Source organism: Microcaecilia unicolor, chromosome 14, assembly GCF_901765095.1.
Source record: "Microcaecilia unicolor chromosome 14, aMicUni1.1, whole genome shotgun sequence".
NCBI lineage: Eukaryota > Metazoa > Chordata > Amphibia > Gymnophiona > Siphonopidae > Microcaecilia > Microcaecilia unicolor.
In genome coordinates, this window is record NC_044044.1 from 12,186,734 (window position 1) to 12,324,200 (window position 137,467).

At 44.8% G+C, this 137,467-nt stretch overlaps 2 protein-coding genes across 4 annotated transcripts; both read left to right on the forward strand.

Annotated features, from left to right (window-relative positions):
- Positions 1-10,962: 10,962 nt before the first annotated feature.
- On the forward strand, positions 10,963-96,969 carry LOC115457497 (probable cation-transporting ATPase 13A3). 2 transcript variants are annotated; one of them, XM_030186929.1, is made up of 33 exons: positions 10,963-11,133; positions 32,429-32,514; positions 34,370-34,457; positions 35,165-35,338; positions 35,622-35,810; positions 36,310-36,461; positions 37,622-37,691; positions 40,271-40,405; positions 40,761-40,833; positions 41,419-41,550; positions 43,336-43,518; positions 52,209-52,366; positions 55,509-55,697; positions 56,245-56,306; positions 56,604-56,754; positions 57,461-57,568; positions 60,619-60,636; positions 64,030-64,183; positions 65,721-65,841; positions 69,109-69,233; positions 72,110-72,282; positions 74,424-74,558; positions 76,127-76,206; positions 77,433-77,475; positions 77,583-77,692; positions 79,843-79,939; positions 80,658-80,730; positions 84,512-84,689; positions 84,780-84,997; positions 87,804-87,892; positions 93,035-93,115; positions 93,199-93,288; positions 94,352-96,969. In XM_030186929.1, the coding sequence occupies exons 3-33, from the start codon at positions 34,410-34,412 to the stop codon at positions 94,526-94,528; spliced, it is 3,786 nt and encodes a 1,261-aa protein (XP_030042789.1). In that variant the 5' UTR covers positions 10,963-11,133; positions 32,429-32,514; positions 34,370-34,409; the 3' UTR covers positions 94,529-96,969. The 2 variants fall into 2 exon arrangements, with proteins under 2 accessions (XP_030042789.1, XP_030042788.1); XM_030186928.1 differs by having other exon boundaries at positions 32,429-32,510.
- Positions 96,970-112,794: 15,825 nt separating this feature from the next.
- Positions 112,795-120,509, forward strand: MEPCE (methylphosphate capping enzyme). Of its 2 annotated transcripts, XM_030187301.1 has the most exons (5): positions 112,795-113,885; positions 117,078-117,296; positions 118,207-118,333; positions 119,342-119,411; positions 119,911-120,509. In XM_030187301.1, exons 1-4 carry the CDS (start codon positions 112,857-112,859, stop codon positions 119,395-119,397), a joined length of 1,431 nt encoding a protein of 476 aa, XP_030043161.1. In that variant the 5' UTR covers positions 112,795-112,856; the 3' UTR covers positions 119,398-119,411; positions 119,911-120,509. The 2 variants fall into 2 exon arrangements, with proteins under 2 accessions (XP_030043161.1, XP_030043160.1); XM_030187300.1 differs by having other exon boundaries at positions 119,342-120,509.
- Positions 120,510-137,467: the final 16,958 nt, after the last annotated feature.

Consider the following 137,467-nt stretch of genomic DNA (forward strand, 5'->3'; position numbering starts at 1 on the left):
TGAACGAAGTGCATGCAGCAAAAATGAATTGTTATTTTTTGCAAAACCGAATGTTCCCAAGTAAAATACTTACTCCTGATCACCCGACCTTCAAAAAACGCCTCAAGACCTTTTTATTTGGAAAAGCTTACGCTCAAATCCCGCCTAGCATCTCTAACTTCTGACCTGTCTCTGTCACGGCGTCATATTGATCACCACAACTTTCTCTTTTTCCCTTCTTTGCTTTTCCCCTTTCTCTCTTACACTTCTAAGAAAATGATTGTTTATTTGCTGACTTGATGTATGTTTTTACAGACTGTTGTAAGCCACATTGAGCCTGCCCGTGGGTGGGAAATTGTGGGATATAAATGCTATAAATAAATAAAAATGTTTTGCAAACAGGCATTGCGTCCCCACCACAATAAAGAAATATTGGAAAGTTTTGGTATGAAGTGATTCATTTACTGTGTGCTTTTTCACAGCCTGGTACCTGCAACTGTTTAACACAAACAGTTTGCATTGATACCGGTCAAGCTGCCAGAACTCATGATTAATTTTTTAGCGCTGCTCCTCTGAGATTTTAGTGGCACACTGCCGATTGCAACCTTCATGGCAAGGCTCTAAAACTTTGTGCTTCTCACAGACCTGATCAGTTTTTATCTGTTTTCTTGCCTTTGGCGATAGTAAATGTTTCTACCGTCTTTGCATCATGGCTGATGTGGTTTGAAGGCCTCGCTGGCACTCCAACTGACTCATCTGTGGGCGTGCTGACCACAAGACTCACTGGCACTGTAATCAGTTCAGTTGAGGCTGTGCTGACCAGAAGGCCTGCAGGCACTGCAATGGAAATGTCTGCTACTCCATCTGAAAGACTGCCTGGCTGCAGTGTTGGAGCAGAATCAGAAACCACAGTGTTCAATCTACATATAAAAATGGAAACCAAAATGCCAAGCTCATGCCAAATAATCATGTATTGACTATATCAAGAACAGCAATTATTTATTTTTGTTACATTTGTACCCCGCGCTTTCCCACTCATGGCAGGCTCAATGCGGCTTACATGGGGCAATGGAGGGTTAAGTGACTTGCCCAGAGTCACAAGGAGCTGCCTGTGCCTGAAGTGGGAATCGAACTCAGTTCCTCAAGACCAAAGTCCACCACCCTAACCACTAGGCCACTCCTCCATTGTTGCTACTATTTGAGATTGTACATGGAATGTTGCTATTCCACTAAAAGTCGGCCCTTGCAGATCACCAATGTGGCCGCGCAGGCTTCTGCTTCTGTGAGTCTGACGTCCTGCACGTATGTGCAGGACGTCAGACTCACAGAAACAGAAGCCTGCGCAGCCTTCTACATGGAATGTTGCTAGTGGAATAGCAACATTCCATGTAGAATCTCCAATTGTAGCAACATTCCATGTAGAATCTCCAATAGTGGCAACATTCCATGTAGAATCTCCAATAGTATATATTTTATTTTTGTTACATTTGTACCCTGCGCTTTCCCACTCATGGCAGGCTCAATGCGGCTTACATGGGGCAATGGAGGGTTAAGTGACTTGCCCAGAGTCACAAGGAGCTGCCTGTGCCTGAAGTGGGAATTGAACTCAGTTCCCCAGGACCAAAGTCCACCACCCTAACCACTAGGCCACTCCTCCAAACTAAAGTGGTACTATTAAATTAATGAATACATTTCACTATCTGTAATAATTTAAAAATGCTGTAATTCTGGAAACTCGATTAACATCTATAATCACAAGTTCGGTTTAGCTCCATTTTTTTGTGCATGTCCATTCCTGAAACATCTGCATTTACCACTGCAGTGACTATCCTGCTCAGCGAGTTCTCAAATGACACCCAAGATTCAGTCGAGTTTATCCACTCAAGTGCTTCAGTCGTTTTTCACATTCTGTCTTTTCTAAAGCAAAGCGCAGGCATCTCCTACCTCTATTGTAACAATTCCTACTATTTCTTTTCATTTTGATGGTGTCTCCTTAACACAACGTAGTCAGTGAAAAATATGAAACACTAGTAAAAGAGGCCCGTTTCTGGAGCAAATGAAACGGGAGCTAGCAAGGTTTTCCTCCCCAACACCCCCCTTCTCCCTCCCTCCCTCCCTACCTGCCAACCCCTTCGTCGTTCTGACGCCATTGCTCCGCACCTCCTGAACGCACCGTACGCCATTGCTCCGCCCTCGGTGTGTGACGCCATTGCTCCGCCCTCGACCTCATCACGTTTGACGCGAGGGCGGGGCCCCGAGACTTGGTGATTTTGGTGGCTTCACCACCACGAACCCTTCGAACCCGTCTTGAAGGAAGTGACGTCAGTGGCTTGGCTTCACTGACGTCAGTGTCTTCAGAACGTTGAGGGTGAGTTTTATTATATAGGATATGTGTAGCCCTTCTCAGCAAAATGGCTGAACACCGTAAATGGACCTGTGGAAATCAATGCACATGGTGCTAGTCCAAAGGAAAGCATAACCACACATACACTGATTTTCCATAGTATTGCACAGCTTTTTGAAGATACGGAAAATTGTTTGCAATTAATATATTCACATCTACAGCAGATAGTGTTTTTAACTACAGACTAGGTGTGGATGGTATAAAGAATCCAGACCTGGCTATAACTCAAATTATGCAATTTTGGCAGATATGGTGTGTTTCCTTTAGAGGGTCATCCAGCTCAGTAAATTAGGCAAGGCTAGCTTAACCACTAGGCAGGCTAGGCAATCATCTAGGGCCCTGATGGCGAACCTATGACACGCGTGTCAGCACTGACACGCGTACCATTTTTGCTGACACGTGGTGGATTTCAGCATTTCCTTGATTTGTCCAGGTTTCTCGACAAATCAAGGGAATGCTGAAATCCGCCCCGCACTCCCCGACAGAATCCTCCGATGAGCACGCGACCACCTCATCTTCTTAACTCCTCTGCTCTGATGCACGCGCGACGGCGACGCAGGCAGGCTAGAGGCAGCGTCTGTGCTCGTGTGCATGCCAGCCAGCGCCTGCATGCTCAGCATCAGCTGGTGATATTCCTGCATGCACTGCACGCTTCACGCAGGCGCAGCGGCTTACTGTCTGCAGCCTGCCGCCTTCTCTTCAGCCGCTGCCATAATAATCGCGAGTCGACGAGAGCACGAGGCTGCAGCGGGACGGTCTGGTCTCTGTCTTCTGACTCTTCTCTTGTGCCCTGCCTGCCCCTTGCTTAGCCGCCGCCATAACAGTGAGGTAAGATTCTTAAGAATCTTAAATTGTTTGGGATAAATATAAGTAATATAACAGCAGGTTATGCCATGATTTAACAGGGCAGGCATTTCTCAGTCTGGGGGGGAGGGGTGCATAGTTCTCTGAAAGAAAGACAATCTACTGAAAACCTTCCAGAGAATTATGTGCAGTGTGAGCTGATTTTCATTTTCTAAGTCTCACCCTGATGCTGCTGCTGTTCTTCTTTCTTTCCTTTCCAGGTTAGTTAAGGAGTGTGGTAGCCGTGTTAGTCCACTCTTAAGGTTATCAATAGAAATCAAACAAAATAAAACATGGAAAAGAAAATAAGATGATACCTTTTTTATTGGACATAACTTAATACATTTCTTGATTAGCTTTCGAAGGTTGCCCTTCTTTGTCAGATCGGGTTCTACATGGAACGTTGCTACTCTTTGAGATTCTGATGTGGAATCTTGCTATTCTTTGGGGTTCTACATGTAGAGAGGTGTGGTAGCCGTGTTAGTCCACTCTTAAGGTTATCAATAGAAATCAAACAAAATAAAACATGGAAAAGAAAATAAGATGATACCTTTTTTATTGGACATAACTTAATACATTTCTTGATTAGCTTTCGAAGGTTGCCCTTCTTTGTCAGATCGGGTTCTACATGGAACGTTGCTACTCTTTGAGATTCTGATGTGGAATCTTGCTATTCTTTGGGGTTCTACATGTAGAGAGGTGTGGTAGCCGTGTTAGTCCACTCTTAAGGTTATCAATAGAAATCAAACAAAATAAAACATGGAAAAGAAAATAAGATGATACCTTTTTTATTGGACATAACTTAATACATTTCTTGATTAGCTTTCGAAGGTTGCCCTTCTTTGTCAGATCGGGTTCTACATGGAACGTTGCTACTCTTTGAGATTCTGATGTGGAATCTTGCTATTCTTTGGGGTTCTACATGTAGAGAGGTGTGGTAGCCGTGTTAGTCCACTCTTAAGGTTATCAATAGAAATCAAACAAAATAAAACATGGAAAAGAAAATAAGATGATACCTTTTTTATTGGACATAACTTAATACATTTCTTGATTAGCTTTCGAAGGTTGCCCTTCTTTGTCAGATCGGGTTCTACATGGAACGTTGCTACTCTTTGAGATTCTGATGTGGAATCTTGCTATTCTTTGGGGTTCTACATGTAGAGAGGTGTGGTAGCCGTGTTAGTCCACTCTTAAGGTTATCAATAGAAATCAAACAAAATAAAACATGGAAAAGAAAATAAGATGATACCTTTTTTATTGGACATAACTTAATACATTTCTTGATTAGCTTTCGAAGGTTGCCCTTCTTTGTCAGATCGGGTTCTACATGGAACGTTGCTACTCTTTGAGATTCTGATGTGGAATCTTGCTATTCTTTGGGGTTCTACATGTAGAGAGGTGTGGTAGCCGTGTTAGTCCACTCTTAAGGTTATCAATAGAAATCAAACAAAATAAAACATGGAAAAGAAAATAAGATGATACCTTTTTTATTGGACATAACAATACATTTCTTGATTAGCTGACGAAGAAGGGCAACCTTTGAAAGCTAATCAAGAAATGTATTAAGTTATGTCCAATAAAAAAGGTATCATCTTATTTTCTTTTCCATGTTTTATTTTGTTTGATTTCTATTGATAACAGGTTAGTTAAAGAATTCCCCCTCCCCCTCACTTATCTTAGTTCACGGCACCCCACACAAGTTAAATAATATCAAGACTAACAAAAGAAACCGACTGACAGATGAACAAAGAAGTCACTAAGCAGGTAAGTTAAATAATTAGTTTTTGGTTTATTAAATACAGTTATATATTACAATTATACATTTTTGTTATTTAAACTATAAATATCATGAAATTATGGTTTTTTTCTCGAAGTGACACACCACCCAAGTTATGCTCGGTTTTTTGGCGAATTTTGACACACCAAGCTCAAAAGGTTGCCCATCACTGATCTAGGGTGACAGCTTCTGGGTACAGCAAAGAGCAAGTACAGCCAAACCAAACAATAGGTTTGAAAGAGACACAATAACTCAAAGAACAACTGATGTGCACTTTTACCCACATGAAAATGGTCAGTTTTCAAATACCCTTTACTTGGGTAAGGAAAAATTATGTCTTACCTGATAATTTTCTTTCCTTTAGTCACAGCAGATAAATCCAGAGACTTGTGGGTTGTGACCATCTACCAGCAGATGGAGATAGAAAGCACTAAATTGAGCTCTGTCATATAGGTTGGTATATGCTCCTTGGTTGGCCAGTATTTCTCTTAACAAAGCAGAAGGACAATCCATGAGACCAACGAGGCCAACAGCATTCTCCTCCACAGCCAGGCAATAGAAATCTGCCCACCCGGAGAATCCAATGATGCCAGAAGGCTGAACACCTAAGAAAGAAAACGAGAGAAATTGAGCAAACCAGACAGGAAGGAACCCTGGATTCATCTACTGTGACTAAAGGAAAGAAAATTATCAGGTAAGACATAATTTTCCTTCCTTGCCATCAACAGCAAATGAATCCAGAGACTTATGGGATGTAACAAAGCAGTCCTCAATAGGGCGGAAGAGTGTAAGGCATACGGAAACCAGGAGAGAAAAGATATGTGCCCCTCCGATGGGAGAGCAACGTGCGTCCTGTCCAGAAAAAGGAGAACTCTACAGCCACCACAAAGAAGAACAAAACCCACTCCAGGAAGAGCACGGGCACCTCTGCTTCACAGCAAAGTGGTACCTCTGAAGAGTGCCAAGCTCCATCTTGGGGAGATTAGAGAACTTGAAAATAATTGGCCAAGACAACTCATAACTTACAATCATAGTGATAATACATAATCTCCACTCCCCTCGACCCTGATGATACCTGATACACATCTTCCTCATTCAACCACAACATAACCTTGTATTTGTTTCTCAACCAGACTTGGCGAACGCCTTACGGTACTATGTAAGCCACATTGCAAATATGTGGGAAATGTGGGGTACAAATGTAACAAATAAATAAATAATAAACTGACTTCTTTATTGTGCTGTATTCTGTTTAGATAATATAAGGAAGACTTGATAAAACATTTACGTTTCCAGCTTTTCAGTAAAAGCTACAGCGCTAAGCTTGGCTGCACATATACAGTGGTGGAAATAAGTATTTGATCCCTTGCTGATTTTGTAAGTTTGCCCACTGACAAAGACATGAGCAGCCCATAATTGAAGGGTAGGTTATTGGTAACAGTGAGAGATAGCACATCACAAATTAAATCCGGAAAATCACATTGTGGAAAGTATATGAATTTATTTGCATTCTGCAGAGGGAAATAAGTATTTGATCCCCCACCAACCAGTAAGAGATCTGGCCCCTACAGACCAGGTAGATGCTCCAAATCAACTCGTTACCTGCATGACAGACAGCTGTCGGCAATGGTCACCTGTATGAAAGACACCTGTCCACAGACTCAGTGAATCAGTCAGACTCTAACCTCTACAAAATGGCCAAGAGCAAGGAGCTGTCTAAGGATGTCAGGGACAAGATCATACACCTGCACAAGGCAGGAATGGGCTACAAACCATCAGTAAGACGCTGGGCGAGAAGGAGACAACTGTTGGTGCCATAGTAAGAAAATGGAAGAAGTACAAAATGACTGTCAATCGACAAAGATCTGGGGCTCCACGCAAAATCTCACCTCGTGGGGTATCCTTGATCATGAGGAAGGTTAGAAATCAGCCTACAACTACAAGGGGGGAACTTGTCAATGATCTCAAGGCAGCTGGGACCACTGTCACCACGAAAACCATTGGTAACACATTACGACATAACGGATTGCAATCCTGCAGTGCCCGCAAGGTCCCCCTGCTCCGGAAGGCACATGTGACGGCCCGTCTGAAGTTTGCCAGTGAACACCTGGATGATGCCGAGAGTGATTGGGAGAAGGTGCTGTGGTCAGATGAGACAAAAATTGAGCTCTTTGGCATGAACTCAACTCGCCGTGTTTGGAGGAAGAGAAATGCTGCCTATGACCCAAAGAACACCGTCCCCACTGTCAAGCATGGAGGTGGAAATGTTATGTTTTGGGGGTGTTTCTCTGCTAAGGGCACAGGACTACTTCACCGCATCAATGGGAGAATGGATGGGGCCATGTACCGTACAATTCTGAGTGACAACCTCCTTCCCTCCGCCAGGGCCTTAAAAATGGGTCGTGGCTGGGTCTTCCAGCACGACAATGACCCAAAACATAAAGCCAAGGCAACAAAGGAGTGGCTCAGGAAGAAGCACATTAGGGTCATGGAGTGGCCTAGCCAGTCACCAGACCTTAATCCCATTGAAAACTTATGGAGGGAGCTGAAGCTGCGAGTTGCCAAGCGACAGCCCAGAACTCTTAATGATTTAGAGATGATCTGCAAAGAGGAGTGGACCAAAATTCCTCCTGACATGTGTGCAAACCTCATCATCAACTACAGAAGACGTCTGACCGCTGTGCTTGCCAACAAGGGTTTTGCCACCAAGTATTAGGTCTTGTTTGCCAGAGGGATTAAATACTTATTTCCCTCTGCAGAATGCAAATAAATTCATATACTTTCCACAATGTGATTTTCCGGATTTAATTTGTGATGTGCTATCTCTCACTGTTACCAATAACCTACCCTTCAATTATGGGCTGCTCATGTCTTTGTCAGTGGGCAAACTTACAAAATCAGCAAGGGATCAAATACTTATTTCCACCACTGTAAGGGCCAAATTCTATAAATGACGCAGAAAAATCAGCACCGAAAAAATAATGTGCTAAGTGCTATTCTATAAACCGCGCTGAACGTTAGGTACCATTTATAGAATATGCTTAGCGCTGGGATTGGCGCCTAACATTAGACATGAGGATTTACACCAAGTAAACCCTGTTGTAAATCCTCATATCTAAATTAGGCACGGATCCCCCTTATTCTATTTATTGATTTATTTATTGCATTTATATCCCACATTTTCCCACCTATTTGCAGGCTCAGTGTGGCTTACATTGCTCTGCCCTGGCTATTGCCATGGCTGAATAGAAATACAATGAATAATAACACAAGAATATGAGTAACATAGTGGAATAAAACATTAGGTATAACAAGGCCCTGATCCAAGATGGCGACGGTATGAGACGCATCACCAGACGCGTCCCATCTTTCTCCTCGAATACTGCCGAAGAGAGCTCCTCACCTGAACCCTGCAATGGGGAAAAGGAGAGGCAAGGTCAGGGAGATTCCCTCTACCCCTGGCAGGTCTGGCCAACTTCGGCAGGCAACGATGGAGAAGTTTGGAGTGGTGCTGGGTCCCGGGAAGGTTTCCACCCCTGTTGCTGAGGCTAGCGTTTCGACGCTCGCTGACAGTGTAGACGGGGCTTCTCTCAGCCCCGTCGAATGTGCGGCTCCTCCCCAACCAGGAAGTGGAACTCTACAAGCAAGCCGTGTTGCTCTACCCCGAAGTGGAAACCAGAGCAGGCAGGGAGGGAACTTGCCCGAGACGACAGAAGAACTGAATGGCAACAGCTTGGGAGAACCAGTGGTGATTTCTGCTCCTGTACTGCTTCCACAGACAGTGAGTATTCTGGAACAATCTGCTAAAGCAACTCTTCCTGATTTTTCATTAGGGAAAATGGAAAAGCCAGCCATAGTGACGTTAGAGTCACTTTGGGGCTTAACTTTTATTACTCACTCTTCCATACAAACTTTGGTAACTAAGAATACTGAATTAATTAAGACTTTATCAGAGACTGCACTCTGGCTCATTATTCAATTAAATTGTGCACGCAAATTGGGTGCGCACCCAATTTTAAGTGCCTTTTATAGAATTTCAGGGATGGTGTGCAAGTAAGCTATTATTGTTACTGTACTGTGTACAAAACTTCAAACGTGAAAGGTAATTCTATAAACTGGTGCGTAAAGTAAGACGTCATGCACATCAAAGGCACCAAAAAGCACTGATTATGAGCACAAGTGCTAGGCGCTATTCTTTAACAGGTGCGTGTAATTGCTATAGCACACAACTGCAAGACAGCATGCCTGTGGGCGGAGCAGGGCAGGCCAGTGGCATGTCATCGCCAAGCAATGCACACAACTTATAGAATACTATCAGTTGCAGGTGTGGTAAATTTGTGTACCTGAGAACAGCATGCTCCAGTTACATACTGACATAAGCTGGCTTCACACTAGTATTCTATAATAGCTATTATAAAACTGGTGCCAAGCATGCCCCGCTGCGGCATCTAATTTGAGGCAACAAGTTATAGCGTTGCCCCCTTGCCATCTCCAAGCCAGGTGGAGACTTCGAGTGACTTCTGTAGCAGTCTGCCCAACTGAGCACAAAGCCACCACCCAGGGCCCCGGCAGCAGTTTTGAAAACAAAACTAGCCTAATGGTTGGTGCAGTGAGTTGAGATCCTGGGGAACAATTCCCACTGTAGCTCCTTAACCCTCCATTGACCCAGGTACAAATAGCCTTAGATTGTGAGCCCACTAGGGACAGAAAAGTGCCTGCAAAAATAGTACATATACACTGTTTGACTGCATCTACAGAAAGGCAGTATATCAGTGTGGAATAAACATACACATAATTTCAAGGGGGTAGGGATGTTTTACTCAGCCCGAAATTTGAAATATATCAGTAAAAAAAAAAATCATGCTAGCTGACAGATGCTTGGATTGTATCAAGTAGATTCAAACTCAGATAAGTGACTGAATTGCTTACAATTATATGAATAAGAAAGAATCCATTTGCACAAGAAAACAATACCAAAAACCTACAAACAAGACAAGACAAGACAACTGGCTCGCAAAAAAATTCCCTTCGTACCTACGACTCAAAAGCAAAAACAACGAGTGTTTTAAACTTCTTCCAATGATAATTCCTTATTAATAGGTATAGATAATGCATTCTACCACAAGGGAGCAATAACAAGAATTAACCTTTGTTGTTCATGAATGGAACGGAAAGTGTATCCTGAGACACGGGGGGAGAATCAAACCAAATAGGAGGGAATACCTTCATAATGTGCTCGATGAGTTAGGGTAAGAATCTTAAATTAAAAACAAGACAGAACCAGAAGCCATTGCAGTCTTTTAAGAATTAGAGTAATATGATCGACTTTATTTGCTCTGCAAAGAAATCTAACTGCTGTGTTTTGTAATAATTGTAGACAATTGATCTGATATAGAAGAACACCGGCATAGACAATGTGTTAAAATAATTGAAACAAATAAGAGCAATTATTAGCTGTAGCCCTCACATTGTCAAAAAGACAAGCATGCAAACACACCTACTGAAAAAAAAATGTACTGGTAGGCGGGGACACCAGAGTGAGGCCTGGAACGCCCAAAGAGAAGCTATTGGAGCCCTCGAATGAGGCTTGGATTACACCGAGAAAAGCTATTGGAGCCCCAGAATGAGGCTTGTATTTCAACGAGCGACGCAATTGGAGCCCCAGAATGAGGCTTGAAATTCACAGAGCGACAGTCTATGAACCTCCTTGGTCTGAACAGCACTCGCTGAATGGTGGATACCGGCCAAAAAACCGCAACCCCCCACTTCCCACCGCCGGCCTTAAACTAGCCCAGTTTCGCGGGAAACCCACCGAACTGGCTAACAGTGGCAACGCTGGCCGTTGCCAGAGATCATATCCGGTTCCTGTCATGCGACAGTGAATGTCCTACCTGGGATGTACTACAAGTTCCGGCATGCCATTTGACATGAGGTCATGCGGTGTCTGTCAGCGCAATCGGGAGGTACTGGAAGTCTCGGCGTGTTTGCTGGGTGAAGTCAGTGCGCGTCTGACGTTGCTGCGCCTGTGTGTGAGCCTGTGTTGCTGTGAGATCGTCTCCCCGGGAAGCGCGCACAAGTGGTATCGGACAAGTGTCCATTGCCGGGAGATGTGATGTGGAGCCTGGACTGGGTGAGTGAGGGAGACTCTCTGACATTGAGCTTTGGTTATCAATCAAACAAAATATGCTCTGCATGGTGAGGAAAGCGGCAGACGCTCTTCTGAAAGAAGACTGTAAGGAAACTAGGCGTGTATATAATATGTAAACCACTTTGTTGTAACCACAGAAAGGTGCTGTTTGCCCTGTTTGTCTGTCTTAATTAGATTGTAAGCTCTGTGGAGCAGGGACTGTCTCGTCGTGTTCAAGTGTACAGCGCTGCGTACGTCTAGTAGCGCTATAGAAATGATAAGTAGTAGTGTAGTAGTATAGGTATCTTCTCTGTTCCCCCCCCCCCCTCCCTCCCTCTTCAAACCCCTCAGGCCCCTTGTAGGACTAGCCCAACTATCAGGTAGTTGACTAGGGCAGCAGCTTCTGGGAAGCACCAAAGAGCAGCTAGAGTCAAAAGTGAAAATAAATAAATACAGGAGGCACATTTACTAGGGTGGACAGTTTTCAAATAGCTCACTTACCCTGATTTTTTCTGGGAGGGGTGCTATTGAAGTGATCATGATTGGTAGCGGAGAGAAGGGAAATGGGACTTGATATACCGCCTTTCTGTGGTATTTTGCAACTACATTCAAAGCGGTTTACTTATATTCAGGTACTTATTTTGTACCGGGGGCAATGGAGGGTTAAGTGACTTGCCCAGAGTCACAAGGAGCTGCAGTGGGAATCAAACCCAGTTCCCCAACATCAAAGTCCGCTGTACTAACCACTAGGCTATTCCTCCACTCCAAGGGGACAAGGGTCTAAAAGAGACATTTTTTGGCAGAAGGGGAAGGAGTGAAATATGCTCTCTGCAAGCTTTCTTGCCCGGGGCTTCTCCACTAGAATAATCTGGGTAGATGGGACATTTGAAAAGTGCTCAGTCTCCTTGCTGGTAAAATTACCCTCTGTTGCAGTGTTCTTCAATGGAAGGCCAGGTTGGGGAGCCAGTGGCCACCCCTTGAGACCTCTGGGAGCAGCCCTCATCATCATCCTGCCTTCATTTCTGCTACTCCCTGATTCTTTACCCAAGCTCAGATCCAAACACCTGCACTAGAGGCAATTAGCACCGGACTAGCACCCGCATTAGTGCAGAATGCTCAGAGGCTCTGGCGTGGGAAACAATGTGCGTGCTATAGATTAACGCAAATAGCATGCTAATGTAGTCAAACGGATGTTAATGAGGTCATTTTTTTATTCCCTCCTAATGCTCAAAACAAAGCTCCCTTAACACTGAAAAAAAATGCCAACTCAGAGCAGGCTTTAGAGTGTTTGAAGAGAAGATTTCTTGTGATTATTTATTTAAAATTTGCTGGGTTTTATATAATTTGGAAGCAGAAGGAAGCCCGTGCAAGCCCCCAAGCACTGGTAGTGAGAGACAAATGGGTGCGAGTCAGAGCAAACCCAAAAGCGAAAGCACACATTGGTGCCTGTTTCCTGCATTTAAGTATAAGTTTTCCAAGTAAAAAAAAAAAAAGAGAGATTGAAATGCCTATATTTAAAGGCACAGAAAACAGACACCAATGTGTGCTTCACTTTCAGGTTTACCAGGCGCTTTGCGCACAGGAGCTGAGCTTACCACAAAACTCTTCTGCTCATTTGCCAAACATGTTCCCTACCCCCCCCCCCCCTTAGTTTTGCTTTTACAGCGCACATTTAATTTGAATACCATTTCCTTTGAACATTGGTGAGCTAGGTTTCTGCGCTGTTGGCTTACCATGGGAATTATGAGCATCGGGGTCTCGGAGAGAAAGGGGGAAGTGGATGAGAGGAAGAACTGCATGCATGAAAGGCGAGGCATTTCTTAATAGATGAAGACAATGTATCTGGAAATGCCCACTTTCTTGAGGGTACACACAATAAAAACTTTCAAGGCTTATTGGTGGGTGGATGTGACTGACAATCACGGATCAGCAGTGTTGAAGCCTTGCATGGGAAGATAACTGGTAGCTCTCCTTCGGCTTATTTAGATCCAAAGTGGCCCCGACTTAAACATTAGTGAAGGCCACTGCTCTATTGTTTCTTTAACTTTGGGGCTCATTTTCAAAGCACTTAAGAGTTAGAAAATTCCATAGGTTACTACGAAACTTTGTAAGTAAGTGCTTTGAAAATATGCCTCTTTGTGTGCCTGACAGGGCCTTTTACCTTTCCCAGCCATCAGCATAAAGGAGCAGGTGAAAAATACATAAGAGCTTTTTAGAGCTTGTACGTCACTTTATTGTTTGTTAATTGTAGAGGTATTTTCATTCAAATAAAGCCAATTCAACAAACTGAAAAAAAAAAATGCATAACATTAACATTACAACCATCAGATCAAGTAACAGTGCAGCCTAAGTGTTAGGAAACATTGCACCATTCAGTTGGTGCAGTCAAAACCTTCTTTTTTGGTATTTTTGTTTACATGGTCAACTATCCCTCTAACAAATCCCTGTTCCCTCTCCTAAGTAATTACAGCACTGTACAAAGAGCAAACATCTGCATTATTTAACTTTCAAAGTCAGCTTCAAGTACATACATTGATTTATTTGTGACATTTAACCCAAACAAGTTTGAGTTCAATGTGGCTTACAATAAACAGTATTGGATACTTAACTAAGAATAATGCATAAGAAAGTAATTTGTTGTTAAGAATCCAATTTTACAATACAGTATCATAAACATACTGGGATAGCTATGGAAGTTTAACATTTAGAAAATCTATTATAAATGAGAAATTGTACATGAAGCAAAGAGAAAGTTAATGGTAAACAGAGTACATAAGTATTGCCATACAGGGAAAGACCAAAGGTCCATCAAACCCAGCATCCTGTTTCCAACAGTGGCCAATCCAGGTCACAATATACCTGGCAAGATCCCAAAAAAGTACAAAACATTTTATACTGCTTATCCCAGAAATAGTGGATTTTCCCCAAGTCCATTCAATAACGGTCTATGGACTTTTCCTTTAGGGACCTGTCAAAAACATTTTAAAACTCCGCTAAGCTAACCGCCTTTACCACATTCTCTGGCAACGAATTCCAGAGTTTGATTACACGTTGAGTGAAGAAACATTTTCTCCGATTCGTTTTAAATGTACTACATTGTAGCTTCATCGCATGCCCCCTAGTCCTAGTATTTTTGGAAAGCGTAAACAGACGCTTCACATCTACCTGTTCAACTCCACTCATTATTTTATAGACCTATATCATATCTCCCCTCAGCCGTCTTTTCTCCAAGCTGAAGAGCCCTAGCCGCTTTAGCCTTTCCTCATAGGGAAGTCGTCCCATCCCCTTTATCATTTTCGTCGCCCTTCTCTGCACCTTTTCTAATTCCACTATATCTTTTTTGAGATGCGGTGACCAGAATTAAACACAATATTCGAGGTGCGGTCGCACCATGGAGCCATACAAAGGCATTATAACATCCTCATTTTTGTTTTCCATTCCTTTCCTAATAATATCTAACATTCTATTTGCGCGATTTAACAACTTTGAATAACTTTGTGTCATCAGCAAATTTATTTACCTCACTAGTTACTCCCATCTCTAGATCATTTATAAACTAGTAGAAAAGGCCCGTTTCGGGCAAGAAGGAAACAGGCGCTAGCAACGTCCCCCCCTCCCCCAGTTCCAGACCCCTCCATCGCTGCCCCCCCCGCCCCGCTCCGAGTTCCAGAGCCCACCTCTCTGCCTTCCTCCCTCTGAATTGGAACCCCCCCTTGGAGTTCCTGACCCCCCTGTCGTGACCCTCTCGAGCACGCCTTCCCGCCGCCAAACCTCCGCAGCCGCCGTCGCATACCTGGCCGCCTGTGTCCGTAACTTTCTGGGTCTCCGAAGCCTCAGCTGACGTCACGACGCATTAAAGTATAGCCAGGTTGAGGGAGCGGAGAGTGGACTGTCACCTGCGCCGGCTTGCGTTTTAAACGTGACAGGTCGTGTATAAAATAGGTGCCGGCGCTGTCAGAAGTCCATTTGGGGGAGTGCCTTTTCCCCTGGTGCCACTGGAATCAGTGGAGGGTTAAGTGACATGACCAAGATCACAAGGAGAAGTAGTGGGATTTGAACCTGTTTCTTTCTTGCTCTCGGTGTCCTCTCTTCCTTTGCTCAAAATTCTTGAAGCTTAGAGAGCTCTAGTTGCTCCGCTTAATTGAGAGAAGCACCAAAAACTGATTTGGCACAGGGGGAGGAGGAGCTGTTCTTATGAATAGTAACATAGTAAATGACGGCAGATAAAGACCTGTATGGTCCATCCAGTCTGCCCAACAAGATAAACTCATTTTACATGGTATGTGATACTTTATACCTGAGTTTGGTTTGTCCTTGCCATTCTCAGGGCACAGACCGTAGAAGTCTGCCCAGCACTTTTTTGGTACTAAGTTCTGAAGATTCTGGAATCCTAAAGAGTTACAAGATTCCAGAATCCCAATTAGTAGCAACATTCCACATAGAACCCCAAAGACTAACATAGTAAATGATGGCAGATAGAGACCTTACGGTCCATCCAGTCTGCCCAACAAGATAACCTCATTTTACGTGGTATGCAGTACTTTATATGTATACCTGAGTTTGATTTGTCCTTGTCATTCTCAGGGCACAGACCATAGAAGTCTGCCCAGCACTGTTCTTGTACTAGATTCCGAACCTAACATCGAAGCCCTTTAAAATTTACACTCTAGCCCATCCATATCTATTCAGTTACAATCAGGACGTAGACCGTAGTCTGCCCAGCACCGGTTTTGCTTCCCAATTACCAACATCGCCACCCAGTCTCCGCTAAGTTTCCATGGATCAATTCCTTCTAAACAGGATTCTTTGTGTTTATCCCACACATGTTTGAATTCCATTACTGTTTTCATCTCGACCACCTCCCGCGGGAGGGCATTCCACGTATCTACCACCCTTTCTGTGAAAAAAATACTCCTGACATTACTCCTGAGTCTGCCCCCCCCCCCTTCAACTTTAATTCATTTCCTCTAGTTCTACCACCGTCCCGTCTCCAGAAAAGGATAGCATGACTAATATATATTTGATCAAAACAGAGACATTTCTAGGGCAATTTTCAAAGCCATTAGCTTGGATAAAACAACTTGGATTATAATGGATCCTCCTCTTGCTGAGGTCTTGCAGAATCTGTGTACTTTCAGCCATGAGGCATTCTTAGAGGCACATTTAGGTCTGCGGAGAGGAGTGTGGTAGCCGTGTTAGTCCACTCTTAAGGTTATCAATAGAAATCAAACAAAATAAAACATGGAAAAGAAAATAAGATGATACCTTTTTTATTGGACATAACTTAATACATTTCTTGATTAGCTTTCGAAGGTTGCCCTTCTTCCTCAGATCGGAAATAAGCAAATGTGCTAGCTGACAGTGTATATAAGTGAAAACATTCAAGCATTACTATGACAGTCTGACAGGGTGGGAGGATGGGGGTGGGTCGGAGGTATGCATGGGGACATCAAAGCATATCATTGATATTCTAACAGGATGGGTGTGGATAGGTGAGGGGAGGGGAGGGTGATCAACAGAGACATACAGCTTTATGGTTTATAATGGGCTAGGAACCCCAGATCCTTGTTAAGTCCTTTCTGTTGGGTGTTAAAATATTCAGTCATTCTGACTGGGGTTCCTAGCCCATTATAAACCATAAAGCTGTATGTCTCTGTTGATCACCCCACTCAGTTCTTCAGTCCACCCCCCCCCCCCCCCCCCCCCCCCCCGGACCAGAGTCCACCACCCTAACCACTAGGCCACTCCTCCACTCCACTGAAGGGCTAAGTGATTAAGGGGAATGTTGTTTTGCACTCGGAGCTGGATCAATGGACAAAGGGAAATGAATTTGCAAGGGAAGTGACCCAGGGGTAAAAAGATCTCTGAGCTGAGAATGTGAAGTTTTTTGCACTCTGCCGCACTGTCACTGGCTCTGGCTTTTGACAGAACATTGAAGTGTACAGATTAACCATCACATGATGGCTGTTTTCCTATTACTCAATCTCTAACTCTGTCCTGAAGTCAGGCCCGGCCCCTACTCCATCTCCGATCAGGAACTGCAAACAGTGTTGATGGCATCCTCTCACTGAGGTCCTGCCTGTGCTGGCAGCGAGTACAGATTCAAAAGGAAAGCAAAGCTGAAAGTCGAAAGCGTGCACCAGTAGAGAGCACAGTAAGAGTGCATATGGGGGGGGGGGGGGGAGCCAAAGAAAGGTAATGAGAAATTTCTCTGGCTCATGAAAACTATTAGCTGGCGTGTAAGGTTTCTAAATATTCCTCTGCACGGTGGAATAAAGTGACTTCTGGGATGGAGTTGAGTAAGGGAAAATCCACTGCTTAAGTCTAGGATAAGCAGCATAAAATATACTATACTGTTCTGGGATCTTGCCAGGTCCTTATGGCTTGGATTGGCCACTGTTGGAAACAGGATGCTGGGCTTAATGGACCTTTAGTTTGTGCTAGTATGGCAAACGCTTATGTTCTTATGTCCTCAAGGGCCACAACCCAGTTGGGTTTTCAGGATTTCCCCAGTGAATATGCATGGTCTATTTGCATACAGTGGAGCAGTGCATGCAAATAGATCTTGTGTATTAATTGTGGAAATCCTGAAAGCCCGACTGGGTTGTGGCCCTCGAGGACCAACATTGAGCACCCCTGTTATAAACAGTGCACCTATATCGCTTACCATGCACCTGTGAGTGGAGTATGGGCAGGTTGTCTAGTGACGCACACAGAGTAGTATCTGTTGCGTGTGTTGCATGGCGCACTTAGGCATACCCGCTTCCATTAGCCATTGACCTTGGCGCACTGTGATGCAATTTTGCGCTAATATTCTGATGTGATTATCGAATTGGCACCCCTTCGTGGTGCTTAAAATGATAAAATAGCCCCCCAAGTTTGTACATGGGGCAGTGGAGGGTTAAATGATTTTCTCAAAATCACAGGGAGCCACAATGGGATTTGGACTAGGCTTCCTTGTTTCTTAGCCCACTTCTCTAACCATCAGGCCTGCAGGGAAGAGAGATGAATTCTATAAAGCGACCTCAGGGCGGTGAAGGAACACTGCAGGAAAAACCAGTCGGGCTAGAAAATTACTTCATGGACTAGTGGTAATCAAGTTTCTGGCTGAGGATATTGGGTGGGTCTTGGGCTGTGTGTAGGCTTCAAGAATGTGTAGCTACATCCCTTCTTCCCCCGAGCTGGGATGTGGTTTGGGTTTGGTTAAAATTTCTCAGCAACTCCCTTCATTCTTCACATCCTCTTGCACTATGTAAGGATCCTCCTCTCTGTAATTGTGGAAAGAGTGACATATAGTCCACTCTGAATGACAAAAGAACAAATAAAGCAGACGAGGATTTCTAAGAACATCCTTTCAAATGCAGTTTAGTACCGAGGAGCTTGGGGTTCTTCAGGGCAAGACTGATGTGCGCTGGCAGAGCTGTGCAAGGAGGGGGAGGGGTTCTCAGGAGTGGATTAGTTAATCCTTCCAGCCCTTTGAAGCAGGATTATGAGGTCTTGAGGTTCCTAGCATGAACTACCGTAGCACAAATATGGCAGTTACAAGGAGGACATCCAACACACAGATCAGATGGGAGTGCAGTTTGGAAGCTGCAGTTGCGATAGAGCAGCCCTCTGCAGGGTCAGTTCTGCTCCGGCCAGACGAACTGGCTTTGGGCAACTTCCAGTCCTGTCTTACTTGAGTGGATAATAACATCCAGTGGAATCACCTATAGGGTTGAAATCAACAAAGTCAAATCCCTTTCAGGACTTGAAACTTGATGGACATCCTGATAATGAATACCCAGGTATCGCTGCACCACATTCATGGGATGCTAACATTGTCATCTTGAGATCCGATGATAAGCATGGCTCAGAGAACAAGGACAACTGTTTTACCTTCTGGAAGGATAAAAAGGAAATGGCAAAACCAGCTTTGTGAAACTAGTGTTGCATTTAGAATGAAACAAATTTACCCATCGGAGTAAATGAGCATCTCAAGACATTCCATCTCCAACTGGTGACTAGCCTGTCCGCCATTCTCATCAGTGCACATTCTTGACACATATTGTAGAAATCTTCCTTGGTTTTATGTCAGCTTTGAAAAAGTCCTTTCTGGTACCTCAAAGAGGACTGGCTTACACATGGTGAAGGCGGTTAGCTTAGCAGAGTTTAAAAAGGGGTTAGACGGTTTCCTAAAGGACAAGTCCATAAACCACTACTAAATGGACTTGGGAAAAATTCACAATTCCAGGAATAACGTGTATAGATTGTTTGTACGTTTGGGAAGCACACCAGGTGCCCTTGGCCTGGATTGGCCGCTGTCATGGACAGGATGCTGGGCACGATGGACCCTTGGTCTTTTCCCAGTGTGGCATTACTTATGTACTTATGGTTCTCCGAGGACAAGCAGGCTGCTTGTTCTCACTGATGGGGTGACGTCCACGGCAGCCCCTCCAATCGGAAACTTCACTAGCAAAGTCCTTTGCTAGCCCTCGCGCGCCCGCGCGCACCGCGCATGCGCGGCCGTCTTCCCGCCCGAAACCGGCTCGAGCCGGCCAGTCTTCTTTTGTCCGCACTCGGTACGGTCGTGTTTTCGCCGTGTTGAGCCCCGGAAAGTCGACCTCGCGCGTCCAAATTGTTTTTGAGCGTGTTTTTTTTTTTCTTCGGAAAAGCTTTGTTAAAGTCGGGAAGTGCTCCGGAAACCCTCCACCGGGTTTCGTGTCAATCCTCCCCGTACTTCCAGTTTTTTTGCCCCGGTAAGTTTTCTTTCGTCGTCGGGGTAGGCCTCTTTTCGGCCTCGGTCGAGATTTTTCTCCCTCTAAATTTTGGTGCTTCAATTTTCGCCATTTCGGCTTTTGATTTCGCCGGCGTGATTTTTCCGCCCATGACATCGAAGCCTTCCAGCGGCTTCAAGAAGTGCACCCAGTGCGCCCGGGTTATCTCGCTCACTGATCGACACTCGTTGTGTCTTCAGTGTCTGGGGGCCGAGCACCGCCCTCAGAACTGCAGTCTGTGTTCCCTGCTTCAAAGGCGGACTCAGGTAGCGAGACTAGCCCAGTGGAACGTGTTGTTCTCGGGCTCTTCGTCGGCATCGGCACCGGGATCTTCGAGTGCATCGACGTCGTCAGCGTCCAGACCATCTTCCTCGGCCGCCCCTGCATCGAGTGCGTCGAGGCATCGGGCCTCTGCATCGGCGCTGAGGCATCGGATAGCTGCATCGACGTCGGTGGTACCAGGACCTCGTCTGCTGATGTCGTCGGACGGTGGTGCATCGAGTGGAGTGCAGGTGAGGGCTGTCCATTCCCCTGCTGGTGGCGGTGAGCCCTCGGGTGGGTCTCCTCCTACCCTGAGGGCTCCTGCGGTACAGCCCCCCCCGAGATCGACCTCCTTCGGTCTCGGCCCCGAGGAAGCGACGGATGGATTCTACGTCCTCCTCGTCGGTGCCGGGGAGCTCCGGTGACATGCTTCGGAAGAAATCGAAGAAGCATCGACACCGGTCTCCTCCCCGTGTCGGCACCGAGAGCTCTGGGTCGCCGAGGGATTCGGCACCCAGCAGGCATCGGCACCGAGAGGACCGCTCACCCTCTGTTCAGGAGGTGTCGATGCGCTCCACTCTGGACAGCCCGGAACAGCCTCCTCGCCCGGAACAGGTTCTGACGTCGACGCCTGCATCGACCTCTCAGCCTTTTTCTGCAGCCACTCTGAACGAGAGCCTCCGGGCCGTTCTCCCAGAGATTCTGGGAGAGCTGCTGCGCCCTTCCCCTCCGGTACCGGCGGTGCTTGCGCCTCCGGTACCGTCGAGCATGGCGCCGGCTGGCCCATCGCCCAGGTTGAGGTCCCCGACGTCGGTACCGCGTGCGGTACCGACCGCGGCCACCTCCCAGGAAGGCTCCCCGACTACGTCGGCGGAGGGAGCTTCGCCGATGCGGGCCAGGGAGTCTACGTCTCGACGCCCCCATCGTGGACGTGGTTCCACAGAGTCGAGCAGGGCGAGGTTGCAGACACAGGTCCGTGAACTTGTGTCTGACACCGAGGGTGAGGCCTCGTGGGAGGAAGAGGAAGATCCCAGATATTTCTCTGACGAGGAGTCTGAGGGTCTTCCGTCTGATCCCACTCCCTCTCCTGAGAGACAGCTTTCTCCTCCCGAGAGTCTGTCTTTTGCCTCCTTTGTCCGGGAGATGTCTACGGCCATCCCCTTCCCGGTGGTTGTGGAGGACGAGCCCAGGGCTGAAATGTTTGAGCTCCTGGACTATCCTTCTCCACCTAAGGAAGCGTCCACTGTTCCCTTGCACCATGTCCTGAAAAAGACATTGCTTGCGAACTGGACCAAGCCATTAACTAATCCCCACATTCCCAAGAAGATCGAGTCCCAGTACCGGATCCATGGGGACCCAGAGCTGATGCGCACTCAGTTGCCTCATGACTCTGGAGTTGTGGATTTGGCCCTAAAGAAGGCTAAGAGTTCTAGGGAACATGCTTCGGCGCCCCCGGGCAAGGACGCTAGAACCTTAGACTCCTTTGGGAGGAAGGCCTACCATTCCTCTATGCTCGTGTCCAAGATCCAGTCTTACCAGCTCTACACGAGCATACACATGCGGAACAATGTGTGGCAGTTGGCGGACTTGGTTGATGCTCTTCCCCCTGAGCAAGCCAAGCCTTTTCAGGAGGTGGTCAGGCAGCTGAAGGCGTGCAGAAAATTCCTGGCCAGAGGAGTTTATGACACTTTTGATGTTGCGTCCAGGGCCGCTGCTCAAGGTGTGGTGATGCGCAGGCTCTCATGGCTGCGTGCCGCCGACCTGGAGAATAGACTCCAGCAGCGGATTGCGGACTCGCCTTGCCGTGCGGACAACATTTTTGGCGAAAAAGTCGAACAGGTGGTAGAGTCTCTCCACCAGCGGGACACCGCATTCGACAAATTCGCCCGCCGGCAGCCTTCAGCTTCTACCTCTACAGGTAGACGTTTTTTCGGGGGAAGGAAGACTGTTCCCTATACTTCTGGTAAGCGTAGGTACAATCCTCCTTCCCGACAGCCTGCGGCCCAGGCTAAGCCCCAGCGCGCTCGCTCTCGTCAGCAGCGTGCGCCTCAGCAAGGCCCCGCGGCTCCCCAGCAAAAGCAAGGGGCGAGCTTTTGACTGGCTCCAGCAGAGCATAGCCGACATCCAAGTGTCAGTGCCGGGCGACCTGCCAGTCGGGGGGAGGTTGAAAGCTTTTCACCAAAGGTGGCCTCTCATAACCTCCGATCAGTGGGTTCTTCAAATAGTCCGGCAAGGATACACCCTCAATTTGGCCTCAAAACCTCCAAATTGTCCACCGGGAGCTCAGTCTTACAGCTTCCAGCACAAGCAGGTACTTGCAGAGGAACTCTCCGCCCTTCTCAGCACCAATGCGGTCGAGCCCGTGCCATCCGGGCAAGAAGGGCTGGGATTCTATTCCAGGTACTTCCTTGTGGAAAAGAAAACATGGGGGATGCGTCCCATCCTAGACCTAAGGGCCCTGAACAAATATCTCGTAAAAGAAAAGTTCAGGATGCTTTCCCTGGGCACCCTTCTCCCCATGATTCAGCAAAACGATTGGCTATGCTCTCTGGACTTGAAGGATGCCTACACACACATCCCGATACTGCCAGCTCACAGACAGTATCTGCGATTTCAGCTGGGCACGCGCCACTTCCAGTACTGTGTGCTACCCTTTGGGCTCGCCTCTGCGCCCAGGGTGTTCACAAAGTGCCTAGCTGTGGTAGCAGCGGCGCTTCGCAGGCTGGGGGTGCACGTGTTCCCATATCTCGACGATTGGCTGGTGAAGAACACATCCGAGGCAGGAGCCCTGCAGTCCATGCAGATGACTATTCGCCTCCTGGAGCTACTGGGGTTTGTGATAAATTACCCAAAGTCCCATCTTCTCCCAGTGCAGAAACTCGAATTCATCGGAGCCCTGCTGGATTCTCGGACGGCTCGTGCCTATCTCCCAGAGGCGAGGGCCAACAACCTGTTGTCCCTCGTCTCACGGGTGCGAGCGTCCCAGCAGATCACAGCTCGGCAGATGTTGAGATTGCTGGGCCACATGGCCTCCACAGTTCATGTGACTCCCATGGCCCGCCTTCACATGAGATCTGCTCAATGGACCCTAGCCTCCCAGTGGTATCAGGCCGCTGGGGGTCTAGAGGACGTGATCCACCTGTCCACGAGTTTTCTCGAATCCCTGTTTTGGTGGACAATTTGCTCCAATTTGACTCTGGGACGTCCCTTCCAAATTCCTCAGCCACAAAAAGTGCTGACCACGGATGCGTCTCTCCTGGGATGGGGAGCTCATGTCGATGGGCTTCACACCCAAGGAAGTTGGTCCCTCCAAGAACGCGATCTACAGATCAATCTTCTGGAGTTGCGAGCGATCTGGAACGCTCTGAAGGCTTTCAGAGATCGGCTGTCCCACCAAATTATCCAAATTCAGACAGACAATCAGGTTGCCATGTACTATGTCAACAAGCAGGGGGGCACCGGATCTCGCCCCCTGTGTCAGGAAGCCGTCAGCATGTGGCTCTGGGCTCGCCGTCAAGGCATGGTGCTCCAAGCCACATATCTGGCAGGCGTAAACAACAGTCTGGCCGACAGGTTGAGCAGGATTATGCAACCTCACGAGTGGTCGCTCAATTCCCGTGTGGTACGACAGATCTTCCAGGCGTGGGGCACCCCCCTGGTGGATCTCTTCGCATCCCAAGTGAACCACAAGGTCCCTCAGTTCTGTTCCAGGCTTTAGGCCCACGGCAGACTGGCGTCGGATGCCTTCCTCCTGGATTGGGGGGAAGGTCTGCTGTATGCTTATCCTCCCATCCCTCTGGTGGGGAAGACTTTGTTGAAACTCAAGCAAGACCGAGGCACCATGATTCTGATTGCTCCTTTTTGGCCGCGTCAGATCTGGTTCCCTCTTCTTCTGGAGTTATCCTCCGAAGAACCGTGGAGATTGGAGTGTTTTCCGACCCTCATCACGCAGGACGAAGGGGCTCTTCTGCATCCCAACCTCCAGTCTCTGGCTCTCACGGCCTGGATGTTGAGGGCGTAGACTTTGCCTCTTTGGGTCTGCCAGAGGGTGTCTCCCGCATCTTGCTTGCTTCCAGGAAAGACTCCACTAAGAGAAGTTACTTCTTTCATTGGAGGAGGTTTGCCGTCTGGTGTGACAGCAAGGCCCTAGATCCTCGCTCTTGTCCTACACAGACCCTGCTTGAATACCTTCTGCACTTGTCTGAGTCTGGTCTTAAGACCAACTCCGTAAGGGTTCACCTTAGTGCAATCAGTGCATACCATTACCAAGTGGAAGGTAAGCCGATCTCGGGACAGCCTTTAGTTGTTCGCTTCATGAGAGGTTTGCTTTTGTCAAAGCCCCCTGTCAAGCCTCCTACAGTGTCATGGGATCTCAATGTCGTTCTCACCCAGCTGATGAAACCTCCTTTTGAGCCGCTGAATTCATGCCATCCGAAGTACTTGACCTGGAAGGTCATTTTCTTGGTGGCAGTTACTTCGGCTCGTAGAGTCAGTGAGCTTCAGGCCCTGGTAGCCCAGGCCCCTTACACCAAATTTCATCACAACAGAGTAGTCCTCCGCACTCACCCTAAGTTTCTGCCAAAGGTCGTGTCGGAGTTCCATCTGAACCAGTCAATTGTCTTGCCAACATTCTTTCCCCGTCCTCATTCCTGCCCTGCTGAACGTCAGCTGCACACATTGGACTGCAAGAGAGCATTGGCCTTCTATTTGGAGTGGACACAGCCCCACAGACAGTCCGCCCAATTGTTTGTTTCTTTTGATCCCAATAGGAGGGGAGTGGCTGTAGGGAAACGCACCATTTCCAATTGGCTAGCAGATTGCATTTCCTTCACTTACGCCCAGGCGGGGCTGGCTCTTGAGGGTCATGTCACGGCTCATAATGTTAGAGCCATGGCTGCGTCGGTAGCCCACTTGAAGTCAGCCTCCATTGAAGAAATTTGCAAAGCTGCGACGTGGTCATCTGTCCACACATTCACATCTCATTACTGCCTGCAGCAGGATACCCGACGCGACAGTCGGTTCGGGCAGTCAGTTCTTCAGAACCTGTTTGGGCTTTAGGATCCAACTCCACCCCCCGAGGGCCCTGTTTGTTCTGTTCCAGGCTACACTCTCAGTTAGTTGGTAAATTTTTTTAGGTCAATCTCAGTTATGTCCTCGCCGTTGCGAGGCCCAATTGACCATGGTTGTTGTTTTGAGTGAGCCTGGGGGCTAGGGATACCCCATCAGTGAGAACAAGCAGCTTGCTTGTCCTCGGAGAAAGCGAATGCTACATACCTGTAGAAGGTATTCTCCGAGGACAGCAGGCTGATTGTTCTCACCAACCCGCCCGCCTCCCCTTTGGAGTTGTGTCTTCCCTTGAAGTGTATTGTCTTGCTACATACTGGACTGGCCGGCTCGAGCCGGTTTCGGGCGGGAAGACGGCCGCGCATGCGCGGTGCGCGCGGGCGCGCGAGGGCTAGCAAAGGACTTTGCTAGTGAAGTTTCCGATTGGAGGGGCTGCCGTGGACGTCACCCCATCAGTGAGAACAATCAGCCTGCTGTCCTCGGAGAATACCTTCTACAGGTATGTAGCATTCGCTTAACTTCAGTGTTGGGGACAGGGAATGGAACCGCTAGCAAGCAAGGAAGGAGTGAAAAAAGGTTGACTTGGACAGTATTTTTTCTTCTGTATCTTTTTTTTTTTTTCCTGGAAACCTTTTCTCGTTTTGGACTTTTAGTTCAATTAGCGCTGGGCTATAGTGCTGAGTGGTGGGTTGTTTTTTTGGTTATTTCCACTTTCACAGTGGTTCCCAAATCTGGTCCTGGAGACACCGCAGCCATTCAGGTTTTCAGGATACCCACAATGAATATTCATGAGAGTGATTTGCATACCAAGGAGGCAGTGCATGCAGATCTCTCTTATGAATATTCATTGTGGATATCCTGAAAATCTGACTGGCTGGGGTGCCTCTTCCCAACTGGGTCATTTAGCCCAATCATTGCACTAATAGTGTTCAAAATGAGCCATGCAGTAGCTCTTTTGTAGTTATGCAGTCATGGGCCCTATGCACATTCTGACCCTCCACTTATACCTCATACGATCACTATACAACTTTGTATTTGTTATCCACCGACTGGGCAAACCCCTCTGACGGTACTATGTAAGCCACATTGAGCCTGCAAATAGGTGGGAAAATGTGGGGTACAAATGCCGGTGGTGGGAGGCGGGACTGGTGGTTGGGAGGCGGGGATAGTGCTGGGCAGACTTATACGGTCTGTGCCCTGAAGAGGACAGGTACAAATCAAAGTAGGGTATGCACAAAAAGTAGCACATATCAGTTTATCTTGTTGGGCGGACTGGATGGCCCGTGCAGGTCTTTTTCTGCCGTCATCTACTATGTTACTATGTAAATAAATAAAGGCTAGATGCTGCCATTGTGTATTGACATGGGCTACTTCCTTCCCTCCCCTCAGAGGGCAATAAATATTGCCCATCCAGGTTATCCTACTTTGTTCTTTTGGCAGAACAAGGTGTTGATAACAAGTGCTCAATCTTATGGGCACATCCATGGTAGGATTATTGATTCTCGTTTCCCACGTTTACAAAGATAACTGTATTCAGGAGGTTGCTGGACTGATCATAACTTATCAGCAAACTGGCTTCGAAAGGATGGCTAAACAGAAGTGATATAGATAGAAGATCGGCACTAAAGGACTCGAGGATCTAATCCAGCGTTTCCCAAACTGTGCGCCGTGGCACTCTGGTGCACCGTAGCGAACTCTCGGGGGGTGTCGCGGTGAATCTTGACCTCCCTCTCAACGCCCACAGTCCAGCGTCGGTCCCTACTTTCCCCTCCAGCAGGTCCGGAATCTGCCACTTCCTTCTCCTTTCCCCGCCGCTGCTGCAGTGCTTGCAGCTTACATTTTTGGGCTGTCCGCGATTCACACAGACACTGCGGGGTCTTCCTTTTGCTCAGTGTGCTGCTGCTGACTGCCGCGCTGCTTCTGGCTCCTGACAGGCTCTACTTATCTTCAACTGGTGGGACTTGGGGTTCCCCACTCAGTGTTCTCCACCAGGTGCAGGAATGGCGTGCCCGGCTTCTGGATGGACCCGAGACAAAAGTGGTGCAGCCCAGGCCTACCCATGGCTAAACCCCTAAGGCTGACATCGAAGAAATCCGGTGCTTTAACTTGGGAAGTGAAAGTGCAGTCTTCATTCTGCTCTGGAAATAGGTGCTTGATTTGTATCTGATCCAATTCGTGGTTTATCTGTGGTCTTCACTCTGCGGGGTAGAGCTGAGACATGGGCAGCCTATAAGAGAGATTCAGTGGTACTGAATACAGTTGGTGTTAACTATCTCTCTCTGGTCTTAAGTCGGCACTGAATAGAACTGGAAAACTATATCCAATTGCCGCCTTATCTGCTATTTATTTATTGCACCCACGACTTGCCTCGGCCCTCCTACATTTTATCTGATTAACTGTTGGACATCAGACTGCCTGGCCAAAAGTTAATGATTAGCAGGTTCCAAATTTTATGTTGTAATGCTTTTTTTTTGATTAAGGCACATCAAGTAACATATCAGCAAACATCAAAAAGAGATAAGCATATCAAAAAAATAAACTTGACATATAAGTAATTCTGAGATGGGGGGAAATGTCATAAACAAGGCAAGTACAAGTTGGAGAATTTTATAAATGGTGCCTAAAGTTAGGTGCTAATTCCGTGCCCATATTTTAGCATAGAAATGTGTTCCAATGGATGCAACGTGCCAAAATGGGGCTGAAACGGCAGATCGGCACCCTGTTATAGGATAGCATCTAAGTGTATTTGTGTGCAAAACTGGGTGTTCTATGGGAGGGGCATGAGTGGGTCAGGGGCGTTCTTGAAAATTGTGCTTAGTATTCTAGAATACCCCAGTTGCGCGCCCAACTTGCGCGCCAAGATCTACACCTGGCTTCAGTTGGTGTAAGTCCTGGTGCCCAACACTATTCTATAAAGAGCGCTTATCCCGGAGCACCCTTTATAGAATAGCACTGGGCGCCGACTCTTTTTTGGCACCCCGTATTTCGGTGCCATTTACTGAATCTAGCCCTATTTATTTATTATTAGGATTTATTTACCGCCTTTTTGAAGGAATGCACCTAAGGCGGCGTACAGTAAGAATAAATCAAACATGAGCAGTAGTCAATTAGAGCAGTAAAAATATTCGAACAACAATACAAAGTATGGCATAGTATACTACTTGCAATGTCAACACAATACGTAATAGAACGTTATAATTGGTAGAGAAGGGTAAGGCAAAGTTGTAACATATAGATGAGTAAGAAAGTAGGAAGAATTAGAAAGTAAGGCGATTGATTTGAAGAAAGTTGCACGTGAGGTCAGAGAGATGGTTAAATATTATCTCAGCTAGGGTAGGATTGGATAAACATGTCCCGCTGCAGTATGTGCAGCCCGAGTCAATCCTTGTGTGTGTGAGTGAGACTAACAAGTTAGATACTTCTTCCATTAAAGGCTTGGTTGAAGAGCCAAGCTTTCACCTGCTTCCTGAAGTAGAGGTAGTCTTGTGTTAAGCGGAGCCTTTCAGGCAATGCATTCCAGAGTGTGGGGGCTACTCCGGAGAAGGCTCGCTTGCAGGTATCACATCGTGTAATGTCTTTTGGAGAGGGTGTAGTTAGTGAAAGTCCTTGGGAGGACCTGAGTGTCCTTGGCGGTGTGTGGAGGATCATCCTATTCTTCAGATACTCTGGGCCATTTCCTTTCAGGGCCTTGAAGATCAGACCGAGAGTTTTAAATGCCTGAAATAGTTTACATTGTATCCAAAGTGAATGTGTATACATCTTGTTCAGTTTACATAGAATTCTGGGGGATACCCATCAGGACCTGGAGCTGTTAAGTTTGTAGTATTGCTTTCTGTGTTTACAGGGCCTTGTTTTGCATATAATTTACTAATATATTGCTTTATTATATTTGTTATATTCTATGTACTATTATTTAAGATGTTGTTATCATAATGGAAACCTGGGATAAAAATGGATTCTCCCCCCCCCCCCCCTCATTTTTTTGTTTCTTGAGCTAGAAGATTACCTGGCTTGTTACCATATCTATGATATCTAAATACCTTGAATGTGAAACCCATTTACATGAGCTTCCCATCCCAGGAGAGATGCATCCGTCGTCAGCACTTTTTGTGGCTGAGGAATTTTCCTTGTTCTGTCACCTAAAAGAGTATTTAGTGTATTCTGCATTGCATTGAATTTATATTTTAAAGCAGGTGTAGAAGTTCATGCATATTTCCATTTTATTCTCGCCAACTGGGTCTCGGGCTATTATTATGGGCATTAACAAGATATTATCTGATTTAGCTGTTTCCCAAGATATTGGCATTTATGCATGTTGAGCACTAGCTTCTTTAAACTCCTCCCCACCTTTTGACAAACGTTTCTGGAAATCAGGAGATTGATGTAAATAATTTGGGAACTTCAGAACACATCCTCTGTTATTATTCTCCAGGTCTAACCAAATTGTAGCATGGTCTGACACTTCAATAAATCCAGCAGGCTTGGATTGAACCAACGGGATGATACAAAAAACAAAAGAAACTAGTCTTCGCAAAAAAGCAAAATTGCAATTGAACCAGGATTTCCATTATGTTGCTTCCCGCTATTCTAGAACCTGTGGGTTAGTTGTGTCCATCAACCAGCAAGTGGAGATAGCATCCGGACTGGATGCTAAGAGAGATGTCTCAACTCAGTTTTCAGTTCTCGATCTCCAGCAGTTGGGTGGACACATTTTTTTATTCTCTGGTTCCTGCTTGAGTCTTCAGTCATATCTGGTGGTCCTCGGATCCCTGTCTCTAGTGCCCCGTGAATTTACTTCACCTCGCCCTTCACCTCTCTCCTGTTTCCTGTGGAGCTGTCCTTTCCAGCACAACAAGCTTAAAAGGAAAGAGGTTTACTGGAGGGCATGGGACAGTGTATTAGTCCTGATTCTGTCTCCTCTGGGGTAAGACTTGTGGAGACTGAGAGCTTGATACTCAGATGGTTGTAGCCTACCTCCCAGACACGAGAACACACAATCTAGTCACACTCGTGTCTAAGGTTCGAGTCTCTCAGTAGGTCACAGCTCAACAGATGTTGAGATTGTTGGGCCACATGGCTTCCACAGTGTACGTTACACCCATGACACGTCTTCACATGAGATCAGCTGAGAAGCTCCCCTGGCTTCTCAGTGGTACCAAGCCATGGGGAGTCTAAAAGATGTCATCCAAGTGTCCCCAGCTTGTGTGCTCTCTTCAGTGGCAGACAATTCGATCCAATTTGACTCTGGGACTTCCATTCCAAATTCCTCAACCACAGAAAGTGCTGACGAAAGATGCATCTCTCCTGGTATGGGAAGCTCATGTAGATGGGCTTCACATTCAAGGTCCTTGGTCCTCCCAGGAAACGAATCTTCAGATCAACGTCCTGGAGCTCTGAGCGATCTAGAATGCTCTAAAGGCTTTCAGAGATCAGCTATCTCACCAAATTTTTGTCATCCAATCAGGTTGTGATTGTATTACACCAACAAGCAGGGGGGCACCGTATCACGCCCTTTGTGTCAGGAGACCATCCAAATGTGGCATTGGGCTCGCCAACATGGCATGTTCCTTCAAGCCACCTATCTGGCGGATGATAACAATACCCTGACTGACATACTGAGCAGGATAATGCAACCTCACGAGTGGTCTCTCAATATGGGCATAGCCTGCAAGATCTTTCATGCGTGGGGCATTCCCTAGGTGGATCTTTTTGCCACTAAGATCAATCACAAGGTCCCTCAGTTCTGTTCCAGGCTTCAGGGCTATGACAGACTAGTGGCAGATGCCTTCCTCCTCATTTGGGGGACATGTCTTCTGTATCTGTATTCTCCAATACCTCTAGTAGGAAAAGCTTTATTGAAACTCAAGCAAGACAGCAGAACCATGAGTCTGATCGCACTGTACTGGCCACGGCAGATATGGTTCCCTCTTCTTCTGGAATTATCCTCTGAAGAACCGTGGCGATTGGAGTGTTTTCCGACGCTCATCACACAGAACGAGGGATCACTTCTACATCCCAACCTCCAGTCTCTGATGCTCACAGCTTGGATGTTGAGAGCCTAGAATTCGCTTCCTTGGGTCTTTTGGAGGGTGTCTCCTGAGTCTTGCTGGCTTCCAGGAAAGATTCCACTAAGATGTGCTAGTCTTTCAAATGCAGGAGGTTTGCCGTCTGGTGTGAGAGCAAGGCCCTAGATCCCCTTACTTGTCCTAAACAGACTACTTGAATATCTTCTACACTTGTCAGAGTCTGGTCTCAAAACCAACTCCGTAAGGGTTCACCTTAGTGCAATTAGTGCTTATCTTCAACGTGTAGAAGGTAAGCCCATCTCTGGACAGCCTCTAGTTGTTTGCTTCATGAGAGGTTTGCTTTTGTCAAAGCCCCCTGTCAAATCTCCACCTGTGTCATGAGATCTGAACTGTTCTCACCCAGCTGATGAAAGTTCCTTTTGAGCCACTGAATTCCTGCCATCTGAAGTACTTGACCTGGAAGGCTATTTTCTTGATGCCTGTTACTTCAGCTCATAGGGTCAGTGAGCTTCAGGCCTTAGTGGTGGATGCACCTTACTAAGTTTCATCACAATAGAGTAGTCCTCCGCACGCTCCCTAAGTTTCTGTTGGAGTTCCATCTGAACCAGTCCGTTGTCTTGCCAACATTCATTCCCCGACCGTATGCCCGTCCTGGTGAAAGCAGCTTGCACACCTTGGATTGCAAGAGAGCATTGGCCTACTACAAGGAGCAGACAAGGCACCACAGACAGTCCTCCCAGCTTTTTGTTTCTTTTGATCCCAACAGGATGCGGGTCACTATCAGGAAACCCACCATTTCAGTTTGACTGGCAGATTGAAAATAGAGATGTCGGCAGCCATCTTGACCCTTGCTGTTCCTCTTTCTTTGATATAACTATTAATCTGTGCACTGATATGGGTAGATCACATTATCTCCCTAAAGAGAGGTTGACTGGACTCCGAGCTCGTGGATGATTAGAAGTCAGATTTAATGGGTCTTGTATACCTGACTCTCACTTCCCCCTAGGCCCCGAACAAGGTTGGGCCTCTGCTTGAATGTGGTTTTTGACAATGACAGTGACTTATTTTGTAACATGTGATTTTCTCTTAAACTGAAGCTACTAAGTAAACAAAGAGTCTGTCTGAAGTGGTTTGACTGTTCAGTGTGGTAGCAAAGGCAATAATATATTACAATAACTTTTTTTTCCGCAGTGCCTGTTTACTCTGACCCATCTCCAGAGAGTGTGGAGCATCGAGCAGGGGCCCTTCAGCTGACATAGTAACAGAAGCTGCTGTGAGTATGTCTCGCACTTGTGTGAGGGTTTCAGGGGGAGTGGGTGGGGGTGATGAGTTGGATCTATTCCTAGCTCCGGCTCCTGCTCCTCAGTGGTGCATCTGAGAGCCCAACAAGTCACTAGGGGCCCTGTTTACTAAGCCGCGTTGTAGACGCGTTAACATTTTTAACGCGCGTTAACCATGTACGCGCCTACAATATCCCTATTGATAAAAGCGCTAACGTACGTTAGTAAAGGGGGCCCAAGGAAAGGAATTTTATTGGATTTTTTTGTTCGTTCTTATATCCCACATTATCCAAAAACTAGTTTCAGTTCAGTGTGGCTTACAATTAACTGTAGTATAACAGGTTACATACAGTAGATTACAATGGCTAGTTAACAGTTAATTGAAGAACATTTCTTGAGCAGATGAGTTGGGGTTTTTTTTATGCTTTCTGGAATTGTAAATAGTTACTTATTATTCTAATTTCTTTTGGAATAAGATTTCTCCATTTAGAACCTTGGTAACTAAATCCAGCTGTATAAACAGTCTTATAAATTACATTTTTGCAGTTGGGTAAATGTAGAAGCAAATATTCTCTCCATGTTGATTTTGCTTTTCTAGCCGACAATACTATTAGGTCCATCATATAGCCTGGTGCCATTCCAGATACCTTTGAAAATTAAGGTGCGTGTTTTAAACATTATTGGGGATCTGATGGAGCCAGTGTAATACAGTAAGTAAAGGAGATGCCTCATTAAACCTTGATACCCCACTAATTAAACGGGCTGCAAGGTTCTGTGCTGTCTGAAACAACTTAAGCATAGAATCTTTGCTTCCCAAATTGCATTACAGTAGTCCAGTTGTGACTGCATGTACTTGATTTTCGAAAGATAAATGTTTATCAAAAGCTACTCCTAAGATTTTTAGTTGGATATCTATTGGACGTACAGTTTGATCAATTATAAGATTAGAATAAGAAGTGTGACATTGTGAACTTGATAACACAGGAATTTTGTTTTTTTCTTTATTCAATTTGGAATTTAGCTCATGCCTTTTTCAGTTGTAGCTCAAGACAAGTTACCTTCAAGTACAACAGGCCTTAATAATCTAAATTTGTACCTGAGGAAATGTAGGGTTAAGAGACCTGCCCAAGGTCTCGAGGAGCTGCAGTGGGCAGTAGAGTACCAAGGGTAGGGCGGTGGGAACAGTCCACCTCAGGTACAGGCAGCAAGGGGGTGCACGGAGCAGTTGCATGGCTGTCGATTCCTCTGGTCCCCTGCCCCATCTGACATTACTTCCTGTTCCTGGACAGGGAACCGGCGGAGTCAACAGCTGTACAACTGCTCCAGGCGACCCCTTGCTAGGAGGAAGGATGGTGGGAGTAATGTGCTTCGGGAAGGGGGGGGGAGGGTGTGATGTGCCTTGGGGGAGGGCGCAGCGATGACCCGCCCTGGGTGGCAAGCAAACTAGGTACGTCACTGGCAGTGGAATTTGAACCAGACTTCCCTAGTTCTCAGTCCACTGGTCTATTAGGCTACTTCCCCATTCTAAAGCTAAGGTGGATGTTGTCCAGCTTGCATCCTCTCTGTTTGTCCTACCCCTCCCTAGCCTCACTCTGTTTATCTCCAACATTCTCTTGCCTCTGCCCTCCCCCCCAGCTCTGTCACGCCACCAACTAGTTAAATATATCAGGAATTTGCTGCCTTTCTCTGCAGATTCCTGGAAGAACATCAGTAATTCTGTGAAGATTAAGACATTGAATAATGTGTGTTGGGTACATATATATCTATGTGGGTAGATCTCTCCCCTGGACTCGTCTGCTCCGCTACTAAGGTACTACACTTCTGAGAATCTTTTGCTCCTTGTGTCTCATAGACTCGTGGCAGTGGAGGAGTGTGGCTCACAGGAAGGCGACATGGAGCGATCAGCCAAGAAATACATCAGCAGTGAGGAAGAGGAACTGGTGAGTGCCCCGTGATGGTGACTCAGGCCTTGGTGGAGAGGGGAGGGAGGCTGCAGATACTGCTAAAATCAACACAGCAAATGAGTTGCCATCAGTTGATTGCCTGAAAGGCTATCGTATATTTATAAGAGAGATGTGGTGCTAAAGTAACTGATGTTGGGGCCCAGCACTTAACCTTTTGCTTCAGATCTAATGTTGAAAGAGAATCCACGGGCTGTGGAATCGGTACACTAAACCTTCAACTCCTGCGATTCTATTTTTATACTGACTGACTCTGACGCCAACTCCGGCTTATACTGATGTTAGGCTTTACGCTTTTTATTCTGGTTCTAAAGTACTGGTACATATAACTTTAGATTCAGTGCAAAGATAGGTGTAAATATAAGTATAAAATAATACATTTACCATATATTATCATATTGTGTTTTGGTTTTTTTTTTAAGCTGGAATTGGAGTTGGTACATTTTTACTGACTCTAACTCCACTTCCACACGCACCTGAAATCATTTCCTACTCCACAGCCCTAATAATAAGCATCTGACACAGATGTATTGCATTGCTCTCGTGAGTTAAGTCCCTCGTTTTGAGAGCTTTGTGCTTTGGAAAAGAAGACCTCCCCCCCCTCCCCCCCGCAAATACCAGCTGCAATAAGGGAGGCTTTCATTTAGGATCTAAGTTTAGTGGATTCCCTTTTCTCGTGCGTGCAGGAGGTGCTGGGGTTTAAGCCGTGCCGCTGGAAGTTGTTGCTGGTCTCGCTGGGTACCCTCTGTTCTTTCGGCTTCCTCCTCCTCTTCCTCTACTGGTTCCCAGAGTGGAGTGTGAAGTGGACCTGTTGCGAGGTGCCACTTCAGGACGCCTGGATCCTGCTCCTGCGTGCCACGGTGAGGCTGGGAAAGGTGGAGGGGTGGCCTTGGAAATAGAGATGGAAGCTAAGAAGTAGGAAGAAAGGAAGAAGATAGGAGTTTTCATTAGGAAAAGGGGAGTGAAGTTGATGGAGCATGGGGGGGGGGGGGGTCAGAGGAAAGGAGAGACGAAGAGGATTTGATGGATGGAGTATGAAGGATGAGGGTTACATGGTGGAATAGATAGTGTCATGATGTAGGACAAAATCTACCTGTGTGCCACCAATTATTATATATATATTTTTATTATTGTCCTCTTCAGGATGAGTTCCACAGCTGGTTCCGGGTCAGGGTTCGTACCCTGACTGCTCCAGGTTCTGACCCCTTGGGCTTTCCTGAGCACGAAGATACCGGGGCACCCACTGATCATACTTCTCCCGCCCCGCAGATGCAGGCCTGGGAGTATAAGCAGGGGCTTCCTCCAACAGTGTGTGCCCTAAAGCAGAAAAAAGTAAGGAGAGAAGGACAGAAAAATTCATTTATCCTTTGCCCCCAGTTAGCATGACACATGGAGCTGAAAAGAAATCGGCATACGATGCTAATCCGTAATGATGAGCAGTCCTTATCGAATAGCATCGATTGCCGATTTCAGTGCCCACATTTGGCTGCACATCTCCGGTATTCTAACTTTATGAACGGCCATGCACCTCCCGTGGGCTCGCCCCTTTGTGGGTCGTTCGCTTTGGGATTTGGGGGCACATTGTAATAAAATACCTTACAGCAAGGTGTGCACTCAAATTCAAATTGGTGTTGGCGCCAGTTAGGCACCCAAGTATTGGCACTGATTGGTTCGTTGGCCAATATAGCTGGACACACATCCTGGATCACAGCCTGATTTGGGGCACCATATATAAAATCCGAGGGATGACTACTTGAGCGTGAGCACCTGCACTCCACTGTTTCCAATAACAATCTCCCGCTCAGCTTCTCCTCCTTTCTTCCCCCTCCAGACACGCTATTTCGTCCACCACAATCTGAAGTTCCTGTGGGACCCAAGGACACAGTGCTTTCGCCGCCTGGCCGCACTGGAGAAGGATGTGCTTTGCTCCGCTATTCACCACCGCCACGGTACTGGGCTGAGTCGGTCAGCGCAAGAGTATCGGTGAGTGTGAATTTGGTATTTTGCCAGGCGGGTTGCGGTCCATCATAGAATTTCTCTTTCTTTTCTCCTTGTCTCTTCTCTTGCAACTCTTGACCTTCTCTCCTGATCCGTGATGGAGCAGAGGGAGGTTCTGTTTTCTTTTCTGTATGCCGTCTGCCCTTGTCATAAGTTCATAAGTATATCCATACTGGGAAAGACCAAAGGTCCATCAAACCCAGCATCCTGTTTCCAACAGTGGCCAATCCAGGCCACAAATACCTGGTAAGATCCCAAAAAAGTACTTATCCCAAAAATAGTGGATTTTCCCCAAGTCCATTTAATAATGGTCTATGGACTTTTCCTTTAGGAAGCCGTCCAAACCTTTTTTAAACTCCACTAAGCTAACCGCCTTTACCACATTCTCTGGCAATGAATTCCAGAGTTTAATTATACGTTGAGTGAAGAAAAAGTTTCTCCGACTCATTTTAAATTTACCACTTTGTAGCTTCATCGCAAGCCCCCTAGTCCTAGTATTTTTGGAAAGCGTAAACAGACGCTTCACATCTACCCGTTCAACTCCACTCATTATTTTATAGACCTCTATCATATCTCCTCTCAGCCGCCTTTTCTCCAAGCTGAAGAGCCCTAGCCACTTTAGCCTTTCCTCCTAGGGAAGTCGTCCCATCCCCTTTATCACTTTCGTCGCCCTTCTCTGTACATTTTCTAATTCAACTATATCTTTTTTTGAGATGCGGCGACCAGAATTGAACATAATATTCGAGGTGCGGTCACACCATGGAACGATACAAAGACATTATAACATCCTCATTTTTGTTTTCCATTCCTTTCTTAATAATACCTAACATTATATTTGCTTTCTTAGCCGCAGCAGCACACTGAGCAGAAGGTTTCAACGTATCAACAACACCTAGATCCCTTTCTTGGTCCGTGACTCCTAACGTGGAACCTTGCATGACGTAGCTATAATTCGGGTTCTTTTTTCCCACATGCATCACTTTGCACTTGCTCACATTAAACGTCATCTGCCATTTAGATGCCCAGTCTCATAAGGTCCTCGTGAGGGCTCTCAGAATCCCTCCTGGGTACATGTGCTGTGCTCGTCTGCATATGTGTCTAAGCAGTGCTGGCTCTAATCCTTTTGTCTCTCCCTGGCTCTGCAGGAAGCTGTTCTATGGGGCCAACCAGATTGATGTGAAAGTGCCTTCAGTTCCGAAATTGCTCATCAAGGAGGTAAGACTGTGGGTGGTTATGAGTACTGCAAGAACACAAGGCCCTGGTGGAGTGGTTATAGTTCAGGATGGTGCATGTAGCTTGGGAATCGCAATTTAAATAAGCCAAATTGAGGAGGATCTGAATTACTGTTTTTGCAGTAAATATCTTTTCTTTAGCCTCTGGGGACCTTTTTTAAGGTGAGAGTCAGTTTTTTGTTGTTTTGTTTCACTGTTTGGTTGTTTCTAATTTTAGCAAATTGGGTTTTTTTAAAAAATCGGGTTATTTTTATTCAAAAAGACTTTAATCATGTTATAACCCTCAGGGCACCTCCTTTTATGAATTTATACTATTTTCTTAACCTTTGGCGGCTTTTATTTTTAGCGTTTTTAATCTGGCTTATTTTTACTTTCACTTTTGTGCCGTTAGGCAAATTACAGGCACAGACCCCTATGGGAAGTTTGTACTGAGGCAGAAATGACCCTCTGGTGCCTTTCATAGAAGTCAGCTGCTGTTGTTTAACTAGTGAATTTTACTTAATATAGCAGAGCATAGCACTGCTTTAATCTGAGGTCTGGACCAAATGATCCTGTCGACTGTTTAAATGGCAGCCCTGTTAGACGGAGTATTTGGTTGTTATTAAGAGACCTGTACCAGCTGGTTCTTTCAATTTGGATTTATGGTGTTTGCTCCTGTCTAGCACTTCTCTGTATTTAAAGAAATGTAATGGTTCTACTACTTACTCAAGGTTTTCATGTCTTTTATTTTATAAGAGTGTGGATGAGGGTTCTGGTAGTGTGCTCAGAGAGGAAAGGGCGAATTTTGGTGATATTATAGAGTCTAGATAAAGCTCTTATAATGAAATAAATTAATGACTTCCTGAGCTGGTACGTCAAGCTCCATCTCTGGCCACCTTCAAATCTAGGCTAAAAGCCCACCATTTTGATGCTGCTTTTAACTCCTAACCCTTATTCACTTTGTTCAGACCCCCTATTTTATCATTCTCACTTTAATATTCCCTTATCTCTTTTTTGGCCTGTTTGTCTGTCCTAATTAGATTGTAAGCTCTGTCGAGCAGGGGCCGTCTCTTCATGTTCAAGTGTACAACGCTGCATACGTCTAGTAGCGCTATAGAAATGATAAGAAATAGTAGTAGTTTTATTTTAGCTGTGACGTCGGGGGGGGGGGGGGGGGGGGGGTTGAGAATCCCTCACATGGAACCATAGCATTTTAAGTGGTCACCTTATGTATTTTTTTTTTTCTTGTTGGGGTTTTTTTTAAATTCTGCCAATTTCACATACGGGGGTTATATTACATCCTTTGACTTTTTCATTATGGTGTATTGCTCTGTGTGGTTTCATTCTTGTTTTTTGTTTTTTTTTGTTTTTTTTACTAAGGAAATTTTAAAAGTTATTTATGTCCCTGTTTCTTTGCATTTTATAGGTGGAACAGTCTACATTTTTTTGCGTATTGCCCCTGAAGGTGGCGCTGAAACTTGTTGGGCATGTGGTCATTATAATCCAATTCAGTTTCTGCTTTTATGGTTGCTTTTAATAAAACTGGGACTTAAATCACCAGATACTGGCCTTTGCGTGCTGCTGAGTAGTTTGCTGAGGTCTTGTGTGCAGCTTTTATTAGACCTCACTCTCTTCTTTTTTTTTTTTTTTTTTTTTTAATTGTTTAGGTTCCAGGAACCATCTATTCGGTTCCTCTTGTGTAACTGGGCTCATCGGAGTTAGTGCTCCCATTTCTCAGATACTGTCAACGGCCTCCCCCGCCCTCTTGATTTCCTCCTGGGCATCAGCTCACAGCCCTGTATAGGCAAAGTCCTTCAATTTTGCTAATTTTCTCTGTGTGGTCGTCATCCTGCTGATAACACTGACCAGTGAGATATTGTAAGGTTGCTGCCCGTCTTGGCCGTGCTTTGGAGCAGGGGTAGGCAATTCCGGTTCTCGAGAGCCCCAGGCAGGTTACATTTTCAGGATAAAACAAATAGGAGAAAGATTTTCTTTACTCAGCGTGTGGTTAGACTCTGGAACTCGTTGCCGGACAATGTAGTGACAGCAGCTGGCCTTACGGAATATAAAAGGGGGTTTGGACAGATTCCTGAGGGAAAAGTCCATTGAACATTATTAAGAATTGTTTTTTTTTTTTTTTTTTTTGGGGGGGGGGGGGGGGGGGGTTGCCGGGTTCTTGAAGCCTGGATTGGCCGCTGTCGGAGACAGGATGCTGGGCTTGATGGACCCTTGGTCTTTTCCTAGTATGGCGGTGCTTATGTACTATCCACAATGAATATGCATGATTTGCATGCACTGTCTTCTTGGTATACAAATCTATCTCATGCACATTCATTGTGGATATCCTGAAATCTGACCTATTTGGGGCTCTTAAGGACAGGAATTGCTTTAGGAGATTTAGACAGAGCGTGCAGCTCAAGCGTCCATACATTCAGCTGACGCCACTCCCTCTCTCCCTGCATAGGCAAGCAGTTCTTTGAGGCACCGGACCCCCAGCACCTCTTAACCATGGATTTGGTGGCTTGTCTGCGCAACTGTGACCGTGATTATGGTATCTCCCTAACATCAGTTGCTTCTTTGCAGGTGCTGAATCCCTTCTATGTTTTCCAAGTGTTCAGTATTATTTTGTGGTCCTGCGACGATTATTATTATTATGCCTCTGCCATCTTCCTTATGTCCGTGATTTCCATCTGCGCCTCCCTCTACACCATCCACAAGGTAAAGAAAGGTTCAAGCTTCTGGTAGGGTTAGGGAGGTGGGATGGACGGGACCTCGCCTGAGCTCAGGGTTACTATCGCAGTGCCGCCTGCTGACTGAAGAGCAAGCAGAGGCTCCAGGTAGAAGCCGTGCTACGCTCTTGTCGGTTAAAGAGGAGCGCTGAGAACTGAAGGGAAAGGAGTCTGGAGGCCTGGCTAGGAAGGATTTAATGAAGGGTGAGGGGAGATGAGAGGCTTCATGGTGGGAGGGGTCAGGAGAAAGGCCTCCATAGGAGGAGATCCCTGAAGAGAGCCAGCTTGGGGTTGCAGTCTCCCGCTCCTGGGTAAACTCTGCTCTCCCTCTCTCCTCCTTGCAGCAGTTCGTGGTGTTGCATGACATGGTGGCAGCTCACAACGTGATGCGGGTGACGGTGTGCAGGGGAGACCACGGTGAGCCGGAGACTGTCGGCAAGACCGGGAGGGGAAACCAGGTGCAGTCGTCTCAAGTTGAGTGTGTGTGTGGGGAAGGGGGGGGGGGAGGCGGCTGCAAATCGGGCTGCAACTTGTGTGTGCGTTAGAGAGTACGTGGCAGGCCAGAGTACTGACTATTAAAAAGGATTATAGGCTAAACTCTGCAAGGTTAAGTTAGGTCCTGAGTATTGTAACATCTGACAGGTGCCTCCGTGTGATAATCTGGTGAATCATAAGATATTTTGTAATTTGGATTCATCTAAACATTTACGAGCCACTCGGTCTAATGCAGCTTATGATATGTGCAGCCAGTTCTTCAACGATTTGCAGCAGACATCTGCATTTGGACTCCAGTAATTCTTCCGAAGAGTTAAAATGAGGCATGAGAAGATAGTGACTAGCCCCTAAACTGACACACAGAGGCAGGTGGACACTTAATTCTCCCCATTCTGTACTCGGTATTGTAACCTCTAGGCCCTTTTAGTACCCGGTTACTATTGCGTAGTGCAGTGCAGGGCAAGGTGCCTCCTTCTCCCCTTTCTAAAGGCTTCATCCCTTCCACAGAGACGGAAGAAATCTTCTCCACGGACCTCGTACCTGGTGATGTCATCGTCGTGCCGGCCAATGGGATGCTGATGCCCTGTGATGCAGTGTTAATCAGCGGCACTTGTATTGTCAATGAGAGCATGCTGACAGGTGAGGGACTGTCGGGAGGGTGAAGTTTGAACCTGCAGCAGTTCAGTCATTTTATCGAATCACTTGTGCATGTACTGGAGAGGATTTCCTGGTAGGGGAAGGAAGGTGCAAGAAGCGTGGTTTGTTTAGCCCGGGAAGAAGCTTGCGGAAGTTTTCTATGAACATTACAAAGTCTGTGGTTAGACATTTAGAAGAGCAAGAAGGGAACTTGAGTGGGGTGTATTGAATAAGGGGAGATCAACTTACAAACGGTCACATTCTGTGATTGGCAGCTGGGGTATTTCCTGATTAAGATGAACAGGGCAACCTTGATGGGCTGTTTTGGGCTTTCTGCCATCATCTAGTTATGCTGCTGGGTTATCTTTTGGTGAATTATAAAGAGTACAATTTTCAAAAAGCCACAGCTGAAATTTGCCCCGGCTATAAGTATATATGGGCTTTCACCATGTGCTTGCTTTTTTATAATCTGGATTAAAAAGAGGTATTCCCGTGGTGTGATTCAACTGGGGGAGAAACCAGCTTGCATACCATTTTGATTTTCAGAAGTATGCATGCTGTGGAAGAGTAGCCTAGTGGTTAGTGCAGTGGACTTTGATCCTGGGGAACTGAGTTCAATTCCCACTGCAGCTCCTTGCGACTCTGGGCAAGTCACTTAACCCTCCGTTGCCCCTGGTACAAAATAAGTGCCTGAATATATGTAAACCGCTTTGAATGTAGTTGCAAAAACCTCAGAAAGGCGGTATATCAAGTCCCATTTCCCTTTCCCTGTAGAAACTGCAAGTGCAAAATACTTGTTATGGTACAGTCTCGATTATCCGACCTTTGCTACTCCGACCATGCCCCCTGGTGACACCATCACGTTGCCATTACGAAGTGTGTAGGTTCTCTTCCTGTTTTTTTAGCTGTTTTCACACCGCAAGGAAGCTTGTTTTGATCTGAGACTGTGCTGTTTAGTGTTAATAAACAATATTGTATTTTAAATACAGATACCCTATGCCTGTTCTTTATGCATAAAGTATGTTTTCTGTGCATTTTTTTAAGGGGTTACCATTATTTTCACTTATCTGACAGCGGCTCAGCCCCGTTTACATCGGATAATCGAGACTGTATTTGTATGTTTCCACAGAGTAACTTTCCATATATTTTCCCTTTGAAAATCAGCTTTAAGGTGTACCCATACCTTAAAGCCAAACCACTGAAAATTATTCCCAAAGAGTATTTTGTTCTCCATCTCCAAAAGAGGCAGAGTAGCTTGAATTGCAGCAGTGCAGATTTGAGGTTGGTCAATAGCAACTTGAAACAGATTCTCCAGGTAGATGGTGGGCTCTCTCAGTAGAAATTTTTAAGAGCAGTTCTGAACGCTTTTATTCTGGAATTGTTTAAGTACAGAGGATCATACCTAAATGACTAGACAGTGCCTTCATAACCTCAGAGGCATCTTCCAGTCCTGTGGTTCTCTGATGTCTAGAGGGCCCTCCGTGGCCCTGTTTTCTAGGATTCTGTAAAGTAAACTTAACATATGTTCCAATGTCAAACTTAATTCAGTTTTGTTTTGGCATTTATTTGTGTTTAAAATACAAAAAGATTTGCACCAATGGACTATTAGATAATGCGGTAAATAATACTTTAGAGGAAACTTTGTGGTGAGGCAAACTGATAAATCCTGTGTGTTTGTGTTGCATTATCTGTTCTTACATTTCAGATGCATTCAATGCACATGTCTTCCACACCGGTGTGTGCCATTGTTTTGTGTAACCTGTAATATTCCCCCCCCCTTTCATACAGGCGAGAGCGTGCCAGTCACTAAAACGAGCCTTCATTGCCCTATGCAGGCTGGCAGTGAGGCACCACAGGACGAAATATACAGCCCAGAGGAGCACCGACGTCACACCCTCTTCTGCGGCACTGCCGTCATCCAGACGCGGTACTACAGTGGCGAGACCGTCCGTGCTGTAGTGATACGCACAGGTATGAGGAAAGGGGTTACTCCTGGCATGATGCAGTACTTGAAAGAAGATGGAAATTGTGTGAGCTGGGGGGTGGAAGCCTCTGCCACACACACTCGCTACAGAAGGCCGAGACATAAGGTAGTTTTGAGGTATATGAGTGAACAATGTTGTTCATTTAGAAGTAAAAGGCTAAAGTATTCTTTTTTTTTTTTTTTTTTTTTTTTTTCAATTGAGAAAGGAACAAAAATGAATTAAATCATTTAGGGAGGGATGCTCAGAAGTCGCCGTTAGCATCTGCGTATGTAAATAGCTACTGCTGAACATACCGAACGTGGAACAGCGATCAATGCTCAAAGGAAACCATGCAAATGAGAGACGTGGAAAATCTATGTGCAGCTTGGTAGAGACAGTGCCTAGCACATACAAAGAACAGTCTCGCGGTAAATATCGATGTTCTGTGCATGCCTATGAAAAACACCCCCAGAATGGTAACAACCGCGTCAGAGCAAGGGAAAAAAAAATCCACCTAGGTGGATGGACAACGAAGTCCCACGAAGTCAAACAAAATGCAGGGAAAAAGTGGGGAATGGACCAAAGAACTACGGAGACTGGGACAGTGAAATCAAAAAATGATAACGTTTTATTGATGAGTCATCAATAAAACGTTATCATTTTTTGATTTCACTGTCCCTGTCTCCGTAGTTTTTTGGTCCATTCCCCACTTTTTCCCTGCGTTTTGTTTAACAACTGCATCAGAGACATGAGGATTGATTCATTGTTTACTATTCCATGACACCGCTACTTGCAGAACACACACTGATATAATACACACACATGGTACATTTCCCTACAGACAGTTAATGGACCAGACACAAATGCAAGCACAGTGCTTTCCGACAGGAGGAACACACACACATAAATACACACAGATGGCATATTTCCCCACTGTACCGCCGTGGATTTACAGCCTGCTTCACTGACGCAGACTACTCAGTAATTACTGTGGATTCTTTTGGATTTGTATTTGGTAAATGAGACCTTTTATTAGAGGTTCTAAAATCTACAACGTTTAAAATATATACAGTGATTAGCTATATAACTGAAAAGAAACAATACCTATAATCATTCTATCTATAATTAAACAAAATCTATCTACAAATAATCATTACATCACTGGTCCCTACATCTAAACAATGCTAAGAGTTCCTAGACCAGGAAAAGAAGCAATAAAACAATCATCACTGGTCCTTACATCATCCAGTCTGTCGTCAGCTGGGGGGCCCTGTTCACAGCGAAAGCCAGGAGCTTTTTTGAACAGGAATTTTGGTTCTACGCGGTGCGTCCACCCATAGATGAGCCTCCCACTTCACTGCCAGAGGCCCCCCTTTTCTATTAGTTTTAGAATTCATGTTCAGAGCTAAGGAAAATTACAGAATGCTTGAGAAACAAGCCATACTGTGGGAATGTGGTCATATGTTTCCCGGTCCAGGTGGCCAATTTGAACTCAAAAACAGGCTCCACCTCCCCCTTCACATAACCAAATTAATTAGAGCTGTGTCTTATCTTCTACATTCCAACTTACTTTCACACAAAGTTAAACAATCATTTTTAAACAGAATTACTTCTAATCAAAAATACAGACCCTGAGTGCACTGGGCGGTCAAGGCAGAGTTGAAAAACAATCTTTAAAATTCACTTCCACTACACCCACACATGTGTATGCAGATACTATTAAAAATTGCTGCCAGACAGCTCCACCGAGAAGTCGTCCTCACACGAGGACAGCTGAAACCTGCCAGAAAATTTGGAACGTTACAGGTATGTGTTCCTTTCTGTGCATTGCTTGGAAACATCTGTGCATCACATGGAATGTTCATTTTAATACCAATGAGCTCATTTTCTTTCTTTTTTTTTAAACTTTGTTTTTTAAACTCTGCTCAGTGTGCTGCTGCGGCTAGGAAAGCGAATAGAATGTTGGGTGTTATTAGGAAGGGTATGGAGTCCAGGTGTGCGGATGTTATAATGCCGTTGTATCGCTCCATGGTGCGACCGCACCTGGAGTATTGTGTTCAGTACTGGTCTCCGTATCTCAAAAAAGATATAGTAGAATTGGAAAAGGTACAGCGAAGGGCGATGAAAATGATAGTGGGGATGGGAAGACTTTCCTATGAAGAGAGGCTGAGAAGGCTAGGGCTTTTCAGCTTGGAGAAGAGACGGCTGAGGGGAGATATGATAGAAGTATATAAAATAATGAGTGGAATGGATCGGGTGGATGTGAAGCGACTGTTCACGCTATCCAAAAATACTAGGACTAGAGGGCATGAGTTGAAGCTACAGTGTGGTAAATTTAAAACGAATCGGAGAAAAGTTTTCTTCACCCAACGTGTAATTAGACTCTGGAATTCGTTGCCGGAGAACGTGGTACGGGCGGTTAGCTTGACGGAGTTTAAAAAGGGGTTAGATAGATTCCTAAAGGACAAGTCCATAGACCGCTATTAAATGGACTTGGAAAAATTCCGCATTTTTAGGTATAACTTGTCTGGAATGTTTTTACGTTTAGGGAGCGTGCCAGGTGCCCTTGACCTGGATTGGCCACTGTCGGTGACAGGATGCTGGGCTAGATGGACCTTTGGTCTTTCCCAGTATGGCACTACTTATGTACTTATGTTTATTAATTTATTAACAATTATATGAGATTTTTCTTGAAAAAGAAATACAGAACATAAAAGAAAATAGGAAACTTATATATAACGTCATCTTTCTTAGAACACAACCTCAAAGAAGAAAGGAGGAGGAGAAAATCAAAAGAAATATTCAAATAGATAGGCTTAACAGAATCCTCGAAGCTCCAAATTAAATGCAGGTGTATTATAACTTCAAGTCCAAAAAGGAGCAAAGCTGCTCAGGAGCAAAGAACACATATTTTGATTGATCGTGTCTTACTTTGAATTTACAAGGGAACAAAAAAGTTCCTCCCAAGTCTTTAACTTCTTGCTGCATAGCCAAAAAGGCTTTACTTCTTTCTTGGGTGACCTTAGCAACATCAGGATAAATCCTAATCCTTTGGCCATAAAAGACATCTTGTGAATGTCTGAAATATTGCTTCATTATAGTGTTCATATCGTGTTCAAGACCATAGAAACCAATAACATTATTCTGTCTGTGGTTTTAGTGATTAGATTCTTCCAATAACCCAAAATATTATTAAAATCCAATGATGTTTGAGTCCGTGCCTACAACCTCACCTTGGATATTTTTTGAGGAAACTGGAAGATAAATTTTGTTAACATCAGAAGAAAACAGATGTCCTGGGGGGGAGAGGCCAAGGATCTCGGAAAGTTCAATCTCTGCAGGTTAAGCCGTCTATTGTGGTTTTCCAAACATTCAATCTGCCTCTTGGACCGTATCTGATCAGTTTGGCCCATAAAATCCGTCTTAGAGTCAAATGTAGTAACTAAAGTTGTTATCTCCATAGATGTCTTCATTACACTAGAGGAGAGTCCAAAGAGAATCCACATCTCGGCCCGGTGGGTGACATGCAAGCTCCGCTTCAGGTGGCATCTTGCCTTGGGCCAGCCCTGCAGTAGTGTTCACAGCTTTCACCACTCTCCAAATGGACTCCATAGTTACGTTCCCTGCGGGGGCTGCAATTGAACCACTTGCTAATCCTTCTGACAGCAGCTCTTCACTCGGCGCTTCAGCCCCCACCGGTGCTGCAGACAAAACACTATTGCTGGCGTTCAGGGCACCAGAAGATGCCGCTGGACATGGTGGACCACCTTCTAGCAGGGGATGGGGAAAGACATGTCTCGTATTCCAGAGGGGGAGATGCTCCTCCACCTACCTCCTGATTGAAACTCACTACCCCGGCGTCAATCCTTGAGGACCTGACGGCAGACTAGATCTGCAACTGAGTAGCAGGCCCTGCTTGAACTGGTGTGGTACAGTCCCAACGATCTCCTTCCTTTTTTGTGTGAGGCAAGAGGCAGAGAAACAAAAAAACAGGGAGGAAAAAAAAAGGTCAGTAGAGATCGTCCAGAGCAGAGTGTCAGGGACCTGCTGCCATTTTGACTCCCCCACCACCACCACTAATGAGCTCATTTTCTTAGATTTGCATAGCGTTTTCATTTACTGCTTCCGTGAACATTAAAAGCATTGCCGAGACCCTTTATGCGTTACGCCCACAATAAGGTGCATGCTAAACTGGCTAAAACCGGTCTAACTGAAATGTTGCAAGACCAGTTTGCTTTGTGTGCCCCCCCCCCCTCCAGTGAGTAATATAATATAATACTGAAGCTTTTCAAGTCTTGACAGAAGAAATTTGATGGTCTGTTATTCTTTAGGAGGAACTTAGACCTATAATTTGTGTAGGAGTACCATACAATACTATCCATATGGATGGCCTGGTCATCTACTCTGGAAGAATGAACATCTGTGCCAGTATTGAGGAGAAAATTCTGTGCCAGGTCCACTGACGAGACCACGTTTCTCTACTTGTTATCAAACTGCATTGGTTGCCATTGGAAGTTCAAGATACTATCTTCAGCATTTAAAGCCTACCGTGTCAGTACCTCCTGACTTTTTGGCTCCCCTCACGATCCCATACACGCCTTCACATATTCTTCACTCACTAAATGACCAAAAGCTGGTCCCTTGCCAAGTCCATCTAGAGCCTACTTGGGAGTCCACCAGGAGGAGTGCTTTTTATTTTATCGCCCCGTTTTAATGGAATTCATTACCACTTTTTCTTAGGTCAGAATCTTCCTTTCGTCAATTCAAGATAGGACTCAAAACATCTTTTTCTTTTTTTAAACCTAGCATTTGATAGTTTTCTTACCCAATAAGGACTAGTTATGTTATTTCAAGTATCTGTTCTGCAGGGTTTTTCTGTAGGGGGGCTATGGTTGCAGTTGGCCATCATGGAATGCCTAGGGTATGATCCTTTTGAGTGTATGTTGAGCTAACTGGTGTAATTATAGTGTTCTTTTCCTGGCTTTTTATTACTATTTTATTGTATCTCACCTTGATTTGCTTTAGTGATATAGGCGGGATCAGCAAATTTTAATAAATGATATTTTTTATAGCAGGGCACCTAGATTAATTTATTTATTGGTCCACTTGTATCCCACATTTTCCCAGCTTATGCGGGCTCATTGTGGCTAACAAAGTTACAATAAAATTACATTATACAATAGCAAAAAGCTGACGGAAGGGAAAAGAGTGGATAAACTAACAAAATGGGAAAAGAATAAGGGTGTTAAAACAGCATTGTTGACTTCGGGGTAGGCTTTGATAAACAAATGAGTTTTTAAAGCAGTTTTTTAAAAGTTTGATGATCCGTTGACTCTTTCAAAAGTCTCGGCAAAGCATTCCAGGTTCGCGGACTGATGAATGAGAAGGAAGAGGCATAGATTGTCTTGTATTTTAGATGCCTGCACGAAGGAGAGTGCAGATTAGTAGGGCACCTGTGTGCCTTTTGTAAAATACTAGTACAAATTCTGCAGACATTGTGCACATTATACCTGTTGGAGAACAGGTGTAAATATACACACACAAAATGTTTTATTTATTAGGATTTATATACTTACTTTTTGAAGAAATTCACCCAAGGCAGTATACAGCAAGAATAAATTGAACATAGACAACAGACAATTACAGCAGCAAAAAATCTACTATAATAAAACTCACCCTCAACGTTCTGAGGACACTGACGTCAGTGAAGCCAAGCCCTGACTTCCTTCAAAAAGGTTCGAAGGTTCGTGGTGGTGAAGCCACCAAAATCGATCCGCCCCCCCCCCCCCCCAAGGGCGGAGCAATGGCAGAACAACGAAGGGGTTGGCAGGGAGGGAGGTGGGGTGGGTGGGAAATCGCTCCAGGCCACGCCCTCGAGGGCGGAGCAATGGCAGAACAACGAAGGGGTTGGCAGGAAGGGAGGCGGGGGGTGGGAAATCGCTCCGGGCCCCACCCTCGAGGGCGGAGCAATGGCAGAACAACGAAGGGGTTGGCAGGGAGGGAGGAGGGGGGGGGAAATCGCTCCGGGCCCCGCCCTCGCGTCAAACGTCATGACGGGGGCGGAGCAATGGCAGAACAACGAAGGGGTTGGCCAGGGAGGGGGGGGGGTGTTGGCGACGAAAACCTTGCTAGCGCCCGTTTCATTTGCTCTGAAACGGGCCTCTTTTACTAGTATTCAAATAAGAGTGCATACTATGGCATATGCCCACAATATGCAATAAAATATTTTAATAGACAGCATAAAGTATAAGCAAAGGTAGCAGCTTTATAGATAAGGTAGATTATTAAGAGTTAGGAACTAAGGGCATTAATTTAAAGAAAGTTATGTGAAGTCATAAAGATGCATGAATATAATCTCTCAGCTTAGGGCAGGAGTGGATAAGAAAGTCATGCAGTCAGTGATTAGTACTTTGTGTGTGATCAGCAAGTTAAAGCAGTTGTTCCCAGACCTGATTCTGGAGGCACCTCAGCCAGTCAGGTTTTCAGGATATCCACAATGAATATTCATGAGATATAAGTACATAAGTATTGCCATACTGGGAAAGACCAAAGGTCTATCAAGCCCAGCATCCTGTTTCCAACAGTGGCCAATCCAGGTCCCAAATACCTGGCAAGATCCCAAAAAAGTACAAAACATTTTATACTGCTTATCGCAGAAATAGTGGATTTTCCCCAAGTCCATTTAATAATGGTCTATGGACTTTTCCTTTAGGAAGCTATCCAAATCTTTTTTTAATTTCCGCTAAGCTAACTGCCTTACCACATTCTCTGGCAACGAATTCCAGAGTTTAATTACACGTTGAGTGAAGAAACATTTTCTCCGATTCGTTTTAAATTTACTACATTGTAGCTTCATCGCATGCCCCGTAGTCCTAGTATTTTTGGAAAGCGTAAACAGATGCTTCACATCTACCCGTTCAACTCCACTCATTATTTTAGAGACCTCTGTCATATCTCCTCTCAGCCGCCTTTTCTCCAAGCTGAAGAGCCCTAGCTGCTTTAGCCTTTCCTCATAGGGAAGTCGTGCGTGAGGTGGAGGCAGTGCATGCAAATCTCTCTCAGGAAATTCATTGTGGATATCCTGAAAACCTGACAGGCTGGAGTGCTTCCACTGGCTGGGAACCACTGCGTTAAAGGCTTGGGAGAAGAGCCAAGTTTTTACCTGCTTCCTGAAGTAGAGATAGTCTTGTGTTAATCAAAGCGTCTGTCAGGGAGTGTGTTCCAGAGTGTGGTGGCTGCTCCAGAGAAAGCTCGCTCGAAGGTATCACATCTCGTGATGCCCTTCTGGAGGGGGTGTGGTTAGGGATGTTCCTTGGGAGAACGTTGGTAACCTTGGAGGTGTGTAGAGGGAGAACCTGTTCTTCAAGTACTCTTGGCCATTTCCTTTAACAACTTGAAGATCAGACATAGAATTTTACGTTGAACTAATTTTTATTCAGAATGAACAAAGTGCATTAAGAGGATGCCAGCTCAAACAGAGGCAGAGGCAGCCATACTTTCAAAAGAAGCTCATCCCCCCCCTCACCCACGCATAAATGCATTCCCAAGGTTTTCAGGCCAAACATTCAGTGGCTGAAACTACACAATAGATTAAGGTCCCTGTTTACTAAGCCACGTTAGCATTTTTAACGAGCCTACAATTAGCGCTTGTGCTAACCGTGTAGGCATCTGTAGGGATATTGTAGGCACATATGTGGTTAACGTGCATTAAAGATGCATGTTATAACGTAACTTAGTAAACAGGGCAATAAAAGTTTTGTCTGCTACGTGCCCGTGGGGGCAGTGTCATCCAGAAATTCTCCCAGGTCGCCTGGAACTAGCAACCGGTTGCAGTGGAAAAGTCGTGCACTTGCAGACGCTCCATTCTTATTTGCGTGATCAAATAGGTCCTCCAGTGCCTGCAGCAAGGTGCTATCCAAATGAAGCCAATGGAACAAGATTGCCTTGAGACCAAATATCACTGGTAAAGAAAGTTCTTTAAAGCCTCTTGGCACTGGGTCAATCAAAATGTATTGTCCGAACAATATCATAGGATCCAATCACACATCACATGACCAGCTACTTTAAAAATGTTGTTATGGGCTCTGATTGGCCCAGGAGCTCAAATTCAGTCTGAAATACTGGCTTTTTCCTCTGTCTCAGATTGGGAGGGATGAGAGAAAGATCTCTTCACTGAGACCCTGTGAGCAGTTATATTCTATAACCTATACTCTACAGGTGCTATTCAGATAGTCAACAAATGTTTAGATAGTTTTATAATTGATCCATATTCAGTTACCTGTTATTTTTTGCTGATTGCACCTTTTGTGTTTCACTGTTCTAATTTTTCATGACAATGAACCTTCTTTAGTTTATTGCCTCTGCTTGTCTGGACTAAGAATCCTGCTGGTTTGTGTGTTGGCTCTGTGAGTGCTTTCTAGGAACTATGGGACCACTGAGAATGTGGCCCCAGTAACCCAGAAATCACAGCGAGCAGGAGACGCGCCCAGAGGCGGTTGACAAGGTGTTTCATGGCACCACTGTGTAGCTATTTGGTGGCATTTTTCTGGTCTTGTTTTCTGTGTTTGATGTATGCTGTGGTCAGGAAGCAGTTGAGAGTAGCAATACAGCTGCTTTGTATACATTCCAGGGGACTGAGGTTTGTTCTGTTTCTCTCTCTTATTTCTCTTTCCCTTCTCTCCATTTTTTTCTCCTCAGGGTTTTCTACCTCCAAAGGACAGCTGGTCTGTTCTATCTTGTACCCAAAACCTATGGACTTTAAGCTGTACCGTGACGCATATCGTTTTCTACTCTGCCTGGTGATGCTGGCTGGAGTTGGAATGCTGTATGCCATCATCACTAATGCTCAGCAAGGGGTGAGTGTGTGTCTGTCTGTTGCTGCAAGCTTTTCTCAAGAGCATTAATAGCCCAATACTGAGAAGTAAACACAGGCGCCAGAGGCCATTAGCGCTGGACTAGCACCCACATTTCCCGCGCACTCTGCGCTGAGACCCTCACCTTGGGAAACAACGAGCACAGGAAACAGAACTAATAGCATGATAATGTAGACAGAAGAATGCAAATGAGGTCATTTCCTGTTGCTCGGAGAACAGCGGGCGTCACAAGGGCTCCCTTACCATTCTAAACCCTACACCAGCTCAGAGCCGGAGTTAGGATGTCTGAATCCTGCATCAGCCTATTGTGGGCAGATCCCTGGAAAGAGAGTCTCACCTGTCACCACACAAATTGGATTTGGAAGGTCTAGAATTAAAACTACAGTGTACAATGGGAGAACTGTAACTTAGTTGTCCCTGAGTTTTCATTATGAAACGAGCCAGTGTTTCCCCGGACAGCACTTTCTCCTCGATCGTGGGTATACAGGGAATCTGGTCCCAAGCACATCTGTACTGAGGCTGAATAAAGCTTTCGCTCTCCACCCTGCCGGTCTCCACTCCTCGGCACAGGCTCCTGCTCCTCGGGTTGACTGGACATGCGCAAAAGAGCTGTGCTTGATGCACAACTCATGAGCGCACGCACCAGGCACAGCTTCCCCCTTTAGCTCCCTAATTCTCAACGTTAACAGCACGCCTGTATTTGTATGCTATTAGTGTTCAGCATTTAGGTAGTTGTTGTGCCGCACTGTTCGGCGCTGTTCCATACAGTGCCAAAGTTTTGACTCATTTTGTTCCCAGCTGTATGCCATTGTGGACCTTGGATTAGTTTCTCAGCATTGGGGAAAAGAGGGAGGACTGATGCAGGTAATCTCTTACAATCCTTATGAGCAAGCAGTGTTCCTTTCTATGTAGGAACAAAGATTATTGTGTAAGGGAGACGTATGTGTTAGGCAGTGAGAGGCTGATATGCACAGAGAGGGAGAGGGATCTTGGGGTGATAGTATCTGAGGATCTGAAGGTGATAAATCAGTGTGACAAGGCAGTGGCTGTAGCCAGGAGGATGCTAGGCTATAGAGAGAGAGGTGTATTCAGCAGGAGACATTGATGCCCCTGTACAAGTTGTTGGTGAGGCCCCAGTTTTGTGTTCAGTTTTGGAGGAAGATGACAAAAATGCTATGGGAATTGCTCTAAAAGACGTATGAGAAGAGACTGGAAGACCTGAATATGTATAGCCTAGAAGAGAGGAAGAACAGGGGAGATATGATGATACAGACGTTTAAATACTTGAAAGGTATTAATATAGAAACAAATACTTTCCAGGGAAAGGAAAATGGTAAAACTAGAGGACATGATTTCAGGTTGTGGGGTGGTAGACTTAGGAGTAATGTCAGAAAATTCTTTTTCACGGAGAGGGTGGTTGATGCCTGGAATGCCTTCCCAAGGGAGGTGGTGGAGAAGAGAACTGTAGTGGAATTCAAGGTGGCGTGGGATAAACACAGGAGATTTCTAATTAGAAAATGAATGGTATAAAAAACAAAGCTTAAAGGGTTGCATAGGTGTTTGCATGTCAAGTGGTGCTTAGATGGCAACTCTGGCTGTATCAACTAAGGCTGTGCTGGGCTGGCTTGTAAGGTCTTGAGTGCTGCATATAAGCAGTCCAGTTTAGGGTGGACTGCAGAGGGCTTCAACAGAAACTCCAGTAATTTGGAACATGAGGACAGTGCCAGTTAGACCTTTACGGTCTTTGTCCCGCAAATGACAAGACTGATTCGGATAGTCTGGAGTGGGCTTTGAGGGCAACTCCTGTAGTTGGAACATAAGGATAGAGCTGGGCAGACTTCTACGGTCATTGTCCCAGAAACACCAATGAAAGATAATGATCAAGTATATAATATGACGTTCATTGTTGATTCAATCTAGAATTGAGAATGAATGTGTCTGTTGGGCAGGCTGGCTGGACCGTTCGGGTCATTAACTGCCGTCACTTACTACGTTATCAACAAAAAAAGAATAAAAGGTGAAAACTTTTTATTGGATTACCTTAATAGACAGGAAGGTGAGTTGAGGCATACATGTCTAAGTAACAATTTTAAGAGATGATATTTTTATGCGCTTGTTTTTTTAATGTTTCAATCATTTTTATTCAAAACTTAAGAAGAAAAGTTATCATCATGTATGAACGTCTGATATTTTCCCCCCATGTGGCTAAACTAATACATAGTACTTCTACCCCAACAAATAGAACTTAACCTTCCCTTCCCTTCCCCTCCCACCCACCCCCCCTTTTTCTTTTGCTATGGCATCAAATTAACATTTTTTTATTTTATTAACTTGTATTTATAGACAGTAGCACACTACTGAACTGTAAGTAACTATGGTAGTGGAGATGGAATGATGTCATGAGATAGGGTGGAATTGTACAGCGCTGCGTAACCCTAGTAGCGCTTTAGAAATGTTAAGTAGTAGTAATTGAGGCTTTGGTTTGTGGTAGGGGGGGGGGTTCTCTTTGTTAATATTTTTATGGATGGACTAGCACTGGGGAGGTATAAGGCCTGCTGATATATAATGAAGGAATAAGTAGAATATCAATCAACTAATCGCACAACAAATTCTACTGAAAATTCCGTGTATTGAAGGTGTTCTGTTCCATACAAACATGAAAATGTGGAGAAAAAAAGACTTCAGAAACCATGGAGAAATCTCTTAAAGAAAAAAACTTTTTCAAATGTTCAGAGAAACTCGTCTTCAATCACTAGTCTTCACAAAAATAACTCCACTCTTCATTCATGAAATGCTTGTACAAACACCTTTTACAATACACTAGGATAGAGGCAATATTTCAATCACATATGTCCGGTGAACAAACTCTCATTTATAACTTAGCTTGAGGTATAAGGCCTCCCACTTTCCCAGAGCCTATCTGAAAGGAAAGGAGGGAGGGGGAAGAAAATGATAAAAGCATAGCTAGGCAGTTGTTTGTATCAGTTTGTTCCAGTGTTGACTTTGCCTTTGTATTATTGGTGGTTGTATGATTGGTCAATAAAGATTTTTGAAAAACAAAAACCTTCATTTATAGACAATGAAGTTTGCTAACATGGCAGCCACAATACGTTTATCCGTATAGGAGGCAGCAAGCCGCATCGTGCTGGAGACTCTGGATATCATCACCATCACAGTGCCGCCAGCGCTCCCTGCAGCGATGACTGCTGGAATTGTGTATGCGCAGCACCGGCTGAAGAAGAACGGAATCTTCTCCATCAGTCCCCAGCGCATCAATATATGTGGACAAATTAATCTGGTTTGCTTCGATAAGGTATATACGCACTCTCGCTCCCTGTGTCTATCTGGCCTTCTCTCTGCTCATATTCAGTGAACCCCCCCCCCCCCCCCCCCCCCCCCGGATGGTCTTTGTTTTAGTACAGTTTATAATCAAAACGTCATTATATCCTACTCTACAGCTTTCTAAGAGAGAGATCACCCCACAATAACATACCTGCTATGTCTTCCACAGTCAGTGGGAAGACTCCTGCTTTTGTGGGTCATCTCCTGTACTCCACCAAGGAGGATTAGAATCCACTTGGCGGGTCCAGTGTACCACGGCAGCTTGTGCAGTGGGTAGAGGCACGGATACTAAGGCTTTTTCCCTTTCAAGATTTTTTTGTATATGTTTCCTGCTATCTATGGAGGGCACCTGTTATAGATAAGTAACTTGGTTTTCCTTGGGTTTCACAAGGCTATGTTGTTCCTGGGTTTTTCTCAGCACTGTCTTCTGCTCCCTCGCCATCTCTCTCTCTCTCTCTCATCCTTTCCTACTTCTGTTGTCTGTGTGGAGACAGTAAGATCTCCTCCTTCTGTTACAGACAGGGACACTGACAGAGGATGGGCTGGACATGTGGGGCTTCCATTTGGCTCAAGATGGCCGGTGAGTGATTTAAACATTGCACTCTTCTCCCTTTTAAACAGTGAGCTACAAAATCTTTCCACTGGTGTGTGTTTGTTTACATGAGTTCTGTACTGTCTTATGTAACTGAGAACATCTGCAACCTCGGGAATGCAGAGTACGTACCACCAGTTCTGCCGTAAAGAGAGCAGAAGGTTTAGAAGCAAGAATTAATTCTTTAGCTATCAGTGTTTTTAGTTTTCTAGTTTCATAAAATCTTCAGCAACTGTAAAACAGAAAATCGCAAGACATTCTCAAGTTTCCACTGGTCCTCTGCAGGTTCCTCGTGGCACGACAGGACGTCCGTGACAGCAGCCTGGTTCGCTCGCACTTCGTGGTGGCCATGGCTTCCTGCCACTCGCTGACCACGATTGATGGGAAGATCTCTGGGGATCCACTGGATCTGAAAATGTTTGAAGCAACTGGGTGGGTGAGTTCCCAAATATGAAGCTAACCACTGCCCCTGCTGTGGTGGAGCAGAGAGGCTGAGGAACCTTGATTTGCTTCTGCTGCCCATGGTTATTTTGTAGGAGTAGCCTAGTGGTTAGAGCACCGGCCTTGCAATCCAGATGTGGCCCGTTCAAATCCCGCTGCTGCTCCTTGTGATCTTGGGCAAGTCACTTAACCCTCCATTGCCTCAGGTACAAACTTAGATTGTGAGCCCTCCTGGGACAGACAAATATCCAGTGTACCTGAATGTAACTCTCCTTGTGCTACTATTGAAAAAGGTGTGAGCAAAATCTAAATAAAGAAATAAGATTCTGGAATCTTAAAGAGTGACAAGATTCCATGCAGAATCTCAAAGAGTAGCGACATTCCATGTAGAATCCAAAGAATAGCAAGATTCCGGAGTGGAGGAGTGGCCTAGTGGTTAAAGCACCAGTCTTGCAATCCTAGAGGTGGCCACGTCAAATGCCACTGCTGCTCTTTGTGATCTTGGGCAAGTCACTTAACCCTCCATTGCCTCAGGTACAAACTTAGATTGTGAACCCTCCTGGGACAGAGAAATATCCAGAGTACCTGAATGTAACTCACCTTGAGCTACTACTGAAAAAGATCTGAGCAAAATCTAAATAAATAATATTAATGGTGGAGGCTGTTGTCATACCCATTGCTTTGTTCCTCCCGCTCCCCAGATCCTAGAAGAACCAACAGTAGAGGAGACGGCACTTCACGACCAGATCCTCCCTACCGTCGTACGCCCAGCGAATCAGATTGCTGAGATGACCCCCTCCGAGGACATGGTGAGAGGTTTAACCATTCTATGTCCCTAATAAATATCAAGGCTTTTAGACTTTACAAATGTTCCACCAATTTTACATCATATCAGAAACATACATATCCATACGAGCTTTGCAATGTTTATAAACTGTTATAAAGCTCCAAGTCATATAATCCTAGAAAGGAGAGAGGTGTTTACCCTAACGGAAACTGAGGAAACTTTCAGAGGCAAACCCAGTGGAGAACTGAAGAGAGGAGGCTTTGTAACCAGGGAAAACTCCAGGGACAGATGGCTTTACATTTGTGTTCTATTAAAAAAAAAAAAAAAAAAGGGCAAGAAACAGAGGTACTAGATCCAGGAGCAGTACTTGCCGTAAGTACCATGTATTTAAACTCCTGTTGAATGGAAACAGGCTGAAGAAGGCAGCAAAGTGTCACAAATTTTGGACAATCCCTCTAGAGCAGAGGTTCCCAAACCTGTCCTGGGGGAGCCCCAGCTGGTCAAGTTTTCAGGATACCCACAATGAATTATTCATAAGATTGATTTGTATATGCCACTTCCTTGGTATGCAAATGGATCTCATGCATATCCTAAAATAACTGACTGGGGTTCCTCCAGGACAGATTTGGGAACCATTACAGTAACAGACCTATCTCCATATTTAATTCCTATGTAAAAGATGTTCGCCAAGATTCTTGTGTGTAAACTGGAGAAACATCGCCATATGCTAAATAATAGGACTCATATGGATTAAAGGCCATGAGTTGCTAATATCAAATGCGCATTAAATCTTCCCCATTTAGAAGGTAACTTTTTTTTTTTATAACAGAGCACCTAAACATTTTTCAAAAAAAACATTGATAAAAACCTAAAATCAGAAGACCTAGGGACTTATAAATTGCTTATGTGTAACCGTGTCAAAGGCCTTGATGAAATCCAGGTATGCCACTCTGGTCATCCATTCAGAAAATAAATGATGTCATTTGACAGGATCTTACCTGCTAGATTCCAGAAACCACTGTCCTCACCACTGAGGGCAGACTAACTATCCTATAGTTGCCAGCCTCCTCTTTTTTTTTTGATGCAAAACTTCATCTGTCATTTACAATCCTTTGGGCCCACGCCTAACTCTAAATAGGTATTGAAAAGTTCAGATAATGGAACTGATAAGAACTTCCATTAGTTCCCTTAGTCCACTAGGATGTATCCCGTCGAGTCTCATTGGCTAATCTATTTCTAGTTCTGTATTCACGAGCAGCTGACAATCTTCCGAGAATGCTGTAACGTCTACCCGCTTTCATTCCTGTCACTGACGTGTTTTTGTTGCCCTGCCCAAGGCTCTTTGAACACGAAACAGAAATTTGTTTAGCAATTCTGCTTTCTCTTTGTCCTCTTTTAACCGGTGAAGTTAAACAGTAGTAAAGCAGTTAGACTTTGACTTTTATTCCCATGTTTATTGTATCTTTTTTTTTTTTTTTTTTTTTCCTTGGCAGAGCCAGGCCTACCATTGAGCAGCTGGGGGGGGGGGGGGGTTTGCACATGGCCTTGTTTTTTTGCCCTGCTTTTCAGACCCTACTGACTTATTCAAATGAGGCCGTGTAACAAATCTCCGCACATGCCCCAGTATCCCTTCACAACCTCCTTGGGCCACCCATGTCTTGGTGCACATCTTAAACTTTAGATTTTGCACACCATTTGTTTACTGCAGTAGTAGAAAGTGCTTCCCAGGCAATTTCTGATGTGTTTTTTTCATGAATTTTCTCACCTCCCCCATGGTCTCTGACCCTTTGCTTTGCCCCGTTCAGCTCAACTCAAGTGAAGTCTCCGTTACCTTTTGCACTGTTTATTTCATTCTCCACCATCTCATCTGCCACCAGTATGTATCCATCACAGTTCTTGTCGCCACGGCGTTTTCACTTTGGGTATACTCCTGTAGTGCAGAGTGGAGGAGTAGCTTCGTGGTTAGGGCAGCAGGCTCCTTCTTCCACGGATCTCCATGTGACCTTGGGCACCACATTCCGTTGCCTCGGGCACAATGTATGCTCTAAGGCCCTTTGGACAAGGAAATAATTTGTGTTTCTTGCCTTAAACTCAGATTTGGGAAAGGTGACATCTTATCCAATGTTGTTTCCTTCTTTTTTTTAGAAGGGGGTAACCAGCCTGTTGTATTACATTAGTCTTTCCAGTGAAATGCTGCAGAAACCGTTCCCCCTCGTTCTATAACTGGGCACCAAATGGGCCTTATTCTATAAAGATTACGCTCCTTAATTTATGAGTATAATTTATGCTCCTAAATTACGAGCATACTCTGTGCTCCAAAATAGATTATGTTCCTAATTTAAGGTCATATGTTTAGGAGCGTAAATTATGCTCGTATTTTAGGACTGTAACTTGTATAGAATAAGACCCCATTTGTATGCTTACATTTATAGAATACTGCCATCCACACACCTAAGTACACACTTACCCCCGGATTCTACATATGGCACACTTCTGAGATGCATGTGCATCTTTATTGGCTAATTAGCCATTAACGGGCAATGATTGGGTGCCAACAACGAAGCCGTTTCAGGTATCTGAATTCGTTACCACATGTTAGGGAGGAGAAGAAATGGTTTTGGCCTCTGTGGTATAGAACTGGCTGTGGATACTTAATATTTGGGGGGAAGGGGGGGTTAAACTTCCCTCAGCTTGCAGTGAGTTGTTGGGCTGTTAACCAAGGGTGGGTTGATCAGGTTTTATTTATTTATTTATAAATGTAGAGCCCGCACATTTACAATCCTGAGCTGGGGGCAATATACATTCACAGTCATCAAAAGACATGTGCAAACATTTATAATCAAATTGACATTGTACAGGCATACATCAGAATTAAATCTGTCTCAGCATAGTGCAAAGAGAGCAATTTGTGTCCATATTGTACAGATGGTTCAGAATTTACTCTTAAAAGGTGATCTCAAATGCTTGGTGAAGCTTTCTATTATTGAACCTGTGTGTATGTGTAACACCTGGCTTTTGATGCTGCAGACCTTTTCAATTATTGTGTTTTTTTTTGTTTTTTTTTTTTTTCAGGAAATGAATGAAATCATGGTAAGTGTGAACTTCATGTATTTATTTCAATGCATGGTCTGCTAAAGCATTTCAGTGGTGCTCATGGGCAAGGTAACAAAACAAAAAAAGCTGATTCTCAATTGAACCAAACTATTCAGTATATAGATGTCTTCTCTTTTATGGTTGTGTAGCATCAGAATAAAAAGCCCTTTATTGACAAGTATCCACAATAAAAATGTACATTGGCCCATTAGACAGCAAAATACTAAAGGGTCCTTTAAAAGCTGTGGTGGAAAGTGGCTTTTTTCTTTCCTGTGTGCTGAGGCCAATTTTACCTCTGCCCAATTTTCCATTTTCTGAATTAATGGCCACACTAACGTTGCTACTACTGCACAGACATTTACAAAAAATCAACCCGTCAGCCCTTACCACCGGGCAGTAAGGGCTCGTGCGCTAATCCCTTGCTAATCAGTTAGCATGTGGCAATGTAGATTTGCTAATTGATTAGTGCAGAAATGCCCACGCTCCATCCCCCAGACATACCCCCTCCCAGAAAAACTAAAAAACAATTTTTAGCACATGGTTTATGCATGCACATTCAGAACTTGCCACGGGACTTCTCGGCGTATCCCGCAGTAAGTCCTTTAAGCTGTGGTAAGCACATGCTACTGCTTACTGCAGCTTAGTAAAAAAAAAAAAAAAAAAAAAGCCCTATGTTAGCTTAGTAAATAAAACACCACCCTAGAATATATAAATTCAAGCAACAGACGACGCCCCATGTGACTGTACACCCTGCTCTTGTTTCAGCATCCAGGGCTGCCGAGAGACTGGGCTGGGCCCGGGGCAAGGCTGACCCTGGGGCCCTGCCCCCCCTGAGGTCGCCTCCCTCCCCCCCAGGTCGCCGCCGGGCCCCCTGCATTGAAATCGCAGTCTCACCTCCGTGAAAGCAGCACTGCAGGCAGCAGATCGCCTCCCTTCAGCCTTCCTTCCCTCCTTGTGTCCCGCCCTCACGGAAGTTACATCAGACGAGGGCGGGACACAGGGAGTGAAGGAGGGCCGAAGGGAGGCGTTCTGCTGCCTGCAGTGCTGCTTTCACGGAGGTGAGACTGTGATTTCAATGCAGGGGGCAGACGGAGGGTGGGTGGGACTGCGGTGCCGGGTCCCCCCTGCCCCCCCCTCTCGGCGGCTCTGTCAACATCTGCATTACACCTATGATTCCTGCTTCCTGTAGCTCTCCTTTCCCCCATACTAGATTCTCACTGTGAGGAGGTTAACATTTGACCTCTGAACATGAACATAACTTACCTTGAAGTACTACTGAAAAGATATGAGAGAAATCCCTCTCCCTCTGAACCCTAGAAGCCAAGATCATTGCACCTGCGGGCAACACTTGGCCTATGGTTGTGGCTGCAGGATAGGTTTGGGGGTGTCAGTCCCCTCTTTCCAGGGATGACTGCAAGGAATAAAAAGTCTCATACACCTTCCACAGTGGTCTAGTGCAGTGGGGGGGGGGGGGGGGGGGGGGGGGAGGGGGGAGTTTTTTTTTTTTACCCAAGACTTTCCAGTAGGTACACTTAGCGAGTTGAGTTTTCAGGGTTACCACAGTGAATATGCATTAGAGGGCAACTGAAACAGCAGCTGAAATTTGTTGTTTCTGCCAAAAATGAAAATAGTGCCTCCCCGCTCCCCCACCCCCGCAGACAGCGAGTCCTCACAGGCCACCACCCACTTCCCCGGAAGAGGGCCTGGATGGCTACCTGCCCCCCATCCCTCAACCACAACCTCTCCAGGCTTACCTTTAAATTCCCGGGTGGTCTAATGACCTCTTCTGAGCAAGAGCAATCCCCAGTTGCTTTTGCCACTGCTGGTTACTCAGCCAAAATGGCTGTCAGCACTTCCCATATCAGCCTCACAAGAGTCACAGGAGGTCCTGGCAGCCATTTTGGTTGAGGAACCAGCAGGGGCAAGAATGACTGGGAATCAGTCTTGCCTGGAAGAGGCCACTAGACCGCCAGGGTATTTAAAGGTTGGTCTGGGGATGGCTTTCAAGTGGTGGGAGGGCGTGTAGGGGTTGTAGTTAGGGGTGTGGGGAGGTGGCTGGCCTTGGAGGACTTTCTTTGTTCTTGGGGGGGGGGGGGGGTGGCTGTACTGGGAGGACTTGCTTTGGTGAGATGGGAGTGGGTTCACACCTAATCAGTCCAATAAAGAATATGTATATTGTGTCTGCATACAAAGGTCTCTACTATATGCAAATAAGTGTTGTACATATTAGAGGCCGACCAGATTTTGGTTTTGACACTAAAACTTGCCTGAAATGTGGGTTCAATCATTTATTTATTTATTTGTTACATTTGTACCCCACATTTTCCCACCTATTTGCACGCTCAATGTGGCTTATATAGTACCGTAATGGCGTTCGCCAATTCGGTTGATAACAAATACAGATTATATTGTGGTCTAATGAGGTAGGTGTGTATCAGGCACCATAAGGGTCGAAGGGAATGTATATTGTATATTGCGCAATACGATCATTGGTTATGCTGTGTTGCTGGGTGTGGGGATTTACGTTGGATTGGTGGGGTAAGCCTTTTTTGAAGAGGTTGGTTTTTAGTTATTTCCTGAAGTTTAGATGGTCATGGATTGTTTTCACAGCTTGCTTTGGTTTCGTCCAAAAATGTGAGGCATTTTCGGCCAAAACTGAAAGGTCCCCATCCCCATCTCACCCGGATAAAACTGAGAAATATTGGCAATGAAGGTCTCAGATGTACACAGTGGATCCTTCTTCTTACACATGTCCCCTTCAGTCCATTCATGCATGTGCTGTGAATAAAGTGAAGTCATCTGAATCCTGTTTGTTGCTCTGTATTTTCTTTGTGCAAAAAAAATGTGGAGTGAAACTTTAGCTTCTTGTTGGCAATGCTGGCCTTGTTCTTGTAATTCTCCGAATCCTTTTATGGAAGAAGGTACTAACTTGCTAGTCGCACACACAAGGAGTAACACTGGCTGTACTTTCTGTAGCAGGACTTGCTTATCCACTCTTAACTTTAGCTGAGGTTATATTCATGCACTTCATGTGCAACTTTTCTTTAATTTAGTCCCTTTGTAATTAGAGTATTTTATTGCATATTGTATCAACCTTGTAAGTAGCATTCTAACAAACAAAAACATATTATGACGTTGTATATGACGTTTGAATATTTTTGCTGTTGTGATTTGTCTACGGCCTGTGTTTCTTATTCTTGCTGTACACTGCCTTGTGTGAAATTCTTCAAGAAGGCAGTAAATAAATCCTAATAAATAATTTCCTTCCTGTCGAAGAAGGCACTGGAGCTGTGGAATCCATAGCCCTGAAAGGAACTCTAAGGGGAGGGAGTTTTAGGGCTTTTGTGCCTTGAAAAGCTCTAATCCCATGATTCCTTTATCTGCCCGCAGAAGGTGTACGAGGTGGGGATCATCACTCAGTTTCCCTTCTCCTCCAGTCTGCAGCGTATGAGTGTGGTGACTCGAACTCTGGGCCAGAAGAGACTTGAGGCCTACATGAAGGGGGCACCTGAAACGGTGGCAGCCCTCTGCAAGAGGGAAACAGGTAAGGGACTTCCCATTTTATGGTAGGGTGGCAAAGGGAGGACATGGAGCTTCGTGTTCTGCAGGGGTGTAGCCAGACAGCCAATTTTGGGTGGGCCTGAGCCCAAAATGGATGGGCACGGAATTCAGTCCCTCCTGGCCCCCCTCCACTGTGATCTCCCCCTACCCTCAAACACAAAATATTAAATGCCTGAGATGGTGGGGATCCCCAAACTGCACCAGCTGAAAATTTCCTCCTCCTCGGGCAGCCAATGCTCTTCCAAACAGCAGCTGGCAGCACTCGACTTGAACTGAAGCTGCTGCCAATAGTCCGTACGTGCTCAGTGCTTCCGCATGGGTGAAAACTGAGCATGTGCAGAGGGGTCGGTGTGTGGTGCCAACTGCCGTTTGGAAGAGCATTGGCTGCCTGAGGAGGCGGAAATCTTTAGCTGGTGGGCTTTGGGGATTTCCACCAGCCATAAAGTACATAAGTAATGCCATACTGGGAAAAGACCAAAGGTCCATCGAGCCCAGCATCCTGTCCCCCCCGACAGCGGCCAATCCAGGTCAAGGGCACCTGGCAAGCTTCCCAAACGTACAAACATTTTATACGTGTTATTCCCGAAGTTGTGGATTTTTCCCAAGTCCATTTAGTAGCAGTCTATGGACTTGTCCTTTAGGAAACCGTCCAACCCCTTTTTAAACTCTGCCAAGCTAACCGCCTTCACTATGTTCTCCGGCAATGAATTCCAGAGTTAAATTATGCGTTGGGTGAAGAAAATTTTTCTCCTATTTGTTTTAAATTTACTACACTGTAGCTTCATTGCCCCCTAGTCCTAGTATTTTTGGAAAGCGTGAACAGCCACAATTTTGGGTGGGCTGTGGCCCACCCAGTCCCACCTGTAGCTATGCCACTGGTGTTCTGCCACCTGCTGACAGGGCCTTGTGTCTCTGCCTTCCTCTTCTTTCAGATAAGCAAAGGCTCTCTTTGTTCTGTGGCTCAGAACTGTTGACTGTATGTGACATACAGGGCCGTGCCGACATGGTAAGCGAGGTAAGCATGGCAGGAGGGTGCCATCCTCTGGGGGGCATCTCGCCGCACCATGCTTACCTCGCCCTCTTCTCCCCAGATCCTTGTCCTTTTTTTTTGTTTGTTTAAATTTACCTCTCCGGCACGTGGCAGCGTAGCATTAGTGAGAAGGAGGCGGCGCTCCCCCGCCCCGACGCGTCAGTCTCTTCCCTTTGCTCGGTTCCGCCGTCAGAAATGACGTCAGAAGAAGGCGGGACACTGAGCGAAGGGAAGAAGACACGTCGGGGCGGGGGAGCGCCGCCTCCTTCTCACTAACGCTGTGCTGCCGCGCACCGGAGAGGTAAATTTAAACAAAAAGGAAAAGGATCTGGGGAGAAGAGGGCGGGTAGTGTAGCGATCGTTTTTTGGGGGGGGGGGGGGAACGCGCCGGCGGGGCCAACTGCAGGGGGGCGCCGGAGACCCTAGGCACGGCCCTGGTGACACATGAGATTCTGCTGTCTTCCTTATGTCCTGTAATACCTTTTTACAGTTCCAGAGAACTTTTCCCAGGTCCTGGAGACTTATACCCGCCAGGGTCTGCGGGTGATAGCTATGGCACATCGCTGGCTGGAGCCAAAACTCACCTGGCACAGAGTGCAGAACATCAACAGGTATTTCCAGCTTCCTCCCCTTTGCCCTATGTGTGTTTGTCCTTCCCTATTTTTTTTAAATCTCTTTCTCTCTACTTCAATTGTTCCTACCCTGTTTCTGCCTTCATGACTTTATCTCGCACACTGTCAGATTCAGGAAACTTTCTTGGCGGGAGAGTTTGTGCACAAGCACACAAGTAATAGAGGGTAATTTTAGACAGACTTTCTGTGTGTAAAACCAAGTCTTGCATATAGAAAGAGCAATTCTAAACAACCGAGGATAAGCGCCTCTTGGCACCCGTGTATAAGACAAAAAGTAGTACAGTAGAACTTTGTTATAAGGGACTTCTGGGGACTGATAAAAAATCGTCCCTTATATCGGAGATTCCGTATATCCAAACTGTATATTAATGAACTTGTTTATTCTCTCTTTCTGTGGATAACAATCTCATCCTTCCTGTCACATCAGCTCGTAACCTTGGGGTCATCTTCGACTCCCCCTCTCCTTCTCTGCACATACTCAACAGACTGCTAAAACCTGTCGTTTCTTTCTCTATAATATCAGCAAAATTTGCCCTTTCCTTTCTGAGCACACCACCAGAACCCTTATCCACGCTGTTATCACCTCTCGCTTAGACTATTGCAACTTGCTTCTCACAGGTCTCCCACTTAGCCATCTCTCTCCTCTTCAATCTGTTCAAAATTCTGCTGCACGACTAATATTCCGCCAGTGTCGTTATGCTCATATTAGCCCTCTCCTCAAGTCACTTCACTTGCTTCCTATTCGTTTCCGCATACAGTTCAAACTCCTCTTATTGACCTGTAAGTGCATTCACTCTGCAGCTCCTCAGTACCTCTCCACTCTCATCTCTCCCTACATTCCTCCCTGGGAACTCCGTTCACTGGGTAAATCTCTCTTATCTGCACCCTTTTCCTCTACTGCAGACTCCGTTCCTTTTATCTTGCTGCACCATATGCCTGGAATAGACTTCCTAAGCCGGCACGTCAAGCTCCATCTCTGGCCGTCTTCAAATCTAAGCTAAAAGTCCACCTTTTTGATGCTGCTTTTAACTCCTAACCCTTGTTCACTTGTTCAGAACCCTTATTTTATCATCCTCACTTTAATATTCCCTTATCTCTTGTTTGTCCTGTTGGTCTGTCCTAATTAGATTGTAAGCTCTGTCGAGCAGGGACTGTCTCTTCATGTTCTAGTAACGCTATAGAAATGATAAGTAGTAGTAGTAGTCTTTGGGATTCTGGAATCTTGCTACTCTTTGAGATTCCGCACAGAATCTTGCTACTGTGGGATTCCGGAATCTTGCTACTCTTTGGGATTCTGTATGGAATCTTGCTACTCTTTGTCCTTATCCCTTACTTGTCCTGTTTGTCCTAATTAGATTGTAGGCTCTGTGGAGCAGGGACTGTCTCTTCATGTTCAAGTGTACAGCGCTGCGTACGTCTAGTAGCGCTTTAGAAATAAGTAGTAGTTTATTCAATCACAGCCTACTGTTAACAACAAAATGTACAGTATATGTAAATGCAAAGAAGTTTAACAACACTTACATTTCAGTTAAAATAGTCCGATAAAGATATTTATTTAAGACAGTCAGTTCACTCGTAGCACAACCGCAGTGTCAGTCTCTTATATACATGGCTCAGTGAAGCCTTGGGCCTGTGTAAAATGGTCTCTTATAACTGGAAGTCCACTAGTACCAAACTGAAATAAATGGGACGTCCTGTTCTCTTAGCCAGCACTAAAAATTTAGTCCACTATATCCGAGTGTCCCTTATAACGAAGTTCTACTATATTTAATGTGCTATTTCATAAGGGCATGTGTAGTGCAGAGCATGGGCAGGATGTGGGCGTGTGTTCCAGTTACACATGCAGCTTATAGAATACTAGAAGTGGTGCACGCCCCATATGGGCATGCATAGTAATGCCAGCTGTATATCTGGTGTAACTGGAGGCACCTAAATTTACTTAGTAACATAGTAGATGATGGCAGATAAAGACCTGTACGGTCCATCCAGTCTGCCCAATAAGATAAACTCTTTTACGATCAGAAAGATCAATCCTTGTATTCGTCATATAGTTGTTAATCTTGTAGTGGAACTGAAACGTCTCTCGCGTTGGAATAAAAAAGTGCTCTTGTCGGCTTTCTGATCACGAGGATTGACCCAACTAGAAAATTAGAAAGCCGACAAGAGCACCACAAGATTAACAACTATATGACGAATACAAGGATTGATCTTTCTGATCGTAAAAGACTCCTGATGCAGGCCCTCTAGACCGAAACACAGCTGTGTCGAGTCTTGTTCATCGATCAATAAACATTGGATTTTTATCTGGAGCGTCGTCCATTTTCTTTTAGTCATCTTCGCTGTTTTGTTTGTTGTTTATATTTTTGCGAAGACTTGCTGCTTCTGTTTTTACATCAAAACTTATGTTCAGTCATAGCATCAGTTTAATCAGGAGAATTTAAGGGGGCGTATTTGTATATACCCATACGGTCGCTGCATCAGAGGTTTCTATGTTCTTTGGTGCTAGGCCGTCACTTCCAGTTCAGGGCTTTGCCCTTCGGTCTCCCTGTGTCAGCAAAAACGTTTACCGAGGTTAGTGTGGTGGTGGTGGCCTTGGCGCTAGAGAATCGGAGTTTACCGTATCTTGATACTGGCTCATTCGTGCATCATCCTATTCGGTTAGCTTGGTGGCGACAAAGTTGTCCATCTTCTGCAGTTGTTGAGTTATGTAATCAATTTTGAGAAGAGCACACTAATTCCATCACAGGCACCAGAGTGTCTGGGCGTTCTGTTCGACATAGCAAGGGAAGTTTAATGAAACAGGATTGTGGTAGCCGTGTTAGTCCACTTAAGGTTATCAATAGAAATCAAACAAAATAAACACTGTCAGCTAGCACATTTGCTTATTTCCGATCTGACGAAGAAGGGCAACCTTCGAAAGCTAATCAAGAAATGTATTAAGTTATGTCCAATAAAAAAGGTATCTTATTTTCTTTTCCATGTTTTATTTTGTTTGATTTCTATTGATAATGAAACAGGATCAAACTTGCATGAGGGAAAAAACCAATGAAAAGGCATTTTGTTTGTTTTCTTAACCTTATCCTGTTTATGACGAAGTGTAATTGATTTTATGCATTTTTGTTTTGTTTTGTATTGTATTATGAATTGTTTTAATTCTAGATCATTGTAAACCACCCTGGACCTATTTGGGGGAGGGAGGCGGTATATAATTATGTATTGACATTGACATCTCTGCTCTTCTTGCAGGGATGTTATTGAGTGCAATATGGAGTTCCTGGGGTTGGTCATGATGCAGAACAAACTGAAGAATGAGACTATCCCAATTCTGAGAGAGCTGAATCAAGCCTGTATTCGTACACTGATGGTCACAGGTGAGTTCTTCTGCCATATAAAGTGCGTTGGCGCAAACTCATCAACAAAGAAAAACCCTTGCCATCACACAGATATGCCAAACACTGCAAAATGACAAAAAATGGAAGCTAGATGATGTCTAAAATAAAAGTTGTTCGTTAAAACGACCAATGACACTTATTAAAACATCCAATGACTCTGACTCAACACGAACCGTGTTTCGGCCACAAAGACCTGCCTCGGGAGTCTTCTGTCTGGATGTCCTAGCACACTAGCTCTCCAAATAAAACAACGTGTAATGGTACATCTCACTAGGGCCCACCAGCAGTACTTTGGCCTTGAACATATTTCCAGCAGCTGGACAGTTTTTGCTGACACCAAGCTAAGACAGGTCACTCCTTTCCAGGCCCAGCACAACCTCCTTCGTGTGCAAACTCATATCGCACCAGAAAGGCTGTTGAGTAAATGTGAGATCTCTCTCCTCTCTCATACACTTAGCTGAAAGGAAGGTCTGTGTAAATCCACTAGCTTGCTCTTTTGCTCGTTCTCGCACACATATCCTGCAAGTTCTCTCTTACACAGGAGCTGAAAGAAGGATTTGAAAAAATAAAGAAGTGATCACCTAAATGTTAGGTGCCTAAAGATTTTAGCGCATATTAGAAATAAGAATTCGCTAAACGTTGGTCGTCCATATATTTCTATGGGCGTCCCTATCGTTTAACGAGCCCTAAAACTGCCAGCGCACCTTTGTAAAAGGACCTCTAAGTAGGGAACTTATTTTCAGCCAGACTTTGTAGCTAAGGTTTTAAGGCTCAGTCTATGTAGACGGTTGAGGTCAGAATTAAGACGTGACAGTTTGGTCGTGATCACTTCTGTCAGTATTTTATTAAGGATCTGCCAAACATGCGGTGTTTTATAAAATACACTTAAGGACTTGCAGGAGTGAATATGTATTTTTTAATTTTACAGGCATAAATATACAGCAAAGGATTAAGGAGAATTAGTCCCTTAGTCTCTGAATTAAAACCCTGGTTGAAGCAAGAACTTTTTAAAAATCCGTGTGTGCCTCTGAACTGGTGCAAAACTGGACAGGGATATTTTTTCCCCATAAATGTGTGTTCCCATTGCAAAGTGGGCAACATACATGTAGATTTTGTCCTGCCCAAGCCATGCTTAGGCCAAGCCTCCTTGATATTGATGTGTGGTGTAAATCTCCAGGTACAAATAGTGACTTTGTAAAATTGCCATTTCCATGTGTACACAATATACAGTCACTATTTACAGGGGGGAACTTTTTCCAGTACTACTACTACTTATCATTTCTATAGCGCTACTAGACGTACGCAGCGCTGTACACTTGAACATGAAGAGACAGTCCCTGCTCAACAGAGCTTACAATCTAATTAGGACAGACAAACAGGACAAGTAAGGGATAAGGACAAAGAGTAGCAAGATTCCGTGCAGAATCCCAAAGAGTGTAGCAAGATTCCGAAATTCCACAGTAGCAAGATTCTGTGCAGAATCCCAAAGAGTAGCAAGATTCCGGAATCCCACAGTAGCAAGATTCCGTGCAGAATCCCAAAGAGTAGCAAGATTCCGGAATCCCACAGTAGCAAGATTCCGTGCAGAATCCCAAAGAGTAGCAAGATTCTGGAATCCCACAGTAGCAAGATTCTGTGCAGAATCCCAAAGAGAAGCAAGATTCTGGAATCCCAAAGACTACTACTACTACTCATCATTTCTATAGCGCTACTAGACATACGCTGCGCTGTACACTTGAACATGAAGAGACAGTCCCTGCTCAACAGAGCTTACAATCTAATTAGGACAGACAAACAGGACAAATAAGGAATAAGAACAAAGAGTAGCAAGACTCTGTGCAGAATCTCAAAGCGTAGCAAGATTCCAAAATTCCAAAGACTACTACTACTAGTACTACTACTTATCACTTCTATAGCGCTACTAGACATACGCAGCGCTGTACACTTGAACATGAAGAGACAGTCCCTGCTCGACAGAGCTTACAATCTAATTAGGACAGACAAACAGGACAAATAAGGAATAAGAACAAAGAGTAGCAAGACTCTGTGCAGAATCTCAAAGCGTAGCAAGATTCCAAAATTCCAAAGACTACTACTACTAGTACTACTACTTATCACTTCTATAGCGCTACTAGACATACGCAGCGCTGTACACTTGAACATGAAGAGACAGTCCCTGCTCGACAGAGCTTACAATCTAATTAGGACAGACAAACAGGACAAATAAGGAATAAGAACAAAGAGTAGCAAGACTCTGTGCAGAATCTCAAAGCGTAGCAAGATTCCAAAATCCCAAAGACTACTACTACTAGTACTACTACTTATCACTTCTATAGCGCTACTAGACATACGCAGCGCTGTACACTTGAACATGAAGAGACAGTCCCTGCTCAACAGAGCTTACAATCTAATTAGGACAGACAAACAGGACAAATAAGGAATAAGAACAAAGAGTAGCAAGACTCTGTGCAGAATCTCAAAGCGTAGCAAGATTCCAAAATCCCAAAGACTACTACTACTAGTACTACTACTTATCACTTCTATAGCGCTACTAGACATACGCAGCGCTGTACACTTGAACATGAAGAGACAGTCCCTGCTCGACAGAGCTTACAATCTAATTAGGACAGACAAACAGGACAAACAAGAGGTAGGGACAAAGAGTAGCAAGATTCTGTGCAGAATCCCAGTAACAGTGCTAAGTAGTTAACTGTTTTCCCTTGCCTTAAATCCTGCTCTTGGAGCCACCCACCTTTCAGGTTCCTAGATTCCAAAGTTAAATCCCTACGTCCTTTGAAAAACAGCCTATAAGAGTGCCGGGCCTGCATAATGCTTTTCTCCTCTCTCTTTCTCAGGTGATAACATGCTAACTGCTGTGGCTGTAGCCCGGGAATGTGGTATGATTCCCCCACAGGGTAAAATCATTATTACAGAAGCCCTCCCACCCAAGGACGGGCAACCTGCTACCATCCACTGGCAGTATGCTGATGAGCTGCCCAACTCCCGTGTCATCCCCACGCACAAGGAGGTAAGAAGAATTAAGGATATTTGTGTCTGTGTCATGTTTGTTTTATTAAAAGAATCTACTATATCGCCTAACTAAGGTCACAGCAGTTTACAATTATAAAATGAATGAAAGAAAAGAAACTCCATTAATATGACAGTAAAAAAGTTCATCAACTATATTCCAAAAAGATGGGTAGATGATGAACTGATACAACTACAAACATTCAGTACAATCCTCAATATATATTCAAGTCTGTGAAGTAAATCTGTAGATTTAAACAGTGAAAAGTGGGTGGAAAAAGCCTCCAAGAGCTCCAGGTAGAACAGCTTCAGAGCTAATAACTCAACATCATTGGCAAAAAACCACACCACAAGTTACGTAAGTGCAAAAGTACCACCCTTTCATTTCTTAACAAAGTGAAATGCACTTTTCTAGCCTTCTCCAGCAGAATAAAGTAGTCCCCAGACCGACGTTGGCCAGCGTTTCGCACTGCTCTCTCAAGGTCGGGACTTTTCTTATCTTGCAGCAAAACACTTAGCAGCTGGTTGGTAATTTTGCACTTATGTAAATTGCAGTTTGTTTGTTTTTTTGCCAATGATGAAGAGTTATTAGCTCCGAAGGTGTTCTACCTGGAGCTTTTTGAGGATTGGATTGTATTGAGGATTGTACTGAATATTTGTAGTTGGTTAGTAAAGAATTTCATCCATTTCCAAACATACAAAATCATACCAGTGACCCAAGCATCCCAGGTTCCTTTTACTCATCCAGTATGGCTAGAAGCCCACCTTCTTGATGCTGTTTTTGACTCCTAACCTTTACTCACTTGTCCAGTACCCATGTTTTATCATTCCCACCTTAAGTAATTCCCTTATCGCTTATTTGTCCTGTTTGTCTGGCCTAATTAGATTGTAAGCTCTGTCGAGCAGGGACTGTCTCTTTATGTCCAGTGTATAGCGCTGCATACATCTAGTAGCGCTATAGAAATAAGTAGTAGTAGTCTTTTTGGGATTCCGCACGGACTCTTGATACTCTTTGGGATTATCTTGATACTCTTTGGGATTCCACACACAATCTTGTTACTCTTTGTCCTTATCCCTTATTTGTCCTGTTTGTCTGTCCTAATTAGATTGTAAGCTCTGTCGAGCAGGGACCGTCTCTTTATGTCTAGTGTATAGCGCTGCATACATCTAGTAGCGCTATAGAAATAAGTAGTAGTAGTAGTAGTCTTTTTGGGATTCCGCACGGAATCTTGATACTCTTTGGGATTATCTTGATACTCTTTGGGATTCCACACACAATCTTGTTACTCTTTGTCCTTATCCCTTATTTGTCCTGTTTGTCTGTCCTAATTAGATTGTAAGCTCTGTCGAGCAGGGACCGTCTCTTTATGTCTAGTGTATAGCGCTGCATACATCTAGTAGCGCTATAGAAATGATAAGTGGTAGTAATAAAGCCCTGAGTACCAAAAGTATATTTTAAAAAATAAGTTTCTAATAAAATATTAAATTTCTTTACTGAGGAATCTACACGGATAGAAATTGGCAGATTATTCCAGAAGTGCAAGTGCAAGCCAAAAGAACGCACAGGCCCTGTCGACTCAAGTCAGACTCTAGAGCAAGTGTTCTCAACCAGTTTCAGGATACACCTAGAGGCATATTTTCAAAGCACTTAGCCTTCCAAAGTTCCACAGAAACCTATGGAACTTTGGAAGGCTAAGTGCTTTGAAAATATGCCTACTAGCCAATCAGATTTTCAGGATACCCACACTGAATATGGATGGAATAGATTTGTATAGAACAGAGGTAGCACATTCAAATTTGTCTCATACATATTCTCTGTGGGTATCCTGAAAACCTGACTGGTTAGGTGTGTCCCGAGGATTGGGTTGAGAACCTCTGCTCTAAATGGAGTTAGTATTACTAGCCTATAATCCAACAATGACCTACGTAGGCTTCCTTGGTAGTTCTGTTGAGAAGTATGAAAGAGTATTCTTGTATGGTGCTCTATGAGTGAGCTCTAGTACTTTTTAAATTCCACTTATATGCCGAGATAACGTGGTGGCTGATGTATTCTGCCTCTGCAATTCTACAGTCAAGAGGGTAGGGATTAATGCTGGAGAAGAGGATCTTTCCATTTCTTATGCTCTCTCTCCTGGTCTACAGGAAGTGAGGGTGCTGCTGGAGAAGGATGAGATTCTCCCGGTCCGACAGAATGTTCCAGAAACTGTTTACCACTTTGCCATGAGTGGTAAATCCTTTGCAGTCATCTCTGAACACTTCCCTGAGCTCCTGCCAAAGGTCAGTGCTGCAGTTTATGAGACGGGAGGCCTGGAGCCTACTCCCAACTGAGTGAGGAGAGCAGCTTCACAGAGAAAGGGACTGCATTTGGTTATGTAAATGACTAAAAAAACTGCCATTTACACGGCTCCTTGTAGAATTATCACCACTTTACTAAAAAGCTATATATATAAAACTCACCCTCAACGTTCTATTGTCTGACGTCACTGAAGCCAAGGTTCGTAAGTTCGAAGCTCTGAAGCCACGAAAAACACAGTCTCGGGGCCCCGCCCTCGCGTCAAACGTTATGACGTTGAGGGCGGAGCAATTCACTCACATCGACGGCGGCCAGGGCGGCGCAATGGCGTCACTGACGACGCAGGTGCGTTGGGTGGGGGGGGGGGCCAGAGTCACACATCGACGGCGACCACGGCGGCACAATGGCGTCACTAACAACGAAGGTGCGTTGGGTGGGGTGGGGCCAGAGTCACACATCAACGGCGACCACGGCGGCACAATGGCGTCACTAACAACGAAGGTGCGTTGGGTGGGGGGACCAGAGGAAAGCCTTGCTAGCGCCCATTTCATTGGCTCCAGAAACGGGCCTTTTTTTTACTAGTTTGAAATAAAATTGTTAAAAAACCATAAAAGTAGAAATAGTCCCAAATATATTGTGTGCCACTGGCTTGATTAAAAGACCTTCCGAAAGCCAGTACATATTAAGAGCATTTTTTCAAAACTCACTCGGTCCATTTCTTACGTGATTTAATTTGTTCGTCAAGGCAAGATTCATTTACTGTAGCTTATCCTGTGCCAAAACTCACTAAGTTCATGGTATTTTAATGACTTTGTGTTGAATACTCTATGCAAAACTCACTCAGTCCAAAAGCCACTACTTGTTTTTCTCAAAACTGCTGCTGATGGACTAACTGAGTTTTTTTTGGAAAAGTGCTCTTCAAATAGCATCAACTTTGAAAGATTGAGACTGTACCTGTCATACCCTGGCTTTAGGAATAAGGTTCATTCTTGTTACAGTGTGCTCTAAAGCTAACTCTTTTGGAGAGGATTCCCAATGACAGCTGGGGGGGGGGGGAGAGAAGGTCTAAAGAGAAATCACATATATATATACGGGGACGCTCCAGCCTACATGTTCAGCCTGGTCGACCTCCGACCCAGAAATTCCGTGCAGTTGTCCCGCACCTATCTCAATCTCCACTATCCTAACTGCAGAAACTTAAGATACAAGCTGCTCTTTGCCTCTTCATTTTGCTTCTAGTGTCCCCGTTATTGGAATGCTCTGCCATCAGCGTTAAAAGAGACTACTGATCAGTCTAGTCAAGAAATCCCTGAAGACCTACCTATGTGATCGATCATTCTCCTCAGCTGCTTGATCTTCTGCATCTCCGCCTTCCTTTCCCCTGCCGTTTTCCCTCCCTTCCCCCTATCTACTTTATCCTCTGCTTTGCACTACTGCTGTTATGTTGTACTTTTCTCCTAACATTGTACGCCACATAGAGCCTGCCTTGGTGGGAATATGTGGGATATAAATGTTCAGAATAAATAAATATAACTCTTTTACTTCCAAACAGCTTCTCCTTTGTGGCACAGTCTATGCCCGCATGGCTCCAGATCAGAAGACTCAGTTGGTGGAGGCGCTGCAGCAGGTGGAGTGAGTGTCCTACAGCCAGTACCTTCCTCCCTCTCTGGGATAAGGGCATAGATAAATCAAGAGTGCTGGGAGCAGGGGCGTAGCCAGGCACCCAATTTTGGGAGAGCCTCAGTTCAAAGCGGGTGGGCATGAGAACCCTGCCTTCCTGCCCGGCATCTCTCCCCCGCCCCTCCCCACCATGTGATCTGGGGGTCTCTTATGTCCACTCCTCCCAAACTCCCAGCACCTTTTAAGTCCTTAAGTTCTTGGCTGGCAGCAAGCAGTGACTCACTTGTACCGGCCCTGAACCTTTTTTCTTTAGTCCTGCGAACAGGAAGTTGAGTTTTGAGTTGGTGCTCACTGTTGACAAATAATTTAAAAGGTACCAAGGGTTGGGGGAGTGGAGGTAAGAAGCCCACGATCATCTGGGGGGGGGGGGGGGGGGGAGGGAGATGCCAGGAGTCTTCAGCTGCTGGATGGGCCTGTGCCCACCCAGGCCCACTTGCGGCTTCGCCATTGGCTGGGAGTACTAACCCTCGCTCTGCCATAGACTGTGATTCATCATGGCCCTAGCATACATTACTGTGAATAAGGCTGCTGCTGTGTACATGCAGCCTTTGATGTGACAAATCAACTCGAAATTCTGCTTTTTATTTTTATTTTTTTGGCCCCCAAAGCTATCGTTTATTCATTCCAAACCATCGTTTACCAAATTCAAAAGTCATCTTAACTTATTTTAAATTGGCTTATGATGTGGCCTGCTCTTAATTCAACTTACGGGAAAGGGAAATGGGATTTGATATACCACCTTTCTGTGTTTTGGGTTTTTTTTTTTCAGAATTACATTCAAAGCAATTTACATAGTATATACAGGTACTTATTTGTACCTGGGGCAATGGCGAGTTAAGTGACTTGCCCAGAGTCGCAAGGAGCTGCAGTGGGAATTGAATCCAGCTCCCAAGGATCAAAGTCCACTGCACTAACCACTAGGCTACTCCTCCACAGCACTTATGGGAACTCAGATGACCCGAGTAGTCTCCCTTTCTCTCCTCCCCTTTTTATTATGGCCCTCTTATGATTTTATTATACTTAATCTTGATATGATTGAGCACTGTCCTATCATTTTTATAGCGTTCTATTCTTTTACTTATGATTTTATATAAACTGCTTGGACCTGATTATCAGATAATGCAATATAGTAAGTGTGATCAATAAACGTAAATGAGTGTCTTTTGTCTTTCTTATAGTTACTTTGTGGGGATGTGTGGAGATGGAGCCAATGATTGTGGGGTGAGTTTCTCATCAGCTTGGTTGGTCTCCAGTGTTCCCTCGCCATCATTTTACCCTCTCCCCCCGCTTTGTTACCTTTTTTCATGTATCTTTTTATTTCTTATCAGGCACTGAAGAGAGCCCATGCCGGCATCTCTCTCTCAGAACTAGAAGCTTCCGTCGCCTCTCCATTCACCTCCAAGGTCACCAATATTTCCTGTGTACCCAATCTCATCAGGTAAGGGGATCAGCTCTTCCCTTATCGGGAAACAGATTGCATGAGGGTGTAGAGTATTCTGTGATCACCTTGGGCATCTGAGCTGTTCCACCTCACCACCTTCAGGAAGGGCTCATTTGCGACTTAGTGCTAGGTTGTGGAATATGCGGTATGCCAGGAAGATATCACGCGCTTTTCAGGAGCCAAACAATAGCTCCCTCCTTAACTGCCCAGACTGCAGAAATGAGTCTTTTGAGGAGGCCAGATGTCCTCTCTGTCATTGCCCTGGTCCTCTGCTCTGATCTGGGGTGCCATTATGGGATCCTTAATGGATACTCTCTATCACCTGTGCGGGAAGGAAACACCAGGAGGACAGTCATGCATTTAAGAGACGTACTGGAAGTTGTAATGTGCAGGCACTGCACCTGTAAATTGGGAATGTGGTGGGTGCTGGAAGGGGAAGCAGGAAATTCTGGCATGCACATGCAGTCGTGTGTGTATTGGATAATTCAGGGTTTACCTAGCAGGCATCCCCCAGTGATCTGGACAGTCTCAAACCTATTGTGGATCCCAGAGCCAGTCAGAATGCAAGAACCTGGGAATCTTGGGAAGACATCTGTGATCTGGCCTTGGACATGTTGACTTCCTGTTGCAGTAGGTCTCCTCAGGGCCGCCAAGAGGGGGGGATGGGGGGGCAAAATTCCCCGGGCCCAGGCCCCCAAAGGAGGCCCGGCGCTGGGGTCTCTCTCCTTCTCCTGCTCCCAGGTCGCCGGTGCCGCAGTCCCCGGTCTCCACCTGCCTACCCTTATCTCCCTCGACAGCCCCCGTCTGTCTGCCACTAGGCCCCCTGTATTAAAAAAAAAAAATCTCTATATCGGCAGCACAGCACTAATGAGCAGCGCCTCGCATCTGTGTGAAAGTGGCAGATTGTCTTGGGCCTTCCCTCACTGTGTCCCACCCTCGTCTGATGTAACTTCCTATTTCCACTAGGGCAGGGCACATTGAGGGAAGGCCTGAGGCAATCGGCTGCTTTCACACACTGGCGCTGCGCCGATTTAGAGAATTTTTTTTTTAAAATGCAGGGGGCCCGGTGGCAGACAGAAGGGGTCTGTCTAGGGAGCTGAGGGTAGGCAGGTAGGGACTGCGGCGCCAGCGACCTGGGAGCAGGAGAGGGAGGTGGCGATCCTTGGGGCGGGGCGGCGGCGATCCTTGTGAGGGGGCCTGGCTCAGTCTCTCGGCGACCCTGGGTCTCCTAACTCCCTTATGTATGTAGTCTATTACACTTAGCACATATGTAAAATAGGCTGTGTCTTGAAACTGTCATAGTTTGCTATCTGAGCTGCACAGTGTGTGAGAAGGCTATATATTTAGAGGTGTGGGTGAGAGAGACTGTGTGATGAAGAGTGAGACTGCACACTGCCTAAGACCTGTAGTGACGGTCGTCATGGCCTGAAAGCTGTCAGGAAATGCCATGATGTGTCCCTCTGTTTAGTGAAGTGGAAGAAGAGGTTGAGCTGCTGGTAGAAATGGTGGATGGCAGTCTTATGAAAGCAGAACCTGCTGAGGTACTGCTTATCTGCGAAAATCAGGAACTGGGTCCAGATTGTCACTGTGGGCCTTGCTTCACTCTGCATCACACGGTTTCACAGTCTCTCTCGCCCACACGCAAGGAATATATATCATTCCCACAAACTCTGCAGCTCAGACAGCAAGCTTTGGACACAGTTGACAGGAAGGTAAACAACCCTTGTGTTTCCTCCAGCAACCACTAACAGAATCACCAGGTCTCAAAGATGAGCGAGGTTGCTGTTTTTATCTGATTTATGGCACGTGCAGATGCCTCACACTTAGATTTTCCACCCTGGACAATCACGGGCTTTGCGGAGTCCATCATAGAGATTAATTCCTCGACATCGCCCACACCATGCCCCTCCCCCACACTTCTGTCTTCTAAATGTGGATTTATCATTGTGACCAAATAACATGTATGTTCAGAACGACTGAATGTACATATTCAATTAATAAGTGGTGTTGGCGTTTAAATTAATCTGGCCGCCTGCTGCTGAAAATTGGGCCCACGGTGGGAGAGCAGGGACTCAGCAGTAGTGAGTGTTCTTACGTAAATGGAATGAAATTTGGTAGGTGTAATACTATTAATCTTGTCTCCACAGGGAAGGAAGAGCTGCCCTCATTACGTCGTTCTGTGTCTTTAAATTCATGGCCCTGTACAGCATCATCCAGTATCTGAGCGTGCTTCTGTTGTACTCTGTAAGTACTTCTGTTCCTGTGGCTGTCTCCACATTTCTGGCCTCTGGCAGCCTGGTGAGGTCTACAAAATCCTGAGTGGTGTAGAACGAGTAGAAGTAAATCAATTTTTTACTTGTTCCAAAAGGGCAAAGACTAGGGGACACTAGAGGAAGGAGGAAATATTTTTTTCACTCAACGAATAGTTAAGCTCTGAAACTTTTTGCTGGAGTAACAGTGGTTAGCATATCTGGGTTTAAAAAAAGTTTAGACAAATTCCTGGAGGAAAAGTCCATAGTCTTCTATGGGGAGACACGTGGGAAGCAACTGCTTGTCCTGGGATTTGTAGTATGGAATGTTGCTACTCTGAGATTCTGCATGGAATATTGTCACTCTTTAGGATTCCAGAATCTTGCTATTCTTTGGGGTTCTACATGAAATGTTGCCACGATTTGGGTTTCTGCCAGGTACTTGTGACCTGGCTTGGCCACTGTTTGGAAAACAGGATACTGGGCTAGATGGACCTTTGGTCTGACCCAGTATGGCTACTCTTTTATGTTTTTATGTTCCGTTTTCCTAGTTTATGGAGCCTAGGGCTTGGCCCAGCAAGTTGTTGACGCTCCCAGCATATGGTACTTTAGGCTGGGTCTGGCAATTCTGGCCTGAAGAAACTCGCCCCCTAAATCTGGAGGAGCTGTGTCTGACTTTATTCCCTTATGACAGATCATGGTTTCTTTCACAGGTCATGAAGAATCTGGGGGATATGCAGTACCTCTTTATTGATCTAGTCATAATCATGTCTTTGGCATTCACCAGTAAGTACAAGCTTTCACCCTCAGTTATGCTCATCCCATATAAGACCATTCTGTAGGTCAGCAGTATCTGAATGTAGTTCACCTTGAACTAATACTGAAAAGGCATTCATTCAGTCCGAGAAAACTAAAGGCAAAATAAAACTCCCCCAAGACCTTTTAACCTGCATTCACTAATTATTTTCAGTTTTCTAAACTCTCACACCACATATTGGTTCAGGGGTTCTCAACCCAGTCCTCAGGACACACCCAGCCAGTTATGTTTTCAGGATGTCCACAATGAATATGCATGAGGTAAATTTGCATGCAATACATCCAGTATGGGCACTGAATATCTAGATTAGAGGGCAACTGAAACCAGGGCTTTCAGTTTCAGCCATCCTCCTGGGCCACACACCAACTCCACCCTCCCCAAGCCTACCTTCAGAAAGCCCTGGTGGTCTAGTGGCCTGTTCGGGGCAGTAGCAATCCTAAGTCACTCCTGCCCTCGCCAGCTCCGTAGTCAAAATGACTGTCACAACTTCCCGTAGTAGCCATTTTGAGATAGGAACCGGCATGAGCAAGAGTGACTGGGGATTGTTCCAGCCCATGCCGGTTCCAATCTTAAAATGGCTCCCATGACCTCACACAGTCATCTTGGCAGCCATTTTGACTGTAGAGCTGGTGGGAGCAGGAGTGACTCGGGATCGCTCCTACCCTGTAGACCCACCAAGGCTTTTTCAAAGGGTATCCCAAGGAGAGTGAAGTTGGTGGGCAGCCTGGAGGCATGGGTTTTCTGCTAGTGGGGGAGGAGGCTGGCCCAGAGAATGAACTTTCAACAGTGGTGGATAGAGTGGGGGACAGGAGCAGGGAGTTTTGGTTTCAGCCAAAAATACAGAATCCATATTTTGGGTTGATTCCGGCACCGAAGTTGAAACTGAAATCCGGTCAGCTTCCTTTATTGTTAATTATTGTACACCACCTTGATTGTTTGTTTGTGAAAGGCGGTATATCAAGTCTGCAATAAATATAAAGAGATAACTGATGCTGCTATCTGAATAGGGATGATATTGAGCCCGCTGTCGGCAAAACTAACTGGATAAAGTTAAGACAGTTTTTGGCTGTCCTAACTTTTTCCAGATAGTTATTCAGTTAGCAGACTCAATATTGCTGCTAACCAGAAAACTTCCAGCTCTGCCCTCTACCATCTCAGCACTATCCGATGGCACTGGGAATGGTCTGAAAATTAAGAGATGGTTCCTGTCGGTGGCAGTTACCTGGATAGCTGCTGCTTCTGTCGTCCGGATGTTTGAATATCAGTTCTTCTGTTTTTAATAAGACACAATAGTTGCTCATGTTTCCAGATCCATAGTGCACACATCCTCCATATATATTTAGAACATTCTTCTGAAACAAACAAACAAAAAAAGACCTCGTATTCCTAACCTAAACACTGCTCTAACTATTAACTGTTCACAAACTAATTCTCCTTTTAAGATATTCTAACACATGAAGGGATTAACATTTTAATATCTCTCCCAAGCTGCCTCTTCTGATTCATTACATTCAGGAGGTAATTCTGTAAAGATTAGTTAAGTTAGGCGTTAGGATGATACACACTATGGGCCTTATTCTATGAAGGTTATGCTCCTAAATTTATGGTTCTAAAATTTATGCTCCTAATTTAGGATCATAACCTCTCTAGAATAAGGCCCTAAGCGCAAATTCTAAATAGGCAATAAACACATATATAATTGACTGTTAACAGAATTCTAGTGTAAATCAGTATTTAAGCGCTTAACTGTCAAAGGCCGGTGCTCAGGTCTGAATGCTGTTACTTACAGGTGTAATTGACAGTATCCTAAAAGGTTAGCACATAAGTACTTGGCACGCCCGTCTCACATTTGTGTGCTCTACAGGGGCGTAGCCAGACCTTGCGGTGGGAGGGGGCCAGATCCTGAGGTGGGGGGAGCACATTTTGGTCTGCCGCCCCGCCACCCTGCCGCTCCCCCAATTGCTGACTGCAAGCTGCAGCAAATACCTTAGCTGACTGGGGTCCCCAACCCCCACCAGCTGAAGTTTTCTCCTGCGCCGCAGTGTTCCCCCTCACGTCTTTCACGCCCCTTTTAGTGAAACTGAGCATGCAGGTCGTGAGGGGGAAGAGAGAGCAGAAAAGGGCAGGCAACTCGGCGGCCTCTGGCGCTGGACAAGGCTTCAGATGTCAGAGACCCCTGCCAGCAAAACCAGGGGCCCAGAGGAAATTGGGGGGGGGGGGCCCCAGGCCCTCGTGGCCCCATGTAGCTACACCACTGGTGCTATAACACTTAGGCGCTAATGTTACAGAATAACAGCTAAAACTGCAGTTACAGACAACTTGCAAATTAGTTCCTGTTAACTCCAGTAATTGGTTGTTAGTGTTAACTTGCCAATTAAGTTACATGTGTAACTTGCAGTATTCTAAAACCTTGTTTACTCTTTCCAAAAATACTAGGACTAGGGGGCACAAAATGAAACTACTAAGTAGTAAATTGAAAACAAAGCAGAGAAAATATTTCTTCACTCAACGTGTAATTAAATTCTGGAATTGGTTGCCAGAGAACGTGGTAAAAGCAGTTGGCTTAGCCAGGTTTAAAAAATGTTTGCATAATTTCCTAAAAGAAAAATCCATAAACCATTATCAAGATGGACTTAGGTAAATCCACTGCTTATTTCTGGGGTAAGCAGCATAAAGTCTGTTTCATTCTTTTGAGATCTTGCTGGGTGCTTGTGACCTGGACTGCCCACTGTTGGAAACAGAGGATACTGGGCTTGATGGACCTTCGGTCTGTCCCAGTATGGCAACTCTTATGTTCTAACCTCCATGTGCAGTTTTGCACACTTAAGCACAAATATGGGTGTACGAAGTTATATGAGGTGGTCAATGTTCCAACCTGTTAATACACAGTGATTATTAATATTTCAAAAGGTTTGCCTGGTAACTTCTTTGGTTTTCAAACCCAACCCGTCCTTCAAAATATAACTGAAAAAATTGAGGGAGAATTGGATGCATCTGGGATCGCAGTTATGGTTTAGCCAGAAAAATCGAGTAATGACAGGGCCTCTTCTAAAACTATCTGGATAGCTGACTGATAATCAGCGGCAGACATAATAATAATAATAAAACTTTGTTGCGATATAGCAGGCTATAAATAATCTAAGCGAGGAACATAAGATAAATACAGAATAAAATCCAACTTAACAAAAATGGTTAACGACAGAATCAAAAACAAACATAACAATAAGTAATGCAAACATGCACAGAACTGTGAAGATAAGAACATACCATTAGTCTCTCTTATAATGAACTTTTGTCCTTCATCTAATGATCCATATGCACAAATAAACATATAGGTCTTTAAATCCTTCTTGAACTGAGTAATTTCTTGCACACAATGAAGTTCCCTGGGCAATGCATTCCACAACTTGGGGGGACCTCAAACAGTTGTTACGAGGATCTAAGCGTGAGTGTGATGGTTGATAGTGTCGTAGAGTGGCACTGAGTGTTGGAGAAAGATAACCGTTTAATATATTAAAAATTAGCAGCAAGATCTTAATCCTGAATTTTAAAGGTAACCCGTGAAGGGATTTTAGGAGAAGTCACATGATTAGAGTCCAGATCCGTCCCGCTGAATATCTAGGTTGTTATCCAGATGTTTTTAATATTTGCTAACTTGCTGAATATTGGCCTCTGTATGTAGCCGCTCAAAGTTGACAACTACTTGTTCATCCTGTCATGTGTCTAAATCCCCTCCTTCTTCTTCTGCAGTGAGTTTGAATAGCTCCTGGAAGGAGTTAGTGCCTCAGCGTCCCCCCACAGGGCTCATGTCTGTGCAGCTGCTGTTGTCTGTCCTAACCCAGATTCTGCTGTCGCTGGGCTTCCAGGTCACCACCTTAGTGCTGGTGCAAGAGCAGTCGTGGTACAAGCACTGGAGCCCGGAGACCAAGTAAGTAATCATAATGTTATAGTCAGCATCCAAAAGCTGTTTCCACTCATTTCCTAGCTCCCTTCTCACCCTCGCCTATTTTTCTTCCAGTGCTTGCGGCCCAGCAACGAATGGCTCGCATGAGAGGGACTGGTCGGCACTGAACGGGTCAACGGTCTCCAACACCAGCACAGAACTGGAAAGTGAGGTGGACAGGATCATCAGCTTTGAAAACACATGTCTGTTCTTGGTGTCCTCCTTCCAGTACCTCATCGTGGCACTTGTCTTCACCAAGGGCAGGCCGTTCCGCCAGCCAAACCACACCAACTGTAAGCCAGGGGCTAGGCAGGGATTTATCTGTGTAAGGGCCCTTTGCAGTTTGCACAGCCACCTCTAGGAGGCGCCACTGTGAGCACTCCTCTGACAGTTTGAGTATCGTAGACCTTTCTAAGGAGAGGGGAAGGAGAAAGAACAGATTGTATTCTGTAGACGGTTAGCTAGTTTCACAGATGAGTGATGTCATTCAATGGTGTTGACATACATAACACCTTTTTCCAGTGAAGACTTGCACACCTGCTGCAGTAGCCCAGCGGTACTTCCCTTTTAGCGAGCGGTTGGGCTTACCGCCGCTTCGTAAACGGGCCCCTGAGTGGACTGCAAATAAGCAAAATGATCACTTAGTGGCAATTGATAGTTACAAGCCAGCTCTTCAAAAGGTGTTAAGTCAGTGTCATCGAAAAGCTGCCCCCAGGTAATTAACTGCATCAGATAACACCGCCTAAAGACCCCAGGGCTTTGACCAGGTGGAAAAAAAGAGGGTTATCCACAATAGGAGAAATCTTTGATAGTGTGTAATCCTGTCATAATTCCCTAATCTAAAGATCATTCTTGCTGCTGTACTTTTGCAAAAGTTGACGCTAAAGAGAGAGCCTATCAAAGCAGTTTACAAATAGGTTAAAAAGAAACAGAAAAGAACTACAATATAAATAGGAAAGGTTAACAAAAAAACTCAGTTTAACACACAGGACAGTAATACTAGGTAAACAGGGAGAGACGCTATCACGTGGCATCCATTGAGCTGGATGTAGAGAGGGGAACTGAATTATCCAGGTCAGGATGGGCTCAAGTCTCCCAGTATTTTACAAAATGTCTGCCAAATGCAAAATGTGTAAACAGGAATATTGTTTGTGAGCTGAATTCTAAAAACTTGTGCATCTACTTACCTTCTAAAATTGAACACAAGTAAAACTAAAGTATTGTGGTTCTCAAGGATTTGTGAGAGCATAAACAGTGAGGAGATGGAGACCACTTGCAGAACCAAAGAGACTTTATTACAACCAGTGTCTTAAGCACAAACAGAGCGACCCAACACGGCCATGTTTCGGCAAAAACAATACTTGCATCAGGGGTCTATGCAACCTATTTTTTAAAAAAATCATTAAGTAAATACATACATGAATATGTAGAATTGGACAAATTAAAAACAGCAAAAATGATGACATCAAAAGAATAAATAAGGTAAGCGGGTGCACAAGTTTTTAGAATGCAGCAACAGGAACCTAACAGGAGTGAAGGGCTAATCCTGCGGCCACTTAGAGGCTGTATCCCCAGCACAGTTCAGGTCCACCTGCACCTGGGCGTGTTTTCTACTGCACCCTCCTCCCACCGGCTGGGTCCCAGCTGCCTCTGGGCTAGTCTCCCGCTCTCAAGTTAATCCCTGATGATTTCTAGGTTACTGGGGCCACACTCCCAGTGGTCCCACAGTTCTTAGAAAGCACTCACATACCCAGCGCACAAACTAGTAGGATTCTTAGTCAGTCCAGACAAGCAGAGTCAGTAAACTAAAAAACATAGTTTGTCATAAAAATATTGAACAGTGAACCATAAAAACAGATGGAACAAAAACACACAATAACAGGTAACTGAATATGGATCAATATTAAAACTATCTAAACATTTAGACACTACCTAGATAGTGCCTGGGGAGTACAGGAAATATAGCTTCTCGCAGGTTACAGAATAAAACTGCTCACAAGGTCTCGGTGAAGAGAACTTTCTCTCTCCTCTCCCTGGCTGAGACTAGGGAAAAAGCCAGTACATCCTGGGCCAATCTTAGCCCAGAACAACATTTTTTAAAAGTAGCTGGCCACATCACTGCAGGATACTTCCTTTTAGTGTTAAACTAAAGAAGGAACAGTCATTTTTTCCTGTGACAGCTTTAAACATAAACTTGCGCCACCTGCTGGCCAAACTAGAGAAATACACTTCATGAAATATTCTTATAATTCATAAGGTGGAAAATTCACTATTTCGCCACACCACCTCCTAATGCCAACCCTGGCTGGCTGCTTTCTGCAGCTGGAGAGAAAGGGCAGCAGTGTTCATGGAAAGGAAAAGCAGGCTTATAAGAACTCTTCGGGCCAGGCTACAGTTTGAAAAGCAATTTTTCCAATTCTCACACAGTAGGTTCCGAATATATTGTAGATCATTGATTAATAAGTTGGGGGGGGGGGGGGGGTAGGTTCTGCCCATTTTCTAGGTTGGAGTTTTGAGTCCTATAAATTGGGCTTGGATCTTGATTAATTAGTGTATATTTAGTTTCATTCTCCAGTAACATCTGTTTCTAATAAATGATCAATTTTCATTTCGCACTGCGTGAGGAGTGGAGGAATAACCTGATGGTTAGAGCAGCAGGCTCGGAACCAGGAAAATAAATCCAAATGTAACATCATCCAGGTGCTAGAGTTGCTAAGGTTCATCATTAATTACTCCAATCCAAATCAGACTGATACCTCGATTGGAATTTACAGGGCCTCTACTAGACATGACTTGGGCCCATGGCCGCCTGCTCTTCCAGCAAACTCTCACTTATCTTCCACAGTGAATGGAGTCTCAGACATCATCTTGGACCATGTTGAGAATGTTGGTTCTTTTCTTTTTCCTTCTTTTGTCTTCTCCCTTTTTTTTTTCTCTTGTTTCTTTTCTTGCTTGGTCTTCCTACTACTACTAATAGCATTTATATAGCGCTACCAGACGCACGCAGCGCTGTACATTTGACTCTTCCTGCCTTTTTGTTCTGTATTCCTTTTTAAATATATACATTGATGTATATAACTGTGGTTGCTTGATTTGCAGATTTCTTTATGGCCTCTATGATCGGCGTCTCAAGTTTTCTGCTGTTGGTCCTTTTATATCCAGTCCCTGCCCTGGGCAGTTTCTTTGAGGTAAGCAATTTTCAAGATACACTGAAATTATCTCTGCTGTTTTTCAACATCTTTCTCTTCCCTATGGGCTTTTTAATTCATGCCTTTGACCTTACATGCAAAGGAAATCTACTGTAGCTGCATTTAATTTTCGAAAGGGTGACTTTAATAAAATGAGGAAAATGGTTAAAAAGAAACCAAAAGGATCAGCTGCAAAGGTTAGGACCCTAAATCAGGCATGGATGTTATTCAAAAATACCATATTGGAAACCCAGTCCAGATGCATTCCACGAATTTGCAAAGGTGGAAAGAAGAGAAAATGTCAGCCAGCATGTTTAAAAGGTGAAGTAAAAGAGGCCATTACGGCCAAAAGATTGTCCTTCAAAGAACGGAAAAAGGACTCAAATGAAGAAAATAAGAAGCAACATAAGCACTGGCAAGTCAGATGCGCAAAGCATTAAAGAAGGCTAAAAGAGAATTTGAAGAGAAACTTGCCGCAGAGGCTAAAACTCACAGTAACAACTTTTTAAGGTACATTAGATCACGAAGTAGTAAAAGAGGTGATCAGGGAGGACAAGGCCATAGTGGAGAACCCGAATGAATTCTTTGCTTCTGTCTTTATAGAAGAAGATGTGAGAGATCTACCTGTACCGGTTTCTTAGTGAACCTGGAAGATGTACTGTGTCAAACTGATAAATTAAAGAGTAGTAAATCACCTGGACTGGATGGCATACATCCAAGGGTATTGAAAGAACTCGAGCATGAAATTGCCGATCTGCTGTTAGTAATATGTAACCTGTCATTAAACTCATCCGTAGTACCTGAAGATTGGAGGGTGGCCAATGTGACGCCGTTTTTTTTAAAAGGGGTTCTAAGAGTGATCCAGGAAATTATAGACCAGTAAGCCTGACATCGGTGCTGGACAAAATAGTGGAAATTATTTTAAAGAATAAAATTACAGAACATGTAGATAAACATGGTTTAATGGGACAGAGTCAGCATGGGTTCAGCCAAGGGAAGTCTTGCCTTACCAATTGGCTTCATTTCTTTGAAAGCGTGAATAAACGTGGTTAAAGGTGAGCCGGTTGATGTAACTTATCTAGATTTTCAGAAAGCTTTTGATGAAGATCCTCATGAGAGACTCTTGAGAAAATTAGAGAGTCATGGGATAGGAGACAAGGTTCTGGTGTGGATTAGGAATTGGTTATTGGACAAAAAAAACAGAGGGTAGGGTTAAATGGTCATTTCTCTCAATGGAGGAGGGTGAACAGTGGCGTGCCACAGGGATCTGTATGGGGACCAGTTCTGTTTAACGTATTTATAAATTATATGGAAATCGGAATAACTTGTGAGGTGATTAAATTGCTAATGGAGTAGGGCCCTTATGTTTATAAGGTATATTTTATGCTACATTTTCATGTTTGCTTCAGTATGAACAGCAAATCTTTAGCATTAATCTAGGGCCGAGAGTCGTTCACTTAGGGCTTATTTTACAAAGCCGCGCTAGCGATTCCTTCGCGGCAATTGAGAGCCCATAGGAATTGAATGGGCTTCCTCTCATTTGCCGTACCAAGAATCAGTAGCTCGGCTTTGTAAACAAGCCCTTAGTGATGGAAGTGTCTAATTAAACCTCGCAGTGAAAAAAAATCCCGCCCCCGCCCCCTTAATTGGCTTAAAAGCCTAGAAATCTAAGATTGAACATGGAGTGGGTGGGAGGGAATTAATAGCAGAAAACTTTCCTACCTTAGCCTCTTTAATTAAATTGACTTTTTAAAGCTGTAACAGCTTTAAATTTTAAAGTTTTTTTTTGTTGTTGTTTTTTCTAATTTACATTTAAATCTATTCATCAAGTATACAATAATCCATAAACTTGAAAGGAATCAGAAAATTAGAACCCTCAAGAGAAGAAAAAGAAAAATATCTATTTCATCCACAATATATATAGGGGTCAAGTAAAAAAAAAAAAAAAAAGAACAAGAGGAAACATATTTTGGCTTTGTCACAGTGTTCTCACATGACCTGTGATCTGAATGGTCCACCGATGTGGTTGCTGTGTTAGTCCACTTTAAATAAATAAAATATTTGTTAAAGGCTTGATACACCGCCTTTCAGAACTAGAATCAAATTAGTTAACAAATTAAAATACAAAACAAAATGAAAATAAGACGGTACCTCTTATTGGACTAACTTAGGGGCCCTTTTACTAAGCTGCAGTAGGGCTAACGTGGGTAACGCATGTCAAATCGACCCTACCGCTGGCGTATTTTGGACACCCGGCGGTAATTCCGAAGTTGGCGCATGCTGTTTCCCACGGTAGAAAAAGATTTTCTGTTTCTTACTGCCGGGGGGGGGGGGGGGGGGGGGTTTGGAATGTTCCCAGCGGTAATCGGCAGTGAGGCCACATTGCCGCACGAGTAGCGCCAAGTTAATAGGTGGCGGTAAGAGCTCAGGCAGTAAATAGCCACACACTACTTTTAATATTAGTGCACAGCCATTTACTGCCCCATTTTTTTTAAAAAGGCCTTTTTACCCGACGCAGTGAAAAATGGCCCAGCGTGTACCAATTTCACACGTCCAAACTACCACAGGCCACTTTTTACCGCAGCTTACTCAAATGGCCCCTTAATACGATTTCTGACTAGCTTCCGAAGGCCAGAACTGCCTTCCTCAGCAGGGGCGTAGCCAGACTTCGGTGGGAGGGGGGGGGTCCAGGGCTAAATCTACGGGGGCCCATGCCCTCGTGGCCCCACCTAGCTACGCCCCTGTTCCTCAGGTCAGGACAGTGGGACTGTCAGACTAGCCCGGTGGGATTTCAGATTGTGGGGTGTCATTTATGCTTGCAAGGGGTGCCACTGGCTCCCCAACTGAGGCTTGTATTGAAGAGTCTGCAGAGCTCCTGTGCAGGGTGAGATGCCAGCTGTTCGTCTGTCTTTGAGGTGGGAGTGGAAGGGTTGGCATTTTTAGAGGGTCCGTGGCACTCGTGCCTTAACTCTTGTTTTCTCTTTACACTTTTGCTTTTTGTTCATGTCCCTTAAGAATGTAAAAGTATCCTTCCTTATATATAGAAGACAGTTGTTTATGCCAGTCAGGTTTGTTGTCTCTGCTGAGCCCAAGAGGCATGTGAGGTGGCAGGCATGGTGCAACAGATAAGGTTAGTATGGTAAGATAGCTAGAGTTCTGCCCACTGCAGTGTGCAAGTTATACCTCTCTATGCCTTGGCTTAGGGTTCTACTTGCCACTCCGGGCAGGTTACACCCCTCTATGTCTTGGTTTAAGTTTATACTTTGCTTTGGGCAGGTTACATCCCTCTGTGGTTTGGTTTAGGGTTGTACTCGCCGCTCAGTTTAGGGTTGTACTTGCTGCTCTGTGCAGGTTACATCCTCTGTGTTCGCTCTGGGCAGGTTACATACCTATATGTCTTGCTTTAGAGTTGTACTTTGCTCCTTGCAGGTTACACCCCTCTGTGTCTTGGTTTAGGGTTCTGCTTGCCGCTCCAGGCAGATTACATTCCTCTGTCCCTTGGTTTACGGTTCTACTCGCCACTCCAGGCAGGTTACACCTCTCTGTCTTGGTTTATGGTTCTACTTGCTGCTCTGTGTAGGTTGGATCCCTTTATGTCTTGTTTTGGGGTTGTACTCGCCACTCCAGGCAGGTTACACCTTTAGGGTTCTACTTGCTACTCTGTGCATGTTACATCCCTTTGTGTTCGCTCTGTGCAGTTTACACCCCTCTATGTCTTAGTTTAGGTTTATACTTCGCTCCTTGCAGGTTACACCCCTCTGTGTCTTGGTTTAGGGTTAAACTTCGCTCTGGGCAGATTACATTCCTCTATGCCTTGGTTTAGGGTTGTACTTGTCGCTCTGTGCAGGTTACGTCCCTCTGTGTCTTGGTTTAGGGTTGTACTCGCCGCTCTGTACAGGTTACGTCCCTCTATGTCTTGGTTTAGGGTTGTACTCGCCGCTCTGTACAGGTTACTTCCCTCTATGTCTTGGTTTAGGGTTGTACTCGCCGCTCTGTACAGGTTACATCCCTCTATGTCTTGGTTTAGGGTTGTACTCGCCGCTCTGTACAGGTTACATCCCTCTATGTCTTGGTTTAGAGTTGTACTCGCCGCTCTGTACAGGTTACATCCCTCTATGTCTTGGCGTAGGGTTGTACTCGCCGCTCTGTACAGGTTACATCCCTCTATGTCTTGGCGTAGGGTTGTACTCGCCGCTCTGTACAGGTTACATCCCTCTATGTCTTGGCGTAGGGTTGTACTCGCCGCTCTGTACAGGTTACATCCCTCTATGTCTTGGCGTAGGGTTGTACTCGCCGCTCTGTACAGGTTACGTCCCTCTATGTCTTGGCATAGGGTTGTACTCGCCGCTCTGTACAGGTTACATCCCTCTATGTCTTGGCGTAGGGTTGTACTCGCCGCTCTGTACAGGTTACATCCCTCTATGTCTTGGCGTAGGGTTGTACTCGCCGCTCTGTACAGGTTACATCCCTCTATGTCTTGGCGTAGGGTTGTACTCGCCGCTCTGTACAGGTTACATCCCTCTATGTCTTGGCGTAGGGTTGTACTCGCCGCTCTGTACAGGTTACATCCCTCTATGTCTTGGCGTAGGGTTGTACTCGCCGCTCTGTACAGGTTACGTCCCTCTATGTCTTGGCGTAGGGTTGTACTCGCCGCTCTGTACAGGTTACGTCCCTCTATGTCTTGGCGTAGGGTTGTACTCGCCGCTCTGTACAGGTTACATCCCTCTATGTCTTGGCGTAGGGTTGTACTCGCCGCTCTGTACAGGTTACGTCCCGCTATGTCTTGGCATAGGGTTGTACTCGCCGCTCTGTACAGGTTACGTCCCGCTATGTCTTGGCATAGGGTTGTACTCGCCGCTCTGTACAGGTTACGTCCCTCTATGTCTTGGCGTAGGGTTGTACTCACCGCTCCGGGCAGGTTACATCCCGCTATGCCTCCGCTAAGATTCCGTGGACAGTTTTGTTTTGTGCCCCAAGTGAGAAGTTTTTTTGACTTTGTTAAACTCTTCGGTGAAAAAATAACTAGAAATCCTTAAATACTTCTGCCATAACAATATTAATTTGATTGCTAATGCTCTGTGAGTCTGTGTGTGTGGATCATGTGCTTGAGCTCTCCTAATTTTCCTCTCTGGTTTCGTTTAGCTGGTCTGCATCCCGTATGAGTTCCGCCTGATTCTTCTGGCTCTAGTAGCTGTCGACGTGCTGCTCTCCGTCGTCTTAGAGGTAAGCCTCGGAGAAACCTCCTCGCATGCCAACTTCCCCACCATCACTGCCATCTCCTCACCTCGCTTTTTCTTCTTTCCTAGAATTACCTCTGCGATTGTGACACACTCTGGCAGCGGTTTTGCTACACGAAGCGGCAGTATGAATACAGAAAGGATGCCACATATCCTCAGGTACAGAACTGGTGTCTGAGTGGTGATTTGGGCCTTGAATAGTCAGTCATATATATATATATATATAACATATTCTTTTTTTAAGCTATAATGCTGTTGTATCGCTCCATGGTGTGACCGCACCTTGAGTATTGTGTTCAATTCTGGTCGCCGCATCTCAAGAAAGATATAGTAGAATTGGAAAAGGTGCAGCGAAGGGCGACTAAAATGATAGCGGGGATGGGACGACTTCCCTATGAAGAAAGACTAAGGAGGCTAGGGCTTTTCAGCTTGGAGAAGAGACGGCTGAGGGGAGACATGATAGAGATATATAAAATAATGGAGTGGCGTGGAACAGGTGGATGTGAAGCGTCTGTTCACGCTTTCCAAAAATACTAGGACTAGGGGGCATGCGATGAAACTACAGTGTAGTAAATTTAAAACAAATCGGAGAAATGTTTTCTTCACCCAACGCATAATTAAACTCTGGAATTTGTTGCCGGAGAACATGGTGAAGGCGGTTAGCTTAGCAGAGTTTAAAAAGGGGTTAGACGGTTTCCTAAAGAACAAGTCCATAAACCACTACTAAATGGACTGGGGAAAAATCCACAATTCCAGGAATAACACGTATAGAATGTACGGTTGGGAAGCTTGCCAGGTGCCCTTGGCCTAGATTGACCGCTGTCGTGGACAGGATGCTGGGCTCGATGGACCCTTGGTCTTTTCCCAGTGTGGCATTACTTATGTACTTATGTAAGTTCCTTTCTTTCCCAAGGAGGGAATCTGGTGTTTAGAAGTCTCCAACTTCATCCCAGGAGTCTTCTCTGTGCTGGATTTTGTTGGAGAGACGCGGGGGAAGGAGGCATGGCTGATTCTGTGACTTCAAATGTGGTCGATAGATGCAAATGACTTACAGGATGGATTGTCCATACTTTCTACAGCTTAGTGGACCTCCATCCTCGTTCTCTGTCACTAACACGCTCCTTTCCCCTTTAGCTGGAGGGTGCACTGGTCTGTGCTCTTGTGTTTGGAGCTGCAGGACTCATCCCTGCTTTCGCTCACTGATGCTCCCCTTCTCTTCTAGCTGGAACTGGACGAACTGGCTGCTTCCTACAGCCGGAGGCTGTGCTGCCGACGTGGGGCACCACCCAGAGCGGCCTACAAAAGGTTGGCTCAGGAGATCCTGGAAGACCCTGACTGGCCCCCGAAGCCTCAGTCCAGAACCAAGGCCAGGAACCCACCGCTGGAGAGCAGCACATAACAAAAGGAAGATAGGCAGTCTCTCTCTCTCTCAGCTCTCTGCTTCACTGAGCCTGGAGCAAGCATTGAAGGGTGGTGATTAATTTCAGTGCGTGAGGGAGGGAGCCTTGAATACCTGTGGATGCACCTGAGACACTAATTCTAGCTCCAGGCGTCAAGCAGATAGCACAAGTTGATTTCAAAAATTTAAAAAAAAAAGCAGCTTTGGGGCAGATACTACTTACCAATTCGCAGGAGCTGCTAATAAGGTAAGTGCCAACGAAAAGGATATTCAGCAGCACTAATTGGATAATGCCACTGAATATTTCCTCTGACCGCCCGGGCATCATTTAGAGCAGGGGTGCGCAGCCTCGGTCATCAAGGGCTGCACTCCTGTCGGGTTTTCAGGATTTCTCTAATCAATATGCATGGGATGTATTTACATGCACTGCCTCCACTGTACACAAATAGATCCTGAAAACCCGACAAGGACTGAGGGTTGCCCCCTCCTGATCTAGACAGTGCTGGGGGCGGTCCATGGGTGGAGTTTGAGCAGAGCCAGAGGCGATCTCATTAGCGACAGTATTCAGACCACTAACCAAGATTGTGAGCCCTCTACGGACAGAAAACGTGCCTGCTTTATAATGTGTGATTGTTCTCCACTTTGAACTTGACGATGAAGCGGATTATAAATGCCAGAATTAAAACCAGATAGGCTGCCCTAACTTTATCCAGTTGGGCTGTTAGCGATCTGAGCATCGTCACTGGACAGCACCACTACCGTGCACTGAAAGCAGATATTCAACAGCAGCCGGGATCTGGATACCGGCATTCAATCCCTTTGAACTGTAGCGCCGGCTTAAAAAAAAGAAAACACTGACTACTGTTGGCTAAATATCAGCCCTTACGTTTTTATCAAGGCACAGCTTTGCAGTGAATCAGAGAGTAGCAAATGTACTTCCCTGTAACCCACAGCCACAGGACATAGGATGGTTTGGGCTTTGGGAATAATGCTGATATGAAAGCCATTCCTTGTTGGTGTGGCACTAATTGAGGGGCCAGTGTGATAAGCTGTGCTGTCCTTTAGCATGGCAGTTCCCTTTCATCTTACATCTGATGCAGTAAGAGTTTCAGTGCAGAAAAATCCACAGGAAACGTACTGCAGTCAAGGTCAGTTCAGTTGTCGTACAAATCACATAGAAACATGCCAAATTGGAAATTGCTTCCAGTATATGGATTTTTGTTTATCACTTCCCTTTTAGCGCTGAATCTTTACTGGAAGCAGCGCGTACCCTCAAGGATGGACCATGAATCCTGTGAGGTGATCTAATCTAGACCACCCTAGGCTGAGCACTCAACACAGAGGCCTTTGACTCTCTCTGTCTGGATCAGTAATACTTACCAGCTCTGGGTAGAGTTTCAGTGTTGCCCTCCTCCCCCATCCTTCCAGAACCATCATCTCGGAAAATGGCACCACAACCCCAGAGCAGTGCACCTGATGGTGGTGGGACAAGCACATCTCCCCAGACCCAGTAAATATTACTGGTCTGGGGAAAAAGGAGCCTAGCAGCATCGAGGCTTCCTGGTCGAGGGCCTTCCTGTACTGGGTTCTCGAGATCAGATAGCCCTGAGGGGCAGTAGCAGGTGATGAGGTGTGTGGGCCCACTGGACCACCAGGGAATCTGTATGGGGTAGGGGGCAGGAATCCAGGTTTTTGTTTCTAAATGTCTCTCTTCATGGCCAGTGCATGAGCCGGTCCCTGCACACACGCTGACCGGAAGGGAGACAGTTGACTCTCGAAGCAGCAAACCGCAGCAGACTACTGTAATAGTATGTTTTGTTTTTCTCTCGGCACGCACTTTGTAACACTACAGTAGTTTGCATGCCATTAGTTTACTTTTATCAAGTAAAAGATTTTTTCTGTGCATGCATTAGAACAATATGGCACTTATTTTCAAACTATATGGACGTCTCAAAAAGCCAAAACAAACGTACGTGTGCTTGAAGCATCCAAGTACCGATTTTTGCAAAGGCAGAAAAGGGATGTCTGACAGTGCAGTGCGTCCGAATAGGTTGAGCATCTGACCACAGGAGGGATTAAGGCATGATGCCTCCTTAAGCCCCCAGTGGTTGCTGTCCCCTTCCCTCTCCCCTGAAAGGGGAGACCAGGCTCTGAGAGCTTCAGGTATTACAGGCATTCTTAGCAAAGCAGGAAGCGAGTTTGAGGTGTAGCTAGTGGTTAGTGCAGTGGGCTGTAAACTAAGGGACCCACGTTTAAATCCCACTTCAGCTCTTTTTTGTGTGTGTGTGTGTGTGTGTGTAATTGTGAGCTTTCCAGAAACAGAAAAGTACCTACTGTACCTAAATATATGTCATCTGCAAGCCTAAAGGATATAGAAGTGGTGTACATTCAGGTACGGTAGGGTTTGTTGCTGTTCCTGGAGGGCTTACAATTACCAAAAAGTGAGATTTAAACCTGAGTCCCTTGGTTCATAGTCCACTGCACTAACCACTAGGTTGTCCCTCTGCTCTGAATGGATGTGTGTGTGGCCTTTTTCAAAGAATGTTGTCATGCAAACATCCATGTCCCTTATTTTCTCTGTTCATAATTCCAGTTTGTAAAATGGATGTCCATGCTGGATGTTTCCAGCATATGGACATCCATTGTGAGTATTTTCGAACAAGAAATCTTTACATATTTCCTGTTTGAAAATACACGTGAGATGTGATTTGGACATCGCTATTCGACTTGGATGTCCTTTCGAAAATGCCCTTCAGTGTGCTGAAGCTTAGCGCACTGAATGGCTTATTACAGTGTTTCCCAAGTCCGGTCCTGGAGTACCCCTTGCCAGGCAGGTGTTTAGGGAAAGGGAAATAGGACTTGATATACCGCCTTTCTGCGCAGGTTGTGAGGTTTTTTTTTGCAACTACATTCAAAGCGGTTTACATATATTCAGGTACTTATTTTGTACCAGGGGCAATGGAGGGTTAAGTGACTTGCCCAGAGTCACAAGGAGCTGCAGTGGGAATCTAACTCGGTTCCCCAGCATCAAAGTCCGCTGCACTAACCACTAGGATACTCCTAGTGGCTAAGATTAAGGACATCCACAATGAATATTGATGAAAGAGGTTTGCATATAATGGAGGCAGTGTATGCAGATCTCTTCATGCATATTTATTGTGGATATCCTGAAAACCTGACTGGTGGATATCCTGAAAACCTGACTGGCAAGGGGTACTCCTGGACCGGACTTGGGAAACACTGGCTTATTACATAGGCCCTTCAGTACCCTGCCAGTCAGAAATGCAGTTTCCCAGAATGTAAATCCCTGTTGTAGAGCACCATCTTGTGACCACTGTGAATTTGCAGCTTTAGATTTCTCTATGCTTCAACTTCATCGTGCAGAGAGATGATAAAATCACAGTTCAGTAATGCCTTGAGTTTTTCTCAATAAAGACAGGATTTAAATACATGCCCAACAGAATAAATTCTGTTTTAATAAACAAACATGCACACAGATTTTAAAAAGGGGTCTTTGAATCCTTCTGGTTGCACGATTAAGAAATATAACCTTAGAGGGCTATCCAGTAAAATTATGCACCAAACTTTGTATAGAAAAGTTTACTTTGTATAAAAGAATATAACTGTTGCTGAATTTTAATTTTTCTGAATGGGAGGGGGGATTGCTTTCTTTATTTATTTATCAGGAATTTTTTGTAAAAGTATTAGTGTTACCAAATTTTATTTTTTAACAAAAGAAAAACACTGAGAGGACTTAACTCCTTTCCAAAGAACGGTACGGCTTTAAAACAACAAAAAAAATGGTAAAAGTATTTAAAATGTCAAAGGGGCTAAGATTAAGCAAGAGCAGGGCAGCATGCAGCAATTAGTGTAGGATAATTGAATTAAATTATATAAACAGGAACACAAGGATAAATCAATTGTACAAAAGGAAATAAATCTGAATGGGAAAATCTGGTTTTATTGTATTCCATTGTCTGAGTTTGCTGTTTTTTTTGAGCATTTGTGCATTGAGTGAGATGAGTGCTTTTTGGGTGCATGGAACATTCTCTTGGGGGCAGATGGTAGAGTGGATTGCAGTCTTTATTTTTTTTTTTTATTGGTTATAAGATGGACACTACCAAAGGATTAGCAACTCAGTTACAGTATATGACAGGTAAGCCCTACTGTCTAGTTATGTTCGTCTCGTTAAAATAATATTGCCTAGTGGCTAGAGCACTGGTCTTGCAATCCAGAGGTGGCTGGTTCAAACCCCACTGCTTCGCCTTGTGATCTTGGGCAAGTCACTTAACCCTCCATTGCCTCAGGTACAAGCTTAGATTGTGAGCCCTCCTGGGACAGACATTTCCAGTGTACCTGAATGTAACTCACCTTGAGCTACTACTGAAAAAGGTGTGAGCAAAATGTAAATAATAAATAAATAAATTGTTACTTCATGGTGGAAGGTAGGGGATGTGTCCCTTTAATACATTGCTGTGAGGGATCGATCATTTTCTCATACAGTCTACGGCAGTAGCGGGGGGGGAGGGGTCCAGAGCTGTGAGTTTTTCATGTATATGTGTTTATTTTTATCTCAGTGGACAGAGAATAATGCAGCCGCACTTTATTCCCTTTGGCTGACTGCTCCTAAGAGCCCTCGAGATTTATTGGATTCCTTTTGGCCATTAGAGATTATATAGCCTTCCTACCCAGGTGATGTAAGAGCGAAGTTTACCTTGGTCCTTTTTTTCCCCTCCATGTTGACGAACGGATGAGCCTGCCCTCGCAGTTCGACATAGCTTAACTTAAGAAACATGAATAACAAGAATTTTACGTTCAGACCCAGGAGGTACTGGCAGGTTCACTAGAAGATGCACTTTGGACTCCATGGACTGGTGAGCTAGGCAAAGAAACCGACATCTAAACTCATTATTACATGAGTCACAATCAGGATTCCGCCCCCTTCACAGCACAGAAACTACTAGTCACTCTCCTGGCCAAATTCAAGTGGGAAATAGCCACAGGTAAAAACATCCTCCTTCTCCAATTTGACATGTCGAGCGCTTTTGGTATAGTAAACCACAACATACTATTGAAACTACTAGACTACTTCAGGATTGGTGGACATATACTTAATTGGATCAAAGGCTTCCTAACCACCAGAACATACCAAGTAAAATCAAATTCAAACATATCACCTCCATGGAAAGCTGGCTGCGGAGTACATAAGTATTGCCATACTGGGAAAGACCAAAGGTCCATCGAGCCCAGCATCCTGTTTCCAATAGTGGCCAATCCAGGTCACAAATACCTAGCAAGATCCCAAAAATGTACAAAACATTTTATACTGCTTATCCCAGAAATAGTGGATTTTCCCCAAGTCCATTTAATAACGGTCTATGGACTTTTCCTTCAGGAAGCCGTCCAAACCTTTTTTAAACTCTGCTAAGCTAACCACCTTTACCACATTCTCTGGCAACGAATTCCAGAGTTTAATTACATGTTGAGTGAAGAAAATTTTTTTTTCGGATTCGTTTTAAATTTACTACATTGTAGCTTCATCGCATGCCCCCTAGTCCTAGTATTTTTGGAAAGCGTGAAGACGCTTCACATGTACCCGTTCAACTCCACTCATTATTTTATAGACCTCTATCATATCTCCCCTCAGCCGCCTTTTCTCCAAGCTGAAGAGCCCTAGCCGCTTTAGCCTTTCCTCATAGGGAAGTTATCTCATCCCCTTTATCATTTTCGTCGCCCTTCTCTGCACCTTTTCTAATTCCACTATATCTTTTTTTGAGATGCGGCAACCAGAACTGAACACAATATGGAGCGATACAAAGGCATTATAATATCCTCATTTTTGTTCTCCATTGCTTTCCTAATAATACCTAACATTCTAATTGCTTTCTTAGCCACAGCAGCACACTGAGCAGAAGGTTTCAACGTATCATCAGCGATGACACCTAGATCCCTTTCTTGTTCCGTGACTCCTAACGTGGAACCTTGCATGACATAGCTGTAATTCGGGTTCCTCTTTCCCACATGCATCACTTTGCACTTGCTCACATTAACCGTCATCTGCCATTTAGACGCCAAGTCTCGTAAGGTCTGCTTGTAATTTTTCACAGCCCTCCCGTGATTTAACGACTTTGAATAACTTTGTGTCATCAGCAAATTTAATTACCTGACTAGTTACTCCCATCTCTAGGTCATTTATAAATATGTTAAAAAGCAGCGGTCCCAGCACAGAGCCCTGGGGAACCCAACAAACTACCTCAAGGCTTGCCACTATCACCAATACACTTCAATACAATGATGATCCCACTGGCCAAAACCTTATCTAGCCTAGGCCTCAACCCGTTCATCTATGCAGACGACGTCACAATCTACATTCCCTTCAAACACGACCTGGCAGAAATTACCAATGAAATCAAGCTCGGCTTGAACACCATGGTCTCAAGGGCAAATTCTTTCCAAATGAAATTGAACTCTGAAAAAACACACAGCCTTGTCTTATCTCAATACAATAAGCTCACCCCCACAACCATAAACATCCCAAACCATACTCTCCCTGTCTCAGACAACTTAAAAATACGCGGTGTCATAATTGACCGTAACCTTACTCATGAAAGCCAAGTAAACTCCACTACCAAGAAAATGTTCTATGCAATGTGGAAACTTTAACGCCTAAAACCCTTTTTCCCGAGAGAAACATTTTGCAAATTAATACAATCAATGGTATTAAGCCATGCAGATTAGTGTAATGGAATCTACGCGGGATGCAAAGATCAACTCACAAAGAAACTCCAGACAGCCCAGAATACAGCAGCCAGGCTGATATTCAGTTTAGACATGATTCGAAAGTGCCAGACCCCTCCAAGAAAAATTGCACTGGCTCCCTATTAAGGAACGCATTACCCTCAAAATCTGCACCCTGATCTACAAAATTATCTACGGCGTAGTCCCAGGATACATGATTGACCTTGTAGACCTGCCAAACAGGAACAGTTCCAGATTATCTCGAACACATTTAAACCTCCATTACCCACACTGCAAAGGAGGAGTGGCCTAGTGGTTAGGGTGGTGGACTTTGGTCCTGAGGAACTGAGTTTGATTCCCACTTCAGGCACAGGCAGCTCCTTGTGACTCTGGGCAAGTCACTTAACCCTCCATTGCCCCATGTAAGCCACATTGAGCCTGCCATGAGTGGGAAAGCGCAGGGTACAAATGTAACAAAAATAAAATACAAAACAACCTATGCATCCAGCTTCTCCTATTTAGGTACAAAACTTTGGAACGCACTGCCAAAAGGAGTGAAAACAACATACAATCATCTAAACTTCAGGAAATCACTAAAAACTTACCTGTTCAAAAGGGCATACGCTTCTGACCCAGCATAGATTTCAACACCCTGCAACGCAACATATCCAGCAATTGTATCAGACACTATTTAACCTTTCTCTAATCCCCCTTATGCCTGAAAGAAATGGACCCTTTATATGACCACAATACCACCTTGTATTTGTTTCCCTACTGTTCTTGGCGAATGCCTACGGTACTGTGTAAGCCACATTGAGCCTGCAAATAGGTGGGAAAATGTGGGATACAAATATAACAAAATAAAAAAAATAAAATTGAGCAGGAAGACAATGTCATTGAATTAAGAGAGGAGTGATATGATCATAATGCTTCGCATGACATAAGAAACGAGCAGCTGAGTTATGTAACAATTGCAATCGTCGAACATAAGGAATCCCGCAAAAAAGAAAACTGAGTTACAATATCAATACATGTAATAACAAAGGCATGAATCAGGGTATGGATAGCAGAGAAACCAAGAAAACGACTAATGTATCATATACAACGGAGCCAATAGAAACCTTTTATAACAACCTGAGAAACGTGAAATTGAAAAGGCAGCTTTGAGTCAAAAATGACTCCTAAATAATGAAATGAAGATACAGGTTTGATGAGCGTATTGAACAAACTGAGTAGAATAAAAGGAACAGAAAGAGAAACAGATATCCAACATACTAAGTAAAGCACACTGGACCCTTTAACTCTTTACCAGAGAAATGGGGAAGTTTATGAAAGCTCCATATCTACCCTTGGGCCTGCCAGAACCTGCACAGCTCCAGTTGTCTACTGCGTTAATATTTCAGAAGTGGCATCATATGTATGTCAGAGTTCCTTTCTCCTTCCCACTTCCTTTGAGCTAGGGAGCAAGTGAGAACAGCCTACAGAACTGGCTCTCTGTGCCCTACACAAGTGAAGCTTCCCCAAGTGCTTTGAAGCCAGATTAAGCTTGTCGGTGCATGAAAACTTTCTGCAGCCTGAGCATAATTTTTTAAAAAATATCCTGGGTGACCTGCACCTTCAGGTTTCACTTTCAACCCTTCCTAGCCCTAACCTGTGCCTCTGCATGGAAGAAACGGCAGGTGATGTTTGGGTGGCTAGAGGAAGAGGAAGAGGAGGTAGCCAGTGCAGCAGACAGAGGAAGATGGCTTCCTTGGAAAAGGATAGTGCCTTAGTGGGAATTTTGGGGAGAGAAGTTGATGACCCTTATTTTTTAAGATTTGATTTCCTAGGTATATCTTGGGGATCCTATATCCCTGGGTGGCCATAGGCCTCCCCCTCCCAATTGCTTCCTGATACATCTGACAACTAGAGATGGCATCCCTTCCGGCTGTGATACCTGATTTTAGCCTTAGTGGCCAAGGGTATTATATTCTCTTGCACCACCACCCCCGCTGCTCCCTCCCACTCCATTACCTTTCTGTCTTTGTCTCCAAGGGGGTGCCCAGGCCAGGTGCCAGCAAGCCGCTTCCTGGGTGCTTGATCCCACAGTTTGTCCTCTCCTGCTCCTGTCTGTGCCGGGAGTCAGGACCCAGATGATTTCATTAACGCAATATCGCGCTAATGCAATCATCTGGATCCTGGGCGGCACACAGGAGCAGAGGAGGACAGACCCAGAAACAGGCAGCAAGAAGAATGAGCCCTGTTGCAGATAACTTGAGCTAATCTTTAGTAAAAGACCCCCTTAATCCTTAAAGGAGTGAAGAAAACTAATCAGATATCACCGTAAGAGGATTAAAATTGTTCATCATTCTTGAAGAATGGAATAGAATACAGCCTCATCTGTATATTTGACTCTGGGAGATGACTACCGGAGAAAAACAAGATTTATTGTTATGAGGACTTTTAAAGAGCATTTCATGATGGACTATTGAAATTTTGTCATTTTTGAGGGGGGCATACGTTACAGTGCTTTTTAATATAGTTGCAGAATTATATTTTCTGAGTTTGAAATAAAGTTTGTATTTTGTATATTATTTTGCATTAAGAATTAGTATCGTTTGGTGCCGTCAGGTCCTGCCCAGAACCCCCCCCCCCCCCCCCCCAACATGCCCCCTTGAAATTTGGATGGAGAAAAATGCCTAAACTTGGAGTGTTGAAAATTGCAACTTGGACATTTTTTTTTAATATGTTTTTGTTTTGAAAATGAGCACCACAGTATCTAAGCCCTGAATTTTTAGGAAAAGAAAACTTTTATTTTTGTCAATGACCATGAGTGCGTGCTTTCCTGTCTAAATTGGTGTTCCTTTTCTTATTTTTCTTTTGATTTTATTTATTGTAAACCGCTTTGACCTTTTAACATTGCTCCTCAGACAAAAGTCTATGTCACTGTGACATCATTTGAACATGCAAAAATTGCTGGGTGATCACACTAAAAAAAAAAGTCTAACTTCACCATGTTTAAAGATTATCTCATTCCACTCAGCACATACACGTGGATAGTAACAATAAATAAAGCTGTAAAATTTCACGTAGAAATTCCAAGCGATTGCTGAGAAAACAGCAAAAGAACTCTAGGCCGTTACTTTTTTTTAACGCTCACCTTCCCATTGACCATTCTGGATGCCCACAAATTATCATAAAAGCAATTGTTGCCTGCCTTGCAACATCCTCAGGATGCTGAGTCACATAGCTGCTGCTCGTCTTACCTCGAGTAAGACTTCAATGCAACCACTATTAGATAGATAGTTAATTGTTACAGCCTTAACAGAAAAATGCAGGTTTCTGTTCTTTGCCAAAAGGTGAGAAAACAGTGCTATTGAGCTGAATTAGGTGTTAAGTACTGTTAGGAAGACAGAATAATTGCAAAGGTCACTGACTAATTACATGTTAATCATAAAAAGGGCAGTTTCTAAGTATCTTTTCTTCTAGGGGAAATGCTTCCAAGTATCTTCTTTCAGACGAAGGCACTCCGGGACAGAAGCAAAATTGTAGGCTTTATGGATAAAAAAATTTGCTTGAATTTCATTTAAAAAATAAGCATTTATTATCTTGTTAAATAATCTAAAAGTATTTTGTCATAGCTTAAAGTTAACTGATATAGCCTTAGAGCATTAAAAGGTAGGTGACTGGGTGACAGGAGAATTAAATCAAGGACGTGCTATGGACGTCATCTACTTGGATTTCAGCAAGGCTTTCGACACGGTTCCCCACAGGAGGCTCTTAAATAAACTAGACAGCCTGAAGATAGGACCCAAAGTGGTGAACTGGATTAGGAACTGGTTGACAGACAGACGCCAGAGGGTGGTGGTGAATGGAGTTTGCTCGGAGGAGGGAAAGGTGGGTAGTGGAGTGCCTCAGGGATCGGTGCTGGGGCCGATTCTGTTCAATATATTTGTGAGTGACATTGCCGAGGGGTTACAAGGTAAGGTTTGCCTTTTTGCGGATGACACCAAGATTTCCAACAGAGTGGACACCCCGGAGGGTGTGGAAAACATGAAAAAAGATCTGAAGAAGCTAGAAGAATGGTCTAACGTTTGGCAATTAAAATTCAATGCGAAGAAATGCAAAGTGATGCACTTGGGGAGTAGAAATCCAAGGGAGACGTATGTGTTAGGTGGGGAGAGTCTGATAGGCACGGACGGGGAGAGGGATCTTGGGGTGATAGTATCTGAGGACCTGAAGGCGACGAAACAGTGCGAGAAGGCGGTGGCAGTAGCTAGAAGATTGCTAGGCTGTATAGAGAGAGGAGTGACCAGCAGAAGAAAGGAGGTTTTAATGCCCCTGTATAAGACGTTGGTGAGGCCCCACCTGGAGTATTGTGTTCAGTTTTGGAGGCCATATCTTGCAAAGGATGTTAAAAAAATGGAAGCGGTGCAAAGAAAAGCTACGAGGATGGTATGGGATTTACGTTCCAAGACGTATGAAGAGAGGCTTGCTGACCTGAACATGTACACCCTGGAGGAAAGGAGGAACAGGGGTGATATGATACAGACGTTCAAATATTTGAAAGGTATTAATCCGCAAACGAATCTTTTCCGGAGATGGGAAGGCGGTAGAACGAGAGGATATGAAATGAGATTGAAGGGGGGCAGACTCAGGAAAGATGTCAGGAAGTATTTTTTCACGGAGAGGGTGGTGGACGCTTGGAATGCCCTCCCGCGGGAGGTGGTGGAGATGAAAACGGTAACGGAGTTCAAACATGCGTGGGATATGCATAGAGGAATCTTGTGCAGAAGGAATGGATCCTCAGAAGCTTCGCTGAAATTGGGTGGCGGAGCAGTTGGGGGGAAGAGGGGGTGGTGGTTGGGAGGCGAGGATAGGGGAGGGCAGACTTATACGGTCTGTACCAGAGCCGCTGATGGGAGAGGGGGTGGTGGTTGGGAGGCGAGGATAGGGGAGGGCAGACTTATACGGTCTGTACCAGAGCCGCTGATGGGAGGCGGGACTGGTGGTTGGGAGGCGGGAAATACAGGTACAAATTCAAGTTAAGGTATACACATATGAGTTTGTCTTGGGCAGACTGGATGGACCATGCAGGTCTTTTTCTGCCGTCATCTACTATGTTACTATGTAGGCATTGGATAACTTCTTAGTGTTTACTCACTTGTTCAGTACCCATGTTTTATAAGTACATAAGCATCGCCATGCTGGGACAGACCAAGGGTCCATCCAGCCCAGCACCCTGTCACCGACAGCGGCCAAAAGAACAAGCAATTTGTCCCGCCCCTTCTATTATTCCCTCGTCCATTCAATAACATTCTATGGTCTTTTCCTCCAGGAAGCCGTCCAACCTTTTTTTGAAGTCCGCTAAGTTAACCGCCTTAACCACTTTTCCGGCAGTGAATTCCAGAGTTTAACTATGCGTTGAGTGAAGTAATTCCCTTCTCTTATTTGTCCTAATTGGATTGTAAGCTCTGTTGAGCGGGGACTGTCTCTTTGCACCTAGTAGCGCTATAGAAATGATAAGTAGGGCCAGGAATAGTAGTTTAGTCAGCTTTCCCACCCGCTCTAGGCATATCTCTTAATTTATAGTTAATTGCCTAGAGCGGGTGGGAAAGCTGACTAAACTACTACGCCTGGCCCTACTTATCATTTCTATAGCGCTACTAGGTGTAAAGAGACAGTCCCTGCTCGACAGAGCTTACAATCCAATTATCTCAAGTGGGCAAGAAAAATATGGGAGATTCCAAGATGGAGGAGCCGGGTTACCGTATGGCTCCAGAAAAAGGAGGACGGATTGAGCTAGCCGGGTTTTTTACTTCCATTGCTTTCAATGGAAGTAATTGAGCCAGCCGGGTTTTACTTCCATTGCTTTCAATGGAAGTAATTGAGCCAGCCGGGTTTTACTTCCATTGCTTTCAAGCAATGGAAGTAAAACCTGGCTGGCTCAATCCGTCCTCCTTTTTCTGGAGCCATATGGTAACCCCAAGGGGTGATCTGTTACAGGTCCTCCTGTAACACCAGTACCTCCCTCACTGTTTGCTTTGACGATGGATGCCTTTGTAAACTGAGAGTCATCATCTGGGGATATTTCGCTGAGGTTAGCCAGGAGAGAAGCGGTATCTTTGGCCCCTCATGCGCACAGCACATCACTGACCCACGAGGAGAGATTCTCCCAGAAAATCTAGCTACTGCAAGAGAGAAAGAAGCTGCCCCCTAGGTGCTAATGACATAATTTCCTTTCTAACCACAGAGAGCTGGAAAGACACACAGGAGGTAACCCTGGTGGAGGGGGTGATTTCACAAAAGCGGCAATTGTCTGGAGGTTTGGGTAACATTGAGCAGAATAACTTGGAAGGCTCTCTCACACAAGCAGATCTGGTTAGGGTTGAAGTATCTACTTAATTGTTTTTTATCTGGTAGGACCTGTGATATTTATCATGGAGGAGATTTGGAAGGTTGAGGTTGGGACATAATTTAAATGAAAAACTAGCTCAGCTGCAGCCAAACTTTCTTCTCTGGCAGTTAAATGTACTAATATGCCCATTGCTGGAGGTTCTGCATTTCAACCTTCTACTTAACAGCCTACATTTGCCTTCCAGATCCTCACTCCCACACTTCACTATGTTGTTGGCCAGCTCCTCTCAACACCATCTAAAATCTTATTTAGGTGATGAAGTCCACTAACTTCACACCAGATAGGCAAGTTAGCAAATAATCCTCATGCCCACTAGCCACCTTGTTAGCTGCATGTCTTGTTACTGAATCTCTCACTAAAATGGCTTTCCTAACCTTCATCTCCTGGGCTGAAGCCTCTAGAGCAGGAGTTCTCAACCCAGTCCTGGGAACACACCTAGCTAGTCAGGTTTTCAGGATACCTAGAATGAATATGCATAAGATACATTTGCATGCACTACCTCCATTCTATGTAAACCTCTCTCATGCATATTCATCATGAGTATCCTGAAAACCTGACTGGCTAGGTGTGCTCTAAGCACTGGAGTTGAGAACCCCTGCTCTAGAAAGACATCCTTATTATGAGAGGATATTGTATTCCTGGTTACAGGATTGTTTATTGCCTCAACAAGGTGATGTTCTCCTGTAAGGTGATCTCTCTCCTCCAAGGCAGTTCAAAGGCTTCCAGACTGAAGGTGAGACTTCTGTACTATTTACTTGTAGGTCTCCTCTATGTACTTCTCTGTCTGCCTCAGCTCCTCCAAGTCTACTACTCTAGTCTCAAGAGATTTGACTCGTTCTCTAAGAGCAAGGGGCCCTTTGCATCAAGTGCACACAAATGTCATCTCACCAACTGGGAAATATATGTGTGGCACACAATGGATAATACCCATCTCACTGCTAGATTACTATCTGCATCTTAGTATTGCTGAGTTTTTTAGATACAAAGGGGGTAGAGATGCTTAAATTGATACAAAGGTGTATTTCAAAGCACTTAGACTTACAAAGTTACACGGAGGGGCATTTTTGATATGACATCTAAGTAGGACTTTGAAAGGTTTGCACTGGAGAAAGAGTAGCCTAGTGGTGTTAATATGTGTTACAACTTGAGACCCCTCCACTGGAATAGTGGTGGGCCGAGCTCTATAGCCTAAGCTGCTGTAAAACACTGACTAGGCCTGAAAATCTGATGATGGCCTTGCAGCTGAGTGCCTGCGGAAGCAGGACCGGTTGGCAAGCCTTATCAGGATCTGGTGTGACATTCAAATACAGTGTAAGGGCCAAGATGGAGGAATTAATGGCTAAAATAGTAAGTAGTTAGGTTCATAAAATGGAGTCTGCTTTTGTAAAGATGGCGTCTTGTTCATGAAACATGAATACTGGTCTCTGTATCTCAGAAGTTGTTTACAACTCAGGAAGCTAGGTATGGAGAAATAGGTGAAAGGAGGGAGGAATGGGCATCCGATCTGCGGTTAAGCTAACTGTCAGAAAGTATGATTCACATATGAAAAAATTGTGCCCATGGGCAAAAGAGGGTATTTAAGATCTGCAAATCTAGGCAGAGTTTGGAATTTCCCCCAACTCTACCCAGAGGGCAGAACTACGGTCAGTTAACCTGAGATCTTGACTGATGAGTGTGCCAGATTGATTGATTGAAGTTCCAAGTGGTGAGAATAAAGATCATTTCTAACACTTATCCTCCTAGTCTGTGCTTAAATTTCTTGACTGCATATCTATTTGTCTGAACACACCTACACAAATAGTGTTCACATAAGCAAGGAGGCTCCTACACTTTAGTGCATTATTTGGGAGAATAGATGCCTTAAGATACACTTAGACACCAGGAGTCAGAAAGCCGAGGTCTTAGATAAGACTTAAAACGAGCCTTCTGAAACCCGCTCTTCATCTCTGTGGGCACGGGTCCCCCAGAGATCTAGAGAGGGTACATTAAAACAGTGGTTAGAGCACCAGTCTTGACAGCTAGAGGTGGTCAGTTCAATTCCTACCACCACGCCTTGTGATCTTATGCAAGTCACTTAACCCTCTATTACCTCATATACAAAATTAAATTGTGAGTCCTCTGGGGATAGAGAAATACCCAGTATACCCAAATGTAACTCACCTTGAGGCACTACTGAAAAAGGTAGGAGCAAAATCCAAATAAATAAATAAATGTCCCAAATACAAAATATAGACATTTTCAAAACAGCAAAATGTCTTTTCTTGCCAGAAAACAGCCACATGCTAGATGTTTTTTTGTGCTCTGTGAGTTTATCTTTTTGGTCCATTTTTGAAAGGTCCAAGTGCAAAATGCACAAAATCAAGCCATTGGGATGTAGGAGAAGCCAGTATGCTTAAATTGGCCGGATCATCATCCCAGGAAAGTAATGGGGCACCCTAGGAGGCACTGCAGTGGACTTCATATAAAAGCTCCCAAGTACACATCTCACTGTTGCTCTTTTGTCAGCTGAGCCCTCCAACCCCCACTGCTCCCAACTGGACACCACTACAATAGTGGAGTAGCCTAGTGGTAAGTGCAGCAAACTTTGATCCTAGGGAAGCACTTCGACAGACAGTACTGTTGGCTATCGGTTCTGACCACTGCTGTTCTCTCCATGGGGTGCCTTGACAATTTTTGTGCCTTGTAAGTGTTCCGCAAGTTGAAAAAGGTTGATAATCGCTGTGCTAATTCAATGGCTCCCCAAACACATTTTTTATTAAGTCAGCTGCTGGAAGAAAGAATAATTTGGAGGGATGGGAGGAGGGACTACTTCCCATTCTCTCCTTCACATTCAATGTCCTCCAGCTGGCAGGAGAAGTTGGTGAGCAGCATCTGATTACCTGCTGCTGCTTCCTCTTCTACACTAAGAACCATGTAGGTTCTTGTTTGTGGGAGTTTTAAAATGTATTTTTTTTATTACAGTTAGAGAGCCCAGTGTGCATATTTGCCTAGGGCCCACAATAAAGATAATCCTGCCTTGTGAGTATCTTGGCAGCTTTGGACCAATGTGGTATAAAGTGCATTATCTGACCCAGGATCTTGATCTGTGGTGCAGGTGAGCTTCAAGCAGGATCACTTCTGCTGCTTTCCTTAACTTCTAATATCTACTAGGGATGGTTAGCCACAAATTTGAGTGTGTGTGTTTTGCTTGTTTGTCTTTTCTACCACCACCAGAGACTACATTCCTCAAGGGAATAACCTACCACCGTCGTACCAAGATCTCTTACAAAGATGTTACGGGTTTTTGCTGGTTTCTCAGTGTTGGTGAGCCTATTTAAACTTTTATGTACAGTAGATGCTGCTTGCGATCATCACTTTCTAGGGTTAATTCTACATTAACGTTTTTGTAAGTTTGATAATGACTACAACTCTTGGCCGACAAACAACGTCATCACCTACATTCTTGTCATTAGCCACAGGTTTAGGAGGAATTTTACGCCACTGTGGCTGTGTATTTGTTGAAAATAGAACTACAACTCCATAGATGCAGTGCGGTTCCAACTAAGACTGGCTCAGACTCTTTCTTAATCTGAAATCAGCAGGTGATCTCACCCCCCCTTTAGCCAATCCCCAGTCTTTCTTCGCGGGCGCAGAACGTCAAATTGACGTTCCAGCCGTGCCTAAAAAAAAAAAAAAACCCTACTACTCCAAAAAGCCCCCGAGAAAGCCCTTTCGCTCGTCACGTGGCCTGTCCGCGTATCTTCCTTTCTTTAGGTGAGGAGCAATTTTTTTAATGATGTGTGCCAGCTGCATGTTTATACGTATAAACATGCAGCTGGCATTTAATTTCGAGAGCTAAGCTAAGGTCAATTTTTGTGTCGTCACCTTATCGTGTGTTAAGCTTTAGGTGTTAGAGGCGGTGCCTAAAAATGGCTTTATTTTCCAGGACTATTTTCCATACTATTGCAAAAACAAACACCTCCTCTCCGTTTTGTCGGTAGGAAAGCATAAGCAGCGTGTTTTTGTGCAAAAAAAAAACAGGCAGCATTATGGACAAACCCTAAAGGTCCATATTTCCTCCTCCTTTGCAAACAGACTCCGATTCCTCCCATGTCATGTTCTTATTGGCTAAGAAGGCAGCTGAGGCGCTGCGTATTCGAAGCATCTTGTGCTCGGATGGGCCAGAAGGGCAATCGCTCCTCCCCCTCTCCCCCTTACCCCAACACCCAGGAGCCTGCGCGCTCCCTATATATATAGCACGCAGAGCTGCCGCGAGAGAGCAGAGCGCGCGAGATGGTCTCTGAGTGTGGAGCTTGAGGTTAGGATTTCCTCGCTTCCATAGAGCGAGCAGTTGAAGAAGGGGGCGGCTGCGGAGGATGCGCATGCGCAAGGCAGGTTGGGTCGGTGAAGGGGGCGGGCTCACTGGCAGAAACAATATCTGACGCGGAAGAAGGCGTGGTAATCGAACTTTCCTTTTTGCTAAATTGAAAAGTAGGGTAAACTAGGGGGTTAAACGTAAAGACAGTATCGCGCTTGTGCGAGGGAAAGGCGGGGTTTGCTCTTAGAGGGCTCGTGAGTCGTGTGAATGAGAGTGGGTCTTGACGTCATTTGTATTATATTTTGTTACTTATAAAAGAGGTTTTGTTTTGGGTTTTTTTTAAAGTCTGTGAGGAAGTCCCTCCAGAATAGCAGTACGTTCAGATTTTTTTTTCACGTGTGACGACCCCTGAATAACTTTCCTAATTGTGGTTTTTAATTTTTGTTGAAAAGAGACAGTTTTTTTTTTTTTAATCCCTGTCCGTTAAGGTCTGGTGACGTCAAGTGCGGAGTTGACATATGGTAATGAAGGGAGGCGGGGCTTCGTAAGGCGGTGGGCGGGGTGTGGTTGCTGCGCGCGCAGCCTCACGTGGCTTTTTTTTTTCCCCTTCGCCCCTCGTGGGGGAGTGCGGGGAAGAAGAAGTTGAAGTTTTTATTCGCCCGGGTGACGTAGCGAGTACTGGTCCGGTCCGATTGTGAGAGAGTAGTGGGCGTGGTCCGAGCCGATCTTTTTTTCAGGTCCCTCCCGTGCGTGCACGTGCAGTTGTTTCTCTTCATCTTAAGAGACGACAGGGCGATGGGACGGAGCAGGCTGGGGTCAGGTCGCAGTTGGTAAACTTGAGTTGGTTCTACTCGTAGTCTGCTTGAGATCGCACGTAAGTCACACCTCTAGTAGTCATGTCGTCCCCGGGAGGGGCCCAGAGCCCCTGCAAGGTGGGGGTGGCTCCGGCTCCCTCCTTCCTGACCCCCGCGCCTCCTCCCTCCAAGCCTCCCTCTATTCCCCGGGGCCCGCGGAACGGCTTGCGGGCGGGCGCTGCGCCTCCCCAACGCCGCCGGAGCAGCTTCACGGGCGGGGGATCGGGGGGCGGCGGCTGCCCCCGAGGTGGATCGCGACGGCGCCGGACCACCTCGGACTGCGAGCCGGTGCTGCCCTGTAAGTTCCTGCTGGGCGGCAACATATTTGACCCGCTGAACCTGAACAGCCTTCTGGACGAGGAGGTGAATCGGGCGCTGAACGCCGCCAGCCCCGAGCCCCTGGGCGGCCCTCACCGCTTCTCCTCTCCGCCGGCTCCTCCGCCCCAGCCTCCTTCGGCCACCTCTTCCGCGAACCGGGACCCGGCTGTGCGCATCCTGCGGCCCCGCGACATCACCGATCCGCTCTGCCTGACCTGCGATCCGAGCGGCGAGACGGCGCCGGGCCGGAGCCGCAAGCGCCACCGCCCGCACCGGCACTCGCAGCCGCCCCAGCCTCCGCTTCCTCCCACTCCCGATCCCCGCGCCGCCGCCGCCTCCTCGTCTCGCTTCCAGTATGGCAACTACCGGCGCTACTACGGCTACCGCACGCCCGCCCGCAGCGAGGACCCGCGGCTGCGCCTCCTGATGCAGCGGCCCCACTGGATCCGCGGCCGCGCCTTGCTGGACCTGGGCTGCAACGAGGGGCGCCTGGCCCTGAGCCTGGCTCGCTCCCTGCGGCCCGCCCGCCTGCTTGGGCTGGACATTGACCCGGCGCTGGTGCGCTGCGCCCGCCGCAACCTCCGCCGCGAGCAGGGCCAGGAGCAGCGCCCCGCAGGCGCCGCCGCCTTCCCGCAGGCCCTGGCCGCTTGCCGGGGGCCCATCGCCGCCCCGCCCCTGCCGCCGCAGCCTGGAGGAGGAGAGCCCGACGCGCATGGCCACGACGACTTCCCGCACAACGTCTACTTCGTGCAGGTGAGCTGCCCCTTGCCTCCTGCCCCGGAGAGCTTAAGGGTAAAGACATTGGGTTGGGGCGGGGGAAGGAGGGTTATTGTACTGTAATGGGGATGGGACAAATCAGGGGCTCTGCGCCCCTTCTTCTGTTTCACTTTGTCACATTATGATGGTGTTTTTTTCTTGGTATGTCAAGTGCATTGATTTTATATATTTAAAAAAACCCTTTCAATTTGGAAACAACCTATATAGGTTATGATTTGGTGATATATCAATAATAAAACGGACTCTGAATCCTTGTAAGAAATTCTCAATGGGGGTGGAGGGGTGTCTCCTCTGATCAAGTTCCTGATTTAACTTGTTTTGGCCCATTTAAAGTTAGGTGATGTGACTGTACTTTGAAGTATCATGAGAATGTAGTACCAAGACTGATTTGAGTAGCTCTGTTCTCTATTCACTGGGGCCCACATTTAGATTAAACAAAACATAATGCATACCACATAAAACTAAACACAGTAATTATATGGCCTGGTCAAGGTGATTAATAGCTGGATTCAGGAATGAGACTGAAATGTGAAAGTGCAAATTAATAAGCTGTGGTATCCTTCTGTATAGTAGTTAATACTTTGCTTTTCCTATACTAATATTGCTGCTGTTTGTTGTGGGGAAAACTCTGCAGAGTCTGCACTAAATTGAGAATTGTTCCTTGTGTGTGTGTGTGTGTGGAAGAAGTTATTTTTAAATTTGTTGTTTCACTTTTCCAAGATTCTGAACTAAAGATGGGAGCAGCAGGGTCATCTTGATTAAAGTACAGTGCTTGTGACCCAAGTGGACCTGGTAGCCACCCATACTTTTGAGATGTGTGTCAGGATGGGGGAGGAGGATACTTGTGGATGATGTGAGGGAGTCCAGTTGGCCTTTTTGTCAGCAGGCACTTTTGCATGCATCTGGAGTTAAGTGTATGGAAACGCTGTGCACAGAAGTTCAGCATGGTGTTCTAACTTGAGGCTTATTACGTTTAATGTTCAACTTTTTTTTGTTTTAGCTCTACTCTGGTCAGTAAGTCTGCAGACACTAGAGGTTTGAATATGTTTAGTCATTGTGACAAGAGTTCTAGTTTTTCTGCTAGGTGGTCCCTCACTGTTTACTGCTCTTGAAGAGATTTTTTTTTTCTTCATGCGTATGGAGAAGGTTCTTGTTGGGTGACTTTAAACTTCTGTAGTAATCCTCCTTTGGCTAGAAGGTGATTTTGAGGAGTGAGGCTTGTTTAATATTGTAGTGTGATGTCCCATGCATGCACGACCATCCACATTTCTGGTGTTTCAGTTAGGTTTTAGAGCATTAAAGAGAAGTCTAGTGATTAGCTACACTGATTTTGTCACCTGCTTTTCTAGGGTATAAATCCTGTTTCTCCCACTGATACTCTCATGATCAAAAGCCCCGCACTGTTCCAAATAGCGCTGGAACAGCGCTGGGCTTTACCGCACCAATGATCAGAGATAATGCATGCAAATTTAAGCAGCACAATTATCTGTGATCATGGGGTAGAAGTGTGGGCGAATTGTGCCGCACTTGTTTGACAGGTCTGGGCTGTCAAAATCCCAAACCTGTCAAACACAGGGGCTTGGAGGTCCATGGGACTACCGGGCCCTGACTATCCGTGCCCCGAGCAACTAGGGGCTGGAGGCCTGGCGGACCTCTGGTCCCCCCGATGATCCCATCCCCCCCCCCAGGTTCAGGGAGGGCTGGAGATCCGGTGGGTCTCCAGCCCCCCAAAACCCCCAGAAAAAGACTCCCTGGTGGTCTGGTGGCTGCCATCGGACCACTAGGGAGTCTTTTTTTTTTTTTTTTTCTGGGGTTTGGGGGGGGGGGCCCTGCAGACCCACCGGATCTCCAGTGCTCCCTGAACCTGGGGGGGGGGGGGGGGGGGGGGGGGGGGATTGTCAGACAGGGCTCACCATTCCTCCCCAATGATCTGCATACCCTAACGCCAGCTTGGAGCTGGCGCGTTTGTCGCGGCCAGCGACCCAATCTTTGGCACACTGGTCGCTGATCATTGGGAATGAATGCGTTAAGCCCGCATGCTACTTGCGGTAAGAGCGCTCGAGCAGGTTTCACGCGCTTGAGGGCTCTGATCATGGGGCGTTAGCAAACGTCAGTGCTAGTACGGTGCTAACAGCCTCTAGCGCTGGCGTTTGCTTTAGATCATCTGCCCCTAATTGCTTTATGGTTCTGGGCAAATCACATCACCCCTTGTTGGTTCAGGTTCATCTTAGATTGTGAGCCCATCTGCACATATACCTGTTATCTAGCTTTGGTGTATGGAATCCTGGTGTATAGAATAGATGCTGTGACACAAATTTAGGTCTTAACTTTCTGCCTACGCTTTACTTTAAATCCTTGGGCTCAACAAGTTGTCACCTTAGGAAGTCTTTCACCGTGTCTGCCTCAGTTTACCCTTCTGTAATTGGAGGAGGATGAGGATTCCTTCAAGCTTTCTTTTATTTGGGTTGTAGGAAGGAGCTGAATGTTCATTTACTTCAAATGTATTGAACTGAAAAGCTTATTTGGATGAGATCTGATTTATCCATCCATGTTTCTGGAGCTTCATCTTCCTGAAAGTAAAACAGGAGGTGACCTTTTCTGGGTTCCCCCTTGCATTTTCTTAAACAAGGAGGACTAGATTCAAAGAGAAAAGGCAAATCTTCATTGGGTTTCCTTTGTTTTTGGTCATGTTATTTTGACACATTTTGGAATTGAAGCTGGGGAAGTTTTGGCCATAACATAGTTGATGACATGTTCCTGTTTGTCTAGTTTCCTTGGTTGTATTCTAGCTGCTTAAATCATGAATACAACATCCATGGCTTTGTGGAACACTTGACTTGGGGGGTTGGGAGGACTGCAATTGATATTTGGGGGTGTAGGTGGATGAGGGACTTATAATGGCAAGAGGTACTTGCTTAAGAGATCTCAGGAATTAAATAACAAAAGGATGACTTTAAGAGTTTTAGATCCTGCAGGAGAGTAATAAAGGTCAGGATGCAGTTTCTCTGAAACTGATCATACAAATGGTGCAACTATTAATCAGGCCAACAGCTGGTACTGCCTAGGGATATAAGCTTTGTTTTGATGGTTTTACTCTGCAGTTTGACATCATGTTTAGAGACATGTTACTCTCGCTCTCGGATGCTAACAAGTTTCTGCTCTCCACAGGGTAATTATGTTTTGGAGCGGGATGAGCTGCTTGAGACCCAGAGCCCTGAATTTGATGTTATTCTTTGTCTCAGCCTGACCAAGTGGGTGCATCTAAACTGGGGAGATGAGGGGTTAAAACGCATGTTCAAGCGTATCTACAGGCATCTACATCCAGGGGGTATCCTAATCTTGGAACCTCAGCCCTGGGCTTCCTATGGCAAGAGGAAAAAACTGACGGTAAGCCCTTGGGAGTAGAGTGTATGTGGGGGGATGACATTGTGAAAATTACTCCTGCTGCAATTCTGTGTCAAAAAATTTCAGTTCTGCGCAAACTTTAAACTTCTGCACGCAAGATTTTGCAAATTCTGCAAGATCATAATTTAACCAATATTATAGCCCCCTCCCTCCCTGCACCGATACATAGCATCCACCTTTTTTACAGCCTCCCCTCCCTCCCTGCACCCACACACTGTCCATATTTTTTCTTTCAGCTGCCCCAGTGAGGGAAGAGGAGGCGCTGCATCAGGAGTACCTCTTCAGGGCAGGAAAGAAACCTACTCTTTCCTGCCCGTAGCCACTGTTCTGGACCAGTGCCACTGCTTCTTCCAAATGGCTGCCAAGACTTCCTGCGGCAGTCTCACGAGATTGCTGCTTGAAGTCTTGCTGACCATTTTGAAGAAGTGGCAGCAAGCAGGAAAGATTAGGGCCCACTGAGGCTCAGGGAGCAGCAGGCCAGCCATCCTTTACTGCTGCCTGTTATTTGAATTTGTTTAAATTTCCCTCAGAGTGCAGATTCTACATCCAGTCATGCAGAATTCTGGCAGGAATAGAAAGTAGAGACTTTTCCTACTCAACCATGCTCTGGCCTGATCTCCGTTCTACATCATGGACCTTTTACCCTATGTGATCAGTGGTTATATCTTTTCCTCCCTGTCAGAATGTTTTTTTTTTTTGTTGGGGGGGGGGGGGGGATGACCGCAGTCTTGTGCGCAGACCGATAGTTAACATCAGAAAAAAGCTAGAGAGGATTAAGAGTTGGCTGAATCACCATTTCTTACTGTTCCTTACCCTTGGGATCCCTCAAGTCTATTGCTGGCTTTGATTTACTTTTAACATCCTCTTCCCCCTTCCCTTATTTCCCTGACAGGAAACCATTTTCAAGAACTACCAGCAAATCACTCTGAAGCCAGACCAGTTCACCTCCTACCTGCTGTCTCCTGAGGTTGGCTTCTCCACCTATGAACTGCTGGGCACACCACAGACCTCTTCCAAAGGTGGGTCTCATGTGAGGGAGGAGTCTAGATTCTTCAGCTATAAGCTTCTTTGTCTATCTCGGAGCTCTAAGGGATTTGGGGGGGGGGGGTGCTAAAATTTATTAGGTAGAAACTGTTTGCTTCAGAGCTTTCTTGCTACTATAGGGGAAGCAAAAACAGGTTCTGGTTTTTGATTTCACTTGTTTCTCGTGTAATAATTTCTAGACATTATAAACATTTTGTTACAGCGCCATTGATTTGTGATTCTGTGTCTTAGAGCTGACCTTAAGCTGGAGCAGAGGAATGATAGAAATTAGGTGGTGGGGGAGGGGTTTGGTTCACACCTTTGAAGTGAGGTACATTAGGTATTTCTGTGCCCTTTGAGGGCTCGCAGTATCCACCGAGGAGATAGAAGCTCTTCTAAGATCACAAGGTCACAGTATTGAATGGAGGGATGGTAGATACAGGGGTTCTGCTGGCCTGAGAATGGGAAGATATGACATTAGTTCATACAGTAGAGATTTCTACTGATAACTTTAACTTGTGTTTGGATTTAATATACCATTTATACTAATGAATCTAAGTGGTTTGCAACAATAGTAAGCATACATCGACCATTGTACAATGTAAAAACCAACGAAAAGCTGCATCAAAGAATTTTGAAAAGTCAACTGCTGTGTGCTGAAACAAATCTTCAGAGCTTTCCAAAAGCCTTAATATGAAGAACACATTGCAACCATGAATTCCATAAGGATGGTCCACCATAAAAAAAATTCTGGGTTCTGAGTTGAGCAATCTTGACAATATCCAAACCAGGCAGTTTAAAAGAGTCCTTTCTGAGAAGAACATAGTTCTTGTGAAGGGGAATACTTAATTAACTGGAGGTTCTTGTCACTAGGACACAATGCTCCTCGGGGCCAATCCTGTTCTTTATTTAGCAAAGATAAAGGGAGGCAGCTTGACTTTTTGTTCCACACTCGGCTTACAAATTTATATAATGTTTAATTTTTTGTTTGTTTGTTTCCCCAGGCTTTCAGCGTCCCATCTATGCGTTCCATAAAGGCAGCCCAGTGGAAGAGAAATGAAAATAAAGAGTGAGGTAGATGAACAGTCTTTCAGACTTGCTTTTTCATCTGGCCTCTTAAAAGCCAGGACTCGGCCTGTCCATGCTGCCTTTTGGGAGGTGATTTTGGTTGCCCATTTCAAGGATTATAATGGCCATACTTAAAACTAAATACTGGGATCAGGACGTTTTTGGAATTGCTTCACTATGTTCCCTGCTTTGCCCACCTTGGAAGCCACAGTTGATCAAATCCCATGGCCAAATGGACAATATTCTTTTCCCACCTCTAAGCCCTCATACTCCCAAATTACTTGTAGCTCATGAACCGCATCTGTCATCTCTGGGCAGACTACAAGCTGCAGGAAGCTTTTTTTGGGGGGGTGGGGCAAGGTGTCCTCCCCTCTGATACACAAACTCAAGAGATGATGTTGGAATCTATTAAAATGACTTTTTTTAGATTTGGGTTGTCATTAAGAAGGGTGTGCTGAGTCTTTTACATGTTCAGCAGAGGTTTTGCCCACTCTTCTTGTTGTAGGCTGACCCGTCCCTGATCTTCGCAGATGAAACGAGTCTCCATGTGGACTGTGAATACTAGTTGACACCGTGCAACTTACCATCTTCCCTCCAAGCCATATGTGCTGACAGTGATTTGTGAGATGGAAGGATCTGGGAGTGGGGCTGTGCCCCACGGTTTTTACTAGGTTGTAAGGGGTGGAGAGGAAGTGGATTGAAATGCTTTCTAATGGTGTAAGATTTTCCAACAAGAACGAGGAGGAGGAAGGTTTTTTTTTCCTTGGGTTGTGCCCTACACTGCTTTGGTCTTAATAGTGGATGATACAGCCTCATGATGCTGCCCTAAGCTGTGTACAGTTGTCTCTTGTGCTGAAGGACCAGAATTTTCCCCACCATTATGCTGGGTAGAAGCTGGTGATGGGGGTGAGGGAAAAGTGCATAGTTGTTAAAAGAAATCAATCTTTAATTGCAATCTGGGGTGGGGTAAAGTTTCTGTACTCATGAAAGGGCCTTGTCAGGGATGCACAGCTTGCAGTTACCACCTCTGCTGGGAAACAAAGGTGAATCTGTGTTCTGCACTCTAAATAAGAATAAAGATTGTTGTTTTGTTTGTTTTTCTTTCTTTGTGATACTACCTTTGGCTTTACCCACACTTCTGTGCAACTAGAATAGGCCAATCTTTGCTTTCTCTTTGTAACTTTTCTCAGTGGGAGCTCCTATAAAAGAGTGAAATTGTGGGTGAAGTGAGAGATGAGGCCTGGGCTATCCCTTGCCAGATGTTTCCCTTTCTGGCATACATGGTGAAGTCGTGAGACGGCATATTGTGAAAGTTCAGCAGTGTGGATGATGCTGTGATGGGTTGGGTTATGTCTGCTTCTTGAGTGGGGAGAAACCTTGGGTCCATAACAAGGTCATAAAACTTACAGTGAAAGTCTTGCTTGCGTTCCCTTCCCCCTCTCCTACTTACCTTGATTATTTTCTAAGCTGGGCACACATAGTATGGAAAGGCTTCTGAAATGTAATTCTTACTGCCTATAAGATTATGGCTGTCCAACAGGTATGCTGAAATTTGGTATAAATATCTAGAAACCACACCAGATTCTTAGTGTTTTGAATCCTGTGCTCTTCTGTACTACTACACCCCGTCTTTGTCCTCTCACCTTGTTTAATCCCCCTTCTTCCTGTGTGTGTGCCAGATTAACTTCAGTTGCAGTATTGGTTTGGTTCAAGACTTTCACAGTACCGGGGTGGGGGGTTAGAAACTATTTTAGGTTACATAAGTATTGCCATACGGGGAAGACCAAAGGTCCATCAAGCCCAGCATCCTGTTTCCACCAGTGGCCAATCCAGGTCACAAATACCTGGCAAGATCCCAAAAAAGTACAAAACATTCTATACTGCTTATCCCAGAAATAGTGGATTTTCCTCGTCCATTTAATAATGGTCTATGGACTCTTCCTTTAGGAAGCTGTCCAAACCTTTTTAAAACTCCGCTAAGCTAACCGCCTTTTAAATTTACTACATTGTAGCTTCATCACATGCTCCCTAGTCCTAGGGGCCATGCGATGTCTTAATCATTTTTAATCACAAATTGAGGTAGCCTACTGCCAGCTGGAGGTCATGTGTGTTGGATTTTGGGCTCCCTGGGCTGCATTCATAACTCAAAGGTCATGTTACTGGCTAGACTTAAGGCCTGTTAGGCAGATTTTCAGTACATGTTCTTTACCATGCAGCTTATTACCTGCACACATAATGCATGCTCTTGATACAGTAATTTCCATGGTAGTAGTTTACTATACAACATTTAGTTGTCCCTTTACTGTCTACTGCTAGTGGTGGGACTAATCCCTGTTCAGTACTGAAAACTGAATCAAAACTGGCTGTTTAGACAGTATGAGCCATGTGCAAGTGGACCAAGCTCCCTTGAGTGTAGCATCCCTTCTGATATGGGCCACTGGCAGATGGGATGCTGGGCATTTGTCAAAAAGTAGATCTTTTTCTTAGCATTTTTAGTGATTAGTGTTGTTTGCCTGCTTAAGTTTATGATGGATGACTCTGCTGGGAACTTCAAACTAAATGCTGCTGAGTTAAATCACCTTGAAAATCTCTAGTGAGAGAGTTTACATCTTAATTTGATGCTGTGAAAAATAACTTTGTTGAATTGTTGGTTTCTTTGAATGCCGTCTTGTCTTAGGTTAAACTGTTGTTGCAGTCCACTCAACATTTTGTGAACTTACATTGTCTTACTAAACACCTCTACCTATTTTTTTTTGTAAGGGAGATGGTATATCATCTTTATCATAATGGTTTTCTCTGAACTTGCTGCTATCCTTCAAGAGTGTGCAAAAGTGCCTATGGCCTTCAACCTGTTGCACTATGGACCTATACAGAGGGGAAAGTGGGCATGTTCATTGGGTGCTGACATCGTGACAAAAAATGTGCCACAGACCTCAACTAGCCCACAAGTCTGACTTCATTGCTCTGAGCATGGGTGTGACTGCCACAGGCTTCCTCCTGCACTCAATCTTTAACATCCACAGCCTATGCTGGTACCTTTGCTCTGGATCTTGGTACAATTCTATTTTAATCTTTCTTGTTAGGTAGCAACATCATAGGTCAATTTACAGCTCTGTGCCTCGGTCTTCCTCCTCTCTGCCCCTGACACCAACAGTTGCAAAATGACCATGTAGCAAGCACCCATCTTGTACCCTGTAGCTAGGGCCTCTAGAGCTCAAGTCCTAATAAATTGAGGCAGACACTCCACCTGCTTTAAGGGATCACCCGCTCTCTCATGAGCTATAGCAAAGGAAAAAGAAAAGAACATGTTTTCCCACAAGTCGAGAAATTTATTGTATGTGTACCTGGGAAATGCAGATGCACTCTTGAGGTAACTTCCAACTGTAGGAACAGGATGATACACAAACATGAGCAAAAAACAAAAAGGCACAAAAACTGCTTACTGAATAAGACCAACAAACAGAAAAGCAGAGAAGGTTAAGAAATTTATTGGAACAATACCCGACGTGGCCACGTTTTGCCCTCAGGCTGCGTCAGGGGTAAAACTAGTAGGAATTAATCTAAAAAATATATTTACTACTTAATTGTTCCTAAAAACAGTTCTCTCTTCTACTCCGAAAGTGCTTTAACATTCAGCAGCATTACCGAGTTACTCTTTAAGAGTAAAGCCAGCTACCACACGTAACTTGGTAATGCTGCTGAATGTTACAGCACTTTTGGAGAACTACTACTTAACATTACTAAAGCGCTACTAGGGTTACGCAGCGCTGTACAATTTAACATAGAAGGACAATCCCTGCTCAAAGAGCTTACAATCTAAAGGACACGTGAACAGTCAGACCGATAGGGGCAGACAAATTGGGGCAATCTGGAATTCCTGAAAGGTAAGAATTAGGTGCCAAACGCAGCATTGAAGAGGTGGGCTTTAAGCAAAGACTTGAAGATGGGCAGGGAGGGGACTTGGCGTAAGGACTCGGGAAGGTTGTTCCAAGCATAGGGTGAGGCGAGGCAGAATGGGTGGAGCCTGGAGTTGGCGGTGGTGAAGGGTAATGAGAGGAGGGATTTGTCCTGTGAACGGAGGTTTCGGGCGGGAACGTAAGGGGAGATGAGGGTAGTGAGGGGCAGCAGACTGAGTGCATTTGTAGGTAAGAAGGAGAAGCTTAAACTGAATGCGGTATCTGATTGGAAGCCAGTGAAGTGACCTGAGGAGAGGGGTGATATGAGTATATCGGTTCTGGCGGAATATAAGACATGCAGCAGAGTTCTGAACAGATTGAAGAGGGATAGGTGGCTAAGTGGGGGGCCGGTGAGGAGTAAGTTGCAGTAGTCAAGGCGAGAGGTAATGAGAGCGTGGACGAGAGTTCGGGTGGTGTGCTCAGAGAGGAAAGGGCGAATTTTGCTGATGTTAAACAGGAAGAAGCGACAGGTCTTGGCTGTCTGCTGGATAGGTGCAGAGAAGGAGAGGGAGGAGTCAAAGATGACTCCGAGGTTGCGGGAAGATGAGATGGGGAGGATGAGGGTGTTATCAACTGAGATAGAAAGTGGAGGAAGAGGAGAAGTGGGTTTTGGTGGGAAGATGATGAGCTCGGTCTTGGACATGTTCAGTTTCAGGTGGCGGTTGGACATCCAGGCAGCAATGTCGGATAAGGAGAAGAAGAGAGAACACATTTTTGGGAACTGTTTTTAGGAACAATTAAGGAGTGAATATATGTTTTAGATTCACTCCTACTAGTTTTACCCCTGACGCAGCCTGAGGGCGAAACATGGCCACGTCGGGTATTGTTCCAATAAATTTCTTAACCACCTCTGCTTTTCTGTTTGTTGGAACAGGATGGTATTCACACTAGCTCCTTCTTTTGAATGTAGGTAGAAATGTGCAATACTGTATTAGGGTAGTAATCTTTATGCCTCCTATGAGCAATCCTGTGCATATTCCTAACCTGAAGCCAAGTTTCTAATAGAAATAATACAGAATTTATTTACATAAGATATTAATTATTTACAAATGAATGAAGACAAATAGTGTTTGAGTGTCATTCTGGTCCTCTGAACACACCTAGTCAGTCAGGTTTTCAGTATGTCAACAATGAAATATACAGGAGATAAATTTGCATGCACTGTCTGTCTCCATTGTATGCAGATTGTTCCATACATATTCATTGTGAATATCATTAAAAAACCAGCTTGGTCTGGTTTGTCCCAAGGTCTGGGTTGAGAACCTCTGGTTAGAATAAAAAGTAAATGGTCAGTTTAAAAACTGCTAGAATGCACACTAGTCATATGTTTGTTATCCTAAAGTTAATTACAGATTGACCATACAACCTGCATATGTATCACCAGTCGCTGAAGTAACGGATGGCAGTGCTGGCTTTGTGCTTAGGTCCTCGATGAAATGAGTAGATACCAGATGAAAGTTGTAGATCGAGTTGTCCTTCAAGGTTGATGCTTGTTATCGGCAACTATCTGATAAACAGCTCAGAAGGTGATTGTTTTGAGAAACCACCGGGATGTCTTGAAAGCATCCAGAGTGCCATACAACATGATAAATTCCTTAGCCAGCCAGGCATGCCTGGACATGTTTATAATAAAGTTGTAACTATAACATAAGTCTCTGTATTGTGAAGCACCATGTACTTGAGGTTTGATAGTATGTATCCATGATACATACCACAGCCATATGCTATCAATCGCTGCAGTACAGATGCTATTTCTGACAAGGGGCTCTTACCATTGTACATTGGTACTTCAGCTCAAGATGTGAGAATTTGACATCTCTGAGCATGCATGGGGTTCCCCCATTGCCTTGGTCCTGCATTCCCCTCCTGTCCTTAACATCTGTGCTATGTTCCTCTCTACGATTCCCTAATGTGTCTGTACACACGAACCTTATTCTACCACAACATTACTGTATTTGTTCATACCGGAATTGGCGAACGCCTTTATGGTACTATGTAAGCCACATTGAGCCTGCAAATAGGTGGGAAAATGTGGTATACAAATGTAATAAATAAACTTCCTGACCAAGCCTCCAGTTCTAAGAAAAATTATCTGTTTAGTCCATCTTAGCAGTGTTTATTGCTTTTTTTTCTTATTCCGTGTGAGGTGTGGGTTTTAGTTTCAGTTTTTTCAGCCTGCTCATGGTAACGGCTCTCATGGCAGTGTATTGGTCCTCACAGCTCGGATCTGACTTGGAGAAGAGCTTGGCTTTCAGACGGCATAGCAAGCTAATATTTTGTACGTTATGGCCATTAGCTCTGGACCTCGAGCCCCAGCATGAGTGGATTTCACGGTCCACTCTTCCTCCCTCCCTGACCACTGTAAGTAAAAAAAACATATGTAGTACCTGAAAATTGGAGGGTGGCCACTGGAATGCTGAAGGGTTCCAGGGGTGATCTGGGAAATTACAGATCGGTAAGCCTGACTTCAGTTCCATGGAAAATAGTGGCAACTATTACAAAGAAAATTACAGAACACGTATACAACTACACAAACGTTTAAATGGGGCAGAGCATAGATTCAACCAAGGGAAATCTTGCCTCACCAATTTGCTTAATTTCTTTTGAAAGTGTAAATGAATGTGGATAAAGGTGAGGCAGCCATGTAGTATAGTGTGTATCTAGATTTTCAGAAAGCTTTTGACAGAGTTCCTCATGAGAGACTCCTGAGAAAATTAAAAAGGAGTGGAGGAGTAGCCTAATGGTTAGTGCAGCAAGCTTTGATCCTGGCAACCTGGATTCAGTTCCCACTGCAGCTCTCTGATCTTGAGCAAGTAATTCAACCCTCCATTGCCTCAAGTACAAAACTTTGATTATGAGCCCTCCAGGTGTAGCATGATATGAGTTAATTGTCAGAATTATTGATCTTGCTGGATCAGATCTAAATCATATAAAAAAATACAGCTTTAATGACTTATTGGGACAGAATCAGATAAACTGGTCTGGCTTTCATTCCACATTCCCCCTTTCCTCTGGAAAACTATGGAGATTGGAGAACATGAACTAGCTGGGTGGATACCTAAGGCCATCAACACCTCTCCAAAGACAGCAATCACAGAGACTACACCTAACAAAAGACTATACCTCCACCTATTCTCAGACAAAGACTAAGCCCATCTAAGCTCAATCACAATGGACCAGCAGATGTCCAGATGATGTCATTGACCAGGTGAACCGTTACTAAAAATAGATGAGACAATTTTACTAGTAAAGGAGCTGGAATTGCTGCTGGGGCTCTCTCTTCCTCTGGACACTGGGCTCATGGATTCCTGACTGGTCTCGCTCTCTTTGGACCTGCCTCCTGCCTCTCTGATGGACATTACCCACATCCTGACAAGACCTCTCCAGGCTCCAGCAACCAACTTTGCAGCAAAGACTTCTATAGCAGAGAGGATTTCCCTTGCATCACTTCAACCAGTGACTTCTATCAGTGAGTTACTATATCCAGCATAATTTGTAATTCAGACTTGATATCTTGAAGCACATTTCCCCTTCTGCTAAGAGCCTTAAAACTACCTCTCTCGTAACATTATTACATTATCTGTATTGTAAATAAACCTTTTTAAAGTAAAATATATGGTCTTTATGTTCTGAAAGCACATGTCCTTAAACCTTACAGTGTAATTCAACAAATATAATAGTTAATTCCCCCCTCTTCCTTACAAATATAAATTTTATTACCATATAGGTAATTGGTGGAGAATAGAATACAGAATCAAAATATATTATTTCTTACATTTTATAGGGACAGAGAAAAGTACCTGCATATAATGTAGCACTATAGAAATGATTAGTAGTAAAAAGTCATGGGATAGGAGGCAATGGCCTTCTGTGGATTAGGAATTGGTTATTGGACAGAAAACGGGGTGAGGTTAAATGGCCATTTTTCTCAATGGCGGCGGAGGGTAAATTAGCAGAATGCCTCAGGAATCTGTACTGGGACCAGTACTATTTAACATATTTATAAATGATATGGAAAACACGTGGATTGTGAAAAACTGCAGGAAGAACTGGGCATCCAAATGGCAGATGAAATTTAATGTGGACAAATGCAAAGGGATGCACATTGGGAAGAATAAGCCAAATCATAGTTACCGGATACTAGGGTCCACCTTTGGAGTAAACACCCAAGAAAAAGATTTTGGTATTGTAGACAATACGCTGAAATCTTCTACGAAGTGTATGGTGGCGGCCAAAAAAAGCAAGCAGGATGCTAAGAATTATTACGAAAGGAATGGTAAATAAGACCAAGAAAATTATAATGCCTCTGTATCTCTCCTTGGTGCGACCTCACCTTCAGTATTGTGTTCAATGCGGGTCACTGTATCTCGAAAAAAGATATAGCGGAATTAGAAAAGGTTCAAAGAAGAACCAAAATGATATGAGGAAAGGCTGAATAGGTTAGGGCTCTTCAGCTTGGAAAAAAGAGCTGACGAGGAGATATGATCGAGGTCTACAAAATAAAGCCAGAAGGATGCTTGGGTGCATAAAGAGGCATGATCAGCAGGAAAAAGGAGGTGATAGTGCTGTTGTATAAGTCTCTGGTGAGGCCTCATTTGGAGTACTGCATGCAGTTCTGGAGACTGCACCTACGGAAAGATATAAACAGAGGGCGGCTCGAAATTGGTAAGCAGTCTTGAATGCAAAAATTATAGGGGCAGGCTTATGAACCTCAACGTGTATAAGCTGGAAGAGAGAAGGGAGAGAGGAGACATGATAGAAACATTTAAATATCTCAAGGGCATTTATGTACAGGAAGAGAGCCTTTTTCAAATGAAGGAGAGCTCTGGAATGAAGGGGCATACGACAAAGTTAAGAGGGAACAGGCTTAGGAGTAACCTAAGGAAGTATTATTTCACAGAAAGGGTGGTGGAGGCATGGAATGGCCTCCCGGTGGAGGCGGTGGAGTCGAGGATTGTTCCAGAGTTTAAAAAGGCATGGGATAAGCATGTGGGATCGCTTAGGAGCAGAAAGAATTAGGGGATACAGAGGATGGGCAGACTGGATGGGTCATATGGCTTTTATCTGCCGTCATGTCTCTATGTTTCTAATTCTGAGTGGTTTAGAACGGGTAAAGGCGAATTGATTTTTCACTCTTTCAAAAAGTACAAAGACCAGGGGACATTCAATGAAATTACATTCATGGAAATGCTTTTAAAACAAGTAGGAGGAAGAAAGCAAATAGGAGAAGGAAGCAAATATTTGTGCGAGTGGATGTTTATGTGGTTGGATTCCTGAGGAAAAAATGAAACAATGTCCCTCGTCATCACCGCGATTTGCAACATTAATGAAATCTCTCTGATTCGAGATACGTTTTTTGAACTTTCCATTATATACTCGTGTGAATTTTGTTGAGCACGTATTGAACACATTTTTACATTACTTTTTGATAGATCACTGAGTGCAGTTTCTTTAAGGAACCCAGGGACGACATGCCATGGGCGAGACCTATTAAGCCCTACAATCTCTGTTTACTAGCATTATTGCACCTGTGCCATGTTTAAAATTGAGGGTTCTTTTCACATATATTATTATAAAAGGTGCCCTCTGTGTTTTATCAAATATATATTTTTGGAAGAGCCATTGTGTGACATTCCCTACCCATGACACACCCCCTCCTGAAAAAAATATTTAAAAAAAATTGCACACACTGATAGGCAAATTATTGCAAAACACTGGAACACAGCTACAGCTGTGTTCTTTCTGTGATACTATATAATTCCATATTATGTAAGCCGCACTGAGCCTGCTACCGAGCGGGGTATAAATGCAACAAATAAATAAATAACATGTTTTGCAGTAAGCCTTTTTTTCCAATTAAACGTGCATTAGTGCATAAAGTGGTTTAGTAAAAGGGTCCCTTAATGTGCAAGAGCATTCCAAGAGTTGGAAGGAAAGGTTTGCCTTTTTGCAGATGACACAAAGACAGCCAATTCAGTGGATACCCTGGAGGGGGGTACAAACAATGAGAAGGGATCTCCAAACGTTAGAAGAGGGTACTGGCAGTTAAAAATTAATCAATGAACAAGTGGAAGTAACTTGAACAATTCCCTGAGTCAAGAATAAATCCAAATATGTACTCTCAGAGCAAACTCGTATATCAAAAAATATAAAAATCAAATTATGCACTCATTGTCTACCCATAGGTGTACTAATAATGTGCTGAGTCCTTGCTTATTCCAGCCATTATATCCCCAAGGGAATACGTGGCAGTGTCACAGATGGAACCATCATAGCACATTAATTGTTCCACCTCATAATTGTATGTACATACAGTATAATATAATCCAACTTAGGTTTTCCAGAAATAATACAAACATATGTGGTTAATATTCAAGTACTACCCCACATACTACATACATGTATGCATACACATGATTAATAAATGTTTGCATAAGACTATATATTAGGTATTATTATTATTGCCATATATATATATATATATATAAGGCACACACCAGAAGAGAATTATGGAACTGTGCCTGGATCACCTCCTAGAGGACATGAATTGAGGTTGAAGGGGGGCAGACTCAGCAGTAATGTCAGGAAGTATTTTTTTGAAGGAAAGGGTGGTGGATACATGGAATGCCTTCTCGCGGGAGGTCAGGTGGTGATGAAAATGGTAATGGAATTCAAACATGCGTGGGATAAACACGAATCCTGTTTAGAAGGAATGGATCCACAGAATCTTAGCAGAGATTGGGTGGCAACACTGGTAATTGGGAAGCAAAACCGGTGCTGGGCAGACTTCTACTGTCTATGCCCTGATCGTGACTTAATAGATATGGATGGGCTTGAGTGTAAATATTAAGGTGCTTAGACGTTATCTTCAGAACATTTAGTACAAGAAGAGTGCTGGGCAGACTTCTATGGTCTGTGCCCTGAGACTGACAAGGAAGGGAAGGGAAATGGGACTTGATATACTGCCTTCCTGTGGTATTTTAGCAACTACATTCAAAGCGGTTTACATATATTCAGGTACTTATTTTGTACCAGGGGCAATGGAGAGTTAGGTGACTTGCCCAGTCACAAGGAGCTGCAGTGGGAGTCAAACCCAGTTCCCCAGGATCAAAGTCCACCACTCTAACCACTAGGCTACTCCTCCACAAATCAAACTCGGGTATAATGTATCACACATACCATGTAAAATGAGTTTATCGTGTTGGGCAGACTGGATGGACCAAACAGGTCTTTATCTGCTGTCATTTACTATGTTACTATTCCATAAAGATGAAGTCAGGTGGAAAAAAAAAACAGGCAGATTGACTTTGACTATGTAACCAGGAGTTTAGGGAGGCAGAGGGGCCACTCAGCTCCATATGTTAATATAAGAAGCTTAAACCTGGCACTGTAGAAAAAGGAAAGCCAGTATCAGGCCACCAAGAGTGGGTAGATGTGATCAAATGAACATTAAGTGGCATCCCAAGTCAAATGTCATCTCATTTGCTTACATTTTCAGAGTTATTTGCCCCCTCACAGAAGGACATTCTTGACCCCTTTTGTATAATTCTTTCTAACTTCTGTTAGGTTGGAGGGACTTTAAAAAAGAAAAAAACACAAACAGATGTGCAAACTGGCCACAGGATGGCACCATCACTGCACAAATGGTAGCAGGACACATAAAGATTTAAGTCTGTAATAATCAGGATAATGCATCTTTGGTGGTGATGTTACGGAATGGATCCAAGATGAAGCTTTGTTTTCCCAAAGCTCAACAACTTCTGGAAGTTTTTCTTGGTAGGCATAGGGATTTCCACACTGATACCATCTCCTTACCTCTGCTCAGAATGACAGATCGAATATGCCTCAGTTCTCCGACGAAAATAAAAGATGATTTACATGGTTGACAATGGTGCCCCAAAAAGAGGCTCTTTAGAGGCACCTGTGGGCTGCCAAAGTGCCGATTCAAAATAGTCACAAAAAGTGCCCATAGGAAAATATGGGGTACAAATGCAACTAAATAAATACTAATAAATTCACAGGCTGAAAGAAAGCACTGGAAAATGTGTAAAGAAGAAGGTTTCAGATACATACGAGGATGGGGCAGTAGGTGGAACTGTAATGATGGGCTACATCTTTCTGTGACAGGAAAAAGGATCCTTGGGTCTAAATTTAGATGGTATGTTTCTAGACATTTAAACTATAGGGTGGGGGTGACAACAGGAAGCAAGGGAATTCAGAAAATCACCCCCAGCAAAAACATGATGGCAGTGGGGAAGGTAATGCTAATATAGAAAACCAACTAAACTCACTTTTAACACATGGAAAGCAAAGAGCACTAATGCTTGTAGTCTAAGTAAAAAGGTTCAGGATTTGCAAGCTGCCATTTGGAAGAGCACTGACTGCCCAAGGAGGAGGAAGGCTTCAGCTGGCGGGGCTTGGAGGTCTCCGCCAGCTCAGGTATTTGATGGTGGGGGAGGGGGGAGACAAATTTCATGCCCACCCACCTTGGGCTCAGGTCCACCCAAAATTGGCCATCTGACTATGCCCCTGGTACTATGCTATGGCCAGTTTGCCAGCTCAGTTTCCTAACGTTATTTCAAAAATTTCCTGAAAGATTGTCATTTTTGCTGCTACAGGCTAGCATGGCTGAGTCTGGTGGCCTCCATTTTTTGTCTTCAAAGAACCAAGTTGGGGGCCAGTTTCAGCTCGTATCAACTATCCAGGAATAAGTGCAGACCTGCTGTGGAAATAGATTCTGACGTGCTGGTTCTGTTCACATTTTCACGTGACCCGATCAGAGTAGTGATGTCAAGAGCAGAAAGCAGATCTACTGAGCACCTTTTCGGCCCTGTTTACTCCTATAGGTGTCTCTAGCGTTAGCGCACACTAAAAACCCTAGTGTGGCTTTGTAAACAAGGCTCTTTGTGTCTTGTCAAATTTCTTCCTAAATGGAAACAAGGGGAGGGGGCTTTTACTACAGGGCATTAAGCCCTAAAGCATGCTTAACACACACAAAAAAACCGGGCTACTGTAAAACACGTTAAAGCATTTTGCCTGTTGAATATTCTTTTTAGAATGCCACAGTCGGAGAATGGGTGTGGAAGCGTTAACCAGCTAGCACATTCGCATTAGCTAATGCTAACTGGTTAGTGCTGTTAATGTTATTTTTTCTTCCACTTCCTTCTTTTTACCTTGAAGAGCTTCACGTAAGCACTGCTGCCCCTTCCTGAAAATGTCAGACACCCAAAGCAGTCAGCGAACAGAGTAATATAGTGGTCTATGGCAGAAAAAAAGGACAACCAACCCATCCACTCTGCTCAGTTATTCTGGACCACATTGCCAAGAACCCATCCCAGCTGCCAGTCACAAGTTCAGCTTCTTATCCAAACCAGCTTCTGCTATCTTCCTCTTAGAAACACAGAAACTGTTGGCAGATAAAGAACCCTAAGGCCCATCTTGGTCTGCCTAATTTCCTTCCTGGTACTGTGATACCGACTCCAGTTGATTTCTGGCTTTCCACTTGCTTTTGTGCAACCAGGGATTCAAAGGTCCTTTCTTGCTATAAGAACCTGGAGAGAGGGAACAGAATTTGCAGGGTTGGAGAGAGATTCACAAAGGGAGCAGCAGAAGAGAGTACGGTGGAGTCGCTATACCGACAACCTGAAGACCTGAAATCCTGACACACACAACAGAAAAGGTCATACGATTAAATCATTTAATGGCTTTGGTTACTAAACGGCAGCAGTATACATATATTACGTCTGCTAGGCTTTTCCCCCACAGACACAAAATTTGAGAATTAGTACATCTAGTCCTTTGACAGGCCCTGCTTGAACCAGGAAAATGTAAGAAGCCGAGGTGCCTGAGACACAGCAAACGTGACCCACAGCCATAAATCCAGCAGCAATCGTTTCTGCAGATGTTGCATGAGTCTTGGAAGTGAAATGGCAGCGGACATCTCTATGGCTGGAAGCTTTTGCATGGTGTCACTAAGGCATTGCAGCTCTTGTCTGCTTACTTGAGAACTGTGCAGCGTAGGAGAGAATCGATAGCTGGTTCTGAAACTTCCTCCACACCTAAAAACACAGACTTACTGTGAGTATACAGCAGAGGCAGCGTGTACAGCACCATCCAAGGTTTACCTGAAATAGCAGAGCACTCCCACCCCCTTAGCTCTCGTGTACAGGGCACACACTTACCTCTTCAAGTTTTTCAACCTCTCCTGTCTTCTTAGCCCAGAAAGCCAAATTCTTATTTAATATAGACAGCAGCTGTGTAGCTTCATTCAACCCCTACATTAAATACAAAGAATCACTCACATGTATGATTTTAATTTTTTTCTTTGCTAGAGAAGTGTTATCAAAAAAGACTAGATGGGTGCATACAGGAGTGGCAGTAGAGCTTTGAGCCATAGAGGTAAAGGATCAGGATTGCCAATCACAATGAAATGTTCATTTCCTTGAGTCCTGCTAGACACCAGTATATCAGTCATAAGGTGTGGTGCAGCCTGGGCCAATCTAGTATGCCAATGCCAAAAATCTTTTATGGAAACAAATTGAAACAATTAAGCAAGAAGCAACAACAACCAAAACTCGGAACCACTAAGGGGTTCTCTGCAAGTTATCTAATTTTTCGTATGTACAATAACTGTACAGCCGGAATGATGAGGTACACACAATAGTCTTCCCAAGACAGGTTCTGGATTGGTCTAGAAGGACTCAAGGAAAGGAAAATTAGCAGGTAAGAATAATTTCACCTTCCTTATTATCCTGCTAGACCAGTACATAGCAGTGGGATGTACTCACCAGGGGCGTAGCCAGACCTCGGCGGGAGGGGGGGGAGCACTGTTTAGCCGCCAACCCCCCCCCCCCCCCCACTTTGGGCTGTCGCCATCGCAAGCCGACCCCCCCCCCCCCCCCCCGCATCAGGTACCTAGTTTGCTGGCGGGGGTCCCCAATCCCCGCCAGCTGAAGAGTCTTCTTCAGCGCCGCTTGACTCAGCGCGCCTTCGTTGTGTGATCATCTGTTTCTGACGCCTTACGTCCTGCACGGGGCTACATGAATGGTGCAGGACGTAAGGTGTCAGAAACAGATGATCACACAACGAAGGCACCGGAGTCGACTGGCACTGAAGAAGACTCTTCAGCTGGCGGGGATTGAGGACCCCCGCCAGCAAACAAGGTACCTGATGCGGGGGGGTCGGCTTGCGATGGCGGCGGGGGGTGGGGGGGTGGCCCATGCCCCTGTGGCTGCACGTAGCTACGCCCCTGGTACTCACGCTTTATCTCTCAGGACAGGAGGAAGACAAGATTCCATCCATGACTATCCTGCTAAAGGGCATGCCACAATGTCAATCCTGTAGTGTTTAACGAAATACAGTGACAACCACATCACTGCCTTGCAAATATCTTCTAGGGAGATTACTCCAGTTTTTGCACAAGAAGTCACTTGCGACCATGAGTGCACCTGGAGCGCTTCTGGAATCGCTTTGTAATGGAGAATTTCTATTATATTCCAAGTATCAGTCCAAACAAATGGGTTGTCACCATCTGCCAGCAGATGGAGATAGAGAACTGTAATGATTTGTGCCTCATAAGCTCCTGCACTTAGCAACCAAGCCAGTATTCTCTATCTCCAGCAGGCGGGATAGCAGCTCCTGTGCACTGTGGTGACTTCTCTGTGGCCTCCTGTCCTGCTTGCAGATTCAGTTGAGTTTGGGGTTGAGAATATCCTGTGCCTCAAATGTAAACCTAGTGCTCTAGGTCCCTCCCTGCTCCCCCGTTGCCGCTTTCTACCTCTTTATCTCTGTCTTTCCTTCTCTTTTTCTCCTGCATCTAAAAGAGCGCTTGCGCTTGTGGGAAGGTTGTGGGGCTTCAGTGACTTGGAGATCACGAGACTGACTGTTTTCTATGAGTATATTTATTATTCTCTATGTCTGAGCCTATTAAGTCTTGTGTGTGCGTTGGGGGGGTAAGCTCTTTTGCTACCAGTTCCTGTACGCTTTGCTTTGCTTCCGTGGACATGCCGCTTTTGCCTACTTTGGCCGTCATTACTCCGTCTCCGGGAGTTCAGTCTGGCCCCCCCTCTGAATGCAGTTTTGGCGGGCTCAGCACCAAGAGCTCCTATGCGCACGAGGCTTTGGTGGCCATTTTGTCAGTGGGGGGTAGAAAGTCTCTGCCCTGCCATTTTTGCCTGTGTCCTTTTATTACAGCAGGCCTTTTAATTTTTTTATTTTTATTGAAGTCAGCTCAAGCTGCCTCTCGTTCTTCCCCTCACATTGCTTTTGAGGAGCAGCTTCCTAAGAAATGAAAACTTTCCATTTCAAAGGATTTAGAGAATGTTCCTCCTCTGGACTCAAAGAGACTTTATCTGTGTATTCTGATTGTCCTAGTTCTGCTGATGGTCCTGAATTGGACATTGTAGAGGCAGATGGGGGGTGATGATCCTACTGCAGCTAGGCTGTTTTTGAAAGTGGCGTTGCCTCTGTTGATCACAAAATCAATGGAGGCTTTAAACATTTCTTCTCCGGCTTCAGTCTTGCTCCATCTATTATGTCAGGTACTAAGAGGCCTCCTGTATCTTTCCATAGTCATGAGGCTATGCCAGGAGCTTATTACAGCTCAGTGGGAGACCCCTGATTTTAACCTCCGGGTGGCTCACGCTATGTCCAGATTATATCCCCTTCTGCTGCATATTTTAGAGCAGTTTGGTCTAACTAAGGTGGATGCCTTTATTACGACAGTTACTAAATGTACCACTATTCCTGTTGAAGGCGGTACTGCATTAAAGGATATGCATGACCGCAAGCTTGAGGCCCTCTTGATAACAGTGATCATAATATGATCAGATTTGATATAAACTCTGAGAGTAAGTACACACAGGAAATCCAATACGTTAGCATTTGACTTTCAAAAAGGAAACAAGACTATGATAAAATGAGAAGAACAGTGAAAGAAAAACTTAGAGAAGCAGCTGCGAAGGTCAAAAATTTACATTAGGCGTAGATGCTGTTCAAAAATATCATCCTGGAAGCCCAGCCAGTTATATTCTGTGTATTAAAAAAGGAGGAAGGAAGGCCAAGCGACAGCCGGCATGGTTAAAAAGTGAGGTGAAGGGAGCTATTAGAGCTAAAAGGAAATCCTTCAGAAAATGGAAGGATCCGACTGAAAATAATAAGAAACAGCATAAGGAATGGCAAGTCAAATGCAAAGCGCTGATAAGGAAGGCAAGGAGGGACTTTGAAAAAAAGATTGCGCTGGAGGCAAAAGCACATACTAAAAACTTTTTAAGGTACATTAAAAGCAAGAAGCTGGCAAAAGAATCAGTTGGACTGCTAGAAGACCGAGGGGTCAGAGGGGCACTCAGGGAAGAAAAAGCCATAGCAGAGAGATTAAATTAATTCCTTGCTTTGGTCTTCACCGAGGAAGATTTGGGAGAGATACCGGTGCCGGAAATGGTATTCAAAGCTGACAAGTCAGAGGAACTGAATGAAATCTCTATAAACCTGGAAGATGTAATGGGGCAATTTGACAAATTGAAGAGTAGCAAATTGCCTGGATTGGATGATATTCATCCCAGAGTACTGACAGAATTGAAAAATTAACTTGCAGAACTATTGTTAGTAATATGTAATTTATCTTTAAAATCGAGCATGGTACCAGAAGACTGGAGGGTGGCCAATGTAACGCCGATTTTTTTAAAAAAGGTTCCAGAAATGATCTGGGAAATTATAGACCGGTAAACCTGATGTCGGTGCCGGGCAAAATGGTAGACTATTATAAAGAACAAAATTTCAGAGTAACTAATGAGGTAATTAAATATGCTGATGACACAAAGTTGTTAAATAGCAAGAGGATTGTGAAAAATTACAAGAGGACCTTACGAGACTGGACATCCAAATTGAAGATGACATTTAATGTGAGCAAGTGCAAATGAGGAACCCAAACTACAGCTACATAATGCAAGGTTCCACATTAGGAGTCACTGACCAGGAAGGGGATCTAGGTGTCATCGTTGATGATGTTAAAACACTGTGCTCAGTGTGCAGCGGCGGCAGCAAAGCAAACAGAATGTTAGGTATTATTAGGAAAGGAATGGACAACAAAAATGAGGATGTTATAATGCC

Coding starts and splice junctions, on each gene's coding strand:
- LOC115457497 (XM_030186929.1), top strand. CDS start 34,410: ATGGAGCGATCAGCCAAGAAATACATCAGCAGTGAGGAAGAGGAACTG. Junction 41,551..43,335: donor CAATGAGAGCATGCTGACAG/GTGAGGGACTGT, acceptor CCTTTCATACAG/GCGAGAGCGTGCCAGTCACT. Junction 93,289..94,351: donor AGGATGCCACATATCCTCAG/GTACAGAACTGG, acceptor CTTCTCTTCTAG/CTGGAACTGGACGAACTGGC.
- MEPCE (XM_030187300.1), top strand. CDS start 112,857: ATGTCGTCCCCGGGAGGGGCCCAGAGCCCCTGCAAGGTGGGGGTGGCT. Junction 117,297..118,206: donor GCAAGAGGAAAAAACTGACG/GTAAGCCCTTGG, acceptor TTTCCCTGACAG/GAAACCATTTTCAAGAACTA. Junction 118,334..119,341: donor ACCACAGACCTCTTCCAAAG/GTGGGTCTCATG, acceptor TTGTTTCCCCAG/GCTTTCAGCGTCCCATCTAT.